The 140,477-nt window shown below is 41.7% G+C and overlaps 12 protein-coding genes and 1 long non-coding RNA gene across 44 annotated transcripts in view; 9 read left to right on the forward strand and 4 right to left on the reverse strand.

Moving 5' to 3' along the window:
- Positions 1-3,874: 3,874 nt before the first annotated feature.
- Positions 3,875-10,651, reverse strand: tmem222b (transmembrane protein 222b). The gene is made up of 6 exons (XM_041240629.1): positions 10,490-10,651; positions 9,223-9,307; positions 8,067-8,098; positions 7,836-7,932; positions 5,715-5,845; positions 3,875-5,045 (listed from the first exon to the last, which is right to left on the reverse strand). The coding sequence occupies exons 1-6, from the start codon at positions 10,606-10,608 to the stop codon at positions 4,958-4,960; spliced, it is 552 nt and encodes a 183-aa protein (XP_041096563.1). The 5' UTR covers positions 10,609-10,651; the 3' UTR covers positions 3,875-4,957.
- Positions 10,652-12,252: 1,601 nt separating this feature from the next.
- On the reverse strand, positions 12,253-24,841 carry wdtc1 (WD and tetratricopeptide repeats 1). Its single transcript, XM_041240608.1, has 16 exons — positions 24,411-24,841; positions 22,537-22,693; positions 22,175-22,258; positions 21,577-21,623; positions 21,061-21,172; positions 20,652-20,839; positions 19,962-20,144; positions 19,405-19,499; positions 19,057-19,172; positions 18,689-18,764; positions 18,344-18,440; positions 18,068-18,241; positions 17,732-17,967; positions 16,903-17,071; positions 16,004-16,196; positions 12,253-15,396 (listed from the first exon to the last, which is right to left on the reverse strand). The coding sequence occupies exons 2-16, from the start codon at positions 22,600-22,602 to the stop codon at positions 15,199-15,201; spliced, it is 2,034 nt and encodes a 677-aa protein (XP_041096542.1). The 5' UTR covers positions 22,603-22,693; positions 24,411-24,841; the 3' UTR covers positions 12,253-15,198.
- Positions 24,842-26,689: 1,848 nt separating this feature from the next.
- On the forward strand, positions 26,690-32,562 carry paqr7a (progestin and adipoQ receptor family member VII, a). The gene is made up of 2 exons (XM_041240609.1): positions 26,690-27,147; positions 29,117-32,562. The coding sequence occupies exon 2, from the start codon at positions 29,144-29,146 to the stop codon at positions 30,200-30,202; it is 1,059 nt and encodes a 352-aa protein (XP_041096543.1). The 5' UTR covers positions 26,690-27,147; positions 29,117-29,143; the 3' UTR covers positions 30,203-32,562.
- A 1,269-nt stretch (positions 32,563-33,831) lies between these two features.
- LOC121308300 (zinc finger and BTB domain-containing protein 18.3-like) lies at positions 33,832-39,370 on the forward strand. Of its 4 annotated transcripts, none has more exons than XM_041240625.1 (4): positions 33,832-34,199; positions 36,209-36,460; positions 36,765-37,656; positions 37,824-39,369. In XM_041240625.1, exons 3-4 carry the CDS (start codon positions 36,789-36,791, stop codon positions 38,831-38,833), a joined length of 1,878 nt encoding a protein of 625 aa, XP_041096559.1. In that variant the 5' UTR covers positions 33,832-34,199; positions 36,209-36,460; positions 36,765-36,788; the 3' UTR covers positions 38,834-39,369. The 4 variants fall into 4 exon arrangements, with proteins under 4 accessions (XP_041096559.1, XP_041096557.1, XP_041096558.1 ...); XM_041240623.1 differs by having other exon boundaries at positions 33,832-34,117; XM_041240624.1 differs by lacking the exon at positions 33,832-34,199 and having other exon boundaries at positions 34,328-36,460.
- Positions 39,371-39,686: 316 nt separating this feature from the next.
- Positions 39,687-44,474, forward strand: LOC121308301. 2 transcript variants are annotated; one of them, XM_041240626.1, is made up of 6 exons: positions 39,688-40,386; positions 41,155-41,300; positions 42,131-42,188; positions 42,431-42,524; positions 43,321-43,422; positions 43,771-44,474. In XM_041240626.1, exons 2-6 carry the CDS (start codon positions 41,176-41,178, stop codon positions 44,196-44,198), a joined length of 807 nt encoding a protein of 268 aa, XP_041096560.1. In that variant the 5' UTR covers positions 39,688-40,386; positions 41,155-41,175; the 3' UTR covers positions 44,199-44,474. The 2 variants fall into 2 exon arrangements, with proteins under 2 accessions (XP_041096561.1, XP_041096560.1); XM_041240627.1 differs by lacking the exon at positions 43,321-43,422 and having other exon boundaries at positions 39,687-40,386.
- Positions 44,475-45,091: 617 nt separating this feature from the next.
- cep85 (centrosomal protein 85) lies at positions 45,092-57,845 on the forward strand. Of its 6 annotated transcripts, none has more exons than XM_041240617.1 (14): positions 45,092-45,192; positions 47,995-48,064; positions 48,623-48,754; positions 50,555-51,285; positions 51,528-51,655; positions 51,885-52,002; positions 52,304-52,489; positions 52,879-53,031; positions 53,294-53,448; positions 53,843-53,966; positions 54,798-54,848; positions 55,096-55,203; positions 55,545-55,770; positions 56,079-57,845. In XM_041240617.1, the coding sequence occupies exons 2-14, from the start codon at positions 48,010-48,012 to the stop codon at positions 56,240-56,242; spliced, it is 2,331 nt and encodes a 776-aa protein (XP_041096551.1). In that variant the 5' UTR covers positions 45,092-45,192; positions 47,995-48,009; the 3' UTR covers positions 56,243-57,845. The 6 variants fall into 6 exon arrangements, with proteins under 6 accessions (XP_041096551.1, XP_041096553.1, XP_041096552.1 ...); XM_041240619.1 differs by having other exon boundaries at positions 45,093-45,167; XM_041240618.1 differs by lacking the exon at positions 45,092-45,192 and adding an exon at positions 47,601-47,698.
- A 1,374-nt stretch (positions 57,846-59,219) lies between these two features.
- Positions 59,220-62,652, forward strand: sh3bgrl3 (SH3 domain binding glutamate-rich protein like 3). Its single transcript, XM_041240635.1, has 3 exons — positions 59,220-59,351; positions 61,227-61,394; positions 62,118-62,652. The coding sequence occupies exons 1-3, from the start codon at positions 59,307-59,309 to the stop codon at positions 62,181-62,183; spliced, it is 279 nt and encodes a 92-aa protein (XP_041096569.1). The 5' UTR covers positions 59,220-59,306; the 3' UTR covers positions 62,184-62,652.
- A 1,103-nt stretch (positions 62,653-63,755) lies between these two features.
- Positions 63,756-72,250, reverse strand: ubxn11 (UBX domain protein 11). The gene is made up of 15 exons (XM_041240630.1): positions 71,978-72,250; positions 71,244-71,317; positions 70,993-71,030; positions 70,464-70,586; positions 70,257-70,357; positions 69,916-69,970; positions 69,328-69,410; positions 68,896-69,025; positions 67,763-67,980; positions 67,564-67,641; positions 67,101-67,242; positions 66,658-66,761; positions 66,063-66,133; positions 65,770-65,919; positions 63,756-65,262 (listed from the first exon to the last, which is right to left on the reverse strand). The coding sequence occupies exons 2-15, from the start codon at positions 71,309-71,311 to the stop codon at positions 65,127-65,129; spliced, it is 1,497 nt and encodes a 498-aa protein (XP_041096564.1). The 5' UTR covers positions 71,312-71,317; positions 71,978-72,250; the 3' UTR covers positions 63,756-65,126.
- A 69-nt stretch (positions 72,251-72,319) lies between these two features.
- LOC121308307 (tRNA selenocysteine 1-associated protein 1-like) lies at positions 72,320-77,045 on the forward strand. The gene is made up of 9 exons (XM_041240634.1): positions 72,320-72,492; positions 72,748-72,845; positions 73,249-73,348; positions 73,675-73,727; positions 73,978-74,109; positions 74,615-74,734; positions 75,428-75,623; positions 76,330-76,363; positions 76,473-77,045. Exons 1-9 carry the CDS (start codon positions 72,469-72,471, stop codon positions 76,607-76,609), a joined length of 894 nt encoding a protein of 297 aa, XP_041096568.1. The 5' UTR covers positions 72,320-72,468; the 3' UTR covers positions 76,610-77,045.
- A 1,519-nt stretch (positions 77,046-78,564) lies between these two features.
- Positions 78,565-86,374, forward strand: LOC121308306 (syntaxin-12-like). 2 transcript variants are annotated; one of them, XM_041240632.1, is made up of 10 exons: positions 78,565-78,595; positions 79,865-80,080; positions 81,189-81,258; positions 81,803-81,902; positions 82,223-82,360; positions 83,319-83,362; positions 83,527-83,632; positions 84,071-84,143; positions 84,401-84,483; positions 85,210-86,374. In XM_041240632.1, the coding sequence occupies exons 1-10, from the start codon at positions 78,580-78,582 to the stop codon at positions 85,300-85,302; spliced, it is 939 nt and encodes a 312-aa protein (XP_041096566.1). In that variant the 5' UTR covers positions 78,565-78,579; the 3' UTR covers positions 85,303-86,374. The 2 variants fall into 2 exon arrangements, with proteins under 2 accessions (XP_041096566.1, XP_041096565.1); XM_041240631.1 differs by having other exon boundaries at positions 78,588-78,621.
- Positions 86,375-100,008: 13,634 nt separating this feature from the next.
- LOC121308291 lies at positions 100,009-106,866 on the reverse strand. Its single transcript, XR_005948496.1, has 3 exons — positions 106,579-106,866; positions 104,135-104,555; positions 100,009-103,678 (listed from the first exon to the last, which is right to left on the reverse strand). It is a non-coding gene; the product is annotated as an uncharacterized LOC121308291 (long non-coding RNA).
- Positions 106,867-111,873: 5,007 nt separating this feature from the next.
- ccn2b (cellular communication network factor 2b) lies at positions 111,874-118,055 on the forward strand. The gene is made up of 5 exons (XM_041240637.1): positions 111,874-112,072; positions 113,950-114,166; positions 114,273-114,524; positions 115,631-115,842; positions 116,234-118,055. Exons 1-5 carry the CDS (start codon positions 112,019-112,021, stop codon positions 116,531-116,533), a joined length of 1,035 nt encoding a protein of 344 aa, XP_041096571.1. The 5' UTR covers positions 111,874-112,018; the 3' UTR covers positions 116,534-118,055.
- A 5,270-nt stretch (positions 118,056-123,325) lies between these two features.
- The window catches only part of LOC121308287 (protein 4.1-like), a 53,305-nt gene continuing 36,153 nt past the window's right edge, over positions 123,326-140,477 (forward strand). For 4 of the 22 annotated variants that reach the window (XM_041240580.1, XM_041240589.1, XM_041240596.1 and 1 more), the window contains exon 1: positions 127,473-127,561. In XM_041240580.1, the coding sequence (XP_041096514.1) occupies positions 127,518-127,561 (44 nt within the window). In that variant the 5' untranslated portion in view covers positions 127,473-127,517. Of the gene's footprint in view, positions 123,436-123,717; positions 123,875-126,331; positions 126,546-127,471; positions 127,562-135,801; positions 135,958-139,496; positions 139,593-140,477 lie in introns of those variants that run through there. The other 18 variants (XM_041240588.1, XM_041240591.1, XM_041240583.1 and 15 more) reach the window with 13 other exon arrangements.

Consider the following 140,477-nt stretch of genomic DNA (forward strand, 5'->3'; position numbering starts at 1 on the left):
CAAAACAAACACATGAAATATAATGCAACTTTCTTTCAGCTATAACTTTTCTTAAAAGATTGAAAATGAATCCTGTCATTGAATACATTAATAAGCCTTCTTCGTATTGTATTTCAGTTTCCAATAGATTTCAGCTTGAGTCAATATTGCAATGTCTCAATGCAGCTCCACTTGCAATACAATTGGGATTGAGACAGTGTATTTGCTTATGATAATCAGTGCCTGTTTAAAAGTGTAGGGTCCCTTTAATGGTTCTCCTCGTTCCAGGTTCTTATTATAGGTTCATCTGGTGGGAAGAGATTACTGTTAATGTCCTCTCAACAGTGGTGTTTGCAACAATGAAACAGCAAGCAATACATTTTATTCCATCCCACTTCTCCTCAATCATCCCTATGGTGACTTGGGAAACAAAAGCAGAGGGCAGGATCCTAATTACAAAGCGTTGAACAGTCAAATACATGATCTACAGCATCCCACGTTTCCATCCTATCTCTGCTACCAAACAGAAGACAAATAAAACATCAATCTGCAACTCCGGGTCCTTTAAAGGTGCAGCAGGTTTGGAAATCACAATCCTTACCTTGTATTAGCTTCAGTGGTAATTTTCACCGCACACCTTAACAGCGTCTTAAATGTGTTTACTTTGAAAAGCCTACAAAGGTTCAAAACCTTTGGCCCTCTCTCTAGAAGAGACAGACTGTGTGCCTAAGTTGAGACCACCAGGCTCAACTGGGTGACAGATTCAACTCCAGGTCAGTGTATTAACCATTCTTCATTAGAGATGCTTCAACCTGAAGAAAAATGATTCGAAAACTCGGGAGGAGAGAGAAAAATAAACTGAATTCAAATTAGTGAATTTGATTTAGAAACCTCTGAACTGACTTTTAAAAAAAAAAAAATATATACAGTAGCTGATATTTTATTGATCCCTCTTAGATTTGCAACATAACAAATATTAAGAAGGTTACACATGACAGCGTTTACTAGTGATATAACTGCAATCAAATTATAACCTAGTACGCAGATAGGCTGTTCAGATTCGAAAAAGTGACAAAAATTGGCCTTGTTCAAATAAAAAAACAACGGTGGTCAGAAGGCAACCTTTTTTCATTTTTGTTAACAAACATTATTTTATTGGCATTACATGAATATAGCATCCACCAGTTTGTAACAGCAGACTCTTCCACACATCACACCTCTAAGACAATATTCATTCAAACTGATACACTTAACAGTTTCTATTTCAGAGGGAAACAAAATGTGCAAAAAGGAAGATACAAACTCACACAAGATAAAAATGCATCAAAGACCCCTGTGTTGTCTGTCTGAAAATTAGAGGTGGTTTAATTTCCCTATTCTAACATAACTTCAAATACTCAATCACAAGCTCTGAGGAGAAACCAGAAGAAACGAACAGGAGTATACAAACGCCTGGGCTCACGCCTTCGTCAGTGTGAAGGCCTGTCTGCTTCACTTAGCCGCTTCTGTTTGAACTAATCACTGTTTTCTCCAGGGTTCTGCATTCCTGCACAGCAGCCCGTGGATACATAATACTTCCATGGCTTAGCAGGCTAGCCCATTGTGTGTGATGGCTTTGGATAAGAGCAAGCTGACTTGCAAACTCTGTGTGGCCAAATAAGCTCGGAGCCTTTTATTTCCAAGCAAGCTTTTTCACACTGTTGAGTTTCAGCACTATGCCAGAACGACACTATCGGCCATACTCACAAAGAATTGTACAGCTTTTTATTTATTTATTTGTATAGCGAAACTGGTCATGTTACAGACCATGCAATAAGCAACGAAGGTGCATGGAAGCTTTTAAATTAACCTCCCCCGTTATTTACTTGAATTTATTTTGTTACATTTTAGAAGAACTGACAGGCGATTGACACAGCCCACATGCTTTGCGACTATGACTGTAGATCCGCTATGGAGTTGGAACAATCAGCAAACACTGTGATTCTGTCAACACATTTTTTACATATAAAGTATGCATGGCCTTAGATGAGGAATGTTTCTGTCACTTGTGTCTCGTCAATTTTATTAAGCTTGGAGAATCAAACGTATGATTTTGTAAATTCACATCATTACGATTATGAGGTAAAATGTCACTGAATAAGGCCTTGCTACCAGAAAAGTGTGTTCTAAGGAGCAGGTTTGACTTTCCTGTTAATGCAGAAGTACATTCCAGCTTTCCACAGAAGTTAACTAATTATAGAACCCAATGTATTCCTTGCCATGTCTAAGGGACTGAACTTGGTCTGCCAGAGCCTGAAGCAGCATTTCATTCTGCACCATAGCAGCTGGAGAGCTCCTTTCGATAAAGGTTACCCCCTGATTTTTAATAGTTTACACAGCGCAGTTTCTAACAGCAGCCTGCTAATGAAGCAGCATGCGTCCACGACTGTCACTTTGCTTTTCCAGGCAGTTAAATATAGGAAAGAGAGAAGCTCGTGCAACATGAGCTGCTATTTATTCATTGAAAACCAAAAAAAAGTAAAGTCTCTCCAAATGAGGAGACTGGAGACACAGAGGCCAAAAGCAACACCCTTAGCTCAGATATCTAATGTTTAGATTGGGTTTTAAATACAGACACCATTAAACTGCTCTAACATTTAATTTTTTTTAAAGACTACCCTTGTCACTGCTAAACAGAACAATGCACATTTTCTTCACTTTTGAAGAGTCCGAACTTAAGGCCCCCAGTCCCTTTCCAATGATGACAATTTTTGATTGGCTAAAAAATTGAGCATGTCAGTGCAATTATTCTGTAATGTATTGCTAAGTTATCTGGTCACGTTCCATGACGTGTGATCCAAGACAAGACCCATTTGCAGAAAACTTTGTCAGGATTGATCAACCCTGTGCCCTAAAGCACAGCACCCTCTGACGCTGGGACAGCGTGCCAGGAGCTATGAATAGTGGGCTTCGGTAGGGGGTAGAAATCTCCTTAACCCTGCTTTATTGAAACGGTACGACAGGGGAACGACACAGGGTTGATGTTTGCTCTTAAAAGGACAGGGCTGTCGGTTCAAATGCTGCAGAGTGAAGAAAATTAAAACGGCGTGAGGGGATGAGGGACGCTGACGCTTATAAAAAGAAGAAGGGACTGGACTTTAGTCACAACCACTTTTCTGGTGCTTCTGCATTTGAGGCACGAGGAAACTAGCTGAAAATACAACGGACAATAAAAAATGACGTGAAATAACAGACGATACAATTATATTTACAAGCATACACAGGTTCTCTTTTTTGATTACGTCCTGCAGCTTTTAAATCTAATTATTTTGACACGCCTATCTGATCTATAACTTTAAGCACCAAGTTTAGCTATGAAATACGTTCCAATTATTAAAACACTGGAAGACACTGACAAATGTCACTTCACTTTCAAAGCTTGTGTCTCATGCCAGAGCTGAAGTGTTTGGGTTTTTCTTTTCCAAAGGAGTTCATTAAAAGAGAATTAGGCAAAGACGAAAACAGTTTAAAAAGTTATTGAAGGGGTACGGTCTAAACTAGGGCTGCAGAGAGTTGGGACAGATCTTAAAAAGCTACCTGCTGCTCTGCTGTGAAAGAGAAGGTCAGCTTTTTGTTTGATCGTTGACAATAAAGAGATTAATCTGGTCATCAATGGCACTGTGTCTTAGCAACCGGCACAAGTGGGGCCACTGGTGTGAAAGCTGCATGGGAAAGCTCGCTCTCTCGTTGGTTTTAAATGAGCGTGCACTCTTCTTCTACCTGGGACGGCACGACCCCTCGTTTTGAAAAAGTGGATTCAGTTTCCAGACGAAAGCGTCAAACTATTTCCAGATCGTTAGTTTGAAACCTCATCTCTTTTGGGCAGACGCATGGAAACAGATTATCCTTTTTAAAAAAAAAAAACAATCAAGCCAGTGATCTACCCAACTGTTTTCATCATAATACACACACAACCTGTTTTTTTTTTTTTTTTTAAATGTTGTAGCTCAGTTTTCAACAAAAACACAACTAAACCCTCCTCTCAGCATACTGGGCCAAACAGAGTAATCTTTCACTTCAGCGGAAAGTGTGTAAAAAGAAAAGTTTAAATTAAAAAATACTAGCTGAAATCACGCTTTTCATTTATTTGTATTTTTCCACGGTTTGCCTTTAAGCCCATATTGAAATATAACCTATATAGGAGTAGCCTCTAAAACATCTGTAACAGAAGGATACTGGCATTGCCATGTGCGCTCCACTTCAGCTGTAGCTCACAGCCAGAGCATTCCTTATTCATACAGCAGGTCACAGTGTGATTCTTACTTTAAAAGGTATTTAATATGACCAGTTTTTATTATTATTATTAGGAAGTGCAAACTTTACACTGGCGCTAAAAAAAAAAAAAAAAAACATACAAGCACTGTACATCCGCTCCAGAGCTTTTCTTGGAGCTGCGTGGTGTGCAAAACAAACAACAATGTCAAAAGACACTTCGGAGCCAGAACTCCGAAGCTCCTGCTGTTCCCACTCCCTCCAATCGCATCGCTCATCCGCTGGTATTTCACAGGCTGCCTGACCCCAGCAGGAATCAACCCAGCATTCTGCACCTCTTTACGGATCTATTACACTTGAGAAAAACAGCTCATCTTGCATTGCTAGACACATGCTATGCACTGCTGTCATCAGATCCCAGCCCATTCACATATGGGAGCCCTCTAAAAGTTGACTGACATTTCACTACTACCCCCTTCCTTGTCCAGATTTGATATTCAGGAATTCTAAGTTAAATCACACGGACCGATGTAACTTTGCAGAACTGGATACAATTATAAAACAACATCACCCATGGATCTTTAAAAAGAAATAAATGTATTTCTAAGTCACCGAAAAGGATTTCTATCACAGAAAGGCTTTTGTGTTCACAGGCAGGCACTGCTGTTCCGCCTGCAGAGAGCTCTCCGCTCCAGCTCAGAGTTTTGCTCTTCTCTCTCGTCTGTGGTCACCGCAGGTTGACAGCGAGAGTGACTGTGAGGACGATCCCCACGAGCAGGATAAAGGGAAGCCAGGTTTTCAGAAAGCCTCCGAAACTGCAAGAGAGGAAGAAGAAACAAGACATGCACTCGAATTAACGTCTGCAACTGAGATTCTCCGTCGAAACCAGACAGATTCAGCACACTGTTGTGCAACATGGATTTGGATGACAAGAAAAAAGAAACACAGGTTTGTTGTTCAAATGATCCAGTAATAACCCCTTTACAGTTTCCGAAATTAGTTCACACCAGTCAATGAAACTGTATTGCCCCCCATATAAAAAGAGAAGACAAACTTGTTTCTGATCTGCCTCTATTGTAAGTGTCCCACTTCACTCCCTTGCTCGGTTCACACGCACTAAGAACTCCTTTAGAAGAACGCTTTCGGACTCCCAGTCCGACAGCTGTGAAGGGTTTACATGCATGACTGGTTTCAAACTGAAGTGAAGCAATCCAGTTAGCACATGGGATCAACCCTAGGGTTAGTTCTGGTATAATAAGTAAGAACAGGTACACCAAACTATCAATGTGCCTTGTATGTCAACATGCATTTAAATAGTAGCAAACAGACTTAAACACTTATCAAACCAGGGAACAATTACCAGTTACCAAGTCATTTCATATTACCAGTTACTTAAGCCTTAACCTCAACCTAATCATTATCAACCAGCAGTTAACTGGAGGTAATTTTAGCCCGGTTAGTTGACAGAAGTTTAGCTTCTTCACCTGACATATCTGCTGTAGATCAGGCACAGGAAGCAGAGCTTGACCATGTTCCAGGAGGTGCAGTTATCGTAGTGCATCAGGTTGAGGGCCATTGCCACGTGGGAGTGGCAGTTATCACAGCACAGGTTATGCTGGAAAGAAGCGAGAGAGCTGATCAAGCACTGAGAAACAAAAGTTCTGCAAGAGTTCTAAACACCTGCCCCTGGTAAGCATCATCTCACTGTGGAAATCTTGCACTGTCACAACTCAGAACTCTATGAACGACTCGCTGTCCCACTCGCGTGCAAGACCAGCAAAACTTCCACTTGCCTTTCTAAAAACAACACGACTGCTGGACCAAGCAGAACCGCAATCCATCGCTACATATAAGGCCACCTGCATTACTGAAGGATTACATCAAGTTTTGTAAGCATTCTGGACTGCTGTTACAGAAACCAAGAACAGTCTTTAGCCATCCATACCGACTATAGTGGGGTTCCGAAAGATACCGTGTTACACGCCCCCACGTGTTGCTACAGCTGTAAATAACTTCCCAGTAATTTTTATTTTCGTTTCTCTTTTTTTTACACTTAAGTCACTTTAAAAGCTCTTTTTAATGTCTGCTCTAGAGCACTGGGGTTTGAGATCTGACCTCTAAAGCACTGCAGGAAGAGCGATCAATAAATAAATAAATAAATAAATAAATAAACATAACAAGTGCTTTGCTTTGCTTTTCTTTTCTGTTCCGTACCACATCATGGATCGTTATCGCTGTGTTACCTGTCTGACAAATGGGAATATGTTATAAAACGCTTTTTAATGTACGAATGAAAAGTGTGAATCTCTAATGTGGCGCAACAGGAGGGAGGGGGTTAAAGTAGCTGTCACAGCCCCTGGTGGGGCTCCCCTGCATCTATAAACAGTTGTTAATTCTAACGGGAGACGAAGTGCAAATTAATGCCACTCAGACCAACTGTTAAATGTCAGTGCTCTATAAACAGTTTTAAATAGCATGCCTTATTTCAGATTATTTGACTATGCAAAGCTCGTAATAGAATTCAAAGCCCTTGAGACGGCAAATGAATCGTTATCCTGCTGAACCGAACGGCTACATCTGTAAAGCTGCTGAGGCTCTGGATGACTTCTTAAAGCAGCCAGTACATCTCCAGATGGCTGTCAGACAGCTGAGGAAACAATTCACGACTGGGAAAACAAATCCCAGCACTGCTGTCTTTGTTACTCGTGCGTTTATTGATTTATTGTTGCTATTTGTTACTAGTAGCAGAAGTTCTGTATACAAGCTTTGATGGAACCAGCGTTGAAAATGCTTTCCGTACACACAGCTTGATCCAAGGGAAGTAATTCTATGAATTCAGCTGTATTTGTCTATGAACGGAATACTTCAGGAATGTGGATTCATGGAGTAACTGTAGGAATCCAGGAACGTGGACAATGCATCCTATATACAGCTCTGGGCAAAAGTTTTGCATCACCTAGAATTTTGGAATCGAGACATAAATTTAACAAAATTAAAAAATACTCAAACATAATTTAGATCGCATTTTTCAGCTGTTGCCAGTTTTTGTTAAGTATATGGAAAACTACAAAGCAGCAGGGTAATTCAGCAGGTTTCAATTAAATAAAGTAAATAAACAAGCCTGCTGTGTAATTTAAATCTTGCACTTCAATAAAATACAAACCAACAGAACGGATAATTGAAGCTGCGGATGAACAGGGTGCCGATAAATGAGGTTTTACTGGGATATAATATTGTTTGGTTTCTAATTTGCTGAAGACACAATAATATAGCTTTATATAAACCTGAAATGTCTTGGTATCTCATGACTTGCCCTGACCTCTCATTTTTTGTTAAATTCCTGTCCCAGTGCAGCTCCACAGCTGCTTGCTTGGAAATGAAGAATCTAAAAACCGCCATTGTGTAAATCATCCTAAAAGATAAACTGCAGCTTCATCCCGACTGGATTAGCTGCTCTCAAGATGTTATGTGAATTGAGACATACAGTCCCCTATAGTCCTGGTGTCAGAGCTCTTTTTGAAATTGCTATGGCAAGCTGACAGCTTTGTCATGCTGATTCCTGAGCCCCGAAGGCAATAGTGTTCAATGCACACTCCAGTTTTTACCATTCTTTGCTTGTATTCTTCCGATGCATCATTCACAGATGTGTCCCAAGCATTAGGGCCGCTAGCATAGACCTTGTCAGCATCGAGTCTCCAGTACCTGGTGAAACAAGAGTCAAGCAGTTGCACAACAATCAGAACATTTAAAAAAGAGGTCCATTTATTAACACATTTCTCATTTTAGGAATTTGTAATTGAATTGAAATATATCTCTTTTCGATCAGAGGTACATACTTTGTTGGTTTTCCAAAAGCCATGTTGTCCTCCTGCAATAAAAAAAAACAGGGTGAGCCCCATTTCTAGGCTGATTTTAAGGTCAGTTTTTACTTCTCTGTGCAAGTATAACTCAATCTAACTCTTTATCTAAATACAAATTACATTATACTGCTCCAAACCATCATGGGATTTACAGATGCAAGTACGAAGCGCTATAAACCACCAAATCTGTAACACATTGCAGCAAAATCAATAGCTGGGTAGTTGGCTACTTCGGACACCTTATCTTGCAGAAAATAACTCAGCTTTTTGCTCCCATTAGGATACACAAATATGTTACAAAGCAAAGCAGGAATCCATTTATGTACATTTCAGAGCCCCCTAAATTAGCCTGTGGTCTAACTTTGTTAGTTTATGATTTTCCTTCACAGAAATGCATTAAAATTACGTACAGGAGCCAAATGTCTTAGAGTAGACAGGGCTAACCCAATAATTACAGCACAGGTTGTGTGATCATTTCAGAGGTCCCAGCATTTTCTGTTACGGTGAATCTTGTTTTTCAATGTGTTTTTTTTTTTTTCGCAGCCCAAATTCAAAACAGGTCAGTTATAGTAACAGCAGGTACTGGGAATGCAAGCCTGACAGCAAAGCTTCTGAGAGCTCTTGTAAAAGGAAATACATTGCCTTTTGGTTTTTTTTTTACAATCAAAAATTGAAATATGAGACCAAAGTCTGGTTGCAACAGCGACATTCACTGTGCATTTTATTATGGTCGCATGGTTTGGAGTTTAGGTTAGTTCAGACCAGTGGCGTTTGGGTTAGCGAGAGCATACTTTACTTTCGAGCCCCTAAAATAAAAGTCAGGGAAGCAGTTCCCAAGATGTAGCCAACAATACCTCCGCCAATCAGGTGTCACTGCCATGCAAATACAGAATGTACAAGGAGCAACGTTTTTTGCAAGCAGTTCCAAACTTAAGGCCAAGCCTCCATTTGCCCAACAGAACTAATGCAAGTGCAAGGAAAAGTCTACTTTACAGGAGACCCGTGGCAAATAATTAGCACTCCTATTAAAAATGTAAAGTGGGACATAATGGGCGCCTCAGCACTCCAGACAGCTGTGAGCTACAGTTCTACTGTCCCTGCAGAATTCCAGCATTCCCTCGGTGCTACTTACTGAGACAAAGTAAGGTCCAGCAAAATCTCGGATCACACCTGTGGAGGTACAGATTCCCATATGTCCTATAATAGGAAACAGCCATCTGAAAACAGGACAAACGCTGAATTAAATCTTTATTAAAGACCATCCGTATAGAACTACGGGCTGCCTGTCTATTGTGATGAAGCAGCGTTAAACACCTGACTGACACGGGAATAAGGCAGCATTGATTGGACGGCTATAGATCGTTCTGAGGGATACGTGGGCATCTTTAGATTACTGGCACCAGCTCTTTCTGGGTCGTTCAGGGTGGAACACAGCTGGGAAACATGGGTGCAGTCTTGTACTCTCAAGCACTGAACCGAACTCCTGCTATCAAAGACTAGAAAACTCAGACATGCTGTCCTGACAAAAAGGATGATGTAGAATACTAATATTATCAGAAAATACATGTTATTAACTCGTGTATAAATCACAGAGCAATATAGAACAGTTACAGGAAGGCGAATGTCTGTGGCCGAGTATCGTCATGAGTAGAACCAAGCCTGGAAGCAGAGGTCTGTTTTAAGTGCCGTACCTGGTTTTGTTCCCAGGCCAAATAAATGTTTTCCTAATTGCAGTAAAATGATCTTTATTTCACGCTATAGCCACCATGCCCAAACTCAGTACAAGCATATAGGCTTATAATGTAGCTCCCACGTTCACGACATCAGTTTTGATAAACCATACTAAGGTTTTTGTAATCATATATATATATATATATATATATATATATATATATATATATATATATATATATATATATATGAGAATTTAACAAAGGAGTGAGATTCGACACAAACGATTTCTATAGTATCTGGCAGTACCTCTACAGTACACGATTAAGCCTAATGTATGCAACAAATAAGGTCTGTTAATATCTGCAAAGAATGCCACTCGTACTAATGTTACTATACGTACTGGAACGTCTACATTCTCACTTTTCACAGTTCGACACGCAATCGGTTCCGTCAATGACACATGTCAATCATTCACAGTGCACTGCACGGATGACCTGCTGACTACCTGTCTACGTCACGAAGCAACCGTGTTTGCTATTCGTAGATAGTACTGCGCTGTCTAATGCTATTCACACAACGACATCACCTTGAATTTAATAACACTGTACAATGTGCGGTTAAACTGATCCAGGTCTGAAGACGGCTCCCACGACCAGATCTTGTTGCCACAATGAAGCAACGGAATTGCTGAGGTTTAGGTCGACAGCATTACGAGTACCACTCACGACAGTACGGGGATCGGGGTCCACACGATGCAGTATGGAAAACGATTCCTCTCCGAGTCCATTCTCTCAAAGCCCCCGTTAAAATGTTTCATCTTGTCCTCCTCAACCACCTCCGCCATAACTGATAACAGCAATATACCTTCCTGCTTCCGCTTCCTGACACCATGCTCTCCTGTTATGCAAACGACCCTGCGGTTACCATGACTGCAAATTAAACACAAATAAATACATAATAATAATAATCTAAAATATATTGCCTATATTGGTCATAGGATTAATTAATTTTGCTAGCGTCTAGATAATTGTGTTAGATAAAACAAAGGGGTAACAGCGCAACAGGCGCCATTATGGCTCAAGGGAGAGTCAGCTGTCTGCAAAGAATAGAGTAGATGGGGCCAACATGGCGAACACAAGAGTGCAGTTTCATAAGGAGCTCCCGGGAAGGGCAGTGTTTTTCAATGAGAGTGTGTCTCTGTGCAAAGTGTTCAGTTTGATAGGTACTGCACAGGAAATTCGAAGTGGTCGCGCCGGCTGTGAGGAGCAGGTTAAGTTACATTGCACAGGGCTCGTTCCACTTTTCTACATGCATCCAGCTGGAAACCTTGCCTGAGACTGGGAGATTTTGTTCCAGCTGTATTCACACTGGTCACCAGCAGCTGCTGCAATTATTGAACTTCAAAACATATTGTTTTATGCATTATGGATTGGGTAGCATTATAGTTTTTTTTTTTTTTTTTTTTTTTTTTTTTAATTAGTGAAACTGTTGTCACGTGGGAGTTGTGGCTATTAACTTTCCACATAACTGCAAGTAAACGGATATGCAAAAAATTCTATTGGCAACATATTTAAGTTTGTGGGACATGATACTATAAATGACAGAAAAAGTCTGGCATGAATCTTATATTGGAGTAAATCTAGTTTTATTCCCTGGCCCCAGTAGAGTGCTACAGATCAATCCTTTATGAAAACACTACAGGACATCCGTTAGAGCTGTCCATTGGTGCATTTAATAAAAAGTTTAGGGGACACAATTATATTACTAATGACCTATACTAAAGGGCAAGATGGTGTTTTCAAAGAAAGCTAATGTACTGTAAAATAAAACATTGATTCAGAGTAAATTACACACATTGCATGGTTCATGTTAATGCTGATAGATAGAGCTACCTGGTAACACCCTATTTGTTGTGCAAGTCGCTTATTAGACACACTGACTGGCTACCAAAATTACAGAATAACCATAAAAGTATTGTTTGAGTAGGAAGGTGTTTTGTCGAGTCTTGAGATTCTGGGTCAGTGTAGCATGTCTGCTGCTTCTTATCACAATACCTGCCACACATCTGCCTCAAACAATCTACATACAAATTATAAGAAAAAAATTGCATTGAGGGATTTCAGCGACATTAAGAATGATATAAGGCAGAATTCAATCAAAGAACATCAAATGAATTGTGTGATTAATTTAGACACAATACTTCACTTTTTTTTGACAAATATTAGTGATAAAATCTGCTATTTTTTTGCATGTCTCCGGCTGTCCGAACAATTTATAGTTAATGAACTAGAATCTAGAGACAAAATGCCTATGGAAATGATTAACACAAGTCTACCGTCAATCTGGTGCCCTCTAGTGTTGGAAATTCACAGCCCAGGCTGTATGTTCCAGCTCCGCACAGTCAAGAACTCACAAAGGAGAAATAATCTCGAGTGTTTTTAATCAGCGTTTACAGGAAAACAAATGAAGAACCACAGAACAAAATCAGCAAACTTCAAAAGAAAACCTTTATTACAAATGACCTTAAATAAAAATCATACAGACTTTTACTGTTACCATATCCGTGTCTTCAATAAAAACGTAGTGTCAACTGTGCATTTCATAACACATCTTCACACTTCAGCCTTATTAATACATATCAGGGCTTTTTTAAACCTATTAGTTTTATTACAATGGACAACAATGCTAAATTATATAAACAAATAATGTATATGCCAGTTAACTATCTCCATAAAGCAATCAGTTAGCTTGCTTGCTTTTTCAGCCTATGCTGATATTTACCAGCAGTCTCCTTTTATATTAATACCAAAACACCAAATTGCTATTTTGCCAGTTAATTAAGTTGCTTATTTAAGGATTAGCATCACACCAGTACCTGAATTCTCTGCCACTATCAGACATTAAAAGACTAAATAGCGTCATGTTTCTTATTTTGTTCCGTCTCCTATCTTTTTATGAGACTTTGTATGCACTGTATTTCTTTGGAGCTGCTTTTCCGGTCTAGCCAATGCGTTCTTAGAAGTAGGAAACAGCGCCATCTAGTGATCTGCCAATCTGCAAAGTTTCCTTTTATTTGTCTGGCAATACACTGCCGTGCACTAGACGGCGCTGCTGCTTACTTACATAAAGACACCTGATCTAGCCTGCATTAAAATGTCTATGGCAGGCAACGGGGTAACTGAAGAGCAACTCCTGAAATTACTGTTAAAGAAAAATTAGTATTTCCAACAAGAATCTTTCAGAACGACTGCAAACATTATCAATATGGAACGATAAAATATTCATTTGTAGCTACCTGCTTTTTAAGTATGCCGTGTCACCTGCAATTCAATGCTGTGTCAAAGCCTCCCACCTTATTAAATGCATGGTGGACGTTAACATGAACCAATACCTACACCATTACTATACCGTGTACCAGTGGATTCGTATTAGCCCCCCCATGCTGGGTATGCCACAATAAAACACATTGCAAGTGAAAGACCTGCTGCAGTTACATGCCCTGTCAAGCTTACTGTGGGTAAAACAGACTCGCTAAGCTTTTGCTTCAGTGTAAAGTTGCCATCACTTTTTGATGCCGTTTTAGAAAGTGTCACTGTTTATTTGTTCAAACAGTCACCGTATTAGTTTTTGGAGTTCTGTGCAATTTTCTCATTTTGAAATCAATCTTGCATGCTTTCCTCTGCACCAGCTGGGTGAATTGCAGCGTTCCTGATGATAGTGCTAGATGCTACTTGAACGAATGCCGTGTTCATTCTCAGAATAACTACTATACTCCCTGACCGGTCACAGTCCCCTCTACACAGGATCTACCATCTCTGCATTCAAACGTCACGGGCCATTTTAAACAGGGGTAACTGTGCTTAAAGACTGTACACCCTGGCTATTGTCACAAAACCTTAACATACCAAATATCCACCAAACGCAGTTTTATTATAAAGGGGTTCTAGCCAATAAAAGAAGTGTAAATCCAGCTGCCGTGCATTTCCATTCACTGTGCTGGTGCAGCGTTGGAAGAAGCCAGCATTTACTTGCAATGGGACAGACAGGTTTCTATAACCCGGTATTGTACCAGATGTTCCATTGTTGTGTTATTTAAGAATTGTCATGACAAGGCCAGCCTCCTATACTGGGCAGCTTCTCACACACAAGCCTGCAGCCGTTCAGCAGGAACTGCACATAATTCACAAAGCTTTCACTCAGGGGTTCATTAAATCAACCAGAACTGTGAAACACTGAAAATAATAAGAGCAACTTCAGAAATTCAATGAGAAATGTTGCATCTAGTCTTTCTCAAGGTCTCGAAAGGTCTAGCTTTAACAGAACGACCGAATATAAAACTTAAGAAATAAAAACAGAACAATCTTTAAACAAGAAAGCGAATAGGGCCCATAACACAAAGATGCAGGATTTATAATCAATATAACTTACATAGCAGTAATTAGGAAGTACTGAGTTATGCCACAATAATAACTAACTTAACTGCAGCATAACTGAACTAATCACTACAGTGCAACCATCACAGCATACAGCCTAGCCTTCATTACAGCAAGCCGCGTTGCCCGAAGCGTTACCTTAGATATGTATTGATTTAAAGATAAGCCTTTTTTAATTCCTATTTTAACCCCCCACTGCAGCTTGAGTCGAACTCCAAAAAAGAACACAATAAAACAAGATAATATGGGATTAACTCCACAAGCCTCAACTCTGTGCACAGTAACTCTAGTATGGAGGGCTGGAACTCTCAATCTGCTCACTGCATTTGAAAGGATTTGAGAGGGGTCACGTTGAGACTGTACTGCAGAAGGAATTCATTTCCTCAGCTGCAATTTTTACAAAAGACTCACTTTCCAATGTGTAATCCTTCTTACTTGGAATGCACCTGGTGTGTGTGTGTGTGTTGGTGTGTGTGTGCATTCAAGCAGGTGTCTATGTGAACGTTTGTTGTTTTAAAGTCCTTAACCTTGATTTGTAAACCTTAAAACAGCTCAAATTTAACTGCCACCCCCTTTGCAAACTTCCACAAAGCTACTTTTTTGTAAATAAGTGCAGAACTCATAACCCTACCAAAAATACAGCAAAATGAATGAAAAACAGCAAGGTACTCTGAAGCGGACATGGCTAAGACGTTTCTGCTATCACCAGCCCAGGCAAGCAAGTCAGAAACTCACAGGACTTTGAGGCAGAGCCCAGTCTTACTAAAGGTGCAAAGTCACCCCCTCCTGCATCGTGGAAGCTTACAAAAGAAACAAGACAGAAGCAGGAGCCAAACTGTGAGCCGAGCGTACAGCAGTAAACCATACAAAAGAGAGCAAGATCCATGTGTGCCCCTGTCTGCACTGTACACAGGGTTGATGTCCTTGAACCAAGCTAGCAGAGGACTGTGTACGTCACCCTTTCTCTACATGTGTGCATAGTGTAGAACAGACAGTCTTCTTTAGCTGGGCCGGCACTGGACCTGCCCTTCAGAGCCCTCGTCTTCATCGGAGCCATCCGGCCCCCCGTTGCTCAGTCCTGTGATGTGGTAGCCCATGTTGAGCAGCATCATCTCCAGGGGGTCCGCGTTCATCCTCCGCTGGTTGGCTTGAGCTGCCCCCTCCATGTCCTCCACCACACGGCGGTTCGAGTCTTCACTCTGAGGAGAGACGTGCGAACGATTAGTTTGCCAGCTGCCATGCACGCGTTGAGGTAAAACGCAGCATCATATAAAGAGAAAAGTGCAGCGTTAATATTTGGATGGAAGAATTTCCAGCTGCGTGCGTGGTCAGTTTCAGAAACAGCGCTGCCAGATCCTACATAGGTACTTAGGCATTGTATTTTAAAATCTGTATAATTGAATACTGCTGTCCATTGTAGCCTTCAAAGAAAGGCAAAATGAAACTAAATACATTTAATGAAAATGTTTAAACTAGAAGTCGTTTAATGTCTTCAAAGTTATTGTTATGGACTCTTTGTTGACTAAGGGTTAGACTTAAGCTTCCTGATAGATTGCTGTGGAAACCCCACTCACAAGATCTCACCTTCCCAGCAAGATCCCCACATGGGCAGAGTGTCACAGCCTTCATGTTTAACAATATTAATGATTAAGCCTTTCACCAAATGCAACGATAAGGTTATAAATGTGTCAATGGTAAAACTGACCCACATTCAAGTAGGCTTTTTCTGTGACAATGTTATAGGTTGACTCCACGACAGGCTCTGTAGAATTGCCCTAAAAAAAATAAAAAAAACAACAACAGTACCTCGGGCCTGGGGTTCCAGAGCCGAACCACAGGGTCGATTCCGCTGGTTGCCAGGAAACAGTAGCTCGGGTGGGGCTGCAGGCAGTTCACAATGGACTCGTCGCCCTGGAGGATTCGAACCAGATTGCTTGTCTCTTTCTCCCAGATAAAGAAGGAGCCGTCATCCGAGCCACTCACAATGTACTGTCCCTTGCTGGAAAGGGAACAAAAACAAAACACGTATATAGGGCTGGACAATGAGGAGACGTGTCAGAACACATCTTAAATCCTGTTTGAACATGGATTCTAATAATTGGAATTGAGATTTTAGAATGTTCAACTGCTTTAATTTCAAGTCAATTTAACTGACTAGCAGTGACTTCTATACTTTGTTATCACTCCGAGAAGCTAATTTTAACCAAATGTGTTGGAATTAAAAAAAACAGGAACTAACTCCAAACGCTGACCCAGACACAAGGTCTCCACAGCCTAAAGCAGCACCGTGGAAGAACCCAGTGCTTTCACGTAGGTATGCTTGCAATGAGGCAGTGAAAAATGAATATGAGTGCACCCAAATGCAATGAGAAAGGTCAAGAGGAGGCTGGGAGTCATTGATAAAACTTGGAGAGAGAAAAGCTGTTTTGGATTTACAGGAGCACGTACATATGGACACTGCTGCTATACAGCTAGTCAAGGGAGGCAGAGTCACAAGCAGAACATGCAGCTGTTCCACTGTGAAGAAGCATGCCAACCACAAAACTAATGTACACCAAGTGTAGTTTGCACAGCAGTAACTAGGCCATCTACAGAAAAGATAAGTCAGACTTTAGGATCTAGAGAGTAGATCAACAGGACGCTCCCAGGGAGCAGACAGAGGCTGCTGGTTCAATCACACACACCAGAGTCCACAGCGCTCATACCTGCCGAAGAAGTTGGCCTCTTTGATGTCGGTGGTGGTGTTGCAGTGCCCGCAGTATCTGTGCTTGTAGTCGTAGCTCCTCTCTCTCAGCACCGCCTCGTCTTCCGATATTGAATCCTTCCGGCCAATCGCGCGGAAGCGGATCGCACCCCCGCTCTTCTTGTCTTCAGCTGAGCAAGAAAAAGACATGCATCAGCACCCTGGCTGTACACCGTGGGCTCCACTCTGCGCACTGCATGTACTTGGGACTTGCAAAGGTACTTAGACACTCCGGGGTGGTACTCTCTATAACATACGCTACAGAATGTCCTAACCAAGTTCCATCACAATTAGATAAGCCGTTCTCAAGATGTAAAACAAGGAGGCAGTGTGGCACCTACTCATCTCTTTCTTTAGCCAAATACAGGGCTGGAAATAAAACTCCCTTTGCATAGCAGTGTGATCCACTCCTGGGAGTTTAATAATACACACCTGAGCTTGTTACCTATACACTGGGGCTAAACAAGTTTGTAGTACAACCTGGAATGGGTGAAAGTGCCAAGCAGCAGAGTCTTATTTCCATCCATGCAAAAGCACTGGTGGTTTCCATTTACTCTGGAAAAATGTCACATTTCTTGGGGAAGAAAGACAAATGTGTGTGCAAGCCTTTTGTATCTGTGGAGTGGATCTAGCACTGGGTGATTCATAACTTCAAAAAGCAACCCTAAAATCTGAAAGCTCAAAGACAAAAGTTTCACGTGTTGGAAAGACTACAGTAGAATTTTCCTAAAGAGCGAGGTCTGTCTTTCTGCACCTATGGCGATAATGAATAAACCCAGAGGGTGTCTCACAGCTGCTGGTCTTGGAGAAGAGCGCCGCTTTGATGTCCTTGTCCAGAGCGTCGCAGGCGCTGCTGTGAGCCTGCTCCGGGAACTTGCCCTTGAAGTCATCCAGGCACTCCAGAGCCTCGGACACGTACTTGAGCTCGAAGAGGCAGCGCGCCAGCCGGAAGTGAGCCTTCAGGTGGGCGGGGTTCAAGAGGATGGCCTTCAAACAGTCGCGCAGGGCGTCATAGTGATCCCCATCCCTGGAACAGAGACAGCGAACACAGCAGTTACACTGCAGCTCAGCACCCACTGAAACAGCACACAATCCTGAACCCCCGGGAACTGGCAGGGATATCTCACCATTTGCGCTTCATGTAGGCAGCGGCCCGGTTTCCGTACAGCATGGCGTTCTTGGAAATCTCCTGGATCCCCCGGCTGTACAGCTGGATGGCTTGCGTCCACTGCTGCCGAGCGAATGCGTCGTTCGCCTGCTGCTTGATCTTCTCCAGGTGGGGAGGCAGCTCCCCCTGCACACTGCAGTGAAGACAAAGGGACACGGAGCTTGTTTTTTTCTTTTTTTTTTCAGAATAAAGTGAGCGAATGACAATTCGAAGTTCTGTACAAAGACAATGGTACCTGTTATGGGGTTTGCCCTCAGCCAGTCTGAACTTGCTGCTTTGCAGATGAATTCCATTCGAAACACCGTTGGTTGATGTTTTACCATTTTCGACTTCTATAAGAAAAAGAAACACTTAAATAAATGGTATTTTTATGGACAAAAACAAAGCATCCCCGTGGGCAAGGGGAACTGCAGCTCTGACAGAAAGAGCCTAATACGATATTTCTCCCTTGAAACACAGATGCATTGTTTAAGGCATATATTCCAGAAAGGCTGCCAAGTGGTTTTGTTTTCTTTTTGATTCGGAATAAGTTTTATTATTTTATTCAGAATAAAAAAAAAAAAAGTCTCCCTGTACTTGCCTCCAGAAGAATGACACTTTTTTGGCAACAGAAACGTGTACGGCCTCTGTTTAAACGTCAGGTCAAACAAATAGACCTAGAAAACAGGAGACAGATTTACAAACTGCTTCAATATAACTGGATGCCTGGCGTATGCAGCACAGGCATTTTCTGAGGTCAGATAGTGAGGTATAGAATAGGTTGACTAGTCGCCACTTTAAATAAATATGAACACATTGTGTCATTTATAGTGCTGTAGCTCTATTGGTGAACACACTGCTTCGTAACACGTTGCGGATTGCACACTATATTCTAAAACTGCTTTGTTTTAAGAGATCACATGAATGATCACTGCTAAGCTCGTGAGCAGACAGAGGGCTCGATCCTACCTGCTCCCCTCCCATATTAACCAGCAGCTCTGTCCCGTCGGGGCTGAACGTCACGTATGTAGCGACTAACACCCTCAGCCGGTTATTGTAGTCGTGCAGTTTGACTGGAAGATGACCTGCAGCAGGAAAAGAAACCTCCGTGTTACACCGGGGGGGGGGGTCTTTGTTTGTAGCCAGCTTTCGATCTCCAGCGGTCCACTCGCTTCACTTTTGGGTCTCGCCAGCACCTAATTCTTTCATTCATTTCTGCTGGGGCGACGTTCCTTTCACAGCCCGCCAGGCGATTGCTGTGCGACACAAAAGTCGTAAGACTTTGAAAAGCTCAAACGGTGCCTTATCCTGGCATACCTGCTACATAGTACTGCACGGCTCCATCAGGAATCGGTTTCTCGCGGTCGCAGAATGTGTGGACGCCAGCTGACGTACCCGGACTCATTGATTTCCTATAAAACAATTCCAAATACATTGATACCATGACAGAGGCCTATCCTTAGGTGATAAATGTTCAGGTGTAATAACTGTGTCTTCTTTTTTTCTCTTTTATCTTTTGCAATCATTCCCTTCCAGTTATCTGCCACTGGTGTTATGGAGGCTAAATCAGATAAAGTGTCTTTACAGAAGCAAGCGCCAGCACCACACTGCAAAAGGAAACTTGATCCACAGTAGCAGAACACTAGATGGCGCTGGCTCTACTAATGCAGCCTGTTACGTCTATGACAGGCAAGCAGAACTGAAGAACAGCTCCCAGTCAAAGCGCATAAACACAAACGTATGGGCTTTATACAGGGGAACGCAGCTCTTCAGACACCCTATTCACAATTGCAGTATTTAATCAAATGTTAAAATCTTAGTAAGGTACTTGGAGGTGTGCGGACTCTCCCGTTTCTCCCCTGTCCTAGGTGTACCTGTGATTGTGAATCATGCGGATGTCGTAGAGCCGTACGAAGGGTCCGTTGGCCCCCACGGCCAAGTAGTTGTTATCCTGGGGGTTGACGGCCAGGCACTTGGCTTCCACCAGCTGACCACAGTACTCTGTGAGGTCGATCAGCACCTCGGAGCGCTTGCTGCTCTCTCTGAGGTCATACTGCCTGCAGAATCAGCAAGCAGGAAAGGACATCGTTACAGAACAACAGGATAAACAAGCGCGACAGTGATATTCACCTTGCACTGCAACAGGAAATGCAACTTCATTGCTTCCCAGATTCTGACACGATCAATAACTGAAGAAGGTTAATCAAGCTGCATCACAATTGCATAAGCAGCGCTCTGGACACATACCACATAGGGGCAGAGGAGACTGTTTTGTTTGATATAAAACCTATACTGAGCATCAAAAGAAACGTATCACTTATATTTGGATAAGATCCGTTTGAAAAATGACACTCTGTAGAGCAGGTGCAGGAACGAGGGCGTTGAAGGGATAGAGGAGATTTTTCCAGGAGAAAATGACCAGGACTGCCTGGAGGCTAGCAGACCTAGATCAGTTCGCTACGATAGGTGTTTCTTTCAAAACTGCACGTTTGGGGCCCAGTGGAAGTGCCCTACTGGCAAGACATTATTTGGTTAGCTAGAACCGACAAAAGGCTGAATTTCACCTGATGATTCCGTCTTCTGCCGCGCTCCAGAAGGTGTTCGGCCACATGGGCGCCGTGGCGATTCTCTTCACCCGATTGGTGTGATCAGCAAACATGTGAACGGTCTCCTTCACTGTGAGGTCGTGGACGTGCACCTTGGAGTCTGCCGCTCCGGTGATGAGGATACGGTCTCCTGAGTGAGGCAGGAACTGGTTTGAGGAGGAGGAGGAAGCGTTAACCAATTAGAGCGCCAGCTGAAATGCTTGTTTTTAATTTGCGCTAATTTCACAGTATATGCTATAATCATTTTACTGTTTGCCTTTCATCTTTGAGTGTTTTCCTTCTACAGTTTTTTTTTTTCAAATGGAATGGAATGTTACAGCAATCAAGCTTTCCTGTGCTCATGAGTTTGAATATGAACCCTGGTTACCTTTACTGAGAAAATGTTTGCAGAATGGCCTGTGTGCATAGTTATCAGTTTCTTGTGGTGAAAGGGATCCCAAACGATAGCATGCTGGTCATCGGAGCCGGACGCCAGCAAGCTGAAACACAGAACACGCAGTTACAACGTTGCAGAACATTGTGCACACCGCACTGCGCATATACTGTCTGTTATAATAGACAGTCCCAGCTGTAAATACAAAATCACAGTGAGATCTTGGTCCAAACTTGAATGAAATTGCTAAGTAACAGGAGTTTTATTTCAATCCCTGTGTTAGATCAATTGACTAGACCCCAACATCTCAAAACTCCATTGGTATCACCATTGCATATAGGCATCACTGCAGCCCAAAGAGATGCACATGCACATAAACATGCCAATTCAGGACAACTAGTTAGACAAACAGCAAGGATGAACCAGCACCCATCCACATTCACACTAGGGGAACGCATGCAAGCTCCTGATCTGAGACCAATGCAATGAAATCCAGAGATTGGTACTTACTCTCCCTTCTCATTCCACTCCAGGCAGTTCACACAGCCAGTGTGACCCTGTGACAGAGCAGGAACAAGAGATTACAGACACTGTGCACAGCAATGGGTTTACCTTCATATTTACAGTTCAATTTATAAATGACTTGCCGTTTTGTTCCTGTCGACATCAGTCAAGTTTTCTGGTCGGTCTCTTAAATAACTGAGAATGCCGGTCTCCTCCATAAAAGACCGAGGTTAATATTTATGTAGGACTGCAATTCTATTTTATTTTGAAGTTTTCTGATAATACATACTTTACCTACAGTACAAAGATCATGTTAAAGTTAAGCTGAATGTAATTTTACAGCCATATAGCAGCCCCTAGTGGATTGTTCATCAAAGTGCAGAACTAATACAGTGTCGGCTAAAAATCCTAATTACACAACTGTTTTTGAGTGTTTAACCTCATCTCATCTCAGTGACAGGGGACAGAATTCAGAACGGCAGCGTACCACACAACACTGCCCAGAAATGTTTTTAAATCAAACCCAGCTATAGGGTCCCTGCCAGGTGCAAACCTGTTCCTTCACAGGGAGGTCTATTAATTACAGAATCAAGATTTGCTGTACCTGTAGCTCTGCTTCCAGTCCTAACCGTTTGATGAAAGGGTCCGTCACATGGTAGTGTCTCTGGAACCTCAGCATACCTTTCTCCTGAGAATACAAGCAAAGCAAAGCAGGAATTCAAAAACTTCACGCATACACATGACAGAACTACTGCACCCATGAGCTGCACCCACAGAACAGACTCGAACCTCAATAAACACGTGCGCAGTGGTTCCAGTGATACAGCCACCAACAGCTTAACCAATCAAATACAAGTACTGGGAAAAATGAGGTCACCCTCAGCTAAATTCCAATGCATTTTCCAAAGGAATGCAACAGGCAGATGCACGGCGTGAATCTCTGATAATGCAGCTTCCAGCTCTTACCTTGATCTGCCTGTGCAGGATATCACTGGTGATGTTAACCGCAGCCATGGCCTCACAGCAAATCATAAGGTAAGCCCTGGATTAGGAGTCCCAGCACGCCGCAATGACCCTTGACTCTTTACATGTAAGCTCTCCCGCAGGAAAGACATTGAACAAGCTGGGGAGAAAAAAAACACAGGTGGGAAAGCAACCTTACTCTAGACCTGCTTCCACATGTAAAGCTGGCTCTAATCTCGGACGACCTTGCCTTGGTGACATTAGGCAGTCCAATACTTGTGCTAATCTGCTTCTCTAAAACTGGTCTCACTGAAGCAGGATCAGAGAAACCTGCTCTCTTTAAAGCTCAGCTTTAAAATGTTGCAGCAGGAGTCTTATTCCCATCTCTGGGATGTGCTAAACATAAGAAGGTCAGGCCTGTCCTCCTTCACAAGACACAACACATATGCTATGATGATGTCACCTGTGTACAGTACCAGCTGAAGATTCTAGTCTGTATGTGGAGTCACGACCTGGGCATGATCCAAGCCAACCGACTCCACGCCAAGACAGGACACCCCCAGGCCTCACTCGGTGGCCTTGGAGGACAATGATGGCGTGTGTTGAAACTTGGAACACTTTTGGACTGTGTTAACTGTGACTTTTCTTGATTTAAAAACAGCAAAACATCAGGGTAGGAAGAAGACTCCTATTGCATAGCAGTTTAACCCCATTCCAGGTATTAATATGAGCTTCGTTAGTCACAGTGCACAGGCAACAAGCAGTAACAACACAGTAAAACCAGGAATGGATCAAACTGCTATGCAATAAGAGTGGGGTAGAAGCTAGTCCCTAGATGGGTTCCTCCCCTGTGATGTGGTTAAGTGCTCTCTATACTCTTGATGCTGTATGTGTGTGAATACAATCCCAATACCAAGCACCTTACATGTGACTGGTGAGCAATAACAGCATTCATCTTGAATGCATCCAGTCAGTTAAAAGAGAGCAACCACAGCCAAACTGCTTCCATTTACTGTACTGTGAGGCAGAACCACCATTGCTTTATATGGCATCCTCATACTAGGTTGTGGTGCATTTTGCATCTTCTGTATGTCCCTATATAAAAGATTAGAAGAGAGTTTGTTTGCATCAGTCCCAATAGGAGAACATCAGCTGCTAATCAGTACAGCGCAGTAACAGCTGGGCTTCAGAAAAGCTTCCTAGAAATGTTTCACTTGTCGCATCGGCTAGTCTTATGGTTCTCGGTATGTAAAATGAACAGGTGTTTTTGTCATTCAAAAGTTAACAAACTGAACTTTTGAAATATGCACCCCCGACGGTTAAAGCTCGACTTTTTTGTTTGGATGATGAAAGGAGATGCATACTTAATTATGAGGCGTTTTGTCTACAGCTGGGATTAGACAGAACACGTGTGCAGCAAAGCACATTAACTTAGAAATCACATCAATGTCTTTATATCTAATTTACGGATGTGGATTAAATAAATGTGGCACAACTGTGTAGGGGCTTAAAAAAAAAAAAAAATGTAACCAAACAAGATCCATCGTCACGAAAAACTGCCCCTCGTGTGGCTCTGGCGTCATTATATACTGCGTGCCCATACCCGACCCTGTGCAGTCGAAAAGCTCATTTAACTTGATATATAAGCTATATAACATTGCGGTCCGAATATTTACTATTGCACAGGAATCCTGACACCGACTGAAACGCTTCCAGAACTTGACAGTTTCGATGCAAACACGAAACCAAAAAAGTAATTCAGAATTCAAACAATTAGGGTTTCTAGATTGGGGGTGCGTCGCAGTTTTATTGATGACAGCGTTACAGACACCTGCAAATCAAACGAATGCACATTCCGTAGAGTGCATTTCACTTACCTGCCTGGCCTGTGATTTCTAACACTGGATCCAAATGCTGTACGACTTAATCCCAGACGCAGCAAACAAATCGGCTCATACAAAAACAATGGCTGTAATCCACTAAAGTAAAAAAAAAAAAAAAAAAAAGGACACTTGCTTTTAAATATTTAGCATATGTGCATTTTCTGAAATGCCACTTCAGTGTCTGTTTCTCCCCCAACTACGGTTCCGCACTGATCCCTCCTCTAAACTCTTACGCATTGTTTTGCACTTATCTTAGCGAGCGGCAATGGCTCTCACGCAAGATCCGGGCGTAAGAACTTCGCTGAATCACAACGCAGGGTGCTGTCAAAACATTTTCGGGGCTCTAGGTCTTGTCGCAACAAAAAATGCTGGAGAGATCGGCCAATCGGTCCTCTTACTGACGGCGCTCTCCACCAATGACATCGAAGAGGAGCTGAACGTACAAGGGAGCGGAATTAAACATTTCCTTAGGCAGATGGGATACTGTGCAGTGCACGCTGGGAAGTGTAGTTTTTCTTCCAAAAGTGAAACAGCAATTTATTACCCAAAGTTCAAGGGGCTGTTTTAGTATAAAAAGTATATAACCTCTTTATTTCTATTACTGGGTACTACCCGGATCAGTTTCCCCAGTACCTTAGCATTGATCACAATCCATTAAAATTGAGGTGCAGCATCATAACAAGAGATCGTAGATCAAATCTCCATTCTTTATTATAGATTATTTAAATAGAACACAGTTTTATTTTCATCAATGTTTTCCTCGTATTCGGCTCTGCGCTTGTTCAAGTCCCATTGCCAGCCACGCAGAAAGACAGGACACCTTGCACAGGATGCGCACAGGTAGGGAGAAATAATAAGCCATGTAAGTACAACTAATGATCACCAGGGGTCAGGGTAGTCACCTAATGCTGAAAAGGCATCAGTAGTTTCAGCATGCGTTTATAATTCGTTATGAATAATTTCAGAATGGATTATTCAAATAAAAGGTATATTAATGACATTTTCTAGTAAAATATATAATGCACATAATAGTCACAGATTATTATTATTATTATTATTATTATTATTATTATTATTAGTAGTAGTAGTAATAATAATAATAATAATAATAATAATAATAATAATAATAATAATAATAATAATACAACGTGGTGATGTACTTATAAAAGTTTACCTTAGTAAAAGCACAGCAAAGTGCAGTAAAGCACAGTGAAAGCATGGACAAGCACAGGTAAGCATTGTAAAGAATAGCGAGGTATGGCAAACTAAATGTTTTCATGACATGAAAGTTAAGAATGACTGTCATCATAATAATATTTCAGTAGCTCAGATCAACTGGCTTTTATTAAGAAAGCCAAGCGACAACTCTGAGGATATTGCAAAACTGCTTTGGGTAAGATTGTGGTTTTCAGTTACAATACAATATAACACAACACAAGAGCCTGCAATGGCACGCTTGTATAGCACACCGTCATGGCAACCGTCACAAGACCTTAAACCTGTTGATACCTCTGGGCTTTTGTTTATTTTATGGATGCAATAATTAGTGGTTCTTATTGAGATTACTACATAGAAACCAAAGCTTTGTGAAATGTTTATTGTTGTCTCTGGAAAATGGCCAAAGAGCCATGCACTGTGGGACTTTGGCCTACAAGTGACTGCTAAAAATGAAAGCCTCATGGAAGCTGTTTCACCTTTCATAGAATATGTTAGTAGAAAGATTGCTGTTTGTCCCATGTGTACTGCATCCCATGCAGTTCCTCTCGCGCAGTTTTGCTCAATTTAAGATGATATTTCCACTATTGGTGCAACATTAAGGCAGATTAAATATGTTAAATTAAAAAATATATTTATTATTTGTTACAAAAATAAAATACATATATTGTCACTATGTCATGCATGAAAGCGTTAATCATTTTGGGTGAAACTGCACACTGTTTATATTTGTTGTTTTTTTTTCCTAAGGGAAGAGAGGTAATCTGTATAAACGCAAAACAACTGAACGCTACTAGTTATATATTCCCAACCCCGCCCCCTCACTTTTCCGTTCAACTGGGTGCGGTCAGGCGAGTTTTTACAAACATTACTAAGAAGTGCCGAGGTTTGCACTGCAAATAAACTGACGTGCACGACTACAGCTCAGCAATACACATAAAATAGCTATACATTCTAAAAAAAATACGGTTTTAACCCACACAGTTAATAACTATTAATCAGTTCCGTAGTTAACTTTTTTTTTTTCTCGGCATAGCCTGCAAGACTTGCCTACGCAAAAACGAGTCGATCGTTCAAAGTTTATGCCACTCCTAATATCTAGAATTCTATTTGTAGTGCTAATCTAGCAAACAGGGATTATAAAAAAAAAATAGTTTTCAGTGCACACCGCCTAACTGTACAAACATAATATTTTAAACCCGCCTTCTTTCACAATGCTATTGGTTATATGAGATTGAATGCATAAATGTCAGTGTAAAAACGAAAGCTTTCACTGGCTGATATACTTCTGACATACCCGAAACAGTGGGCGCGTCCTGCTGTCGTTTTTTTAATTATTATTATTTTTTTTTTTTTATCGTTCTTGGTTCTTGTTAATTCACACATAAGCAGGAAAGCACATTAATCAGATGGAAGCGGTACGAGCAGATGCAAGCTGTCTATCTTAAAGCTATTTTAAAGGGAGGAGGGTTCCGTAAATTGGAATTTTCTGGAGCAGATTTCGTTTGTTATTAAGGTATCGTATTTGTCATTTTACATGCTGTTTTACTGCGCTTTCTGAGGGCTCTTAAATATATTTACAGATAAAATCTCATCTTTAAAACTGTAGTCATTTTGTGATGTCGTTTATGTTGAATACTAGGTGCAAACAATTAATGCAGAGAATGTCATCTGATTTTGCAGCTGGCACAAACAACTCGTTTCCTTGACAACAAGCACGGGAATAAAATACTGTATGTTTGTGTCCTCAGACACAAATACAATACAATTCAGACAGACCTGTGATTAATCTGTACCGCAGGGAGCTACATACCACTGCTCTTCATCAGAGTTGTCATTAGGGTCCAGAAAAGACAGTGTTGACCGTGGATAGGTGGTCCCTGGTTCAAATCCCAGCGCAGCCATTAACTGATGGTTGACCCTGAGCAAGTCACTTAACCTCCTTGTGCTCTGTCTTTCGGGTGAGACGTTTTTTTAAGTGACTCTGCAGCTGATGCATAGTTCACACAACCTCGCCTCTGTAAGTCACCTTAGATAAAGGTGCTAAATAATAAGAATAAAATGCTGATTTTCTTGTTCGTCTGCTTGTATGAGGTTAATTTTATTTTTATTACATTACATATAGAGACTGGAATACGAGTGTACAGTTATAGTTATGCCAGACAACATTTCTGCCCTTTAAAATGTCTCAATATTTGTCTAAGACATTGATTTGATCAGCCTATACCAGTACAAGCCACAGCTCTAGCCATTTTGCACTTCCATTCGATTGTCTCAGGTGTGCAGTTTTGAAAGAAACACATGCTATGTCACACATTTATTTTAATTGTAAAGCATGATATCTGGTACTGCTTTAGGTTAAAGGAAGCACACAGATTCTATGCCTTGTTCTCAGGTTGTCTGTTTGCACACATGGAACGGTTTTGTTAGACACACTATGTACTGTATATTGTCAGTGTTTCCAGTCAGTCCCTCTCTTATGAGGGAACCTTGCACAGCACTGTAGCTCTTTTCTGTGTGCTCGTTTTGCAAGTCTTAGACGAGAGTGTGGGCTTTTATCTTGCAACAATCAAGCATAGAAAAAAAAACAATTTCCAGCGCCAATGATGGTATCTTCATTACAATCACATAAGTAAAGCAGCTTGCTGTTGTGTTCAGCTGCTGTACAGAGACATCAGGGGCTGATCAGAAGGAATTCAGAATTAGACAGCTAATAAGTGCAAATGAGCTGATGTGCTGTGATCCATATAGGTTTTGTTAGAAGAGGTGCGATCACAATAAAATATGAATTAATATACAACTGAAAACATGTGTCTATAGTATACATAGTTGAACAGTATAGCTTGCCTTGATTCTCTGATTTTTTAGCCAATCCGTGTACTGTATGTGAACATGCCTGTTTCTATGGTAATTTAGCCTGTATTGACAAGGTATGAGTCACAATGGAACGTTTCCTTTGTACTTTTTGAATGGGATTATTTCTCAAATGTGCAATATCCTCACCCTTAAGGTGCAGTCTCTACAAAACATAAATTTCAATTCCATTCCTTTCCAAGCTCAATCATTCTCATTTGCATGTTGTGTCTTGTATTGAGCGATCACTAGTCTTGTATTTTCAACCACTTTTAGTGACCCAGTTTGTTTGAAAAAGCAGAAGTTATATAAAGTGTTTCTCCCACCAGCCGCTGCTTTGACGACACACCCTCAGCGTTAGAGATAGTGAGAACCTGTTACTCAGGAGAAGGGGTGCGTTGGTGGATGTCATGTGAACTCGAGATGAAACTCTATACAGAGAGACATTTCATTGTTTGCTCATGAAAACTAGGTTCACTGTCATTGGCTTCAAGCTCTGTGATCACATCTCAATCCAGACCTGAACACCCCCTGTCATTCTGGGATTTTACATTGAATGGCTGCATTCAGTGATGCCAGAGATTGCAGACAGGATGATGTTTTTCCCCTTTGTGTTTTTTGTGTTTGCACAGGAACAGGAAACTGCTGCAGCCATAGCTATGGCAACCATCGCCATGGAGCAGCTGGGCCGGCTGTTCATCAGCCTTCAGCAGGTGCGGGGGATCCCCAGGATGCTGGAAGAGGCGGCCCCCTCCTTGCCCTGCACCCTGAGAGAGAGCGAGGTGCCCTGGGTCTTCAGGGAGCGCCACATCAACGCCGGTTACCGCCATGTCCACCAGAACTGGCGCTACTACTTCCTGTCTCTCTTCCAGCGCCACAACGAGACTGTCAACGTGTGGACCCACCTCCTGGCGGCTCTGGTGGTCCTCATGAAGTTCGGCCAGTTGTCTGAAACCGTGGATTTCCTGTGGGAGCCCCACGCCTGGCCTCTGTTCATCCTCCTCCTGTCCTCTTTCACCTACATGACCTGCAGCACGCTGGCTCACCTGCTGTCAGCCAAGTCGGAGCTCTGCCACTACTCTTTCTTCTTTCTGGACTACGTGGGCGTGGCCATCTATCAGTATGGCAGCGCTCTGGTGCATTTCTACTATGCCATAGAGGAGGACTGGCACACCCAGGTCAAGGGCATCTTCCTACCCACTGCTGCCTTCCTGTCGTGGCTCTCCTGTGCCGGCTGCTGCACTGGCAAGTACAAAAGCCACATGCTGCCCAAGTGGGTCCGTAAACTGGGCCAGGTGGTGCCGTCGGGCATGGCCTATGTCTGGGACATCAGTCCCGTTATCCTTCGGATATACAACTGCTTCCCCTGTGCCGGCGACCAGGCGCTCTCCTACCACATTTACCAGGTGTCTTTCTTCCTAGCCAGCGCTTTCTTCTTCACATACCCTCTGCCTGAAGTATGGTTTCCAGGGAGGTGCAACTTCTTTGGCCAGGGCCACCAGGTTTTCCACGTGCTTCTGGCCCTGTGCACGCTCGCCCAGATCGAGGCCTCGCACCTGGATTACCTGGCCAGGCGGCCCCTCTACAGCCGGCTTCACGGGGACTCATCCGGGTTCCTCATCTGGGCTCTGTTGGCAGCCATCGCGCTCAGCAGTGCCCTGACCGCTGTTTATGCCAGACGCAGAGTCCGCATTATAATCAACAGCAAAGAGAAGTGAGGCAAGCTGGGTATGAAGAATGTGCTGTGCGTGTCGGATTGAGCTCAGACTGCTTGCTCCAGCAGTTCAGCCAGGATGAACAGATTCCATACAGAATTCCTCACAGCTGGGTGAATCCGCTTGCCCTGCACCCACACTCCTATTATTTTTATAGTGACCTTGTTGTGTTTCTAAAATGATCATTTACAATCAGAGTTAGCATAAATATGTACGAGCTTGAGTTGAGCATACTGCAACAAAAGCTGTTCACGAGCCCTTAAGACAACAAGCCATTCGCTAAACTCACAGATAACATACGAGAAGTAGGTTCTGGGTTATTTAGGTGCATTGTTACTGCTCAGATGGTTTCTCTTAGCACCTTATGCCTTAGCTAACTTTATGGGGAGCACTGTTTCAGCACTGCAGAGTTAACTCATACAGTCTCTCAGTTTGACTTTCATTGCGGAAGAATTCAATCAACACATTTAAACAGGCACAGTTTACTGCAGTCCATTGTTAGGCTCTTGAGACAGCTTGACATTTAAGACAGTTAACAAGTTTGATAATAGAAGGATAAACAGTTATTGTTTGGTAGAAGATACGGTTGCAATGAACATGTTTAGCAATACTATACTGAAGCTGTATCTTGGTTTAGTGTAGGAGCCCACTGGTAACCCAACCAGTTTTTAGTTCTTTGAGCGATTACCTGCTGGGATAGATCCAGTTGATAGATCCATGATTGCTTACAAGAATTTACAATTTGAAAAGGACCTGTTGAATTGAACCCTGGCGAGGGGTCTCACTGACTGAGCCAGCTCGCTGCCTGTCTGAAGGGTCCCTGGGTTAATCCTGTTTCTCATTTTGTTTATTACTGACTCAGGTTCTGACGCAAACCAGCGCAGCCACAGCAGGATCTGTGTTTATCTGACTCGCTGCTGTCGTCTTGGCAACCGTTATTGAATGAGTGGTTGCTGGCAGGCCCAAGTCATTTTAAACACTTTTCAAGGGAATAAGAACATTGCTTCTACCCCCTGGAGAAACTGTGTGTGTGGCTGCTACTGGTTATTCGATTGCTGGAGATGATGTTTGTGTCACAGGCATTAGTTTAGACTTACAAGCACTTCTCTTTGCGTTTTAAAAAGCATGTATTCAGGATAACTGTCATGTGTTTTCAAACTGGATTTAAAATGAATGCCAAAAGGAGCACCAGCTGTCCTTCACCCAGTCCTGGGGTTCAAAACTACCTGCAATGAAGCGTGTTGCTGAAATTATCTGGAGCCAGGAGTGTGATCTGTAATAAATGTTCCACTCTTACAGCTGCAAGGACAACTCCTATTAGTACAGACTCATGCCATGATAAATGTGATCAGTTCAGAGCAGCAGGTGCCTGATTGTTCAGACTCCTGATAGCAGGTCATTTCAGTTGAAAACAAGTGCACATTTAACCCTTTAAATAACTTGTTGCATCCTTCTTTTAAACTGTTTTGGATCAATTGAACATTTTGGAAAGTGTATGATACAGTACCTGTTTATCTGTGTTTCCGTATATAAAGCTGCATATTCGTGATCGTGGAATTATCCATGCTAAGTTAACAGTGTCTTTAAAACCTCTAAATGTACGATGAGTATTGTTGAAGTATTTGCCGAGTACACGTGTGTACTGCCTGTATGTGTTTTACCAGACTTTCAGTGTTAACCCTTTAGTGATCTTGTACCGCATCTATCACCTTGAAAGATAAAGACTTGTAGTGATGTCTGTCAACTTTGATTTGATTTATTTTTAATTGAGGAAACGACTGAGCACCAATGCTTCAGTCATATACTGTAGCAGTCTCAGTACGTCCTAGAAAGGAATTCCCCAGGATACAGCTAATCTTCAGTGGAATCTTGGCTGTCTGCCACGGCAGGTCGAGGAACGCCTGGATCTAGGGTTGTGTTTGCACTGTTACTGACAGTCTCAGCCGGGTCTCTTTGGTTAAGATCAGTTTGCTTGATCATTTTAAAAAGCCTGGTCCTGATACAATACAAATGGGTGGACTCACTTAGCCTCATTTCTTTACAATATGGCTCTTTTGTGGCTGTCACATGTTTATATGGCTAATCAGTTTATTCTGACTTGTTTCTGTACATAGAAAAGAAAGTGGGTTTGTCCGATTTATTTATCCACAGTACTATATACTATATATACAGTAAATATATGCCATGGTCATAACAGAATGTAATCTTGGAGCTACAGCTTAGCAACGCAAATGAAAACCAAGCTATCTAACAAACACAGTGTAAACACAACTGTATTCCAACTGCCAGGCTGTAGTGCCTCCAAATACAATGTACTTAAAATCTTAAAATACTTAAAATCCACTTCCATACTTATATATATATTATATATATATATATATATATATATATATATATATATATATATATATATATATATATATAACACATCACAACAAACTAATACAGAGAACAGATTGCCAAATAATATATATATATTTAAGATTAATAATACAGAACAAAGAGTATTAAGAAGTATGTAAGTATGAATAAATTGCTGTTGTTTGCACAGATGATGTAAACGCAAGTATGCAATTAAATGTGTAATTAAAATTCAGTGAATGATAATACTAATCTGTTTGCTCCCTCTCATTAGCACTGGTGATATTGTCACTGGACACTCTTTTGTTCTGTTGAAGATCCACTGGTTCTTTAGACTCTTTCAAGCTGTGCAGCTAAAGGTTGCTGCTGCTTCCTGGTACATGATCACTTCCTCTGCCAAAGCTCAGTCCAGTGGAATTAAGCCATGTGACCTATAGGAAGTGATCTGATACCAGGAAGAAAAAAAAAAATCAGCATTGGTGTTTAAATCTGTAAATCCCAGTTAATGTATAAGAATACAGAGTCAGTGGCTTGTGTGTGTGTGGTGTCGTTTACTATCTTCGGGCACAGTTTGGGGGAGAGAAGCTAAGCTAATCAGAGGAAAGCAATGGATTTACATTGTGATCAGCACAAGTCAGCACAGAGTGTGTGTTCAGTGTGGAAGCTTGTTGTTTTTGCTCTCATATATTGTCACGCGTTTCCTGAGAGAAACGGATTTGAAATAAATGTTACAATCATCTATTGCATTGTGTGTATTTTTTTATTACATTTTTTCACCAGGAGAAAAAGCCCTTTGAGATAACGACTAGCCATGTGGCTTTTATCAGATTGAAATGTCGTCACCTTTAAATTAGCCGATCTGTTTAATTATTCTTATTAAACTTTACAAGGGTACATATGAGCTGAGTTTGACTTGGAAACGTAAGAGTGTCAAGTAAGCCTAGTGGCTTCATGTGACGTGTAGATCAGCCTGTATCTTACACAGCAGCACCATGTGTTTTTGCAGTGTTGGTAAATACACACAATAGTGAACAGCATATCCCCACACACACACCGGTACTGCTGTTTTTATTTTAAACGCGTCAATCATTAAGAAGGCTGTAAACTACATGTCCCAGATTGCAATGCGTAGCACTAACACTTGCAAACACCTTAGGATAGACAAACCTGTTGTTATTATTAGTAGTCATAGTCGTAGTAGCAGTGTTATAATGTTGTTGTTGTTATTGAGAAAAGGACGTGGATACAATTGTGCATTTAACGTCTAACTGCCGTTATTCAAATCATACACTGTAATGATTTAAACAGCAGCGAGTTGCTAAAACAATTACAAAACACAGACTGGAGGGCGGGCGGAAATATTGACCAGCAGTAAATTGTGCAAAAACCAACCGCGTCTTTAAGACCGCCCCCATCCCAGAGCCGAGGCTCGCGTAATTTGGCTTGGCCCCCCACATATTGATTCTGTGGAGCGGGATAGTGCTGCACACCCATGCACTCGCGTCACGGAGCTTTCTTCAACCCCGCCGTCCAACCGCCACAGGAGCGAACCTCGCGGTACCCTTTCTGAAATATATCCTTGCTGCTGCTGCCATTCATTCGGATCAATGCCGGCGCAGATTGCGCGCAGGCGTGTCCAGTGCGTGCTGTTTAGTGACTCGCAAACATTTCTTAACGCACTTTTCTTTTTTTTCAGTATTTGTTCAAAAGTAAATTTGCAAGGACGTGGATTGAGGGGGGGCGGCTACAGAGGTTGGGATTGGGGGGTTAGACCAAAATGGCGTTTTGACAACGTGATTCTACTGATTAAACTTAAAAGTCGTGTGAATGTAATAGAATGCTATTATAATGATGTGTCAATTTAAAAATATATCTATACAAAGTTTCATCCAGACGCTACAACCTTGATGCATCGCTGTTTGCTTGTGATTCAACTTTTATACGTCAACTGCAGCGCCGTAGTGTGTGTGTTTAAAGCAGCAAAGACTTCTAGTCGTTTTAGCAGGAGTTGCAGTTGTATCCCTGTGTGCTAAAGTAAGTTTGTAGCCGTGCACCAAAATACTTTGCCTTTCCTGGTTTGGACCCACGGCTGGCAGAATATTGCAAGTGTGTTATTTTGGTATTTCCAGCCAGGATCCCAGTTAACGTTAGTATCCTGTTCTGCAGTCTGGTTCGCTGCGACGTGTTGCAGTGACTGCTGCTGAAATCGCCGCGGTTTCATATTCCTCCCATTCATAGCGCAGTCGCTTTAGTTGCAGCTGGCGTGGTTACAACATTAGCAGTTGAATATATATATTGTTTTTATTCGCGAACCCACAGTCTGTAAATGTAAAACAACAAAGCCATATATATTGTATAATGCAACTTTTGTTTTTATATACAATGTATTACAATACAACGAGATGAGTTTCACGTGTACGGATTTATTTATTTATTTATTTTGCCGTTTCATTCGAATATATTTTAATATTCAGTGGGGTTGTTTGACACATTTATCAAACGCAGACCGGGTTGTGTTTCGTTGTCTGTACTTGGTACGGCAGGACCCCGTTGTGTGTGTCTGTGGTCGTTTGGCGTTTCCTCATACTGTGCAGGAAACCCTAAAACCACCCAAAACAAGCCGATAAATGTAATGTTTTTTTGTAAAGTTTTAAAACTAAAACTTATCAAATTACTATACAAAACCCGCGTATTTTTTCGCCCCCAGATTTTTCTTTCCGTGCGCTTACTAGTAACAGAACTTTATCGTCGCTCAAGTTTAAGTTCCAATATAGCATGTTAGGCTTTTCAATTTAGATTAATTTATTTGGTATTGTTTTATATTTATGTAATATTTATTTCCCCTGTAAACGTGAATGGACTGTTTGTGTTAATAAGAAACGTGAATAAATAATCATTTCTTGTAATCGGCAGTTTATTTTGGTTGTTTTTTTTATTAACCGATTTTGTAGTTAAACTGTGGCACCCCTCGCGGTACGTTTGCATCAGAAACAGAGGACGAAAAAAACAGCAAAACGTTTATTTGTTACAAATTTGACATAAATATTATTCCTACTAGAAACGTTCGCTTTCCTTGACGCTTGTAGTTGGGTTATTTTTAACCCTTTGTAATGTAGTCTGGTTCTACACAGTTGGCCCTACACGTCATTTGTCACGCAAAATAATTTTAGAAAGGTTTTCAGAAAAAAATGCCTGCAAAATATGCCTATTTTGTCAAGATTTGCCTTCAGAGTAGATATGATATTGTTGTTATTGTATTTTTCTGCACCATTCCTTATGAATTCCACACACACTCCTGCCCAGTGATACTAATACAAACAGGGTTGGGGTCAAGTCAGTTTTTTCAATTCCAGTGCCTTTTTAAAATCAATTCTCATTCCCATTCCCTTTGAATGAATTCCAACACATCATTGATCAAATTGGCAATTAACAATGTTCTTTTAAAATGAACTTCTCGCAGTGGTGACAAATTACTTATATTTAAGTCAATTAAGTTGCCTTCAAATGAACAATCATAACAATTTATTCTGTCTCTAAGCTATCCTTGGAAGGAATTGGAATAGATTGCAATGTAGAGGCGGGGGTCTTGCAGAACGACGGGACTAAACTTGCATTTTCTTGCTTTTTTTCCCCTCCCCTTCTTTGTAGCTGTTTGGATTCTCCATTGATCGCACTTCCTACAGCACCAGCAGCAGCGACCTGTTTGCTCTGGTCCTCCTTCTCGTTTCAAGCCAGCGAGCCACAGGAGGGCGCTGTGAGTGGCATTGCTGAGTGTGCCTGACCCTTCAGAGCAGCAGAGCCCCCTGCTGTCCACTGCAGGATTTGCCTGTCCGCTGGGATTCGGGCAGGAGGAGAACAGCCTTTGCGTGCGTATCTGGAGTCAGGACAGAGATTTAAAAGGTAAACAGTTAGTCTGGTTTAGGAAGTGTGTTTAATCACATGGATAATTTATGTGTGAGTATGTATATCTATATTATCTGTTTGTGTATATTAAAATGGATACGTATATATCCTGTCTAATATATACTGTATAACGAAAAAATGAATCAAGTTATCTGTGTTATTCATAATCTATAACTTTAGATTTGTACGTTAAATGAATATGTAACTAGTAAATTTATAAAACAAAAAAGCTAAAAGTGTGGTCCAGTTTTGATATTGTGATCATATGTTCCTGCCTGTATTTGAACCCTCTCCCCCCCAGGTGCTGTTTCAGTCCACCCCTGCGATGCTCTCCTCCCCTCCCTCCCCCTCTCACTGCCAGCATGTGATGCAGCAGTTGTGCGCCCAGCTGGAGTTTGGCTTCCTGTGTGACGTGATTGTGAGCGTGGGGGAGGTGCACTTCCGCGCACACCGGGCCGTGCTGGCGGCCTGCAGCGGCTTCTTCCACAAGCTGTTCATCACGCAGCCTGTGCTGGCCGAGCGCGCACACTGCAGCTACGCCCTGAGCTCCTCCGCCGTGAGCCCCCAGCACTTCGACGCCATCCTGCAGATGATGTACCAGGGGCCCCGGGGAGAGGGGGCGACCGACCCCGAGCTGGGGGCAGCCATGGCCTTCCTGGAATTCTACAACACCCCTCCGGCTTTGCTGAAAGAGAAGGAGAATGGGACAGTGCAGGGGCTGCTGTATGGAGTGGAGTCTCGCAGGCCAGAGGGAGAGGGAGAGATGGAGGAGGGGGAGGTGGTAGGGCAGAGCCTGGCCGTCCGAGCCCAGGATCGGGACTGGAAGCCGGGCTTTCTTTACTCGTCCTCCGGGGTCTGCATGGCGGAGGTTGTAGGGGAAAAAGAGGAGAAGATGCAGGGGAAGAAGGGGGAAGAGGTAAAGGTGGATGGAAAGGCAGCGGGAGGAAAGAACCATTCCTTTTCTTCTTTTTGCACCTCTCCTTTGTCATCCTCTTGTACTTCCTCTTCCTCCACCTCATGCTCCGACTCGACTTCCCTGCCCCACTCCCCTTCCCCCAGCAGAGCCCCGGCCCCTATGAAGAGCGAGGCCCCTGAGAGCCCCTCCTTCCTGGCGCTCCACGGCATCAGGGTGGTCCAGGTGAGCTCCGAGGCTGGAACCCGAGCTGCCAGCACCAGCACAACTTCACACACAGGTGAGAGAGGGGAGAGGTAGGGAGCACTTCAGGTAACAGAGGGAGACATTTAACTGCAGGTATTTTATGGGCATGTTTCTCACAAATCCTTCACAGTGATTGGCTGATCAGAAGTGCTTTATAGTATTTTTGCTGGTGTATTCTATATTCTTGTTTCCTCTTTTCAGACTACCTCCCAGAGCTGCCCCTAATAATCCATTCGAACCCGGAGCTCTCCTCCTCCCCTAAGGGAGTGTCGGCAGGGGTAGGGGGCTCGAGGCAGCAGTCAGTGATGGGGCGCCGGCTGTGGGCCTGGGCTGGCAAGAGCATGCTTATGAAGGCTGAGGAAGGTGGCTCCCTGTCCCCTCCCCCCAAGCGGGCCCTCACCCCCCTGTCCTCTCCCCGCCCCAGGATGCCCTCTACCTTCCCCTGCTCTCGCTGTGAGCTGAGCTTCGACACCAGCCAGGGTCTGGAGGAGCACCTGCTGGTCTGTGGGAGGGAGAGGCCGGCCCGGAGGTGGCGAGTCCCCAGGAAGCACCAGCGCAGCCCCTCACCCCCCTTCCAGACCCTGCCCCGGTCGATCAAGCAGGAGCCCTGCTCCATGGAGGTGGAGCTCGAAGTGGATGGCGTGCCGCTGCTTCCTGATCTACACCCCCCTGAGCAGTCCTGCAAGACCTGCGGGAAGCACTTCAAGAGAGTCAAGATGCTGCAAACGCACCGGCCGCGCTGCCCTATGCTGCTGCAGAACATGGGCCGGCCGCGCTCGGAGGACAGGAACCACGTGTGCAGGACCTGCGGCAAGGCCTTCCTGCAGAGGGGCCATCTGACGGAGCACGAAGCCACGCACAGCCAGGTGAAGCGCTTCTCCTGCAGCCACTGCAGCAAGCAGTTCGTGAGGCGCCGGGAGCTGAAGGTCCACGAGGCGCGCCACGAGGGCCAGGCCTCCTACCACTGCCAGTTCTGCGGCCACGCCAGCTACCGCAAGAACGGCCACTACCACCACCTCGCCACGCACCTCCTCCCTCCACAGGCAATCTGCCAGGCCTGCTTCCAGATCTGCGAGAACCACACCCAGCTCCTGGAGCATGAGATGGAGCACTGGCACACGTGCGAGCGCTGCGGGGCCAAGTACAGGCTGAAGAAAGAGCTGATACTGCACTACATGGACTGCCAGGGGTTGAGTGAGGACTGGCAGTAGAGAGGGAGCTGGCACTGCACCAATCTCTTGTGTGCTTGTAGAGCAAGTAACTCCGGCCAGGTTCAGCAGATTAGATGCTAAAAAAAACAGTCAAATACATTTTTTTTTTTTGTATTCTTTAGTTTTTATTTTTATATATACTTCCAGGGCTATGTTTATTATTATTGTAAACTATTTTCTAGTAGTTAAACACACTGCACTCTTCCAGCGTTCATACCTGAGAAGCCGGGTTTTGATTCATTGTTTTGTGTTCGTGTGAATGTGTTCTCTACTTGAGCTTGAGCAGATATGCTGACTCTGCAGGGAGTATGGGAAGCTCGCAGCGATTTCAGTCTAGCAGCAGTGATTCTGTTTGACCTCCTTCATTAAAACTCTGGGTTTTGATGGCTGCGCTTTACCTCTGTGGAGGGAGATGAAAAATGATATTGATTTTTCTGTGAAAAACGTACAGTAAATAAATATGAAACAAAACAAAGTCTGCACCTCATCTTCTGAGTTTTTTTAGTCCTTTTTTGTCTTTGCTTTAGAAAATGTGTATAGCGGCAATGACATCTGGATCTGACATCATATAGACCAGTCTGACTTAGGGTAATGGTGTAATAAAGGTTGCATGTAGACCCTCATAGACTCTCACTCAGAGTCATGCTGGTATTACAGTCTGTTTAGCTCTACAGTGCCTCTGTGGCTACAGCTGTTACTACACATATTTTTCATGCATCACTCTGCAAACAGACAATATTCAAATATGTGTTATGGTGACCCTGAGAATTGTTCTTTCAATGTATTTTATTTTGCACTTTTTAAAGTTACAGATGCAGGTTAAGCATGGTACCATTGCTCAAAGTTATACTAGAAGATAAATAATGTAATACAAAACTCCACCCTAACCTGATACTACTGCATAATTCAGCACAAATAAACACGAATGACTAAAGGAGCTCCCTTCAGTCCAGGGAAGAGGCAAGACCTGTTTGGGAGCCTCAAAAAAGAAACTATTGTCCATTGTACTGGACAGCTCAGTTTTGGCCCAGTCTGTTTACATGGGGAAAGCGATGCCATTTGTATTGAATCATCACTGTGGCGTTCCTCTATTTTTGGATCTCACTGTCACACCATTACATGTGGGCTTGATCAGCTGAATGAAAATCACAGGGAAATATTGACTCACAATCATACATCACTCTTCATCCTTTTCTTGGGCTGCAGTCAGCTGTCTTTTCACTGGCACTTGCTTTGAAACCAGCCTTATAAACTGGGACGGGTCGGGACTTGGTTTCGTACCCATTCTGTGGCTGCGTCAAGTGAAAATTCTGAGAGATCTATGGCTGATGAAATCATTATTTAAATCAGACATTTAGATCCACGGTATTAAGGAAGTGAAGTTGCTTTCTTGTAGCTAACTTCCCCTTCTGTCTTATTGAATAATGCTGTAATCACAACCAGGGAAGAGTGATTAGTTCCTCTAGTTACTTCTCTTACCAGTCGTACTGTTGTACTTTTAGCAGACAAGCACATACCGAGAGAGACATTGTGCATTCATTTACCTGTACCAGGTGAGTGTCTATCAATCTGTTATGATAGTGTTGTTAAACTGCAACTGACTGTTCTGGAAATTAATCAATGGGATAAAGGTTGCCTCTGGAGATATGATGCAGTGTTTAAAAGCAATGAGTTTTTTTTTCATAATTCTAGCGATGCCTGTAATTATACACGCTCTATCAACTGGAATGTTAAAGTAGATAACATGTTTACACTTTACTAAATGTGTTACTGTTCACTGTTTTTGTGGACTGGTGGTTAAAAATCTATTGTCATTGAAAGTTAATTATATTTCTAATACAGGCGAGAGCTGACAAATTGTAGACCCCAGCTATAAAGATACTTAGAAATGTTTTATATGTGTTTAATATTATTGTAGATATAACTAAATTGCATTGAATAAGATATTTGTGCATTGCACAACAGCTTTAATAAGATAACCAGCAAGCTCTATGATGTCAAAGCCTTGCAAAGTTAGGCTATACTGTTAGGCAGAGAGCAATAAGGGGAAAGTGCAGGTGAGCAAAAAAGTTAGACACAAACACCCTGAGCTTTGTATTCTAAATACTGCAAAACCAGCACCTGCAGAATAGATGTATACGGACAAAGAAGCCTTCATTTCTGCACTACGAGAACGCTTCAGGCAGTGCAGTCACTTTACTGGTCTATGATGAACCAGCGGTATTGTGCACGGTAAATACATGGCAGAGTAAGCTACAGAAAGACATTCTTTCACAAGGGAACAGATAATGACAAGATGCTATTTCCCCTGGTGTCCGTAGTTTGGGGTGTCCGCTTTATGAATGGCCTTGGAAACTTTCCCATCTGATCCGTTATCTCCTCTGCACTGGAATCTCACCCTGCTGGGAGCGTCAGCCCTGGTGACGATGATCCTCCTGGTTTTGATGTGCAGTCCCTGTGGAAAGAGGTAAGGCTCCGGTGACGGGGAAGCATCTCAACTGGGTCTGGATCCCCGGAGAGAACTGGACCTGTGGGGACCACGGTCTGTACTTCAGATGTTACAGTGTTACAAAAGCAGTGGCCATTCGCGCGGAAGGTTGAATGAATGCTAACAATGTTTTACCTACTTCATTAGCACTGACAGTATTATAAATATTTTTGGTATTTTGCTTGTGATAATGCTCCTAATGCTAATAAGAGGTAAGAAATTACATTTTTTAAAATCTCTCCTTTAATCAGCTTAGCTACTTTCAACAAGATTAAAAAAAAAAAAAAAAAAAAAAAAAAAAAAAAAAAAGCTAGAAAGGATCTTCCATATACTTTAAATCAGGAACAAAGTAAAAAAAAAATGTACTAAAAACAAATGATTTACAAAAATCACATTTGGTGCTTTTTCCAATGTTAGAAAAACTTTCGTGTGTAACTTTTCAATAAAATGTTACAGCTCAATAAGTATGATAAAGCATTGTTTAAAAAAAAAAAAAACAGCATGGGGAACTAACTGGGAAGTGCTAAATTCCTGTGTTAGGGTAAGAGTGCAGAGACCCGTGCAATAATCTTACAGCACCCCAGGCTTTACATGAGCCTTAACCACTGTGCAAAAGAGCCGCTGCTGCATTGTGCTTATAGAGCTCTGCCTCATCTCACCACCAGGGGTCCCCATCCGTCATGTTAGCAGTGCATCACACAGACGCGGTAAATTTTAGTAGGGCTGACCATTATTTTGTCACCTGTTGTCAGGGGCTATTAACTGATTGACTGATATGATTCTGGAAATTGGCTGTTTTTTTTTTTCAGAAAATCTGATAAAACGAGTCACCCTGAGCGCAGTGAAGGGACTGAACTGTCTTCATTAGTAAGTCCTAATCCCTGATTTAATCATTACAGTTATTTTACTAAGAAAACTATCAGACGTCATGTTTTTCTATGCAGCTTATCTGGGTAGACAGTTTGTGTTTCTACACAAAGTAGAATACATTGCATTGTTACTTACAGTTTAAAGCAATTGCACGCGTTGTTTTATTATTCCAAGAGACACCAGTCTTGTACAGCTAGAAACGTGCATCTTCTGTAAAACGTGTGTGTTTTGCATTCCAGCCACAGACCACTGCGGAGAATGAGATTTGGGAGCAGAGTACAAACGCTTCAACTGCCGATCAACCCGAACAACAAATCAACAAAGCTGAAAAAAGTACGCGCTGTTTCTAGTCCAGTCTTCACTGATACGCTTTTACTAAACACTCAAACGGAGCTCTGTTGTTTTTTAAAGCAGAAAAACACCTTGTAGAACCGAAAGGGTGATTCAGTTTCAGCGTGACAGGGGCTGGATGCAGATCTGAAAAATCGCGCACGATTTACAAAGTGTCTTCATTCTCCTTTGTGACTTGCTATAATGTACCACAGTACTATAATATTTATGGAAGTGCAGTGTTGTTCCGATTGCTGCTTGTGTTTCGTACTTCAGCTGTCTCAGACAAACGCCAAGGCTGGAGAGATGCGGTAGGGTCCTGGTCTATCTGCAATCAGACCATGTATGTACCAGGCAGGATGCAGCAGTCTATCTATTCTAGCACTTTGCTTATCTTGAATGAACACGCAAAATGTGAGGGATAAGAGATTCTCAACACAACGAAAGAACAATACTGCTATGAATATGAGTCAAGGCACAATGCCCCCCCCCCCCCAAGATAAATGCTACCAGCAAGTGTGGCAAACCATTTCAACATTGAATCCAACAATTTTATTTTTGTAATTCACTTTTTTTTCGATATCAACAATTCTATTTCTGATATCAACAATTCTATTTTTAATATAAAATTTAAAGGTGCTCTTTCGATAGCAGCAATTCTGTTTTTGATATGAACAGAACCTTGTTGTGATATCACTAATAGAATTGCCATAAGTAAGAGGTTATGAATGACAGGGGCAAGCGCTGTTTACAGTACGGGAGATCATGTGCAGAATGAAAGAGGGCTGGCGTTTTGCAGGAAACGCCGCCGATGCCAAATCTAAAGGGAAGGCTAAGAGGAAAGCGGGGGAGTCAGACAGACCCCAGAAAGAGGAGTCTCCTGAAACGGGCAGCGTCACAGGTAGGGAATGGGGTTGGGGTTGTGAAAAGCAACGTCTTGTTCGTGCAAGTCTTTGACCTCAACAGGACGAGAACCCAATTGCGATGCGCATCTCACCTCCTGGAAGAGACAGTCAAGCGCATCTTTAAATTACAAATATTCAAAAGTAACATCAGCAGCGCCACCTACTGCTCCAGCTCAATTGTAACTATTTGTGGACATGTATGAGAGGCTTGTGCGTCTAAAGCGTATTTAGAATTGAAAGGAAAATACGGTAACGTAACTAGCATTGACGGGTCTAATCAAAAGAGCATCTTGGGTATACCTATTTACCTATTTTAAGGCTTTATTTCATGTGCGTTGTTGCAGATGCTGACAAAGATGACCGCGGGAAAGTGCAAAGAGTTCGGGAGCTCCCCGAACTGCCCGGGATTGCAAGGCGGGTCACCCGGAGGCACAGCAGCTCCAACAGCTTGAACGTGTACGACGTGGTCTCTGAGGTCAGGAACGTGTGGCCCCTGGATTCAAGAGCCCTCTGCAAGCAGACCTCAGGCGGCAGCAACCTCTATGACGAGATACGGACCGTGGAAGTCAGGTGGGGGCCAGAGATGGAAGACAGCAAAACCATCCCGGTCTACACCAATATCAACGAGCCCAAACCAAGCGGCCTCTCGCCGCAGCCTCTCGCCCAGGTGGGAGCTGCGGTACCCAGGCCAGAGACTCAAGATATGCCGCTGTATGCGAAAGTGAAAAAGCCACGGACCAGGGCAGTGCAATCCGAAATTATAATAACCTAGCATGCACGGTACAGCAGAAAGAATAAGACGCGTGGGGGAAAAAAACCCAAACATATCCACTGTTATGAATGAAAGCATCCTCAGCTGTTCTTACATAAGGGGTTGTAGTGTCAACACACTCCCTAAACTTAGAGAACATTTACATTCGTTAGAGGTGTGACGCAATCCAAAATGATCGGTGAATGGTATATACCGCATGTGTTTATCATGTGTGCAGTTGTTATGAATGGTGCCAGGTTATGTTGCTCCAGTTTATCATTGCTCGATGTTGCCACCTGTTTGCCATCATAGTTGTTAATAAAATTAAATAAAACTACATGCTTGTTTCTTTTTAAGCTTGTAACTCTGGATATATATATATATATATATATATATATATATATATATATATATATATATATATATATATATATATTATGATAGTGCAGAATATTGTAGCCCCACTCCAGCCCCAGTTTACAGAACTATTACAAAATGCAGTAAAAATATAAACACAATATAAGGTATCCACATTATTTCTAGAAACTGACACATTTCAACAAAAGGCGTATGCATATTTTGTGTAAATCCCACATTAATATTTGAGGTGTCAAAATATTACAAGGGTAATTACGGTAATGTTATACCTCTGGCAACATTTTCTGGTTAACTTGTTTGAGTGGATTACGGTAAACCACAATCTGCGTTTGACGGCGACGGACATTCTCCTGCTTTACAGTTGGTTTGGCTTCCAATTAAAACAGAGATTTTAGGTCGACTTGTAAGTGACACTTCTTTGGTCCTATCACAGTGCGCTGAAGGCGGTTGGTTGCTATGATAGACGGCGAAATCACCGAATTCGAATCCGCGTTGGGCGGGACTTGAATTCATATAAAGCCAGAGCAGAGACGGTTGGAAGAGAATGAAAGTGTGTCCGAATATCTCCGGCGAAGTTGTTTTTTATTGTCTTCGTATACTTTACCCAAAGAAGTGAGTCAAACGATAAACTCAGCAGGTAAAGCCCTGTATTGATTATTTAGCATATGATCGTTCGTATCGTAGCTGCATCACAGAAAGGGTACACGATACAGTCAGAAATGATTACAAAATAAATCTAGTTTGCCCTGTTCACTGAGCGAGTGGTTTGTAAATAAGATATTCGTTGATGGATTAGGTAGAAGCCGTATCGATCTCTCTTTGCTATTCTCACCTGAAGAGCCCTTTGAGGTATTCACGCTTGTGATTTATAATGATTGTTTAGTCGTCCAATAGTTACCACATCTCTGTTTTTCTGTTTATAGCTTCTAAAATAATGCTAGATTAAAAAACAAAAAAACTACTTTTTTTTTTTTTTTTTGTAATGCGTGTAAATAATGAAAAGGTGGGCAGTGTGCGCCACGACTACGTAGTTTGAACTAGCTGTATATAAATGTTATACCTACTGTAGTTTATATTAATTGTGTTGTGTGTTATCTGTAAACATAATATAGTACTGACCCTCTACTTTTAGGTTCCTTTGCCATTTGTCTGTGGTTGCCAGAATATTTACAAAATCCGTTTTTCAGTTTCATTTGATTTGTAACGTACTGTACGATTGTTCAGTTTCCAGTATGCTGTGTCGTGTACTTTCTTGCTCATCTTGTGTACTGCCGGCTTCATCATGTCTGCATAGATACTGCGAAAAAGTTTGTGTTCAAAATACGTATGAGAACAAAGGTTTAAGTAGTAAGCTATAGGGTGCAGGACTTAGATTTGCCAAGAACTTGCATTCATTTTCTGTTAATTGAATTGTTGCATCTGTCAAGTTGAAACAGTGTTTTTAATGTTGACAGATCTGTCAAAAAGGACTCTATAGAGAGCAGCTGTTCAGCACAAAGCTGGCTAGTATTACATCTGGCAAACCTTTAATACAGACAAGCCATATAACAATCGGTAGGACAGTAAAGAGATATATTTATGAGCCTGGATCGAGTACAAGCTGTGCATGGAATGGGCATTTTTCAATTGGTCTTTAATTTGGATTTATGATATTATTGTTTTGTTAACTTTTCTAAATGTTTGCCGTCCTTTGTTATATTAAGTAATCTCATTCTTCTCCTTCCCAGGCAGTGGTTGCTGAGTTGCACGTACTCCTAGGGACCTTCCAAACACAGAGCCTAAGCTCTTGCTTTGAAACTGGGCTCGGCCTCATTAAAAGTAAACGCGGTTACTTTAAATATGCCGCTTCCCATTTGAGTTATGTCACACCATGTGGTGGAAATGTATTTCTGTGCTGGCTCTGGACAGTGTCATCTTTAAAATGTGCTGTATGTTTCCACTTGAAATTTCTTAAGTTTGAAAACCACAGGTTGTTTACAGTTTTGCTACATGGAGATCTGTGTGATTGGATATCTGGAGGTCCTAGACCTGTCTAGTGAGTGCTGTATTCTACATGGAGATCTGTGTGATTGGATATCTGGAGGTCCTAGACCTGTCTAGTGAGTGCTGTATTCTACATGGAGATCTGTGTGATTGGATATCTGGAGGTCCTAGACCTGTCTAGTGAATGCTGTATTCTACATGGAGATCTGTGTGATTGGATATCTGGAGGTCCTAGACCTGTCTAGTGAATGCTGTATTCTACATGGAGATCTGTGTGATTGGATATCTGGAGGTCCTAGACCTGTCTAGTGAATGCTGTATTCTACATGGAGATCTGTGTGACTGGATATCTGGAGGTCCTAGACCTGTCTAGTGAGTGCTGTATTCTACATGGAGATCTGTGTGACTGGATATCTGGAGGTCCTAGACCTGTCTCTAGTGAATACCACAGTATAACAGACTAAATTCAGGACTTCCCCAATCTGATTCTGCGCCTTGAGGGAAATGGGGGTTAGATGGAAGATGTGCCCAACTTTATTTGGCTCACTGTGTCTCTCTCCAGCCCATATCTTATTTGCCAATCCCTATTCACTATTACTCTATTTATTACTGGTAAAAACATTTCTGGGTTACATGGTAACACAGGGATTTTTTCAATTAGACAAGTTTAATTTAAAGATTTAGATTTTTTTTTATGAAATTATCTAAGGCTAGCAAATACAGTTTTGTGATGTCCAGTCTTAAACATTTTATGAATAGGGTTCGGTATATGGTCAGTTTTAACTGGGTCTTCAGCAGTACATCAGGGGCTGGGGGTAAAAGGATGTAGAACTGTCAAGCCTCATGCAAACAGGTGATGGCTCTGTGATTCCCTAGTGTACGGTATTTATTTATTCCGAATGTTGGTACACGCTGATACTTTCCATTACCTAACAAGCAACTCAGAATAGTGAGCAGGGGGGCCCTGTATGAAATGGGATCTGCTGTAAATAGAACACACTTGTTGTGACATGACATCTACTGAGGTACACTTTGTACCATCTACTGAGGTGCACTTTGTACTGTGTAATGGAAGACTGCAACAGTACTTAAACTGCTTCTGCTTGCTAGACTTCATAACAGACTTTCTCTTGTGACTAAATCTTGCCGCATATTTTAAGGTAAGGGTGGGTAGCAGATTGAATGCAGTGTTTCCTGATGCAGCCAAAGGAATTGGTAAGTCTAGCAAAGCAACAGATTGTGCTCAGCAATGACAGTATAATGAAACACATTTAAATCTGCAGTTGCTAAACACGTTGCACATGAAGTAGATTCTGTTTAATCTGGATCTTTTACATACCCCTTGGCTGCCTTTCACCCTTGATGTTTTCAGTACACAGTTTGGTCCTGCTGTTTTCATTCTGTAATTGACGTATTGACAGTTGGCTGTATTCAGGGTTTCTCTTTCTATCCTCAGGTGCTAGTGCATGGAATGGCCTCCTCTAAGAGGCACCAAGATCTGATTTCCCAGCACACTAACCAGGCAGGTGAGTATCTCCAGGGTTCAGGGTTCGAGGTGGATTCAGGATCATGGCTGGGTTGTCCTCTTGAAACCCTAAATTTTATCAGCTTGTTTGTAACTCTTTTTAAAGCATTTCTAAATCTCTTGGAAATGGTCTTCCGCATTTAGGCAGTTCAAGGAAAGGTCTTGTCTAATATGAAAATGTGAACAACTAGCTCGCACATTAACTTCATGCAGTGTTTGAATTTAAGATTGAGTCACTGTTTTCCATCTTGAAGTTCTAATAAACGTAACATCACCTAAACCACTCCTATTAAAGCTACTTTCAGAAATGTAGTTTATTATTCTGCAGAAGCATGACCGCACCTTACATTTGTCTGTTCCTGAACTTAAGCCATGTCTCTGATTTAAGAAGGCTGGGATGAACGTGCACTTGTAGGGTAAATGCACAGATCCTTTCAGAACTATTAAAAAATATAATGGTGCTTAATCTGTTGTAGTGTGGCTTTCCTCTTGTAACATGCCACAGCAATACCATGTTCCTTTAACTAAATGTTTATGTACATTTACTTTGATGCAAAAGGAAGCTTCCCAGCTATGGAGTGGAAGACCCCTGCCATCTCAGATAAGTTCCAGAGTCGCTTTGGAAGGTGCCCCAGCACAGCTGACAGTGGGGACACTGGCTTGGGAACCACCCCTTCTGACAGCACTGAAGGTGAGCTACAACCTGAACTCTATTCCAGGACTGTGAATGCTATTGAACCTTGTTGTGGTAATGCTTAAATATGTATTGCATTATTGCAGAATGTCCTCCCAGGCACATCTCAGGAAACAGGTCTAGGTTAACAGTATGCATCTTAGAAATATGTCATAGCATGAAATTATATTTGAAGAACTGCCTCTTGTAATTGTATGCAGAGATGTTTGGAATATTGCTCTGATGCAAACTTTTGTCCAGTAGACAATTTCATTTCAACAAGGTGTCTCAATAAGCAGTGAGGGATCTCTGGCAGAGAGGCCAGCTGTGTGCTTGCTTACGAAACTGTCTCCATGCTGTATAGCGTTTCTCTTGATCGAGAAGAAACATAAGCTGTCCTGCTGCTTCACATCAGCTGAGTTGTGTAGTAAATTCTAGGTCCTCTGTTTATTTGTGCTGAAGCCACTGTATTAAATGCAGAACCCAGTACGTTTGGCAGCAAGTTAATTGCACTAGTGTTTTGTAAAGACGCTGATCTAAGGAAGCTAGCCTGGATCATTGAGTGCCCCTCCCCAGTATGAATTACCTGGAAGCTCTCTGTTTTTAGGCAGGCGTTTCATTTGTTTCTTTATTGTGTTTTTTCGTACAAAGGCAAAGGGTAATGGTGTTTGCTACTGCAAGCAAAAACACCACAGTCCTAACCTGAATGCTCACCAGCATTTCCTGTTCAGTAAGAATTTCTCCTTGTCTTGAAAGTAACGATCAGTCTGAATAACCCCGTTGGGCATTTTAAGGTCTTGTCTTCAACAGGGTAACACCCTTTTTATGTTCACGTTTTATTCCCTCTTATGTCTTTGACGCCGGCAGTTTCGGGGCTTCTTGCATTTCACCCTGTTCTGAGAATAGTGCATCTTGTTTTCTAAGACCAGTGTATTGTGCCATACACCTTTAAAAAAATGCAGGACCTGAAATAACAGGCAGCAGTCAGTCCGGCCCCAGTTCAGTGTAACCTGAGAGTGAGCTATTAATATCTCCAGCCTTTCAGTGCGTGTTCCGCTGGTATTGAAGTGGGGAAAGGGATAATGACAGTTATCCCTCACCTTCCTTCCTTCGTCAATTCTGTTTCCTCCACTTTTGTAAAATCTCAGTGGAATTCAAGGTGATTTTGTGTGTTTTGAGTGCCCCATGGGTAAATCCAGAAGAGGCTGTTGGCGCCATTAAACGTATCCGTGCTCTGACTCTACTTTTGCAGTACAAATAACATTTCCAAAACTTTTTTTTTCAAAAAAACAAGGTAAGTGGGCTTCAGTTGCAAACTTAAAAAATGATCAGTAGCAAAATTTAAAAACAGAGCTAAATAAACTGTAGCGTTCCTTTCATAGTCAAAGTATGACTGCTTGAATGCTAATACTGTTTGCAGTCAAAGTAACTGTTACAGTTAAACACAGTTGCACATAATAATTGCTTGATTTAAACTTCTAAAGAGGTTTTGGTGCTCTAATTGAATGTAGTACCAAAACTATCTGTACTGTATCAGGTATAATCTATTTAACAATGGTGCATTGGAGTGTAACGCTTGGTACGGTATCTGTTTTTAAATGTGCAGATTTCATATCAGTCATGCTACATGTAGAGCGGCCAGTTAAAGATTTATTTGAAATTAAAACTGCATTTTATTTATTACTTTCAGAACTGAGCATATTTTGTTATAGTATATATGCATATTTGATCTTGCGTCCTAAACCAAACATGCATTTTTACTGCTGACACCATTATGTTGCATTGCGAATGTTGCTTAAAATAATTGTTGTATTGTAGATTTCTGCAGTTCCAGTGATAGCGCCTCCTTTCAGCCCATCAGGACCCAGATCTCAATCCCAACAGCCCATGTCATGCCTTCCACTGCAGGTATTTTGGCACAAATGAACAGCGCTGCTCAGGATTCTAGAGACTCGAGAACAAAATCCTCTCCGCTCTCCAAACCGGACCCTCCCAACCTGGATATGGGCGGCATGTCTAATGGAGACGTGAAATCCGCACCTGTCGATTCCGTGAATCGTTACCGGACTCTTGTGAACGAACTGGAGTACCATTCTCTGTTTCCCAATGCTGACAAGTCTTGTCTGGATGAATGTGGAAAATTCAACAGGCCTGCTATAGAACCAACCATGAACCAGTCTGCACTGTTGGACACTTTTTACGGTGACCCGCGGTTCAGAACGGAGACCAGTAATCATGGAGAGACAGGCAAGGACAACTACGGCTCCTTAGACCGGCCATACAAGACTCTCCCTGAGAGTAAGACTACCTCCTTGGCTGGGAATGTGTACGGGCCACAAAACGGTTTCTTGCCAAATTATTCGAACTCTGCGCTGAATGCTGGCAGTGCCTTCGCTGGTCAGCAGGCTCTCCAGTCTCAGATGTGGATGAGGGAGCAGATGAACACCAAAGGGTACGATGCCAGAATGCCAGACAGGTCATGTGACCTCGCTGCCTGGCAGCATCAGCAGCAGCTTGAGAGTATTCGGTTACAGGTGGAGCAGATGCAGGTAAGAAGTCCCATCTGGATTGTGTATATGTGAAACTGTATGAAAACAGGCACCAAAAGGTGTGAAATATTATCAGTAGTTTTGACACTAACATAAGGGATTTGATCTTAAAATATAGGTTCAGGTTTGTGTGTGGTGTTTTATCAAATACATCTGATCAATTGAAAGAACCCAGTGTGTATCTTAGTTTGGACTAAAGACTTTTTCGTGGAATTGAACTTTTTGTTCTGTATTAATTTCAGTTAAGCGCAGGCTCTCGACCGTATCCTTCCCTCTACCCCTCTGCCCTACAGCAGGACACCAGTAAGTGGGATGCTCTCATTAGAGCCAATGAGAGCCTACTGAAGGAAAAGGAACTGGTTATTGACAGGCAAGTCCATGTGCTTTGGCACTATTTACTGTGAAATTAGTGGTGTCGTTTCTATGAAAATAAACATGATGCACATTGTTTTTGCTCAAGTTGCGTGGATATTAAAACAAGTCTATCATAAGGCATCTGAGGGGTGCTTTCGTTTTAAGATCTTAATGTAGGAATGTGCATTTGTGTCCTACACTATTCAAGGTTTGAAATGGGACATTTTTATTTTTTTCTATTCTAGACAAAAGCAACAGATCTCTCAGTTGGAACAGAAGGTGAGAGAGAGTGAGTTGCAGGTGCACAGTGCTCTAATTGGACGGAACCCTTCCTACAACGACGTCTACCTATTGAGACTGCAGGTAAGCTTAAACACTGCCATTGCTTTGTAACTAGTTTCTGGTTAAATTGATTCGGAACCCTATTAGAGAACACTTTTGTTTGTATGACAGTTTTGACTCTCTGCTCACAGGCCTGACACAGAATAGAATGCATGAGAATTCATGTGCTATAAGACAGACTGTTGTGTACCACTCAAATCATCAGAACAAAGCTAGAAGCAGTGAAGTGAAATGAATTGCCAGAAGACTGTTTCTCACACCGATGAGCTCTTTCAAATGGAAATCCGACTGCAGATCTTGTACTTTTCAATTCCGCCCGCAGGAGGCCCAAAGGGAGAACACGTTCCTCAGGGCCCAGTTTGCTGAGCAGACAAGCGGCTTCAACAAGGAGAAGGCTGAAGCAGAGAGGAAACTGGCTGCAGTGGAGGCTGAAGTTCGGAAGTTCAGCGAGACTTTGAAAGAAACCGCCCAGAAGCATTCTGAAGAAATGAAGAAACAAGAGGAACGGGTAGGAGACTTTGGAAACGTGTTCACTTTGTTAAAAGGAAATGGGTGTGCTGTCCTTTATACAGGTGATTACCTCCCAGCATATTTAGTATAAAGAAATAAATACAGACCAGAGTCAATCTCTAACGCATCATCCTGTTGAACAGCAGTAATCGTTCCTGCTTTAGATTCTGTGTATCGCTCATCTTGACGAAACCATCAATCTCCGTGCAAGCAAAAAAAGACCAGAGCCTTTCTATAGCTGCATATTTTAGCAGCTCTTTTTGAAGGAAAACGCACACAGTATTTACACTAGCAGTGATAGTAATTTACAGGTAACCCTAGATTTTGTATTTAGGAGACTGAACTTCAGAATAAAGGTAATAGGTTGGTAACCTGTTTTTGCTGCAGGTCCGAGGGAGAGACAAACACATTAACAGCCTAAAAAAGAAATGCCAGAAAGAGTCTGAACAGAACCGAGAGAAGCAGCAAAGAATAGAGACGCTGGAGAGGTACCTGGCAGACCTGCCAACACTGGAGGATTATCAGAAACAGAGTAACCAGGTAGAGGAGGTTGAAATCAATATATACTCCTGTGCTCATCACATCCTGGGGGATGTGATCTTCATTTTAAAATCATGGGGACTTCTGTAATTAGAGTTGTGGCAGCTGCCATACTAGTGGTGTTGTGGCACAATTAAGTACAGCTTGCATAATTGTTAGAATTGCTATATTCAAATTAACAGAAAGTAGAACAACCAGCATTGCATGGTGTGGTTGGTGGGTGTTTTTAAACGATGGTCATCCCAAAACCTTTGTCTTTTAGTTGAAGGAACTGGAGAGGCAGTGCGGCCAGCTGCAGGACACGGTGTCCGATTTAGAGAGGAAGCTGGGCGAGGCACGGGCTCAGTGCAGGGAGAGGGTCGCCCAGCTGGAGAGCCAGAAAGAGAAGGAGCTCGAGCTGATCTCGCAAGTGCACAGGTAGACTTGAGGGGCTAGGCTGCACCAAACAACAATGTGATTGATCAGTGCAGACCCCCAGACAGCTGCAACTTTCTATTGCTGTTGCACAACATTGTTTTAAACCTAATTCTGTTATACAGTAGCATTCTGCGTTATCAGCTTCATTAGAAGGACATACCATACCAGTAAAACATTTGAAGCAAGCCTTTACTTTTATAGGGGGTATATACAGTATAGTCTTGCATGCCTAGACATTTTGTCACTAAACATTATTTGATCCTCTGACTGTGAACCATGACCCCACCTGCAAGAAGTATTCCAGAATATCACTGAGCTGCCTTCGATATCGGTTTTATAAATGTGATCTAACAAAATAAGTTTTCTGTAGTGCTGGATTTGCTTTGTGTTTCTGTTTTAGCTTGCAGGAGAAGGTGGAACGGAGCCTGGAGGATGGGGACAGGTTGCCAATGCTGGACATGGAGAAGCTGAAAGCAGAAAACTCCTCTCTCAAAGAGGAGGTGGAACGAGCCAAGAAGGTACGATTTAAAAAATGTTTGTAGATGTTCTCTAAATGAGGGATAATGGCATTGCTGTTGGATTATTAGTGAGGAATCGCTGTTGTGCTACAACTTTTTTCATTATTTGTTTTTATATCCCTTTGTCTGAAATCATTGTAGTCCACTGAAAGAGGGCAGGGCTTGAGCATCTGTATGAAGCGTTTCATCAGGTAGCAGTGGCTCTAGAACAGCTGACATTAATCAGTGTCCTCCCTCAGCTGTGCTTCATAGTTCCATTGAGTAATAAAGAACGGCTGACCTCCAAAAACAATGTGAACAGTGTGTTTTTTGTGGAATTAAAAGAAGGCACAGAGTGAACAATAATTCCATTAATGTATGCCTAATACGAGTGGCTGTTTGATAGGGTGCACGTTTCTGTGCTGCTCATTATGGTAGACGTGCGTTTTGGTCTCTGAGAGGAGTTGCAGTGACTCGCGTGTCTGTTCCTTCAAGTGACCTCTTGAAGTAGAATGCAGGGATTTGGTGGAAAGGCAGCATTGAAATATCTCCAAGATGAGCAGATTAAGTTCGTTCGTGGCCTAAGTTAATGTTTGTATTTCAATAGAGGAGAATGTGAGACCTCTAACACTTTAGGAGGGATCTGAAGATTTGTTTCACATGATTATTTCTTCATGTCAAGATGACTGTTTTTGGTGGTTTATTTTGTTCATTCCTGTGGTCTGTAGTACATTCTTTCAACATTTTGTTTTCACTAAACCTAGGATTCTTGCACTTAAGCCTGATACAATATTTTCTCCAATTCTGTGTTTTTTTTTTTATTTGTATTTTCGGTCCTGTTTGGGCTTTTAGGTAATCGAGAAGCAGCAGAAAAAGATGGAGCAAATTGCATCACAAATAAAGGTAATTTTTCTACCAAGCATTTTGGTACTGTTGCCTTTTAACAATAATAAATTTAATGTTGAATTGGTGGACAGTTTGTGAAATATGCCTGTCGGATATAGATGTTGGCTTATATATAGTGTGACTGTATTTCCAATAATTGTTTGACTGTAATAGTGTACTTGCAGCAAAGTCTTTGTAGGACTTTTTGTGGTGTTTAATTTAGCAATAACCAAAATGCATTTTCATTGTTGTCCTGGAATTTAAGAGGCTAGAAGAGCAGGGGGCCCAGGAAGAAGGCACTAGCCAGGCTTTGAGAGAGGACCTGGCAGAGAAGGAGAGTGGACTGCAGCAGCTTCGCAAGGCAATGAAGGAGGTTAGTTGCAATGTACAATTAAATAGGTTTCAATATTTCACTGCTCCTGAAGATCAAACTTTTTTTTTTATTTTTTTAAATTCTCCATCGTTGGCTTGGTATGAGTTGGGGGTTTGTTGCTGCAAGAACATTGTTCAAGAAGTTTTTACAGCTTTGTGGATTTTAATAAGGACTACTAAAATTCAATTTTTACTTAAATAAATCTGCTTTCCAGACCAGCTGAAGGGCATTTGGAAATGAGCTGATATGTGGTAATGCTGCTTGTGTGTTGGATTTTGTATTGGTTTAACTATAACTTGTTAACGTGCACGCTGTGTATTAATTCAAAGCAAACACTTCAGCTTTCAGCCCAGAACCAGGAGCTGATTGAGAGGATCCTGACACTCCAGGAGCAGATTGGCCAGCCTGGTCAGCGTGAAGCACCGCAGGCAGAGAACGCACAGCTCACACAGAGATTGCACGGAGAGATGGCCGCCTGTCTGTACGACCTGCAGTCCCTCTGCAATATCCTGAACCAGCGATCCCAGGGCAGGGACCCCAATCTCTCTCTGCTGCTTGGAATAAGATGTAAGCACTTTTTTTTTTTTTTTAATTAAGTATACAGCGTTGCAGGACATGTGACTGGCGTGTGACAGTAATACCAATATAACTTCCCTTCTCCATAGCAGCAGAGGCTGCCAGTTGTGTGAGATGGTATGGTTGTACTGACTACTGTCTAGCAAAAGCTACTGTATGTGTTGAGACTTAACCCAGTCACTTAATTCTGGCTTGAGGTAAAATATGTATGTATTAGTGCAAAGCCCTTAGTGCGAAGTATGTAGGTAATGCTATAAGCATGTATAAAACTTGATCTGTGAATGGGTCTTATTTTGCAGCTATGCAGTACTCCTGTGATGACAGAGATGACTGGATGAACCCAGAGGTCCTCGCCAAGAAGTTAACAGAAGTCCAGCAACTCCGACACGATGTGGAGGAGCTGAGGACCACGATGTCGGACCGCTACGCACAGGACATGGGGGATAATTGCATTACACAGTAACTAGTGGGGCTGCCCCATGCAGGTTCAGATTTCCATATACTCATGGCAGTGACTTGGTCATCTCATAAGTTTGAAAAATACATGCATGGTCATAATGTTTTGTCATGGTAGTTGCATTTCTGCACATGTACAGCCCCCCCTCCCCATATTTAATATGATAATGCTGATGAATATATCACAGGGTCGGTCAGCCTCAAGCCTTATGGAACTGTTGTGAGACGTGTCTAGTCTTGCTGTTGCACTAAGACCCAGTGTTTTGAGCCTTGCCATGTTATGTTTTTTTCACCTCGAGATATTAACCATGCCAAACTAAATTTAGACTGCCATTAAACTGAGATCTGTACCTCTGCAAGGCTTGCCCGGCTGGGTCTAACGGTATACTACTGAGATTCATCCTTTGGGATCATTTTGTTGTGGTTGACAATCAACTGAATATGTTAAAATCTGTTTTTGAGTGCAAGAAATTCTGTGATTTGTTGTTAATCTGATGTAGTATTAGTCACTGGAGTGGGGGTGGGTCTGGAGGGTTGGTCCAATCGGTCAATGTTTGCATGCTTTTGGCTCTAGAATCATAAGGCATTAACACTGCTGATGTCTTACTATTGTAGAGCCTCCTTTTGTAGATCAATTGATCTTGGAAAAAGATCAAAGATGTCAATATTCTTTGTAAAAATTTGTGCAGGCTTTAAACTAAACACTAGCTCCAGTAATGAAGTGGTTCAGTGCACTAGGAAACTAAATTTAGAGGCCATTTGACAAAGGACACATTTGAATCGTGGTTTGTAGCAAGTGGACATGCAGTATTAACCTTTCTGTAGATTATAACTACATAGGCATGGTTGCAATAGAACTTCAGTAACACGATTGGCCTTCTGTTTATTCTAACTCTTATAATAAGTTTGGTAAGGTAGTCGAAGATTAGTGCAAATCAAAAAAATGAACAGAGTTCAAGTTGAGGCTAGTCCATAGAATCCTCTTCTGTGCATGATAATCAATCCTGAAATACTATTTGACGTTGGGCTTCACCGTTGTACTTGGTTTTTAAATATTAAACCAAAAATCCTTTTTGGACAAAGCCTACCTTCAAAAGCCATATAAACTAAAGACTAACTTGTCAGACTGGCATTATTTTGGAATTGTCAAGGCTTGGGTTCTAAAGTCTCAGCTTGTGGTTTTAAAGGATTGCGCCTTGACTCCAGTCACAAAGACCTAATGAGTAACGCAGTGTGGTGCAGATGAGTAGCCCTTTTGTCAAAACAGTGTAAATATCAAAATATTTTCATGCTGTCTTTCACGCTCCAGTTATGTAAGAGAAAATGCTTCAAAGTGTGCCAGGAGCTGCCACTTTGGATGTATTTCATACACTAAAATATGAACTGCCAACTGTATACCTTGGCAATCAGAAAGTGAATAGAAATGGGGGTGATACGAGTTTCCATGCAGTGAATCATTTTTGTGTGTTGAAAAACTGGTATTGGTGTTCTGTTCTCTTTTGACAGACCAGTGTTAACATGTACCTGAATGTTTTGCTATACAGGCAAGATTACCTTCAAAACCTGTTAATACTTGTGGAATGTTGCATGCTTGGATTTTTTTTTTTTTTTTTTTAAAACGTTCCCTTCACTGACATCTACATCTTGCTCTCTAAACTACTGGTTCCAGTTTTAAATTCGAAATAGAGACTCGGTTGTCTTTAGCAGATGTTTCCTTTGCTGCTTGATAAAAGCTCAAATTGTAAGAGGGTTTGTGTGGCACCAACAAATCTATTCCAGGAGCCGTTTGCTTCCTGACAATGCACAGTTCCAAAATGGTTTGCCAACTTTTCATTACAATCCAGTACAACAACAAAGTTTGATATTGTATGTATGCCTCGTATTTCTGAGGGAAATAGTTTTTATAATATATTGTGTTTTAAAAAAAAATTAAATGCTGTATTTATATTCAGAAAATCTATTTTTGTTCTGAAACTGTATTTGTACTGTTTTTTTAAATAAAATCTTTGTTTTCAGTAATAACTGCCATGTCATTTGTTTTAGAGATGATTCTCTTACTGTCGCATAGTCCTGAAGTTTAAATTGTTTTATTACAGATGCAGTTACATTTGTTTTCTAAATATCACAAACATGCAACAGACTTGTCCTTTTTTACATAAAAAAACCCTTCAGATTATATCACACTGTATGAACAAATAGCAATACTACTTCATTTATCTGCATCTCCAGTCTTAAGATACTGCAACTTCATCAGTCATAAATTAGTGCATTTTGCAAGTGGGTTAGAGAGGGGAAGAGGCATTAGAGTCTGAACCTGTCTAGACAGAACTTTATAAACTTCTCTGCTGTCAATCCAGCATTTTTCATGAAAAGGGGGTAGGGTTGGAATATGTACTTCAGACATGAAGTGATTGTATCTGCAGAGGTTAACATAAAACACTTGTCTTTCAAGAGGGTTACCCCCTTTGAGAATGTGGTTGCATCGGCTCTGTGTGGGGGTAACCACATTCTCCAGGATCTTGACAATCCAGCTGGAACCACATTCTCCAGGATCTTGAAAATCCAGTTGTAATTAGCTTGGAACAGCATGCTAAAGTGATAATAGCTTCGTGCTTTTGTTGACGCAGATTGACACAGACTTCTTCTCATCGCATCAGCACCGCCACAATCCCGCTTCATCTGTGCTGTATTTAATGGGAAAAAAAAAGCGTGCAAATCGTCTGGTTTTACCCCCAAGAGACGAGATGAGCGAGATCGACTTTTTAACTATTTAGAACTACGTTGCATCCGAGTTCGTTTAAACGGGTTTACCTTAAAAATTCTATCCCTGCCTAACATTATCAGTTATGTATTTATTGATGTTATTATTTAATATTGAGAATCTATAATGCTGTATATGTAGTCGGCCTGTGACTTCAGAAAGGTCCTCTAAAAAGCGGCATTATTGGTCTCTTTAAATCACATGGCGGTGTGTATTTGCGGGAGGAGGAGGAGAAGGAGAAGTGAGTATTGGCAGTGAGGCGCTGCTTTGCTACAGCTGTAAACACAAAGGGAGCTTCTCTTCTGCAGCAATGAGCGTTAAAGTCTATTACACCACCGTTACCGCATCCAGAGAGGTAAGGCGTTAGTTATTCCAGTGCTTGAAATAGCAGCCTTTTGAAATGCACGCCACTTGTAAAACAAGCACATGCTTTCCATTCCAGAAAGGAAACTATTGTTATATTCCTAAGAAGACACACCCAGCTGTATTATATGACAAGACATTCTCCAAGAAGAGATTACTACAGTGTTACAGGGAGTTGCTTTTGTATTAAGTGTAGTCGTGGGTATGCGGGTGTGTTAACGTTTTGGTGTGATAGTTTAGCATTTTTAATGCACTAATGAGTTTTACAAAGGACTGGAATTGATTGCACGAATGCAGCGTCTGGAAAGGCGGAAGTCGATTGTTCCAGTTTCTGCGTAGCTGGTGACCTGCGATTCCACTGTGCAGCATGCGGTGAAATACATATTAATTACAAACGCATATTTCGAGAAGCCCAACAGCCTATTTAGAAAATGTAAGTAACTTGCAAGTTATTTATCTGGTAAAATAAATGGCCTTCTTTAATATGCCGAGCCCAAAATGTGATATTTCCGGAACATGCTTGCAAAATACTGTACAAGTAGAGGCTATTCTGTGGAAATATAAATAATAATAATAATAATAATAATAATAATAATAATAATATGCAACCCATTCGTTTTAAAGTAATGTATTTATTTTGTGTTAGGATTGTTTATCCACCCCACGTACGAGTTGACAAATAACCCAGCACTCCTTTGTAAAATAAAACGACACGTTTACGGGCCAGCCTTGGTCCAGATGTTTGTTACTAATAGTTAATATTACGGTAACATTTTGTGCTAGCACTCCGCTTTGACCAGAATAAATACATGTACATTTAGTTTTGTTTCGTAGGAAAGTTAATTGTCTAGTAATGTGTTAAAATATGTCGGCTTTAAAGTGTCATTGTCTAATAGTTTGGTTTATTGTGGATCTATTTGATATATATATATATATATATATATATATATATATATATATATATATATATAACGTATACACACACACACACTTTCTAAAAGGGTGCAGTTGGAAATTGATTTTCGGTCATTGGCGAGGAATTTGTTATTCATTAATATAGCCTATAAAATGTAACAGTTGCAATAAATGGATGGATTTTATGGCATATGACACCATACATAATATAGCCTACTTTCATTTGACTGTTTCACTAGTGTGAATTAAGAGATACCGAAACTGTTTTCCAACCCGACAAAAACAAGCCTACCTACAAAATAATGTGAATATAAACGGCTGTGCACATATACTGCTTGCTTTTATATGTGTTTTAATTGCAGAACAAGGTGCAGAGTACTGTAAATGTTTAGTGAGCAAGCCCAGGGTGTGTCTCCAAGTATCCAGTGTTTGTTTTCACTGTTTGCAGTGCTGAGGTGTGGTCCTGGAACACACATGAGATTGATTGTGCTCATAATCCAGCAGATTCCCCTTTTAGGCCCTATACGGACTGCAATTTAAAAGTTAATTTGTGACTTTTTTAATAAATAAAGTTGAGGTGCGTGAAACAGGATTTCAAATGTACTGACAGGTTTTTGTCTGGTTTGTCTGGTTTTTGTTATTGTAGTCGGACTCTGTGATATTGCAGGGCTTGCAGTTTCATTGCACCCCCCTGTGTCCTATCTCCATTGGGCTGTGCAGATCTGTGTACACCAGCGACAGCTCTCTGCGCACCTGAGTTGAATGTGTAACTTGTACTGCTCATCTGTGATTCCAGCCTCCTTCAATAACAAACATTTAGACCAGAAATAACTCCCCAGTTGAATCAGTCCTGAGGAGAGCGTTCTGCACACAATTGCAGGTGGTCCTTTACATGCCGCTTCTCCGGTGCAGTAACCCTGATTCAGGCTCCCTCCCTCCCTCCCTGTTCCAGGTGAAGTCGCAGCAGGCTGAGGTGATGCGGATCCTGGAGAGTAAGAGCATTCAGTTCGAGCTCATCGACATCTCCCAGGACAGCTCTCTGCGGGAGGAGATGAGGGCCAAGGCAGGGAACCCCACTGCCGTGCCCCCCCTGGTGTTCAACGGGGACCAGTACTGTGGAGTGAGTTCAACAGAGAGACGCTCCTGTCTCTCCCAGTATAAACCAGTATGGGCTGTTGGATTATAGCGGTGTAACGATACATGAAGTCATGTTACATGTGATGGTCCTAATTGACTTGTTCGTATGACATTAAATGTGATAGGGAGAGTATGAACTCTGTAAACTCCAACACAATTCTTCAATCAGAAACCATGAGCTGTTGGTCTTGTATCACGATTCAAATACCTTTTATTATGATCCAGTGTTTAATTTAAAGTATTAGGATTCATCGATACGCTGCAATGAATGGTGTCACTCCTAATAGATTAGCACACAGCTTCATTTAAAGGAAAGGTCGGTAACAAAGTGATTCCATCTGCTGCTTAGGTTTCCAGTGTGACATTTTCAAAGCAAAACATGGCATAGCAAACGCGAGTTTTCATTATAGAATGTGGTATCAGCTGCTGTTTTAGGTTGAAGAGGTTGGTGTCTCGTACCCATGCACTTCCAGCCTCCTTTCACTGCAGCTTTGGGTCAAAGCTTGTCACAGACTGAAAGCACAGGTAAAATGACCGAGCAAGTGCAACGCTAACTTAATACATGGCTTGCAAACAGAGTTCTCTAACCCAGTGTGGTTCCAGACATCATGCTACAGAATAAAAGCTAGCTGTTTAGTATAACCTGTATGTATCGTGTATGTGTGAGTTAAGGTCCTGTTTCTTCATGACCCGTGTTCTCTTGCAGGACTACGAGATGTTTGCAGAGGCTGTAGAAGAGGACGCCGTGGAAAAGTTCCTGAAACTCGCTTGAGCCAAGCAGCGCCTGGGAGCTCCTCCCCTCTGCCTGGGAGCTCCTCCCCCCTCAGCTCAGCCCCAGCCTCACTATTTTAATGCTGTACCGAATGCCAAAAACAAGCACAAGGTTAACCTTAATACACACACTCTGATATGCAAAGTAATGGCCGGGAACCCTTTCTATTCCTCCTGTTACAAAACTTAAATACTGCTAATTGTCTTAAAGAATAGGCATCAATGAAGTAGAGCACTAGAAACCTTTTTTTGGGTGGGGGTGGTGAAGGGGCATCAGCAGGAAATCATTTGCTTAGTCCAGTAGCAGTGGATCACTTCTAGGGTAAGCTTTACAGCTGATGTTTTTTGCGGGTCATATATTAGTGAAATATTTACTTATTTACCTAATATTGTAAAGAAAAGTATGTCACAAGTATTGTGCTCCCATCCCATAAAGACAGTTAAATTGATGCATTATGACACACATAGAAGAAAAAAGAAAGACCAGCCCAGCTGCTGTAGACATGGCATTTTCTATGGCAGTGGAGGCAATTTAACTACAGTTGTTGTCTTTCAATGGTTGATTACAGTGAGCAGCCTCTGCATAACCCTGTATGGCATAGTATTAACAGTGGTGCACTGCTTCAGCCTCCTTGCTTGGAGGGAAATCTCTTCACTGTGTTTTCAGGAAATGCAGCACTACTTGGAACACAGTTTATATATATATATATATATATATATATATATATATATATATATATATATATATATATATATATATATATATATATAAAAAACATTTTGGAGGTAATTCAGTGGTATTTAATGAGTGCCAAAAAATATCAATAGTGTTATTCACATTCCTAACCCAAGTCTTACTTTAAATGAAGGTTATTCATGAAACACTTAATAATCTGAAGTAATATTGTGCATTCAGTGTTTTCCATCTCATCGATGCGGTCTGGTCAGGGATTAATGAGATCACAAGACCACTTAAGCAGTTGTGTGTGGAATGGCATCACTGGGTTTACCTGCTAAAGGAGAGATCAAGTAAATACAATTCCTGTACCTTGTGCATCTTAAAGAGAGCCACCTTAAACACAGATTCAACTTGTTAGGAGCTACTGTATGATCCGAGGGCCAAGTACAGTTTATTTGATCTTTAATTTTTAAGTGCTCTATACCAGTAAAAGTAACTACTGTTCATCCTCCCGCGTGCCAACCTTGACAGTTCAACACAGTAATACAGACTTCCAATTCTCCAGATGTGCTGCGTTCATTTTACATCAAAGACGGATAGGTTGATTTGGCAATGGAGCATATCAACGTCGGTGCAGAATCTGAATCTAGTGGTCTTGCTGCTGTTGCTGCAACCCCACCCCCCCCCACCCCCTCATCCTAGTAGCCCAACCCTGACGGGTAAGCATTGTTTCTGGGCATCGGTTTGTTGCATTCCCTGCTATTCATTCACTTGTTTTCCATTGGTTTGTGTAACAGGTTATTTGACAGAAGCATTCCATTGTGTATTACATTATTCTTTTTAGCTCTTGCTTTGCCTTTTGGACAAATACATTTTTTTTTGGCAAAAAAAAAAAAAAAAAAAAAAAAAAAAATCAACCTATTATTGTCTTCCAAGAAGATAATAAACATGTACTGCAAATGAAATAAAGTATAAATTGGGTAACTGTGGTGTGTTTGGTGTAAATTCTTTGAGTTCTTGTGCAAGACGTGCGTACTTTGCATTCATCGACACGCAAGCGCTGTTGCACAAGAAAACCTTTAGCACAAGAAAAGCCTGCTGCTAAAGGTTTGGTTTCAGAAGCACTATTATTTTAAATCAGTTGTGAGATGCTGCAGATTTAATGGGGCTTCTCTTTCACAGACCCCTCAAAATGCAAGTCCTGGAGTGGTGGTGCAATCTGGGTGGAGCAGCACTTGGTAATTCTAACTGTTATGACTTGCTCTGGAAGACTGAGGTGTAAAATTCCACAGTTGAATGGAGTTGGTGCATGATATCTGGTAGAGAGAAGTACTGTTCCAGTGCAGCAGATCCTGTGCAAAATCCTGACTGTGGCCACCTCTTACTGTTTCAACACATCCTGCCAATTTCCATATATGGATCCAAAAAAAAAGAAAGTACATCTTATGATTCCCTAAACCCTTAGTGCTTGTGTTTCATTTTAATCTCCAACAGTTTTACACTTGGTGGATTTCTAGAAAGGGTAAAGTATATTAGGACTCTGGAAAAATCTCATTCAATTAAAGCAGCTAACTCAGGATCTATGCCTGTTCCAGGCCAGGGGATCAAGTGGAATGTGTTTGAGAGCTATTACACACACACACCAAGACCTTACAAGTTCAAAGTAAAATTATTTTAAAGGCCAATTGCCTTGCATGTACAGTATGAAGAATATTCACAAGAATGTAAGACTGCCCTTAACATTTTACAGCACCTACATGGCACCTTTCAAATTAGCACCAAGACCAAAGCAGTAAGAAGACTTTTTAATTGGAATTAATAAGTGAATGAATGAAATAACCTGGAGGTGCTTAAGATACACTGAATTATATTAGTTTGCTGCTAGTTTTATAAAAATGATTCTGGTTTTCATAAAAATAGGAATTAACTAAAGGCACATTGTAGTTAACTTTCAAAAAGAAACACTGGGGATCTTTTTTTCAAATAAATGCTGTTTTGCACTCATTTTGCCTTTTACAATATATTTTGTGTTTATATAGAACCAAAAAAATAAGTGATATCATGCAAGCGCTCCTGAGCTGTCTTCTTCTCATTTAAGTAAAGATGGCATTTTTTTCCTCTAAAAAGGCAGGAGAAAATACTGAAGACTGGAGTAAGCACCTTGAAAGCCAATCAAACAAACTGAGCTGGTAATTGAGGCGCTGTCTTGTTGCTTTTTACATGGGGCCGAGTTTCAGAGCTCTAGAGCCAGTCACGTGACCTCTCCTACGATGGTTTTCTGTTTCTCAGGAGGAGGGTAGCGTTGGGTACCAGGCCGCACTCCCTTAGGGTCTTTGAGTCGTCACTGTACCTCTGCGGTGGGAAAGAGCTGATGATGTCATAGAGGTGCTGCCCTTCCCCCCTGCAATGGAACACAACAGTGAAATCAGCAACACTTCATAATAAAGTAACTAACTGAAATGCAATTGGTTCAGTCCATCTGAAATGATCAATAGGGCTGGCAAATGCTGCTTCAATCAAATCTGGCTTCCTCCTGTGGTCAGTCACGCTATGTTATTTTAGTCTACGCAAACAGGAAAGGCAGCAAAATCCTGTGTATGATTAGCTATGATGGTCCTTACCACCTGCAGAATTCACCACAAAGAAAGGGTAAAGCTGCCTAACAAACTGGAGCACCAGCATTGACCAAAAACAATCAAGATTGTTATCTAGGTGCTACCAATGAAAACACCCTCATATAAAAAGAGGATTTGTTTCATTTTTATTTGTAGCTATACTGTATGTCCTTAAAGCAGCAGGCAGGTTTGTGCCAAGAGGCATAGCCACTCACCCTGTGGGCTGTTTCTATTGAATTGAACTGCTTTACCCGGCTGTCCCTGATATGAATGTGTTTCCTGTAAACACTCACCTGTGCTGGTTCAGGTAGGCGCGGAGCTGCCCTATCGTTTCTGAGAAGAGCATCTTCAGAATGAAAGTCTGCTCCCCATCTTCTGATTTCACCCGCAGCGTGGACACGTCCTTGGCAGTGCCAGGTCTGCTCTTCTCATCCATTTCCAACCTGCAGCTCAGGAGAATCAATACAGCCCAGTCAGAACCTGAACAACACTGCACTATACAGAACAAACGCAGGGTCAGTAACTTGTGGGTTTACAACATGTTGGCAATACAGGAGAGCTGTGTGTCAGAAGTGATGTACGGTACCTCTCTTTCAATGCCAGAAGAGAGGGGGTTTCTATCAGGATCACGCTGGGACTCTGAGAGGGAGATGAACCCTGTCCAACCAAGGGGAAAAGAACACAGCATTGGAACAGACACATACCAGCTAATGCAGGACCTCTACAATGAACCGACTGACAGACCATGGAACTGAACGAGAAAGCAGATTGGTGTGCGAACACACAAATACACAATGCAGGCTAGCAAAGTGGAAAAGCACAGGCTGCTGTGCCGACAGCGCTCTTAACAGTTGCAGTATATAATGAGTCGATGAAATAACTACTGCATTAGCACTGAAGTGGATAGTGAGATAATGCAATGATTATACTGTGAACCATTTACCAGACTGCCCTCATAAAACAGCCGACTGATTCACTAGCAGCCCACTTAGCTGAAGAGGTACATCAATGCCATGTATCAGTAGAATTCATACACTAGGTTCATTCATAAAGTATATTGGTAGCACTAGAATTGGACAGCATTGCCTGAGGGTCTGGGAAACCAGCCTTGGGTTATTTCTTGAAGCATCTGTGACTCAGCCAGAATGCTGTTGTGTTTCACATTCCGCTCTCTTGCTTACCTGGAGGTTTTGCTCGATGGCTCCTCGGATGTCGATCACCTTGCCTTCCTTTATCACAGTCTTGGGAAGTTTATTTAAAAACTGACCCACAGACAGCCTGTGACCTGGAGGACAGAAGTCAATGACACTATTTCGGGACTCGCTATTCATTCAAAAATAATACTTTCCTCTCATCTGACATTTTCATTGTCAGTTTACAGCCTTGGTAAGCCAGTATAGCAGTATAAAAGTCAGCGAGGACAAAACTCTTCCAATCGGCTTTTAAAACACTAAGTTAATTGCCACTGATTGTTACTCAATTGTAAACGTGAGGGAGGACAGCTTTTTGAAATCAACACGTCAATTAATGATTTATTGAATACCTGTTGATAATGCTTCTGAAAGGCAGTTTGCACGTCGCTGATATGAAAGTGAATGAAGGTACAGTCTGTGGTGTTCCTCACCTGGTAGGTGGCTGGTCTCCTGCACAGGTTGTGAAGCTGGGTCTGACGCTGGCCCTGTCCTGTTGCCCACAGCTTGCCCTGCACCAGGGAACTCACCCCACCGCTGCCTCTCTCGGAAAACCACATCGCGTTTATCAGACAGCTGTGAAACTCAGGAGCACAGTACAACCCACAGTTAGAAACACATAGAGAGGGGAGGCAGTTCAAGAGCGACTGTATCCGCAACTCCAAGACTTGCATTTTCAATGATTTCAGGTATTGTATTATTAAAAGCTCCAAAAATAAGCCAGGGGAGACCTGTTTAAAAGATTCACAGTGTGAGACCTTCAAGCCTTTAACAGCAGTCAGTTTCAAGTGGTCAGTTATATAAGTGTGGCGTGCCAGGTACTGCTGTTTGTAAGAGCGGGACCCTGGTGTGAGGGGCTGCCGTTTCTATCCTAAACTCATACCGAACAGGACATACCTGGAAGGGCACCCCATCAGGGAATCTGTTTTGCAGTTCAGTGGGGAAGTACCCATCCATTATATCCTGCATACATTGCTGAAATGAAAAAGCAGAACATCTTTCATAGTTATTTCATGGTTTTCAAACGTAGGCTTACACCAGTTAACATTACTAATGTAAGTGTGAAGAAACTTTGAACCTTCACTCTTCCTGTTACCTGTGTGGCGGGTTCCTCGTAGGAGCGGAATGGACCGTTAAACATCAAGATCCCGTTCTTGAAGAGGGTGAGAGGGATGGGGGCGTGGCGTTCCAGCCTGGCCCCTCCCACGGTGTGCTTGACGTGCGCCTCCCCTTCCCCGGCCAGCACGTTCAGGTCTCCGATGTTCTTCTGGACCAGGTTGAAATCCATGCGGAAATCCTTCACCACTGAGCGCCCTGTAAGGAGGTGACACGCTAGCTTCTTTTCATTCACATTGCCAGTATTCAGTTCATATAGGAGGTTTGGTGGTCCAGTGGTTAAAGAAAAGGGCTTGAGACCAGGAGGTTCTGTAAAACCGAGGTGACTCAGGTGCATCAGTTGTGATGCCTTGTTCACCCCAAGTCTAAATGACCAATTAATAATAATAATAAATAATAATAATAATAAATAATAATAATAATAATGCAGAAATGCATTATTATTGTTAGTAACAGGTTACGATTAGGTACAAAAAACAATTATTTAATAAATCCATTCAAATGTTTTATACTGACTTAAAGTAGAAAACTATTCTAAGATATATACACAGTCATTTTGATTTACATAAGTAAATATATATATATATATAACAGAGTGACATACATATTCACACATGCTAATTGTTCTCCTGTGTATCCTATTACAGGACACACCATTAGGAGACCTATTGCTACTTAAATAAAAGGGTTTGAGGGAAAGTTTCAGACCCTAAAAATATAGGCAATCATCCCAGAAAAACATTCTGTTCCCAGCACCACTATAAATGTTTAACATTGTACTGCAAATCTGCACATTTTCCTATGGATTTACTACCATACTGTATCTGTTTTTGACTATGCTGGCCTATTACTACAAGCACTCACAAAAGTTAACATTAGTCCCCAGCGACTCACTATTGTACTTTTTTGAAGAACATGCACCCGTGACATTATCATCAGTCTGGTATGTATACAATTCAAAAACATCTTTTTCACATAGTTTCATTGAGGGTTAACAAGGATCTGCTTTCTGAAAATGCTAAAAAGACACTGAGATTAATGATATGTTTAGAAGCATGAGGGTTAATAAATAAAAAGCAACAGCAGTTTAACTTTTAGAGAGAAGCGGCTTACCTGGCTGCCACAGGTGCTGGCTGCTGCTGCTATGCGCTTTCTCTCTGCGCTCGTCCTCTTCCTGTGGGTAAACATCACGGCGCTCCCTTTTGTCTCCGATCCAAACCATCCCGTAGTCGTTCAGAAATTGCTGTTAAAAACAGAACATTCACCAGCCAGTTTTGCAGCAGTAGCTTCAAGCCACTTCTTTTTACTGCAGCCTTTTAGGAAGTCTGCAATCATTATGAGATGGTCTTACTGCAATTACTCTGTAAGTGTGCAGTTTTTTTTTTACTTTATTAGTTTCTGGATTAAGGATCTGTTTAAGAGCCGCTCTTCAGAAACCATCATAAAAAGGGGGAAGGAATAAAAAAATTAAGAAGAAATCAGCCATCGACTTTCTAGTTTCACAAAGATACCCTCATTAGCTGCATAGCCCAGATCCAGCCTCACCTCCATCTCCCACACCTGGTTCTGTAGCTGAAGACATGTCCTCTCAATCTCCTCAGTCTTGCTCGACTCAGTGGAGGTCCCCTCTAGTGAGAGCGAAAGTTAGTATGTCACATAGACATTTCCTTCAATCGGGAAAGGTGAATGTGTTACTTTGCTAATCATCTTTTTCTGCATTGGTGTAGTTTCAAAGTTTCAATACATTTAAAAGTTTTTTTTCCTGTAGTCATTCAAAAACAGAAAAATTTGCCAACCAGTTTTCCTGTAGGTGTTTTATAACTAAGAGAAAAACTAAAAAAACAATAAATAAAAAGGACTGACACTTCTAAATGCAAACTACACCAATATAGAAAAGACAGAAAGAGATACGAACAGCGTTTTTTTGTAAAAAGATATAGAAATTCTTAAAAAAATCTTGATTGACTTATAAAACATTTACACAACAGACTCAGTATATCCTCAAGTACACGTCCAGATATGAGAATGTACATTACAGAACATTTAGGCATTGCAAGAGGATATAGCGTTTCCCTACTTTTTCCCTAATGCTTTGTATTTTGTTCCTCCAAAGCACTATCAAAGTCTCATTACCTTTTGATTTCTGAAGGATCTTTAACTTTTCTTCAAGGACGGCAATCTTTTTATCCTGTCGTATGAAAAAAAGGATCAAAGCCGCAACCTATTGAGGTTTCAAATCTATTCATGGACCTGTTCTCTTGCCCGTGGAATGTGAGACATACTGTAGAAGCAAGTACATTTTGAATGATTTGTTAAAGCAGTTAGTTTTCAGCTCTGCAACTCTTTTTAGTTGCAGTTTGTTTATGCTTGGTGTGAATGAACAAGCCTGTGTTCTCCTGGGACATCCTTGCAGGCATGGTCCATCTCAAGAGTCCTGGGCTGGTGCAATTTAATCATTTAATAAAACACAATACCTTTCGTTTGATGTCCTGGGCTTGGGTTGCAGCTCTCTGCTCCAGCTGAGTCAGTTTCTGCATCATGGTAGACATCAGCTCAAAATCATTGGGTGAAGAGCCTGGGGATGTCGCAGTGCGATTGCCATTAGAAATATACTTCAAATCCATAACAGCTGTACACAATGCAATGTTCGTGCATCTAAAGTTTTTTAACAATGCGCTTACCCTTGGTGCTGCTTTTATGGAGTGTGGCCTTTGACCTGGAAGTGGGAGAGCCATCAGAAGCCACAGCAGAAGGTGCGGCCAGCCCTGGACTTAGCATGTCATTCAACAGAGCAACTTCATCATCTTAACAAAACGACGATGAACACAAGTGTGATTTCAGGAACAGAACAGACTGTCAACCAGCAACAGACTAACACAGTTTCATGAATATCAAAGCATTTATTCGTAACAAAAATAACTCAGGAGTTTAAGGGAATTGGGTCTTATGTTCCCATTATTGAACATCATTAAAAATGTCAAGAGCTGATTCTGTAGGAGTATGAAAGCAATTATATTGTAGGGGTGAAAATAAGACTCCTATTGCACAGCAGTTTCACCCATTCCAGGTTTCACTAGGAGCTTCATGAGCCACAATGTACAAGTAACAAGCTCAGGTGTGTCTTATAGTAAAACTAGGATCTGATCAAACTGTTATGCAATGGCAGCCTTATTTCTATCCTGGATATTGTTAAGATTGAAAACTCCTTACCTGTGTAGGGGTTCGGTTTAAAGGGGACTTGCTTCCCCCTGAAAAGAAGTAGGAAAAAATGAAATGTAGAAATTACAAATAATATACATTTACTTTTTACTTATGCTGCAGTACAGTTTTTCTTGCTTGTTATCAATGTTCCTTTTCCTCCATTTTCAGTCTGGGATCACTATTCTAAATCAAACAGAAACGTTTGATAACCTCTGACATACAGTCCACTATAACCTGAGCTTCCTTATAAACATCTGTACCTGTGATTGTGTGATTCTGGCAGTGGTGCCCTTCTGAACTTTCCCAGGGAGGAGAGCGGAGAGCTCATTTTATACTGTCAAATAAAAAAAAGTCACAAAATGGTGATTCATTCATTCATTAAAAGCTGTAGTATGATTTATTTTTAAAAAGCTGAAAATATCAGACTGTTTTGTGTTTCCTGTAATGTACCAAGAATATGCACTTTCTAGGTTTGTTTACATGTTTGTTTTGTGCCAACAGCTGAATCTTCAAGCATTGTAAACAAACAGGAGCGTCAACTGGCCTGCTCTCGAATCATAGAAGGAAAACTACCGCCCTCGGAGTAATAATAATAACTAAACTTGGGCAAAATCTTTCCACCGGTCGCCTCAATTTAATTACACTGTATAACACAACCCTATAATAGATTTTGGCGGGGGTGGACAACACAAACTTTTTAACCTGTCTGCAATTACATAGGGTCCTGACAGCAACAGAAATTCCCGAAATTTAAAGTACGGACGGACGAAATCAAAAAGCCTCTAAAGACACAACAAAGACTTTGCATAGCAATGCAGTATCAAGGTATATATATATATACACACCACAGTGAAGCATGGTAAAGAAAAACATATGCTACAAGTAAACAACGTTGGGTGATACAATATAACGTTTCCAGCGTTCACCTCCGTCCAGTCAAAAACCACACATTTGTATTGAAACAATGATCCACGTTGTCTGTGGTGGTCAGTACCTTAATTTATAGTTAGATTCTCTTTCTTTCTTTTGATTCCAGTTTTTTCTTTTCTCGACGCTCATCCCAAGCGCATGTTTGTTGTGTACAGTCCGTTGCTGTTGGTTACAGCTGAGCTGATTCTGAAAAGGTCGGCCCGCTCAGTTAGCTTTTAATTAGTGAACAAACTCGCCATATTATCTGTCGAACGAGCAACAACAAAGTGAAGAACTATTATAATGCACAAACGTATTTATTGATTTATTTAGACTATATTCATTACCTAGAAACGTTAGAAAGGCTCAGTTCCCCTCCGAGGCAGCAGGTGTCAGTCTTGGTAAAAAATATACAACGGTTTGATACCAACAGGAAGACCTGTGCAGCGTGGGAAGTGTGTGTGTGTTTTTTAAGAGAGTAAACTTTGACAGCTGCAGCGATGCCAGTTCTGCTTAAAATTTCTGCTTTTGAGTAATTGGTTAATTTAAAGATAGAAGACGGTTACTCTTTCAAGAATGAGTAGTCTGTGGATGGGAAACGTGAGTCTGAATTTGTTTTTCATGAAAGGGGAAACGTGTGGTTCGCATGCAGATACAACAGTCGCAGTATGTTGGGAACAATGTGTGGTTTTGTATATCTGTGCTTGTGATACATAGCGTGTGCAGATCTCTGCTGTAATTTAAATTTGCTCTAGGAGCTTAACTGGTGATCTCCCATTATCGGTTTCAACCCCTAGTTTTGATATAAAGAACAGTATTGCTTGTTTGTTTACTGGTGTCTATTTCCCCCTGCAGCTTGAGCCTTACATGGATGAGAAGTTTGTCTCCCGTGCCTTCGCCACCATGGGAGAGCTTGTCAAGGGAGTCCGAATCATTCGAAACAAGATGACAGGGTAAGGCTGCTGCTAACTGCAGTACACTGTCCCAGTTAAATCAGAGTCCGGGACCTGTTCTAGAAGTACTCTCATCCTTCCTGAATCTCTTTCTCCCACCCACTTAAATCGCCAACAGTGTTACAGTTATCATTGCTTATGAAGTTTCTGCTGCAGCACTGGTTGTAAGTTCTCAGGAGTGCTTTTTTGTGTGTGGTTTATTTACCAATAAAATATACATGTAATAATGTATAATTAAGTATACATGCTGAAACCTGGGAGCGTTATTTGCTTTTTATTTTTTTAATTTGCTTTTTCCATAAAGACAGCTTGATAGCTAGCAGCCTTTTAAGTGCTAGCAGTGCTTTGTGAAACTGGCCCTAGTTCTTCTGAGCTCGTGATGGTTATCTCTTGTTGTTTTCAGGTCAGCAGCTGGTTACTGCTTTGTAGAGCTTGCAGATGAAGCAACAGCAGAGCGATGTCTTCTTAAAATCAATGGGAAACCCCTGCCAGGGGCAACGCCGGTAAGTTACAGTGCCTGACTGCAGTCTAATAAAAAAATAACATAGGAGTCAAGGTGTTGAATGTGCAGATCAACGGATTCTGGTACTTCCTTGACATTATATATGGTGTGTTGAATCAATGGTGTTTGAATGATAAATACACATGGGTAGTTTCACTGCTGAATATGTATTGTGTTCTCTGTATTAATAGTAGTGGAGTGTTAGCCCATCTGTAAATGTGTAATTGTGCCACATCCCTCCCCGCTCCCCACACACACGCACATTGGTAGGTTTCTTATCTTTGTTAGGTTGTGCAGCACAACATTTATATTTTCTTTTTTCCCCAGTCTAAAAGATTCAAGTTAAACCGGGCCACTTATGGAAAGCAGGGTGACAGCAGGTAAAGATGCCCAAGTGAAAACTTTTAAATTATTTTTGTTTATTGTTGTACGCAGCTAATTATGGTGCATAATAAAGTTTAAGCTGGCTGGAATAATCTAAATGCAGTACTAATTTGAACTCATAACAGGACTGAACTAAGAGTCAGTCAATCAATCGATCCATAAAAAAGTAAAAGATGTGCAACAGGCCAGTGGGAATTCCACCCATGCAAGAAACTACAGTACTTAATGCCCTGTGCCCCCCTCCAGCCCCGAGTATTCCCTGTTTGTTGGTGATCTGACTCCTGAAGTAGATGATGGGATGCTCTATGAATTTTTCCTGAAGCGATACGTGTCTTGCCGGGGAGCGAAGGTGGTTTTGGACCAGCATGGCAACTCCAGGTAAAGTGAAACCAGAGAGCTCAGAATTCCAGTTCCTGGGATGCATGGTGAAGTGCTTATTTGTAAATAGTTTTTTTGATTTTGTTCATTTGTATGAGTGAACGGACAGATGGTCCAATACACAGCAAGTGCCATTCAGCAGTGATTGTGTAACTTTGAACTTGATCACAAGGATTGGAATAAGGCTGTTGAAATTAATAAGTGTAAGGGGTTATTGGACGGCGAACATCTGTATAAGAGGATGTCACAAGGAGCAGAAGTGAACTGACTGAGGATAAAAGCAGAGGTGTGTTTTTTGTTTACACCACACAAGCTTAGATATAACCTGTACACTAACTCTAATCTAACTCAAATCATAATAAACCTTTCTTCAGTCTGTTGTCACTTTTATTCAAGAATAAATGTTTGATGATGGTAAAGTCCATGTAGTCTGAGGTGCGTGACAGACTCTTTTGAATTGTGTCTGCATGTTAATCTGTGCATTTTTGGGGTTCTCCTTTTTCAGAGGCTGCGGTTTTGTGAAGTTTATGGATGAAAATGAACAGAAACGGGTTCTTAAGGAGTACCAGGGAGCATTGGGGCTCGGAGGAAAGCCGTTGCGATTAAGTCTGGCAGTAACTAAAGCGTGAGTTGAATTCCTCTTGAGAAACGAATGCTTAGAAAGTCACTCTTCCTCTGTGTGCTGGCAGGCAGAGGCCCCAAATGATGGGCAGCTGGCAGTAAATGGAGATGGTAAATGGGGATAGGTAGGTACAGTACTACACTACAGATTCCGATATGTGAAGCTGCTTTTGCCAGCTGTCGGCATGTGCTCAATGAACCTGGCTTCCACAGAGTGATGCCAGGCTGTGTAAATACAAAGCTGTAGTGTGCGTATTTGCACGTGGTTTTTCAACATGGTAAAAACACTGTAGGACAAGTGGCTTTCCTCAGCTCTTGCATGTTAGGAAAAGAACAAAGACTTTTCTCATTCTAAACCGACAGATTGCATTCCCTTGTTAAGACACAGGCACGCTAACTAGAAAAATAAAGGTAAACAAATTACCAGCCAATTTACTAGAAATAAACAACTTATTGAACGCCTAACAATCTTTAACATTCATTTCCAAGTTGGTGCTTTTCAGGTTTTGTAATTTCAATGGGTGTTAATGACACTTTGGAGTAAATTTCTTCGTGGCTGTCCCCCTGTGTATTCTGTTGCAATATACTGCATCAGACACATTTTACGATGGCGAGATAACTTGCTGACGTTATGAAAGAACGTGTGACTGTTTTCTAAATGTTTCTGTGCAATTTCGTGTTTTTTTTTTTTTTTTAGGAGTAAGCCAGCGCCACCCGTAGCAAGCTATCCCCAAACCTACAACTACAACCAAATACCATACAATCAGTATTACCAGGAGTACCAGGAGTACCAGCAGTACCAGAATTACTACGCTAACTGGGGCTATGATCAGAACACAGGGAGCTACAGCTACAGCTATCCCCAGTACGGGTACACACAGAGCGCCATGCAGGTAGGCAGCTTCCATAGACTTTTGTGCCAGTGTGAATGGCTGGTTTTGCAGTCTTCCATATCTGTAAAGTTATATGTAAATATTTCTGTATGTTTTAGCAATGTGCTCTTTTTTTAAATGCAGGAGATTCATAAATCTGCTCCTTACTGTTTAAATAAGTAGGTGTGTTCTAGGAGAGCAGATCGTTCCTGGAACCCAAATTGATGATGTCCCAAAACAGCTGGGGCAGGTACAGTACCTGTGTAGTTTCTCAGTAGCAGCTGCCACAGCATTCGGCACTGAGCTCTAAAACATTGCAATCCTGGGTTCTGTACAGTGGAGTGATACAAAATCTGATGTCACATCTGATGTCACCCTCCTGGCATCATGACAGGAGAAAGAACAGTCATTGCGATAAAAGTAATTTACTGTAATGTTTGCAGGTTATTGTTTCTGTTTTCAGATTTGGATTATGCATACATGAACTACTGTGGTTATTTACCACTGCATTGGTTCTTGCAGTGTCTGCATGTGATGTTACTCACAAGAAAGGTACTGTAGTGCGTCTAGTTGCAGGGGACAGGAACACAACCCGTTAAAATCTTTGTATATCCTCGGTTAGCACATCTGTAGGTTTAGATGTAATTACTGCAGTTGGAATAATGTGTAATGTGTTTTATTTAGAGGCTTAGACATTTGTTAACTTTTCATGCTGTTTCTTTTGCAGTCCTATGAAGAAGTAGATGATGATGCCCTTGAAGGTTAGTTGTACACAAAGCAGTTTGTTCCTTAATAGACAACAAACCATCTCATTTTACTCTTGAAAGGGCTGCTAACTTCCCCAGCTGATCCTGTCCTCCTACATTGCAGATCCAACCCCCCAGATTGATGTTGAAGAAGCCAACCGGCAGTTTATGGAGCAAAGCGAGGAGCTGTATGACGCACTAATGGACTGTCACTGGCAGCCTTTGGACACTGTGTCTTCAGAAATCCCGGCTTCGCTGTAGGCTTTGTTTCATTGGAGGAGTGATGTGCATTAATCAGACAATCTGCATTCAACAGCAGAGAGGACACACTTCACTGTTCTGAACACTTTGTCTTTTTAAATGATTTGAAGAACTATGTTGACTATTGTTTAAATTCAAGAACTGTCAGCCAAGGGATTCAACTTTTCAATCCCTTCTATATATTGCTGGGGGGGGGTCGAAAAGGACTTCCGTTAATATGTCAGTTTTTGGGGGTTATCCTGGGTAAATTAACAGAGTATTTTGGAACTTTTGTGTTTTTATTTAAAATATATATATTATGCTGTATATATTATTACCCAGTTTTCTTTTTGTTGTCTGTAAAATATAAATTCACATCGAGCCCCAAAACGGCAATGGTATGTGTGTAAGGGTTATTTTATTCTGTTGACTTTCTTTAAACAGAACCCCCCCCCCCCCCCCCCCCCCCCCCAAAAAAAAAAAAAAAAAGCAGGAGAGAGAACAGAGAAAAGGTTGCCATGCTAGATCCCATCAATGTAATTCTCTTGATATTTTATAGCGGTACTTTAAAGAAATGAATCCGATCTGCAATTCCATGAACAGATAACAGGGTTGCTGTATACAGTATAGATTTGATCACCCTCTTCGCTCTACACATGCATTCCTGGCTCCCAGTCAATATAGCCTCTCTGTGTTTGAAAGAGTGATTCCATGCACCATTCCCAGGCACACCGTTGATGTCTACATAAGCATTGACACCCTGTGCTTGTGGCTACCTAAAGCGATCATTTAGCTGTGTGACTGGACTGGTTTTAATGAAATGCATTTCATTGACAACACTTTTTTACCATAAAAAAATAAAAACTTGAAGTGTATCTTCAATACAATTTGGTTTGGTCTCTTTAGCAAGCTTTAGCATTGCTTCTACTTATCAAGTCTGGGTAATGTACTTTGCTACACTTCACAACAACCCAGTTTTCAATACTGGGAAGAATGAATGAACCAAGGGGTAAAAGTCTGCTAACCTGTGATTTATAGTACATGTTGCTACCTGTTAGCTTTTTTCAAATTGTTATAAGGGCATAGTAAGTCCTATTGTATTAGTGATGCCATCTAGTATGGTTTGGCAAGAGAGTTTTGATATACAAATATTGTCCTAGTTTAATTGTGCAGAGAAAGTTATCTTTTCTAATGGAATTGTTAACTTTTGGCACATTTCTTGTGCACCACATTGGAAGTAATTCAGTAAATCTAGCAGTCAATTAGCGCTTTATCTGGGTGACCACAGTGCGTGCTGCAGAGTCAGCTATTCTCAACTGTGTGAATGTCACAAGAGGCAGAGGGTTCATCAAGCCCAGGAAGGATGAGAAATTTGATCACAAAGGGGTTCTGTTTCATTCAGTCTCCAATTGCTTCAGTAACAGCAAATATATAGCAACTGCTGTGCCTGCATTGAAATACTGTGATCAAATAAAAGGCAGAACCTTATTTTAAATATCTGTTATACATGATTAAAAAAAACTAGATTGAGAATCATTTTCGTGGCACTCTGCATATACTGTTATTTACGAATATATAATGACATCATACTTCTTCTTATGGTAGTGCAACGTGGCTGGCCCGTGGAAATGACATCAGGGCTGTATCACGGGGTTATGTGACGTTTTATCTGTCGATTTGGAAAGAGGGAAACAGATTCCTGACACAGAAAAGGAGCCGCAAGAACAGGTAAGACATGTACATTAAAGTAATTGCTGTATTAGCCACGTATTACTGTAACATTTTCCGATTTTTGATTTCAAATTGCTGAAACTATCCATGTTAACAAGCTAAATAAATCTGCCGTTACGTTTTATAAACAAACCGTGAACGTACGGTGCTTAAACACAATGCTGTGGACTGTAAGTAAAAGGCGACATATTTAATTTATATTCTATATTTCTGACAGTTTAGAAGCAGGGACGAAAACGTCGGGAGAAGGAAAGCAGGAAATGTATTCGCTGATCAGTACGTTATGTCATCGATTTGGAATTGTACGTGTGAATTATTTATAATATACAGTAGAGAGATGATAACTGTACTATTTATTTTATTGTATTAACGTGGTAATTATTTTAGTAGTGACACAGCCATCTGACATGCCTGTTCGTTCCAGTTATAAGGGAACCGAGTCCTGGCTTAGTGTTAGCGGTACATTAATTAACGTCATGTGAACTGTCTCAAGAAATCCACGCCAAAGCATAACAAGACCTGAAAATGGAGGTTTGCATCGCTGTTATTGAATTTAAACGAATGCATTACAAATTAACACTGGTATTAAGGGTAAGGCTTCCTAAAATAATGACTTATGTATATAAATGAATTATAATTGACGTAGGTGCTGTGGTCATGTTGTAATTAATATCGCCGAGATGTATTCACGTTTTTAATCTCTTGTATGTGATTGTGTTGCTGCAGTACGCACTGGGTGATTATTTTAAGGTTCAGGGTGGAGCATTTCTGCTGCCAGATACTGCGTCTGTATTGAATGTATGGAGCAGCCGAAAGTGCGCAAGCGCGGTGTGAGAGTCGGGCTTGCTTCCTGCTAAATTGTGATTCCCAAAACCAATGTAAATAAACAAGCAGCGAGACTGTTTTAACTGCCGCTCTTCTTTATTGAAACAGCCGCTTTGTGATAGAAACGAGTATGAAAGAAAAGATAAAAGAAAAATGACTTGGGAATGCCATCTAATATTGTCATTTTTAGTAGTTCGCAGAAGGCCTTACCATCAGGATTAATAATGGTTAACAGCAGTTAAGTGTTAACACATTGCTTTCACTAATCATTGATAATCAGTGTCCAAGTTCAAATCAAAGTCAGATCAGATTCAGAAGCAGGTCCGTTAAAACTGATTTCATAAAACCTACCAAGGTCGCAACTGAAGCTGCACATAACAACAAACAAACATTAAGCATAATATTTACATTTGTGTTTAAGGAGGTGGGGGAGGACAGATAAGTTATTGCCAGTGTAGGATTCTGGGGTGGAGATATAGAGGTGTCTGTCTGTCTGTCTGTATATCGCACTTCCATTTTTGCATACAGCTGCAAAAACCTTTTATTAAATTGTAATGTATCTTTCTACGCACTCATTTCATCCTGTTATTTTGAATTGGCAGCAGTAGCGGGAGATGTATGGTACTGACCTACTCCTTGCCCTTAATAAATACAATAAAAACACCTTGGAATATGGCTTTGTAACCAGGAGAGGGTTTCTGATTGCTTCTTCTGTTGCAGGTGTTGCAGAGAAGCTGGTGATCGGTGAAGTTCTTTCTCGCTTTCCTTCTCCTCCTCCTCCTCCTCCTCCTCCTCCTTCTTCTCTGTTGGAAGGTCCCTGGCCTCGCGCTGCCGCCATGTCGTACGGGAAAGCAGACAGCTATCGCTCCCAGCCCCGGGACTTCAACGTTCTCATCCAGATATGCAGCTCCAACATCCAGAAAGTCACGCACAACAGTGAGTGCAGTTTCAGCCACTAACCATGGGCATTCCTTATAATAAAACACACACAAAGCTTGTAGCATCGCTTAAGTGGAAAGTCTTAAAAAGAGCTCTATACCTTATAAACCCCGCAAATTCCCGTTGTTTGAAAATCTCGTAGGGTTATTAAAACTCTTTCTATCAGAAGATGCACTAGTGAGACTGGCTGGTCTTTCCAATTGAAATCGAAACTTGGGGTAAACCCTTATACAGTCTCTTCCTACAGGTGAAGGCTCCTGTTTATTGGATTACATGTTGGAACGCTTCAGTTTCTGTGTGGATTCCCACCAGCCTGCAAGGTCACCTTAGAAACCTATCTACAATCAAAACTAGTAAATGAATAAGGATAAGAGAGAGATCAGAGCAGGTGACAACAGGTTGTGGTTTCTAGTAGTGACCTGAAGAACTGCAACCTGTATTTGAGAATAGAGAGATCGCTTTGAACAAACAGTTCAGTACAGCGTTGAACAGTATCGAATCTGGCTGCATCTGTTAACGGTCTCTATGATTGTAACTGAAAATAACAACAGCTTCACTTAACATTGATTTGGATTGTTAAATATTTATTGTGGTTTTCAGAACTTGGTCTGAATGCTGTGAGGTAGGGGAAGCATTGCATAGGATTAGCTTGGAGGGAAGAGTCCACCCATTGGTCCCTCATTGTCTTTCTGACCAGGCCCAATATTGTGTAGCTTTTCAGAGATCAGATCACTCTCCATAGCTTAGAGACCCATGACACATTACATTTCCAGCAATTCTACATCGGAACAGTAATCCACGACTTGGGTTAGATAACCATTCAGATAACAGGCATGCTGTTTAGATATAGACTCACACAGAAAGCATGGTGCAGCAGTTCTGTGAGCTCTGTCTACAAGTGTTTTCACTGGTCTGTGGCATGCATTTAAATGTGCATGTCGTTCATTTGGTTGTGCATGCATTGTGTGACTGAATGGTGATTGTAACCAGAGCTGCAGTCCCCAGGACCCTCCTGCAAAACCAGATGCTTTGTCGCCTCAATTAGGTTATTATGGTGTCTGAAGTGTGATTTAAATTAATATCTGTTTTTTCTTTTGTCAAACAGCTGCTCAGGTCAAGAGCATGGTGAGCCAGCTGGGAACAAAGCAGGATAACAGTGATCTGCAGGACAGGCTGTGAGTATGAGCCTGTAGGGAACAGAATCCAGAGGTTCTTCAGAGTATCACAACCGTGCCTTCATTTCATGCATGCCCTTAGTTTGCATGTACATTTTGTTACAAGTAGTTATTCAGACTTCTAGACATAATACTGGAATAGTAGACATAAGCCATGGATAATAAGCAATGCATTGAAGAAATGTTGTTAAAAATCAGAAAAATGAACTCTTTACAGAAGCCATTAAATACAAGTGAAAATGTGCATGTGCTAGAAATATAATTTATATGTGATGTTCCAAGTAAGGCATCAGGGTGATTAACTGATCAACAATGTTCAATTGAGGCTGCAAAGTAAAAGCCGTGGAGATCAAGAACTCTGGTGTAGATATTCAGAAACTTGCATTGTATTGTCATCTAATCCATGGTCACCTACTTCTGCATGATACAGGCTTTGTTTAAAATTTTAAAAAAAGTAGGGGAAAACCAAAATAGGGGAAGTGGGTGCAAACATTTGACTTCCTCAAAATTTTCTGAGGAAGAACTCTGGCCTTTGTGTTCTCAGACATCAGCTGCAGCACTACACAAACCAGCTGGCCAAGGAGACCAACAGACACCTGAAGGAGCTGGGCTCCCTGCCGCTGCCCCTGTCCCCTTCAGAGCAGGTTAGTGTGGAGCCTCATTGTGCTGGTCCCTGCATTGTCTGGCTGGAGGGGCATATTAAAAATCACATGTGATGGGTAACAGGGTTCCAGTGTAGCTGTGATGTGCATGAGCTCTGTAATTCATGCCCCACATGGAGTCGTGAAGCTTACATATTAATGGCAAACCAGGGTAAGCTATGGTAAATGCATAATATAGCCATGGATGAAACTGCAGAAATAGAGTGGCAAACTTTCCAAAGGGTTACAATGTGCTTGAAAGGTTTGAAGAATCGTTTGTGTTTGCATGACGTCGTGCCAGTGTGCTCCCCCGTGTGTTTCAGAGGCTGCAGAAGATCCAGAAGGAGCGTCTCATGAACGATTTCTCCGCGGCGCTCAATAACTTCCAGGCGGTGCAGCGACGAGCGGCGGAGAAGGGGAAGGAGACAGTAGCCAGAGCCAGGGCAGGGTCCCGCCTCTCGGTGAGGGAAGAGACCACTGGCTCCACTTTGCTTTCATATAGTTTGTGTTACACAGCTCAGTGAATATGATGCATGTAGATTTTAAAAGCTCAACCATAGCTTCAATATAAGTAGGGCTTCTGATTTTCGGTTTTAACCAATAAAACACCCCCTGATACAAAAAAAATGAAATCGATGGATAGTCATGAAACAATGGAAATGGTTAATCAATTCACACTGACATTATCCTTTTCCAATTAAAAAATAAAACCTACCACAAAAAATAATAAGAAATACATTTCCCAGTGCTGCTGGGCAATGTCCCGCCTTCCTGACGTATCTGATATTGATTCGTTCTGAATACTTTAAATCCGCCCCAACTACTGAGTGGCAGCACATTCCTACATTTCTATTGGAGACTCCACTTGCGAGATTTAAAACGGGATTACAGTCAGGAATGGAGGCTTGTTAGCAGGATTTAAAGCCTTATTACAGTTAAGGTACGGAGGATTTAAAACAGAATTGTGGTGAAATGTACAAAAATGCCTCCACACAAAAACGCCAGAAGAATGTGCCTGTGACCAGAGGGATTTTGTTGTGGAAGACAGCAAAGTGTGCAAGTACTGTCGAGTTACTAAGATACAAAGCCCTGGGGAAAAAAGGTTTACATAAAACTAGAAAATAGCTAAAAATAAGCACTGAAAATTACAATTAATACAAACCGAAAAACAGAAGCCCTAAATACAAGGTTAGGGTTAGGTTCTATTTTTAATAAACCCTTTTGCATGGCATTTAACAAGATTCCAAAGTAGCTCATAAAGCCATATATGTCACGCAGAAATAAAATAAGACAAGCATATAATTAAAGGCAGTGAGGAGAAAAAGAAACACAATAAGTAGTACAGTGGTGAACAGAATGCACTGAAATAAGTCATTTGGGTTAAACGACTGCATTGTCTTCCTTTCTTTTCTCCTACAGGCAAGTGAATTGCACAAAGATGAGCCGCTTGTGTCATTTGAAAGGTACGTCGAGACTTTAGTTGAAACCAGTATTCCCAATGAGTTGCTTACCCTGTCTGGCTCAATCACGGTAGTGTTCATCTACATTTATTAGCTTGGTGAGCTAAATAAAGCTCTGTTGTGAGCAGAGTGGTTTGTGTACTGACAGTAACTCTCTCTCCCTGCAGTAACGATGACTGGGCACAGACTCAGGCGCAGGAGGAGGATGCTGCTGTCACTGAGGAAGACTTGGAGCTCATCAAAGAGAGGGAGACTGCTATCCGGCAACTCGAGGTACAGAGCTCTTTCTGAGCTGGGTCTTTCTCACATACCTAACCATGCGCCCAAGGGAACTCAACACCCCCTGATGTTAGCTGTCGTTCTGAGTGGTTCTCATTGCATTTATTGCTGTTGTGTATAGTTGCCTGCAATAGACATACATAAGCTTAGAACAGCCAAAGGGCCAACACAATCGAGTGATCAAGCTTCTTTTCAATGTTGCTGGCAATAAACAACTCAACTCTAGATGGTGCTGGCTCTTGCATAAAGACACCGGCTGGTCTAGCCTTGGCCGGCCTTCATTGGTCAATGGTAGGAATCTAGAGCGGAAGAGCAGCTACTGAACTTGGATCAAAATATCAGAAAAAAAAACCCAACCTTGACAGGGTTCATTCGGATATGTGTACATAACACCCACGCTGACCTCAAACTTTTCTCTTTGTCTGTTTTCAGTCTGATATAATGGATGTGAACCAGATTTTTAAAGATTTAGCCGTGATGATTCATGACCAAGGAGAAATGATCGGTACGTTTTGTTTTTTTTTGTTTTGTTTTTTTGCTCTTCAAGTTCCTTGGGGGTTGTTGCTATTAAATTTATTATTAGAATGCATTTCTAAGAAACATAATTCCTCACAGTGGAGCATGTTGGTTGTATCATTTTAAATTATGACCAGTAGCGGCACTATGTTTTCACATGACTCTGTGAACAAGAGGCCTCACTGTATAAAGGAAGTCTGGCCGTTATGATCTGGTTATGTTAACGCTATGTGTGTTGATCCACAGACAGTATTGAGGCGAATGTGGAGAGCGCAGAGGTGCACGTGGAGAGGGGAACGGAACAGTTACAGCGGGCATCGTACTACCAGGTAGAGACTCTGTGCTGTGCTCTCAGTCAGACTGGCATTTACACAGCAATGCAATTCTGTACAGTGCCTTTATTGCAAACACCACAAGACTGAAAAGGTGCAGAAGCAGGACTAAACTGAGTTCTCGCACCCTGGAGAATAGCAAGTAAAATCTAGGTAGATGTTTGAAGTAAAACACAGTAAGCTAGTAGCTCATTGAAGCTGAGCGCAGCTGAATCCTTCTGTGAAACAGAAGTACCAGCTCAAGTGGACCTAATCCAGGGGAGATGTTTCCTCTGTTTGTGGTTGAGGATTTTATATAAACCACATAAAATGGAGAGCTCTAGGAAAGGTGTTGCGTGCATGCAAAAGAAGAACCACATTTGTCTCCATGTTGAGGATGATAAATAAAATAATTGACATATCATTGACTTCAGAGGATGAGAAACCCCTCTTGGCCCACTTGAGGTGGAATGGCCCAACCCTGAGGCAAGAAGGTTGGCAACAGCTGTTTTACAGCCTGCTGTAATTAAACTAAAAAGGTTACTTACTTGACCTGCTGGGATTCAGTGATAATAAATATGGTGTAATAGTTTACTGGGTAGGTTGATGGGCTAGCAAGGGACAAGCCTCTTTCAAAAGGTCTTTCTGACTCCCAGCGTTTGATGTTCAAGCATTCCATTCGACATAACGGCCAGAAACCTCTGCTGTTGAGTTTCTGAAGCATATCCCCTTTCTGTCTTTCAGCAAAAGTCTCGGAAGAAGATCTGTATTCTGGCTATGGTCCTGTCCTTGGTCGGCGTGGTTCTGGGCTTAATCATCTGGCAAGTCACGAATTGAGCATCCCACATTTTCATTGTCCTTGATCCTGGTTTTACCAGGGGGAGGAATTTCCATGCTGCACTGGCAGGGAATGGACTTGACCTTCTCAGATAGAGAAGGTGCACGCTTCCACTGGAGTTCCTTTAGCAACATAGTTAGAGATTTCTGTCAAGACATATGGAAACAGTATTTATAACTTAATGGACAAATATATTTGTGTAATTCTATAACTTTACCCCCCCTCTGTTTCTGATTACTGTAATATTTACTGCAATAACACTAACATGTACTTTCAGTGTGTTTTGAACAAAAGTTATTATATGTGAGCTATAATTTTATCCATGACTGCATACATTCAAATTTTAGTAGATCTTCACAATTGCCAGTTGTTTCCTTTTCGGTTCAGACTCCTGGGAGAATGGCATGTTTTGGAGTGCAAAAGACAAATTGGTTAATGTTTAGAGGCAAAAACCCAAGACTGTAAAAACCACAGCTCCTCTCTCATTGGACTGGACTTTAATTTTCCAGATTTTGTCACTTGTCCTGCTACCGCACTGTAAGTTTTGAGGAGACGTGTTTTGTGTTTAGGTTTGTCCTGTGAGGAAGGGGTTAGAACAGGAAGTTAAATCATAGTGTTGTGTTTGGATAAAATGAAGTCTGAAATTTTAACCACAGTATAAAAAACGATTTATACTTGTAAGGGTGATGTATTGCCAATGAGACATACGAAGAAAAAAAATCTAGCCTTGATTTAATTGACCCAGAGAGCTGCTAAGCTTTGTATGCTTTCACTTTGCTTGCTCTTTGCAGTTAACAAGTGTATGGGTTGTAAATCTGCTTTTAACTGGCATGTCTTATCTGACTTAAGCTGTTAGATTGCGTTGTTTCGTTTGCTTATTTTTATGTCTTGTGTCAACCAGCAACAACAAAAAAGTACCATGAACTAAACGATTTCAGAAGCTGAAGTACTCCATTCACGGAAGCAAAGAAGACTGTTTTTGAAGGTGGTACTCCTAATGTATTCTTGTCATTATGATCTTTTTTTTTTTATTCTGGTAGAATATTAGAAGAGTAAAGTGATATAAATGTCTGACAGGCTGCTTATCTCTTTCTCTCCACCCTGTATGTGTATGCAAGCCCTCCGATCATGAGCACTCATTCTTGTAAACTGGAGTTGGTACATGGCACACTATGCACTCTCAGAGTGTTTACCGTCTCTCATTGCCACCGCAAGTCAACCTTGCCTTCTGGACTGAAATTATGTTTTAATACTTAAAGGTGTAGGCTGATTCATGGTTGACAAAAACCTTTTTTGATTTTCAGGAAGGTTGTTGCGTTATAAGTTCATGCTGAAAGTGCCAGCTCTGTTGAATGTCTCCTGAAAGCTATGATCAGTGTAGCAACACCATTGACAGAATGACAAACTGGACAGAAGTAAAATAAGGAACTTGCTTACACTCCTGATTTCCAGTAAGCCAAATCAGCAGAAGCACACTTAAAAGAAACCAATGCTGAGTTGTCCACTAGTTGTCACTGTTGCTGTATGTATATCTCAACAGAGGACATTTTCTTCCACAGCTGTAGAAAAGGTCTATTTTCCAAGTCTGAATCAAGACAACAGGTACATTTTAGTGGTGCGAGATTACACCTGTACTGTATCACTTTAAAACCCCTCAAACATCAGTCTTGCAAGCATTTGAGCTGAATACTTTGAGGTGTATTCTGCGTTGCAGGCACTGCAATTACAGTGTGTATTGCATACTCATGCATATATCCATTTGGTTAAACCTACCACTATTATACTCAATCTAAAAGCCTGCAGCAGATTGATTTTTGGCTCTTTGGTTGTTTTTTTCAAGTCTGAAGATTTGAATCGCATTAATGGGGATGAGTCATACCGTTGCTATGCCATACCTGTTTTTATGGGCAAGGCACTACGCTGAGAGAACTACAGGGTGTCAACAAGGCAAATGTGATTACAGAGACATTAGGTGGTGCTAGTGTGCTTGCCAGACTGAATCCCACTTGTGCCAAGTTGCACATTTTTTATCGTTGCATTGGCCAACAACCATCATACTGTGTGTACATAACCAGTCCAAGGAAAATCTAAAAATCTGTGTCCATGTTCATAACTCCGAGTTAGGAAAAGTCATAAAATGCCATGGTGAAAAAAATCTGTGCAAAGTGTGAACCTCTGCAGGGTCAAATAGACCCGAAACATAATAGGAAGCCTGATAAAGAGTGAGCAACTAGCTGATTTGAATTGTTTGGTACCGTCCCTTACTGTTGTATGGTGTTTGTAATGATTCTGAATAGTTCTTCTCCAATAGTGCCTTCTTACTGTATGCTGTAGTTTCTACCTGCTCAGCCAATAACAAAAAAAATCCCTTCATGGTTTGGATTTCACTAGACATTCAGACAGGCTGACTTGAACATGCATAACCCTGTTTTGGCTGGACTTTATTGATTTATTTAAAATGATACTTGGAACCAACTTGCAAAGGGAGTGCATCTCCAGCTTTAATACTTTGCTACTTCAGTGAAGCCAGCCTTTAATCCTGTTTTCTTAATTGTCTCTTTAAAAAAAAAAAAAAAAAAAAAAAAACTAGTTGGGTAAGAATTCAAGAAGCACTAATCAAATGAATTCAGCCTGAAAGCAGTTTGAGTGAGTGGGTGCTAGGCTGTTCCCTGGGCAGTAATTAGCTTGATGGTTATGCAAGGAGGAAGGAACCCGCTGTGCCACCTGCGTTCCAACTCCACGACCTGCTTATCCTGTCGCACAAGCCCTGGTGGGGGTCAGGATGGGGTCTGGAGGGCATGTTTTCAAATGTGTGCGTTTCCATTACACGCCATCCTCTCCCCAAACCAAACCGCCCCTACAAGTTGCAAATGGTTTTGTGTTCAACATAGCTGTGGGTTGATTTGCCCTGTACAATCAAGGCATAGTGAAATCCTGCTAAAGCAACAGAGTTGATAAAGCATGTTCTTATTAGCACGGGAAGAGAATGGGAAATTGCAAAACTGTTCAAGTTGACCACAGTAAACCTTTTAACAGGTGTCTAGGAACCTTGTTTCCAACAGCTGAAAAACTCAACCAAAAGAAAATGTTGATGACTATAACATATATGCCCAGTACAGCATAGTATAGAACAATACTTGGGAATGAGTAGTTTAATGAGAATTGGATAAGCGGTATTTAAAACCTAGATTAGGTAAGCAAATTAAGTTTTGGAAAAGGATGCTAAAGTGCTCCAGAACACCCTCCATTACCTTTGCTGCGTCCCGTGTTGCCTTTGTCGCAATATATTGGGATAACTTCTAATAATAACTTTTAATAATATTGGGATAACTTCTCAAGATACTAATAAAACTTAGTGAGGTAGGAGCCAGGGTGAGTACTGGGGTCTTGGATACATCTCGTTTAATTACAGTTAGTCATTTTTAGCACCCAATAGAAAACGGCCTATTAAAACTAAGCAACAGTGTGATAATTTTACACCTGATTCGCAGCCAGGACCCAAGAGGAAACCCCATCACTGAAGAATAATCCTGGCTCATTCACAACATTTCAGCATATTTATAACACTCTTTGAGCCATCACCTCCGCTCCTGACGTCAGCAAGGATCCAAAACAAGACCTTTTCCACTGGCCCCCAAACTGAGGCTATTAGTGTGACTTTCCGTGACCGTGCAGCCTACAGACCACATGGTACTGCCTGTCAAAAACAGAAACAACTGCACCTACACTTTCTTCTGTTTCACTGTAATTAGGGTTACAGTGAAAGAACTAAGAAGCAGTTTTGACGTACTTAATCTGCAAAGTCATTTATTCTAAAGAACTAGAAGGGCAACTGGCTGGAGTAGCCATAGTGTTTTCTTTTTATCAACTCAGTTACCTTTAAAAAAATTTTGAGGCAACATGGCTTCTACCAGACACTGTTGCACACAGTATTATCAGTGCTACTCATAGAGGACACACAATTTACTACGGGGTTAAAAATGCAATGTTGGGTTTGTACTTGACTGGGTTTTTGTTTTTTTAACCCTGCCAACCCCACCTTGCTCAGCTGGTATCAAAACTTCAGCTTTCTTGATCAAGCGCTCAAGCAAAGTGATGACGGCTTCTGGTTTGGATAGCGTGAGGGTAGATGTAACACAAGCATATTTTTTAAGGAAAAAAAAATTCCCTGGAGAACTACCTGAGACCTAACCCAAAGCCAAATAAACGGGGAAACCTAAGTAAGAACGACAGAATTGAATTCGGTTAAGCCAGGCCTTTTAGGAAAATAAATGGAGTTCCCATTGTTCTCTATTTACATTCCTTTGGCCTGTGTCAGATTTTCCATGCGGTTCAGCTGAGGATAATTTGAACTGTAATGGAAAGCAGATGCTGGAGACTTCGAACCTGGGTTTTGAGGGAACGCTGGGGAGCAATGTAAAGAGGTTCTGGGTAGTGGGAGACCCAGTCCGAACTGCAGAGCTAGACTGCCTCTCTGGCTAGCTGAGAGTTCGGTGGAGCTGCAATCAGAGGTACAGACTTGTATGATCGGTTAGATGTTCTTAACAATTCAGTAACATACTCTGAATCCTAAATAATGGAGGAGCAGACACACAGACGTCTCCAGAGTCTGATATTATCAATAATTGAAACTAAACAGTGTTAATACCAAGTTTCATGACAACTGGATAAGTGGTTCTCCCGATATATGGAGGAACGTGTGAAGCGATGTGTGTATAGATGACCACCTCCACTATAACCCCTTCACAGGGGGTTTAAGTTGGTCACTGCTCCTAAATTAGAACAGATCTATGGAAACAAGTGTCATACAAAAGGTGCTCCGTTGTATAAGCATCTTCAAAATAAGCCAAGCCAGTGACTGCTACATGAATAGAAACACTTTGAGCTAATGGGGTATATTAAGGCTTCACTACCAGCAACAGGGCAAAAATAAGAAAAGCTAGTGGAGTCCCGCGTGATAAGGCGTCCTTACCAGCCACTGCTTTTATTTATAACTTTTATTGGACACAGCTGTTTGGAAAATTCTCCGCTCCTAACAAGCTCGCACAGAGGTGTCGGGAATCATTTGGGTCATTTTTTTTATTTTTATTTTCAACCACAGAAAACATAAACTCCAGCGCCCTTTGTGTCACTCATAGCTGGGCTTCGCGTGATCCTAAGTTGTTAGGCTGGGACCAGCCTGGGAGGGTGCGTGACTCCTGACTGACGGCAGCTTCACCACTGGCCTGCCATGTGACCTCCTGGAGAGAAGCAGAACTCAGGGAGTTCTTGCTTTTGATTGGCTGACAGAATTCTCAATGGAAAGCATTACACATGGAGTACAGCTCCCTAGCCCAGGCATCTGCTTCAAATGGGAACTAAATATCTATAGGATTGAGGGCAGAACAGTGTTGTACCAGACTGTGCTACAACAGCTTTCTGATGAAAGAGTTGCTGACAACATCTGTTCCTCTTGCTAAAGTAAAAAAACGTTCCTCACTGAAGAAGAAAACAAGCAAACTAGACAAAAAAAAATGTTACGAGTTTAAAAATGTAGGTAATTGAACACAGGAGGCTAATATCTATTCCAGCTTGAAAAATGGAAATACACTATTCGAGGCAAATGGGAGTTTTTTTCTGGGAAATGAGGGGACCATGGGAATGTTTTTTTTGAGTGAGTGGATCCTGTATATTGAAATATAGAGGACCACTTCTCCTTACCTTGAGCTGGAGTGATTACATGAGGTTTAGCACATTTAAACAGACGACAAATGCGTGTGTTTTTCAGTAAAGGGTCTTTCCCGATAATTGTGTTTTTCTAAACCTAGCATTCCTAGACAGGTTTCCTGTGTCTATTCTCCTACCTATGGCATTTCTTTCTGGGGCCAAGACTGACTTAACACAGTCTATACTAGCTTCTCACAGTGTTCCTCTCAGGAGGGCTGGATTAGAATCAGGGCTGAGCCAATACTCGTATTTTCCAAGTAATTACCTTTAAGAAGTATTTGTTGGCAGGCACTCTATCTGCGCCGCACTTGGTCACATTGACGTAAATGACCTTACATTGCATCATTTGTAGGCAAAAGTCAATCCATTGCTTGGGCAAATCAAATGGAGCAGAAATATGAGCAATACAGGTGGCAATCACACAAGAACACTTCATTGTTTTAACAATATAAGCACCGCGCGTATGAACATGGCCACGCACGTTTGCCATGTACAGTGTTTGCTTTTTGACATTAAAACATTTCAAAGCTTATTGCGAGGGCTTTCCAATATAAACGTGTGACATTGCTTAAGAGATTGAACAAACCTTTGTTCCTGACAGTCCATTCCACTTTGTTTGTTTAACTGGTAAATAACCTGCTTCAGGGTCTGGATGGAGGTTTAATTGGTTCAATTAAACAATTTAGAACAGGGCTGGAACAAAGACCAGGAGTGGAAGGGGAGACTGTGGCCACCCCTGCTCTACCCTGTTCTCACCAGGAGCTTGATAATCCTGATTAATACAGCGATGGAAAATCTCTTCTGTCCTGACAGAAGCTGGCTCGTGTTTTGAAGAAGCCCCCTGACCGGCCCCCTGATTGCCCCATGCTCACAAGCTGGGGGGCAGTGTTAAATTTTTCCACTGAATTTTTCCGATCTAGATCAGTATGGATTCACTTCAATGGAAAGCAGCTGGCGTGAATCCTGGAGGAACATGAGTGTTGATCCATTGTGGAATAATGTCATTCCTTCCATTTGGATGAAAGCAGCAAGGAATAATATTGGGGGGGGGGGGGGGGGTGGAATGACCATTCCCTCACAAGGACACTGTGGTCTATTCATCAGTGTCTTGTGTGTAATAATATTCAGACAGTTAACATTAGATTTAATATACCTACATTATTTCATTATAGACTCAAGCTTTAGCCTTCCTTCTGCATTACCTGTATGTATTTCTTGGCTGCCTTTGACAGCATTTGATCATTGCTAGAACATCTAGTACACTGGTACTCACATTCATTTATATAGCACCAGTCCCGCCACTGTTTTAATTAAAGCATGTGTTGCCATTTTCAAGATCGGCAGTGATCAAGGATTTGGGAGCAGAATGAATGAATGGCTGGGCAAGGCCAGATCAGAGTTCTGAGCTGCCATTGTTACAGTAAATTCCATCAGGACCAGATAGCATAAAGCATCCTATACATTGTATGCACTGACTGTCAAACAGTGGGCATGCTTCATGACCCTCAGAGCTATCTCTTGTATTGAAAACAGTTTAATGGATTTTATATGAAAGGTTTATAGGAGGCTAGGAGTCTTAAATGAAGTGGTGATAATTCAAGGCATGTTCACCATGCAGAGAGTGTGACAGACAGACACACATGATCAGTGCATTAGGATCCCAATTCTAAAAACATTTTGCAAACACCACAAAAAGGATGAAGATGCAAACCAAGTAAAACTGAGCTGTTTACAAAGGAATAATTAGTCCAGTGCTAGATGGTGCAGCCGACTCATTCACCTGGTCCTCACATCCATGGTGTGAATCTGGCTCAAGTCACAAGTAATATGAGTGGGGTAGACTCAGCAAAACCATATTACACTGGCAGCTTGAGAGGGGTCAGGACTGAGGTACCAGGACTGAGGCACTGATTGTGTCTGCCTGCCTCGTGCATTCACAGAGAAAAAGGGGATTTCATTCGAGTGATCTCCCCTGGGCAGCTCAAAGCATTCGGCACGGTTTGTTTCAGCTGGCTTAGGTCTGGATAGCCAGAAGGTTTTGTTCAACCTGAGCCGCCAAGCCCTCTCTTTCCAGAAACACTCAAGTCATCCCTTGAACGTTTTTAGGAAAAGCAAAATTCAAACGCTGAACGTGTCATTGGGTGAAGCAGAGGCACATTCCCAGGCCTGGGCTCTGCTTCCCGCAATCGCTGATAGATTTCTTTCTCTGATTCCAAAGTGCTGGAGTTCCTGCCTCACAAAGAAGCCTGTATGTGTACCTTCGTCTCCGGGGAGGGGAGGCGCATGTGTTGTGCAGGTGCTTCACAAGGATTGCTCTGACCTGTGTGTCTGTGTCACATCAGCATCTGGACTCGTGAGCTTCTCTTGGGTGTCTTGTAAAGGTAGTGAACCAGCAACAGATCCACATTTGCAAAGAGCAAGGCAGTGTTACCTGGTAGACCCCTTTAGAAATTAGATAACAAGACATGGGCCAAATATATTGCACCGCAAATAAATACGGTTTTCAATCAATCTTAAAGATATAAATGACTTGTTTTCAAATAAAAAAATCAGCCTTTACCTTTTCACTGCAATGATCTAAACAGGAAATACCGTAACTATGATATTTCAATCCAAGTTTAGATCTCCTAAAATAAATAAAAAGCTAATAATGGAGGCAGGTGTTTCTAATTGTTGGTTTATTGACTCCTGTTTGCTTACCCAATTTGAAATGGTCCATTCGAATATCACTGTGTACTGACCAGCCCCTGTTCCCACTATCAACACAATCCCCTCTTTTCACCAAGTAATGGATGTTACCAAGCTTCTGAACCCGGGAGGCAAGAGCCCAGCCTGAGAAGTCTCCTCCTGGGCTTGTGGACCACCTTACCAGCAGGGTTGCTGAAGCACAATGGGATGAACTAAGCCTTGGCAATGATCCTCCCCAACCCGCAGGAGTGCAAAAGCTCCCAGTGGGCCCCCAGCCCAGACTGGCAGCCCCAGGATACAAAACAGCGAGCTCTTGATTGCATGACAGCCTGCACCCCAGAGTGGTAGTGCCTTTACCAGATTAGCACTATAGGGGGCAGTGTTTCCAGTCTTATACATGAGACTGCAGATCCAAAGTACAGCTTCCAAAATGGGGTAGAAAAACAGAGCTGCCTGGTATATCCAGAAATGTAAAGTACAGCTTGAAAAAGGCTAATTGTGCTGCTGTAACTCGACTTGAAGCAGAGGAATGCAAAGTATTTGACAGGCAGGAGGGTGATTGCCTTGGTGAGTCCTGGCTAGCCCACTTCAAAACAACTACAGCTCTCTCGCTCTCTCTCCCACACCGTACACAGTATCCCAGTCACCACTCTGATGGGCGCAGGACTCCCAGACGCAGGCAGAGGTTTTGATCTACCTGCACACAAGGCTGAGTGAGGGAGGGGTGGTCTGTCTGTCGGCTTTGATCAGGCAGTGGGTTTGATCCTAGACCCGTCGAAAGGTTTTCCTGTTTTTCTTTTGAAAGTTTAATGTTGTTTATTTCTGTATGAAGGTCCTCGCTCAAAGGTCTGCTCCGTTAAAATAAAAAAAACAAGCTTCACAAAAAATAAATTAACCTTTCTGGAGTACTGTAGGTGCCGGACAAAAAAACAGCTACCATCCATAGCTTACACTTTGGTGTAAATGGGCTGTTGCACACAATACTTCACGGTGGTAGAGAGGTGCTTGGTTGGGAGATGCTTCCATGTCCAAAAGTGGAAATATTGCTTAATGACGATTCTACGGTATGAGGCATTCTGAAGAATAGACACAAACCCATCCAAAACAATTTAAACACTGGGGCGTCTGATCAGTGCCATCCTGGCTGCCCTACATGGTGACACTGCACCACACTGACAGTTTTACTGCAGATGTTTCTAACATTTGTCATGTTGCGCACCCTAAACCTCACGGAGGCCATTAAAGGAGTTAAAATAATTGGTAAATTATTATTAATGGGCCCTTTTGGTCTAACCACCAGATCAAACTACGGGAACACTTTGGAACAACGGGGCGCGTCCCCGTGTCACCCCGTCAACCTCATCAGCTAACGCTTTCCAGACAAGCCAAATATTGAACCTGGAAGGCCGTCAAAGTCCGTCCAGGACTGGGTGTGGGACAATGTTGAAAGGAAGTGCCAGGGATTCCTGGTGTCTAGAGGAGAAAGGTAATATTCCTCATGAAAGCCCAGGCTGCACCTGTGGAATATTCTTTGAAACGAGATAGATGCCTGGCTGGGGCTGGAATACTCCTTGCCTTATTTAATATATTACCGCTGGAATTTCCATCACAAAAGAACCTCTGGATCAAAACCACTATGGTACTGCTGCTCAGGCAATGCTCTGTGCCAGCCACCTTTAAGAATGACACTGCAGTTGGTGGTGCAGCAGCACACCAGGAGTCCTGTTTTAGACGCCTGCGGAGCTGCATTCAAAACTGCCCACCTCTCCCACCCTCATATTTATTCTGGAAATATGTCTGAAAAATATTTTACTGTGGACCTTTCTTAGCTTTTTCTGTGATGCAATGTTTTTGTGTGCAATGGCTACAAAAGCAGTACAGAAAACCCCTGAAAAACTTTAGTTCACAGAGTGGCCAGAAGCTTCAAGGAAGGGAGGAAGCTTGCCTGCAGGCAAGACTACTGTTGATAACGTAAACTAACTGGTGAACAAACAAGGCTGCTGAGGGAGCAGAGTACAGCACACAGAAGGCTAAGCTTTGGAAGGATGTAGTAAATCATATTAAAAACAGAAGGGTCATTGAAGCTGTAAACCACAGATGAAAACAATAGGTGTGATAACCCACTGACTACAATTACCGAATGTGTTAGCTTGCAAGCCATTTAGATGTGCATTAGCATGTAGGGTATTTGAACCCTAACCTTTTTAGATAGCCCAATCACTGAATAAGTAGTGCTGTCCATAAAGATCATAGTTTCTTTTTAAACATGATAGCATTCACTGCAGCATACGATAGGAAGCTACACTCAACTGTTCTTGGATGCTACTTCAATATCAGTGTTTTTCCGGTAATGTGGGTCATTGGAAACCCTTGTCTCCCTGACTTGGTTTCCTGTAGTCTTACCTGGTGAGGGAAGGCCCTCTCTGCTCTCCTTCAGGAGGCTGCAAAGTAAGAAAAACAAGCGTAGGAAAGCAGAGCTGCTGAAAACAGAGGGGCTTGACATTCTCGCACCTGTGCTGGCTGGCTTGATATTTCAAGCTAGACTATGACTGTGAAGGGCTGTTTATTGGAAGAAGGGAACGAGACAAGATCGTTTGCATTCCCAGGCATTTTCCTTCAAACACTTTACTCATCTCCTCTTATTTACAGTCGTAGTAGACACCAGATTCTTAATAGTGTTTATTTTCAGACCATGTTTATATTCCCACTCTACAGTGTGGTCCTGCAGGCTATATCCCAAACAGAGCTCTGTCAAAACATCTAGACATGTGGGTTTAATCCTGCCATTAAAGAACGCTTTATTTTTCAGGCATTTTCGGAAAAAATTTGCCAGTGTGTCTCTCTCTCTCTCTCTCTCTCTCTCTCTCTCTCTCTCTCTCTCTCTCTCTCTCTCTCTCTCTCTCTCTCTCTGTCTCTCTCTCTCTTTCTAGCTCTCATTCCCTCTCTGTCTAAACAGAAGCTGCCTTACCATACATTCCTGTGGCTTCGTCAGCTTTTCTGTGTTGTGCTGTCCGAGATGCCTTCATATAAACTAGGATCACACCCAGTACAAATTCCTCTGGCTTTTATAATGTGGATACAAAAAATACTACAGCATGGTTTAAAGATATAACAGCCTTATATCAGGACAAAACAGGACAGTTACTTAATATATACTGTTAATATAACTTCATCAAAATGGTTTATTCAGTGTTTTATCATAGGCAATGCTTTGATCTTACAGCAGCATTAAGTCCTGGGCACGCATCACTCTTGCAGTGATGAAGCACTAACACACATTTTGATGTATAGTTCTTCTATGTAGCACCAGATTAAACCATAAGTAATAATTGTACAAAATGCTGCAAATGCTATTTGGGATGATAAACCAATAAGCTCTGTCACAGACCGTGGCAGTATGGCTAACCAATAAGAGTTAAGAACAAGAAGCCACGCTGATTTGGAATGCTGCAGTGCAGAGCTGGACTGGAGAGTCAGGTGGACTGCAATCGACCAATAGGAGATGACATGAAGGAATCTAACTGCCCAAGCACTGCCAGCAGCAATGAAATAGGCTGAATGAGAGCTGCGTGGAGTCGAATTATTAGTTATTTACCAGTGACTAAATGTTTGTTTTCTTTCAAAATGGCCTCAATATAAACAGTTTTACAATAAATAAAAAGCTTTATAGAATAAAACACAATGTTCTGTGACGGCTTTAGAACTTTGAAAATAAACAGCATGGCAACCAAACTGGGGCCCACGTAAGAGATCCTAATCCAGATACGGTTTCCATGGGAGAGTGATAATAGCCTGCCTAGTGACCATGAGCCCAGACTGCACTTCCTGCTGACTACGACCCCTGCCAGTTATTTTCTCTAAACCCTGTTTGTGTTGTGACGACAACAGCGACCTAGCAACCTAGCAACCGGTACAGGATCTCAGCACAACCCCTGCTGTTATTTTAAAAAAAGACAGTATCTTGTTGCTGCTGTCTTAACAAATCAGATAAATACTGGAGCTTTCTATTTCCGAGCGAGTGACTCTGTTTTTAAAAGGGGCTGTTTGTTTGTTTCACATTTGTGGAGATTACAGCTTTGGTGGAGGATCAGAGAATGAAACCCCAGCTCCTCCTGGTTATTAGTGTGCAGGAGAGTGTGATTGGGTAGCTGGGGGTTCAGACACTCCCTGTCTGGCTTCCTCTGCTCTAACGCTCTCCCTTCATGGGAATCAGAAAACTGAAAACTGCATTTCTTCTAATTAGCGTTTCTCCTTCTTTCTTTTTTTTCGCTCAGACGCAGCGGGCTTTAGTTCAAAGCTTTCCTGTCTACATTTTCTTCTAAGTGGTCCCATAGTTTACTTTGGAAAGAAAAACGGTGCTTTATAAAAAAAAAAAAAAAAAAAAAAAAAACTCTCCATACTGTTCCAGCTCACACAGGTGTGAGGAGACATACAGCCTATAGATTGCTGCAGAACTATATTTGCTTAAATGTCACTATATGTTATAAGTGGTCATGTTTCTATTAAAAAAATGCTATTAATTATATTATTATAATATATATTATTAGAAGATTTCTGTAAAAAAAACACATATAATGGACAAAGCATTTGTAAATGTTTTCTTTACATTACTCTATCACTTGCTCTACTATTATTGGAAGCCACTGTAGTTTTCCTCCGTAAACTTGGCCAGGACTGAACTTTATGAGAAGTCTAGGATCATGCCACAGCTTCCCAAAACAGCCAAGAATGAAAGGATCAGCCCTATAACGATGTGATAGCTTATTAAACATTTAATGATGTCAAAGTTGTCAAGTTAAACAAGACACAAACTTGGCACCCTAACCAAGTAGTTCCAACTGCAATAAAAATGGAGGACAAGTTTGCCCCAGTCGTGTCTTGTGTAACAGACACTTTTACATGATGTCTTTTCAGGGCTGTATGAAGGAGCTGGACCTTGACCCCTGTGAACTTCAGGGAGAAAAACAATGTTGCCACTAAACTAGCACGGAATGACTTGTGTGTTTGTGTTAAGCAGAGGATTCCAGCTGTCCCGAGCTGTGGCTGCTAGTGAGATGAACGTGGTTTATACTTGCAGTTCACAAGGCAGGATTAGATTCAGCTGATCCCCCTGGGGGGTTTTACAGGGGTAGATGGTGAAAAGTGGTTACATTTTAAAAAACACTTGGCTTTACCCAGAGATAATTAGAGATGGGAATAACTTAAATAGTGAAGGAGCTACTGTATTTATCCATCTATCTATCTAGCTATCTATCTATCTGTCTATCTAGATAGATTTAACATCATATATATCATATATATATATATATATATATATATATATATATATATATATATATATATATATATATATATATATATATTAGCTCTCACTTATGCAAGTATTCCTTATGAAAGCATATCGAAGTGTAATAAAGCATAGTGAAAGCATGGTAAGGCACAGGTAAACATTGTAAAGAATAAGCGAGGCACGGTAAAGCATATGAATTCCCTCTCTTACACAGTAATAATAACTTCATTTTAAATAACAACAACAACAAAAAAACTGTTAATAAAAATTAGGTTAAAATTCTAACTAGGACGAGGTTCCCGGTAATAAAGATGAAATTTTACAAATTGACTTGCTGATATCATCGAACAGTGGCAATCGCTGCCAGTTGTGCTCAAAGACAGAGAGACTTTCCTCTCCGCTGCATCCTGCTCTCGGCTGCAACATTTTGAACAGGTCATTTCATCCTCATTTCATCCAACCCCCCCCCCGCTGGCTCCTGGCTGGAACATGAACCTGTTCCTTGACTTTAATTACTGGACAGGGCTTTCTCTTTCCATCCCATCCAGGACCACTGAACTCAGGGCAGGATTAACTCGTACTGACAAGTTGTTGCCATGCTAGCAGCTGGAGGCGGTCATGGGGCAAGGTCTGCCCATATCCCACGAGGCATTGCTGGGCCCAGCATGCTGGGTTTGGAGGAAGTCCACGTGTCAGCTGCGCTCCATGGCCCCGGAGCAGGGGCATCGTGAGTTGTCGTTATCGCTCCATGTGAAGTTTACTGTCTGTGGAGCGGATTCCTTGATCTCTAGAACAGGACTGCTTAGTACCAATCTTTCCCGTTTCAGGTATTTGTTGATTACTGAACTTAGATTTGGTCACCCAGGCCCAGAAAACACCTGAACATTTACTCACTAATTTTATGAAGCGTTTAATTTTAAATGCAGTGTGTTCCATAAGTATATGAATTGTATTATTATTATTATTATTATTATTATTATTATTATTATTATTATTATTATATTATGTGTATGTTGTTTATTTGATCTTTTTTATATTCGCTTTGACTCGGTTGAAGACTGTTTATGAAGACAAGCCCCTCGCGAATCTTCCCTGCCAGCACACCACGCCACACAAGCACTGCATGATCGACACGGAAGTCTTAGGGAGTCACACTAATTCTATAATCTACTTGGCTTAGCTTTCTGCCGCAGTATACGGCTGGATCTTGGGTCTGGCATCCCATAATCCAGGGCAGGGTTTTCCCCATGATGCCAGTGCTGTTGTCGTGACGCCTCGGTGCGAGAGCAGGGGAAGACAGCACTAAAGAACACCACAAACATTCAGATTCAGAACCATTGCAGCAGTTAAGCTGTCTGCCCCAAAACGACCTTCCGCAGCAGGGATAAGCGCACATCAAACATGTTATAAACTGTACTGTAGTGTATACACCCCCGCCAAACCTCAGCTGTCACAGCAGACCACATCAACCCAGACACCAGGGCTTTCGTACACAGTCTCAGGGCTCTAGATGACATATTTTACAAAGTGAACATTGATGTTCTCAGGGCAGGTTGTAGAATAAAAACAAAGCGAAGGTATGAGTCATTCATACATTTTCAACCCCGCTGTACCAATGCTCTGCAACTATGGGGCCACAGAATTATTGTGCAAATACCAAAGACTTGTACTACTGCATTTCTGCAGCAATGTTCATACCATATCCTCAAACCTCAGTAACGTGCAGACTCAGCGTCTAATTGAAATGATGTTACAGTACCAAATACCGTATCTCCGTGTTGCAGTTGTGGATATTATGAAGTTTAAATGAGTTTTGAATATGTTTCTAGAATACAGCTTGAATTCCTTCTTCTTAATTACAGAGGGAGTGTTCTGAATTCCTGAGCGATGATCTCAGTTTTAATCTGGGGCTTGTGGAGGTTATATTGAAGTGGTTTCATCTGTATCTACTGCAATCTGTAGACATGTGAAGCACAATGAATGGGAAAAAAGACACAGTAAATGAAAACACAGTGATATAAACATGGTGAGCTGCAGAATTACTGCACATTGTTTTCAATTCATTCAACGAGAAGACAAAGATAACAGCATGACAACACTGAGGAACGTGAGAAACCCCTTCAGCCCATCTAAGCTTGTTTGGTTCCTAGCAGCTGATTTTGCTCTCAAAACTTAAAAGGATCCAAGCTGTTCCTCCTCAGCAACACAACTGGGTTACCCATTCCTTACCCTCTCCACTCTGTGTATGAAGTCTCCTTCCCTCTGTCCTAAGTCTATCTCCACTTTATTTCCAGTGGTGTCCTCTGGTCTTGGTTTCCGTATGGCACTTGAAGTATTGATTAATGTCAACTCCTTTTAAGATTTTAAAGATTTCAATAATCCCTTCATAATTCTTCTTTGTTCTAGGCTAAATAGATTAAGTTATTTCAGCTTATCTTCATAAGACATTCCTTTAAGACCTCTGCTCAATGAAAAGCCTGTTTCTATCATCCGTACAGGTGCTTTCGATATTCTGTACCCTCCTCAGGAGTCTCACAGCCTGGCTGCAGTATCTACAGTATCCACACAGTCTAATATAGGTCAATTCCATAGCCCATTTACCAGTCATTCTTAACTCCACCAATGCATGCTTGCCATTTACAGTACAGGGCATCTTAAAGCTGCACGGCCCCACAACCGTGGCCAGCATGTGCATTGCTCTTCCAATTCACTTTGAATTATTTTCTATTTTTTGACTTTTAGCAAAGTTTAAATCACCTTTGTGGCCTCACTAGAGCTCTTATAATCATGTCTAAGCACATCAACCTGTCCCCCTACAACACTGTGCTCCGATATAAGAACTACCACAACTCATCCAGGATTCTAGTAATGGTAGAGCAAACGCCGTCTTTCTTACACCCATTGGCTACCCACTGGTGTACCACATGTACTGAAAGTGTAGACATGGTTCCAAGAGCTCATACTTCTGATTTTTTTTTAATGTTTGATAACTATATTATACATCCAATACATTTTGATATGGTGCATTCAATGTAAAAATAATCAATTTTGCGCATTTCAAGCTGGTATTTTACCAGCGACAGTAGCAAACCCTACTGAAGTTAGAAAAAGGTGGCTGATTTATTCAAGGAAAACCAGGGTAATGCTGCTAGTGCTGTTCAAAGTTGCCGGGGCTGTATATCAGGGATCTGTCAGCGTCGCACGTGTAGACACGACTGTATTTTTAGCACAAGAGGTCAACACCTGGCTATCAGGGTCCTGGGAATGATTCCTATATAGAAAGCGCCTGTACGCATGATGGAAACTGGGTTTCCATTCCATTGAGCACAGAGCCCCTTTCTTTAGGCTTCCTGCTGAAAACATGGGGGCCACCAGGAGGTTCAGCATCTGGGCTGCAGATCAGAGTCTACAGATAGAGGAAAGGCATGTGCTCCAATCGGCTTTTCAAACACTCAGCGTGGAAGTTAATTGTAAACGATTGGTACTCAGGTGTATAGGTGAAGTGAAGGACAGCTTTTCTTATTTTGAAATCGACACATTAACGCAGAAGATAATTGCCATTGATTGGTACACAATCGTTGTAAAGACTTGTGGCAATCAGGAGATCCCTGATCCATAAGAGAATCACAAATCCATCAGTGGAAGTCAATACAAAGTGTACATAATGATAGGTAAAGTGTATGTGGAAGCTTACATACCTTTACCTTACCTGGTCCCCAGAGTCAACCTAACAAGCACCTTTCAGGAAAATGCATAGATACTGTACCTGCCATCAGATGCTCTAGTTGCTTTGGTTTGCTCTGGAAGGCAGTGTGTTGATGGAGTGGCAGGGCTGGACTGTGGAACCCTGTTGACAGGTGTGCTGGTGGGGGGGTGGGCTGTGTTCTCATTCCTCGCATACCTGCCTCTCCCCCGAGGATTGAGGAATGACGACTGAGTGGCTCTTTAATAGCAGCTTCATACCCAGCTGATGCTGTGTTGAATAAATGGTGACATTCTTTCCCCTCTTCTGGAGAATAACACTGTCTTTGCGGCTTTTTATAGACAGGGTTAAGGCAGGGAAAACCAGCTGTGGTGTATTAAGAAGGTTTTGGACAGGAGATGGTGATGTCATTCTCTTTGGCAATAAATGGCACTGCAGCGGCATGGAGTGGTTCTGTACTCAGGGGCCACAGTAGCAGAAGGACATCTTCAACGGTTTGTAATCTAAGCCTGTATTCGAGTGTGTGCACAATTTCAAAACGCCATACCGGGGAACAGCAGATCTTTTCTTTAAGGGCAAAGGCACATTAAAAACAGCAGATAGGTTTCATTCATCTGGAGCAATGCAGGACCGTACCAACCCCCCCCCCACTCCCCTGTGGCTTGACTTGGTGTGCTGCCTGTCAGAATGGCACAGGGTGTTCTTATGACAGAGCACTCACTTAATGTTATGCAGCTGAGCTCACCCACAGGCATGAGTCAAGGATTCCCGTGGTGTCATCGGGAACCTTACAGTGTGGGAATGCTGGATGGATAAGGGCCAGTGCGGTTTCTTCTGAACAAACCAACCCCGTGCACCACTGAGAGCCAAACACGGGCCAAGGTGTGTGCTTCAGAAACAGCCACGTCGAGATCCACGGAGGAGAGCAGCATGCCTCCAGACAAAGTGAACTGCCAGGGCTGGCTCTCCGTGCCAGAAGCACCTTGAACTGAAAACAAGATACAAAAAACAGAACATTTACTTTTCTTGAAAGTTACATATCCTGCAGCAAATCAGTCCAGTCAACCAGTATATACGTTCCTTTACTGCAACAACTCCCCACAACATCTCCAGAGACGGTCAGTAGACATCATCCAATCCCACCACCAAGCCAACTACTGCTTCCCAGGAGCTTGACAGTAGATTCTGGAGAGCTACCAACCTCTGGAGGTGTTTGCTTATGCTCACCCAGCACCTGGCCAGTAGGGGCCGCTGTAGAGCAGTTGCAGTCCCTACAGATTTTTTTAACCTCCCCAATATGGGATCCTAATATCTAAAGACTGGGTTATTAAATCTATGCAAGATAAGACTAGCCTTCTGTTGCCTTGTTTTCAATTTTCAATAACATGGAATCAGTGCCAGACAGCGTGGCACCACTGTGCAATACGTATTCTAAGTCCATTACCTGTGCTAGTAAGGCTGTAGTTTGCTGATGGCACTGCTAGAGGTTCTGCAGGGTGATACACTGGGATTTTAATGGAATCCCAAGAGAGTTGATTCTCAGGGCACTGACAGCATCTTGTTTCTTCGTGTACTTGCTTTGCATGCGTCGCTTTTGCTTCAGTGCATTCAAATACCCCGAGGGGATTGCCTGGTAAAGGTGTGGCTGCATGGCATGCAGGAAGAGTCAGGGGAGTGCTAAGTTGCCGATCTTGGCTGGGGATCCTAACGGGAGGTTGGAGTTGCCTAGCAGGTTGGCGTGGACACATTCAGGGCTCCTCCAGGACCCTGCACATGCAATCAGCTTGGGGATTGGAGGATGTCTACTGAGCTTCAGTTTCTTGAGTTGTTGCGGTTGATGTGAGGAGGGGACTGGATTGGACATTCTACATTGGGGAGAAAAGCAGGGGTAAAATACTTTGACACAAAGAAAACTCTTTAGCAATGTAAGATTATGCACGCTAGGAACTAGCATGTTCGTGGGAATGGGTAATGATTGGAAACAGGGTTATGCGGTCAAAAAAGAGCTACTCTGAAGAAATACATTCAACAACATAAATACAGGGACATAGGTGCGATTAAGCAATAAAACAAAGTCTGGAAAGCTAAGAAAAGAACGCTAGAAAGGTTGCTGTAACTCAATCCAGCTTTTAAGATATTTTTTACTGTAGTTTTCAATTTAGGGCAAGGATCATTTCCCTGTACAGCGCAGATTCAATTATGAAAATATTGACATAAATTCAGAGTGCTGGTTCAAAGGGCTTGCCTGTAACATGAAGCCTGCTGTTTATCCCTGTCAGTGCTGGATGATATTTCTTTGAGCGAATTATAGCTGGAACGGGCGTTGGCTATTTTCTTAACACTGCAACAGGGCAACAAAGCCATTGGGAGGAAGGACCCCAGGTTTGACCTCTGCCCTTCCCTTCCAAGATAACCCAAATTCAGGACAGACAGACAGACACACCCTGCGTGAGAAAGTGCAAGTGACAGGAGAGACACGAACTCCAACAGCTCAACTAAACCTGCCCACCCCATCTGGAGGAATACAAGATATTTAACAGCATTAGATCCACACTTCTGCAATAGTATTCAATACATATACTTGTTAAAACAAATGGTATGATAGTTTGAATAAGTTTGTTAAATGCTTGTTGTTATTGTACGGTGTTCCAATCTCACATTCACAAAATTGTGTGTTCCATGCATGTAGTAGAGTAAATATTAATAAGTGGTGACTACAGTGAACCTGCATGTAGTTCATTGACCTGCATTTTGAAATGTGACCGCATTGAGTTTGCTCATGAAAGGTGAGGGACAGAGCCCTTGGTGTGAAGAAAGCGCATCTCAGCCATGACCCTATCACCCCCTGCTGTCCAGTCCCGGATTCTTCTCTACCTGTTCACTAAACCGCATTGTGGGGTGGCTTTGTGGAGTGTTGAGACTCCACCAAACTTATTGATTGAATCAGTCCTGTGAGAGAGGGCTCCGGCACACTAGTGCCAAACTAGATTTGGTGGGTTTTAGTGGGGTTTTTTTGTCTTTTACTCATCCACAGCATTACAGCCTTGTGGTCCCGCAAGATATCAGGAGCCAGTTGGATGTATGAAGTGAATTTAGTGCCCGCTTATATGCACAATCTAAAGAGATTTAAGTTATCTGTTTGAAGAATCGAGTCCAAAATCCTCAACGTATTCTGCATGTAAATCAGGCTGGGCATTTAATCAGAGTAAAATGCATCGGTCCAGAAGCATTGATTTCTCTAAACCCCATTGAGTCGGGCATGTAAACTCATTTCAAAAGAATCCATTACAGAAGGATTGACTCCTTGTAAAACATAGCACATGACTTAAAGAGTTCATGCTCTGTGAAAGGCACGGTGTAAATGCATGGTCCATTTCTTGTGCTGGAAACAAAATTGCACCTTCTTCACAAGCACAGCTTGGAAATCCTCGACGAGCTTCAGGAGACAAATAGCGTAACGGTTCACAAGCAGGTCAGGTCCCAAGATCTATGGAACAGTATGAATCTACAGGGTAAAAATAAAATTGCTGACAAGTGAAAAACCCTGCTGATTTCACGGTTTAATTGTGCCTTTTATTGTTCAAAAGCTGCCATTCACAGTTTACATCAATATTTTTAGTCCACGGCTTTTACAAAGGCCTGGAAGGTGAAGAAATGTAGATCCGCTAATGAGATTAAGAAGTCTTCCACCACCCCCGTCCCAATGAAAACAGTGACTCAGAGGGGATGGAAAGCTGCCTCGCTGTCTGTACAAACCTGCTTGTGCAAGGTGCTGACCCGACAGATGAGATGGTTAATAACAGCTTTAAAAATACAAACTCTGCATTTAAAAGAGCGACAGAACCCAGGCTTTTTCTGTGGGGTTCCCTTGCAATTTCTTGTACTTACATTTGACTGCATTCTAGTTCCGCCACAATTGTTGCTAGCTGCTACCTTCTCACTTCTTGTTGTGAAGGTCAGCCACACTTCCATCGCCGAGCCTCGCTCCCTCACTCCCATCTTCACTCTGCTGCACTGTGTTTCCACCCTCTTGCCCAGTTTGATAAACCATTCCAGCACATTTTGTACTCTGTCACGACAAAGTCATTTATCAGAAACACCACACAGGCTGTCTCTCTTAAACCATGTCATTATATTTATCACCCAGATATTAGCAGATAGAAGCAAATTTTTTAAAAAGCCAAACCATGATAACTAAGGCAAATGCATGCTATAACCATGGGAAAAGCATGCCAATTTACCTTGATAAACTATTGTATGGGTAACAAAGCTAACAAGAGGTGAGAAAAATGATAAATCCTTCTTTTAATCTGTATGATATACACAGCCATACAAGGGCAAGCCTAAGCGCTGTCGAAAATATGGTTATAGGAGCATTAAATGGGAATCAGCTGAGATCGGGCATCCACTCCACTGGCAATTCCAAGAGTCAGGAGTTCTATCTGAGGTCAACTGCTACTGTTCAGGCAGCCACAAGGGGGTGGGCTTCCCAGGATGCAGGGAGGCCATCATGCTATAACCCTTTTATGGACAAATCAATGGGAATCAAAGAACGAGGAGTAACTTCAATCATGTGGGTCTTACTTGGAAGCATCTGATTTCCAAGGGGGTCCCGGAAGACAGATGCAACAGCACGCAATCACCCCTGTAAGGAAATCAACAGCACACAATCACCCCTGTAATGAAATGATTTATAAATCTGCCCCAGGTAGACCTTCTCTTGCCCAGTTAAAGCACCCTTCCTTGAATGACGTTTGGGAGAGCTGGGAGAGCCAGGATGGGCGTCTCAGACAGTCCAAGCTGCTCACCCTTTGCTCTCCTCTTGACCTTGACCTCACAGTGTAAGGGCATGAGACTTCCTTGTGCCACTGGGGTCCTGGAGCCTGTTTACCCACATCACTTCCTCCCATTTCTCTTCGGACACACACCCTCACTGCTCTGAAGGAAGATCGTGCTTGTTTTTTTCATTTCTCTGCCACAGCCCAGGAAAGGAACAACTTTCCTTTCCCTCGTCGAGGTGGAACAAGTTGCCTCAAAAGGTCCCTCAAGTTTTCAAACCCATTTTTCTTTACACATTGTGTGTCAGGGGGTCCCATTCATCTGATCTAAATACTTTGGTCACTTAAAGAAGGGGCCCTATTTTTAATATCTAAACGGTGGGGATATTCTTCACTGTTCAGACCAATTGAATCGAATCCATGTCTAAACAAAAATCAAATAATAATGGTACGCAGACTCTAGCTAGGTTAGCTGTTCGGGGGTCCTAGCCATTATCCTATAAGTATCAACATATGAAGATGTAACTATGAGAAGACTGTCCTGTCTGATAATGAACGACAGCTGCACCTACATGTCTATTGCAGGTTAACTGCTGTAGATTACTACTGTATTTTCAATATGGGTTTAAACTGCTGTTACAATTTACTGATAGCACTGCTCAACGAGAGTCAAAGTGAAGCCACTGCAGATTCTTTTTTGCTAGAGTATATTGCAGTCCAGTGTAATATCCTAAACCAGACGGATGCATGCCAATCTGTTTAGGACAGGAGTGCACTGTGGCTTCCTTCCAAATCGACTTGGCTGGTTTAAATATTGATTTCTCCTGCAAAGTTTCAGAATAGCACCTCTAGCCAGGCTGGGATGACTTCCTCCTGGTGGCAGCTTGTGGTAGTGCAGACAAGAACACCGCCAACATTGACTCCATATCAAAACAACAGGCCTGTTGTTTTCCACGTGTGAAACACTGAAGGGCAAAATGAAGCTGTCTATCTTGACCAGCCATATGCTTCAGCGTAGTGTTACTGATAGAGATGCCACAGCAGGTCAATATGGGGCTGGAGAGTGTTTGACAACCTGAAAGCTTCTGGAGTTTGTATTTCATCACACAGCCCATATTGAAGTTTCCCACCAGATGTTTGCAGCTTGTCATGTTTCTCCTTTAAATATTCCATTCAGTTACCACTGCAGGTAGATTCAATAAGCATTACTCTAATATATTCAAAGTGGATTCAAAATGAATACCGAAATGAGACTTTTGAAAATGCCAGGGAGTTGAAGCATGCTTGAAGGATTTGTCAACTTCTACTGAAAGATATTACAAAAAACAATTGGAATTGAAACTTTTGGATTATAAAATGAACCCAAAACTAAAAATGCTTTGTGTGTGCAAAAACAGAGCGCATATTTGTTGCTGGGCAGTTCCTGTAGTTATCCAAGGATCTGACCAAGTGTACATTTCTGTGCTTTACCTTAATTGTCTGTACCTAACAATGCCTTCACTTTGCTATGCTTGGTTTTGTAAGTGGCACATTCAAGATAACCAGTGAAACTTCTCTGAAGGGAGGTAAGAACAAGGCTGCACTGTACAGCTCTGGACAAAAGTTTAGCATCAACTAGAATTTTAGGACGTGAGAAATCATTTAAAAAAAAAACAAAACAAACTGCATGAACATAATTTAGATCTTTTATTTAACATTGCGAATCAAAGAAACTGAAAAATGATCTCACAAAAGTCTACTGGAAGCCATAACAGTAGCATAGTATTTCATGATAGATTTCGAAATGCCACAGTCAGTTTTTTGTTGGAAAACCACAAAGCGGTAGATAATTCAATCTGTTATTTATTCAGCAGTTTTCATTTCAAAACACAATTTGTTAATTCTATAGCGTGATGCATAACTTTGCGTTCTATCCAAAGTCCTGAGTCAGTAATACTGTACAGCATGTAATAGCAAGCCTTAACTATAATACAATCATTCCTAGAGGCTGCTATGGGCTGTTGTGCACCCTGTAAATACAGAGATTAATTTGAGAATACTCTTTGTGGGTGATCCGAGCTTTAGACCAGTCTGAGCAACAAGACTTGTTGCAATTCCAATGGTGTTCTGCTTGGGTTCATTATGAACTTCAGAGCTACCAAACAATCATTAAACAGTGCAGTATTGTCACTACAAAGCATGCATCATGTAACATTTTCTTGTAACAGACATGAGTATTGCAGACTTTTCCACAACTTTATACACCAGCTATAGACCGCAATAAGAAGTCTGCCTCATTAGAACCACCGGGCTCCAGATTAATGCATGAGCATAATACAAGCTCACAGTGCTGCAGTTGAGTAATATTTGTCTTGGAGTCAAACTGGTGACTGCTCTTACAGTCATTGATGTTTGTTTTCACTTCCCACCACAAAATTGCTGTGGACCAACCAGGCCGTGCCTCTTTGCAGTCTCGCGCACTGTCTGTACCAGCATGTTAGAGGAAAAAAAAACAAGGAATCTTTTCCCAATGCTGTTAATAAGCTTTCCAAATAATCACAGTCCTGACCCCTCCCTTCCTATAATTTTTTTTGTGGTAATTAAACAAGAAACGGCAAATTCAACTGCTAAAAATCCCCCTGAACCTCTCTTCTCCATGCTGCAGAAATACAATAAAAGATGTACAGTGTTTAGGATCCCCAGCCTCCAGCACGGTGCTCAGCTGCAAGGCTGTTCCTTCATCTTCCACCCTACCACTTGGGCTTGCTAAATTACAACCACTATGCTGCTGCAGTAACAAAACAATGCCATAGCAATCCCTCATTTCATAGATCTGAATACCGCATGTTTCTTCTTTTCTATACAAACAAATGACCAATGATTCTAAATAAATTTCAGTTGAATATCATAGAAATAACAGCCATTGCTTTGAAGTATTGCCCTGATTACTGTAATACTAAAACCAGAAGTCACATTATAGTGATGGTTACAAGCTGTAAGCTTACAGTACTTGAGCATATGTTGTTTTCTGTGAAAATGCAGTCACTATAAATCTCCCCATTGCTGAAGATAAGGGCACCTGTAAGACATGGGGCCATTACTATACACCTAGCCAGGTAAGGCGTGACAGTGAAGCTGATAAAAGACTGTAAATTAATTTCAAATGTGCTTTTGCTTTATCTTCAGCTCCTTCCTAAAATAATACAAATACAAACACCCACTCCATACACAAGAACATTTGCATGACTGTATGATACATTATGTGCACATTCTTTACAAAAAGAGTAATTAAAGCACACATATATATTGTGGGCTAACATTGGAGCTGTATGCACTGTGGGGTTCACATGTTTCACTTGGTGTTTTTGCATCTCGCAAACCCACACTAAGAAGCATCCTGATTATCACTGACATGCATGAAAGAGAATCTGACCCTGTCCTGCCTGGGCCAGTCACTGCACCCTGCAAGCACCTTCCAGTCCTTCCACTGAAATGCAGTGAGCCTAGTGCAAACATGCAGGCTATTTATAGGCAGAAAATCCGAGGCTAATGAATTAAACGCAGGAGACAAGCAAGGATCCTGCTGGCAGAGCGAATAAAGACTTAAGGGGAATGAATTCTTCAATTCTCCAAAACATATCCAAGTGCACCTCTTGCAAAAGTATACTTGGCATAGTTACTGCAGGGTGGCCAGAGTATATGTTACTTCAAAAACAATCACAGTCCTCTTTGTACATCGCAGTTTGCTATATTAATACTGCAGTACATTGCAGTTTATTTTTAGTTAGTGGTAAATCGCCTCCGCGTTACTAAACTATTGCAGAACCAACACGTTATCGCTTTAGTTATATACAACCTAAAATATCCTCTTCAGTATCCCGTTTAATAATACTGAACCGCTCATCTCACTTCGGCTTTTATAAATGTATTCATTCATTTGAAGCAGTAGACAGAGAGAGTGTCTCTTTGGCTTGCTCCAGGCTTTGGATTTTACATATAATGCATGCAAGGTACTGTGCATATTGTTTTTGCATAATGGTGAATCACACACCCTGAAATGTTCTCATGTTTTTCAGTGTTATTGTAGCAAACCCGTGCGTTAAAACGCGCACAAACTTGGATACACTCTGCCGCCGGTGGCAGTGGAGATCAATAAAATAATTGAAATTCTTCCACTTACTTTCTAGTCTGGACACTTTCAAAAACAAAAAAAAAAGTTGGAGAAAAAAATGTAAAAACAACTGGCGGTCAGATATGTGTTTCTGAAAAGGGGAATGTAAATCAGTCCCAGATTTTATAAACCGCCAGCCCCACAGGAATTGAAAAAGTCCTATGGTATTTGAATACTTTTCAGCATTTGGGCTGCCAGGCGTGTCACTCATTTCCTGGGCAACACCCCTTTGGAAAGTATTTAAACAGGGAAGAAACTTACTCCGCTTTCAAACAAGTCTGAGAGCAAAACAAAGAGGAGAGAGCGAAGCTGAAGCTACAAACAGCGACCTAACCAAGCCCAGCCCAGCCCATCCCAACTCAACGCTTAGAATTCAGCTGGAGTAACGATCAAACTCGAGATGTTTGTGAAAATGATCATTGAAGCGTGCCTTATTCTACTGGCTGTCTGCATGGTAAGTATTGCAGGGAATAGTAATAATCCTACGCATTAATTAAAACCTGGTCTCCTACATCTAAAGTAGTGTTTTTGTGTATGCTTTTTTTTTTTTTTTTTTTTTTTTAAATAATGGTTTTTTGTAGTTAAATCGTGTGGTTGTGATCGTTTTATTTAGTTTGACAATAACATTAGTAAATGCATTAGTACGCTTTTATTTTTCTTTTTTTACATAGAAAAAGTACAACCTATATGTTATTTTAAACATAAACATGCAAATTAACATGACTTTATTAATGCTGAAAAATTAATACTATAATGCGATATTTATATATAATATATATATATTATAGTATATAATATATATATATATATATATATATATATATATATATATATATATATATATATATATATATTATATATTGCAACTATACCATATATATATATATATATAAGTATAAAATAAAATACATATCAAGAATTACAGTACAATTAAGAGCAAGATACAAAATACAATCACTTCAGTCCTAATAAGAGCAAACGCCGTACGATTTGGTATCAGGGCAGTTCAAGAGCAGATAACAGTGTTGAGAGTTACATCAGGGTTAAATACGAGTGCAAGTGAAATACAAGATACTACGGATTGGGTTCAGTGCAGGATTAAATACAGTAAAATAGGGAGCAGATCAGTGCAAGTTAAAGTGCATTAAAGGCAGAGTGCTGTATTGTCCAGAAGGGAAGAGCTGAGTTTTACAGGTGTTGTCTTGAATTGTACTCATTCTCTTGAAAGCTTGCCTGCTGTAGTGTAATACTCTACTATCCAGACACTTGGCATTGGTACTGTTTACATGATTACGTCATCTGAAACGCGAGGATCTCGGTCTCTCTTTAGACGGGACTGACACTCATTTTGATAAGATTCTGCTGCTCAGCTCTTGTAATGTAACACGGAGAAAACAAGGATGAATTATTTTATTTAGAATTGCAATGAAACGAACAGACAGCACTATTGGCAAAGCTTGAACGGTTTTAGTATGCCTATGGTATGTTCTTGGGCTGATACGAAGTCACTGGGGCACTCTAAACATACATGCTTTGCAAAATAACTTGAAAATAGGAATGAATTAATGGCCCAGCCCTTAGTGTCGTGAGACCAGGATGCTCCCAGCTTTGTTTTGTTGATCTGGCTTCTCCTAACATTACCATGCCAACTTTTCCCTAAAGATTGACAGCAGTTAGCGGCAACAGCATCGTCTTTCACAGTAAACAGCTCAGAGAACACACTTGGCTAAAACTTGAAGTAGCTGTTGTGACTACAGTGATATATATATGAAGATATTATATTGAAGATATGGTGTACATTTCTATGTCAACAGAAACATATATCTCCATAATTCACCACTGCTGGTGTTATTGAGGTTCTGGTCGTTTAAAACAAAGCGTGACTTCTAGTTACTACACGTGTAGTACAAAGTCCATAGTTTTTCTTTATGGATAGACACCGCCATAGAGTAGTAAATGTAATACAATACCCCCATCTAGTGGTATTAAGCGATATTACAACAAAGAACTTTTTTTTTTCTTGCATCGTCTTGTATTCAACTCACGCTGCTAAAGCAGAGTTCCACATGCAGCATATTGGGGAACAATATAAAGATACCAATTCTGCTAATCGGAACAATACAAAGATACAAGAAAAAAAGCAATTGCACACCAACACTAATACAAACAGCTATAAGTCATGACCTTATATTATTCTACAGTAAAGACCCTTCTGTTATAATACTACAGGATTTCAATTCTGTTGGTGTTCACAAGTAATAAAATGGTTTCCAAGTAGCTCCAGTCTCCCTGCTTTCCAGTAACCCCTGTCACGCTGTTCTTCCTTGCCAGGTGGAAGGCGACGATTGCTTGCTGCCCTGTGACTGCCCCTCAGAAGCTCCCCTCTGCCCGCTGGGCACCAGTCTGGTCCTGGACGGGTGTGGCTGCTGTAAGGTGTGTGCCAGGCAAGCGGGGGATCCCTGCTCCAGCCTGGAGCCCTGTGACCACCACAAGGAGCTGTACTGTGACTACAGCATCTTGAGTGACACTGAGACTGGCATCTGCATGGGTGAGCGGCTAAATACTGTCTCTTTCATCCACACACACGTCCGTCCCTCTCGCTACACTGCTCCCTGCGAGCGAGATGGAGGCTGACCACTGTGCTCTCTGTCCAGCCCGTGAAGGAGCCACATGTGACCTGGGAGGGGTGATCTACCGTAGCGGCGAGACTTTCCAGCCCAGCTGCAAGCACCAGTGCATCTGCATGAACGGGGAGATCGGCTGCGTGCCCACCTGCAGCAACGCGGTCCGTCTGCCCTCTCCCGACTGCCCCTCCCCGCGCCGGGTCAAGATCCCAGGCAAGTGCTGTGAGGACTGGGTGTGCAGCCAGGACCAGGGGGGTGATCCCTTCCAGGCAGCCATGGCAGGTATGTGTGGAGCAACAGAAGACTTCAGTCACATTCACAGCTGCGTTTCAATAGATTTTCCAATTACAAGCTGTAGATCTGCTTTCAACAGATTGAAATATTCAGTGTTTGGTGAAATTAAGATATTATTATTGTCATCATTCTATTTCACTTTCTTCTTTCAAATTTTACAATGAATGTCACACACGATATTCAATTAGTGTACATTGAATTAAGAGGCTACAAATTATTAAACTTAATAGAAAAAGTAAGCCAGAGAGTTTACTGTTTAAAAGTTCAACCCTAGCGGCCTGAGTTAATGGCAGTGAGCAGATATTTTTACTCCTTAAAGACGGTTGAATATTTTTGGCTGCATCTCTAAGAATTTAAATCAGCCCCTGATAGTATAAATAAATTATAAAGCATAATTTTTGAATTTCAAATGAGGTTTCAGGATTTCTCACCACAGAGATGATTTGTGGAGTGTGAAAAAATGAATTTAAGGTCAAGCAAATTAATCTTGTAAATACATTAACAAAGAGTTTTTTTTTTTTTCAATTTAATTCCAGTCAGTAATTAGTAAAAAAAAAACAGCTGATCATTTTACAAAAATGAACTAGTAAATCATATAAATCGAGGTCTTGTTGAGATCAGATCTTAACTAATATATTTGTCCTTATGCACCTGGTTTGCCAAAGTGCAACCATTAACATATCCCCAAGATCTTTGTGGTATTTCTTGCTGATGTACTTCTTGCAGGCGGTGTTGCAGGGGGACAAGTTAATGGTTACACCCTGGTGTACCAGATGTACTTGGATGTAAGGAAAGAGTTCCATTGAGGAGCAATCAGACAGAAAAGGATACAAAGTGAATCTAAACAATAGGGGTTCAGTGGATTGGTCAAAATAACTATGATGTTCTCAACCCATACCAAGTTGTTCCTAAGAGTTTAACATGGACAATTCTCCTTTAAAAAAAAACAGGAGTAAACCCTGAAGAACGTTTCAGCTAATGCCTTCATCATGCAGGCCTGCCTAACCTCCCTGATCTTGTAGTTTAACGTGTGATTGAGTATTTGCAGTTGTGGGTGTTCCCTAACGCTGGTTCCCTCTCTCTCTCTGGTTCAGTGTATCGCGAGGTGCCAGCCTACGGGCAGGAGCTGGAGAGCCCGCGGGATAACTGCATCGTCCAGACGACGGAGTGGAGCGAGTGCTCCAAGAGCTGCGGCATGGGCATCTCCGAGCGCGTAACCAACGACAACGAGCAGTGCCAGCTGGAGAAGCAGAGTCGCGTGTGCATGATCCGCCCCTGCGACGCCCCCCAGGAGAAGAGCATCAAGGTCAGCCCCCCCTTTGCTGTTCAAAAAATAGGAGTTAACAACCAGAGGAAACGCTTTGGAAACATGATCGCCGATTTCCCTGCATACTATTTAAAAAAAAAAAAATGCTGTGCTTTATTTTTTTCATTAAAAACTACTAATTAAAATAATGTTTCTGAATAGGGCCTTACAATGCATGCAGTAACAAAACATTCATTAAATATACCTAGCAGTGATTCTGAAAGAAACTATTTGACTGCTGTTTGGTCTAGAGACTTTGTGATCTTTCTGTATTCTATGATTCTAAACTTATGGTTGATTCAATATACCTACAGGGTCTGATATTTCTCTTGTAAAAATATATACGCTTCAGGAACCAGACTAATACTCCCCTCTTTGTCCCACCTGACAGAAGGGAAAGAAGTGTGTGCGCACTCCGAAGTCCCAGAAGGCCATGCGGTTCGAGCTGTCTGGCTGCACCAGTACGCAGGTGTACAAGCCCAAGTTCTGCGGGGTGTGCACGGACGGGCGCTGCTGCACGCCCCACACCACGGGCACCATCGAGGTGGAGTTCATGTGCCCCGAAGGGGACACCTTCCTCAAGAAGATGATGTTCATCAGGACCTGCTCCTGCCACCACGACTGCCCCCGCGACAACGACATCTTCCTGTCCACCCACCACCGCAGGATGATCGGAGACTACGAGAACTGAGCGAACACTGAAATCCTTCCCCGACATGCCAGCCGTTTCAACTAGAACCATTTCCCTGTGGGACGGTCCCAGCCCTGGTTTACCCCGATTAGTTGAGCATCTTTAAAGTTAACACTCCCATTTTTAATGCCCCTCCTTTTTAAATATGGACTGTTGGCAGCTCTGAAAGAAATCAATGGACTTGGGTGGGTGGATGTTGACCCCCAAGAGCCCCTTATTTGGGTACCTGGTAAATATTGACTGGGCTTTTTTCCTTTTCACACTGTGTTACCACTGATGTAGCAAAACGAGCTTGAATATGTAAAACACTGCTTAGGAAGATGCCAGTGTAGATGAAGTAGGTGGGGGACCGCGTAAAACAAGATTTCTGAATAATGAGGCACTTATTATAACTGTTAGACCCCTAGAAACTGATCCGCATTTTCTAGTAGAGATAACGAGACCCACAAGGGTTTGATTGCAGTCAAGTGCCACTGATGTGCAAGCTGCTAATTTGCTAGCACTCACTATTAAACAAGACAAACAACCCCACATGTGTTACAATAACAGCCTGGTTAACTTCTAAACAGCATAGCCCACAGCGACCTCTAGTGGCCACATATAGGTGCATCGGCAAGGCATGAGAAAGTCTGTATCCTCTTGTGCTGTAAGCCTGCCCTTAGCATTTGGTTTGAGTCGCCGTAGTGAAGTCGAGTGCCACCACTAGAGTGAATGGCAGTGTTTCTCAACAGTAGACCACTGCGGTGCCTGTTTTAAATGACAAAAGCTAACCTTGCTTTAGCTGTAAAATTTATGTGTGTGTGTGTGTGTGTGTGTGTGTGTGTGTGTGTTTTTTTTTTTCTTTCAAACAAAACTTTTCACTCCATTTTTTTCGTGGTTATATTTGATGTGGTTTTTAAGAGGCTGCAGCCATTAAAGCTCTTTTTTTTTTTTTTTTTTTTTTTTAAGAAATCCTAAACAGAAAACAAATAGTTTTTTGCAGAGATTGTCTGCAGTGGATTGTCTTGGTGAAGTGTGGATTGCTTTAGATGAAATATAGTGCAATATTTGATCAATCAATTAAAAAAAAAAAAAAAAACTGGTATGCAAGCAATACACCTAATAGCCGTATCGCAATTCTAAAAGATTAATGTTTCTCTTCTCACTCTGGGAAACTGTTCAGTACACAAGGGGCTTAGAAGACCTTCAAGAGATCTAAAACAACACATGTGAAAAGTGAGGCTTTGTTAAGATAGAATGATTTGTTTTGGCAGGTTGCTGTACGCGCTATTTAAAAAGTAAGCTGCACAGCAATCAAATGCGACTCTGACACGTGACCTTTGTAAATGCATTGTGTAAATAGGCTGTACAGTTCTGTATTGTAATTTATACCATCTCTATACACTTCTGACGTAGGCATGTTGTTCTGTAACCCTCCTGCTTTTACAGAAACTGCTTGCTGTTTATGTAGGTTGCAATACACTTGAGTAAATATTTGTTGCACTTCAGTCGGTTTCCAATAAAATTCTATATTTTTATATAACCTGGTTTGTTTCCTGCTTTTTTTAACATGTTTTATTTCATCTGATCCTTTTTTCTTTTATTCACATGTTCCGTGAAATATAGAATAAAATATCGGTCAAAAGAACACTACAAAGTTTAAAGGGTATCAACTGGCAAAGGTATATTAAAAAAAAAAAAAACGATTTTTGGTGATTTCAACATAAATAAATAAATAAGTGTACAGTGTTACGTTACAAACGCCTAGATCTCATTAAAAATGCAACACACATTTTCCATGTGTTCGTTTTTTATTTTTGTTTTCTGGCAGTATTTCTGCTTAAACACAGCTCACTGTGAACTACATAATCTGCAAAAGTCAATGTAACTCCGTAACTGTGCTGCCCTTTAAAAAAAGGGGGGAAGGTTGCAGTTCTGTTTTGAATCTATTCAAATTATAACAATGTCACATTTGATTCCTCGCCAGCCTTTTGTGAAACAAAAAGCCGCCTTTTTTTTTAAAGGAAGTTGTTGCTTTTTAGTTCGGGAGCGCTCTCTTTTCTTATCTGCTGCCGTGCCTCTTGGGGAAGTTAATCTAGACTGGGTGTATCTGTCCAGCCCCGGCGCTCAGATAAACAGCTTTAGCAGTTCCCGGGAATCCCTCCTTCACGCCAGCGCGGCGGTTACATTTCCTTCAGGGTCCAGTCAGCCAGAGCAGTTGAACTGAAGAGATCAAGCTAATGATCCATGCATCAGGTTCTAAGACAGCCCCTCTGTTGTCTCTGCTCAGTTTGGTGAATATGTGTTGCTATTACACCTACAGTGGTGAATGCGTGTCTAGTGCTCAGTGGGTTACCTCTAATTAAGTGGGGAGCACTCTGCTGTGTCAGGATCTGTCATACAAAGAGTGCAAGAGATAGCCACCGATCGCTTATAAACATATTATAAGGCATTTAACAGACCCCACTAATTATGTACGCAATGTGTTAATAATTAACTAGCTAATGTGTTAATAATTACAGCTAATGAAATAATTCCATTGCTGTCACCAGTAATGTGCTTCTATTTGATATGTGCAGTAGGACTCATGTGCAGTTTTGAAAGAAGTGCAGTACTTTCTAGATCATGTCTCCTTGTGAGTGTGATTCTGTACGTCTCCTTTCTTATCACTAACCAGCCATACGCTCCTCTGATGATCGACAGGCTTGGCAATGCTGGAGTGAAATAAGCAATGAGCAGACATTCATTCGTATTCTGACGCCCTCCAGAGGTTCCCTTTACTAATAAACCTGGCTTCCCTTAACTTAACAGATATCCGTCTTTAGCGGCGATGGAATGGAATCAAAAACAAATAAATGTAAAACATGTTTGGCTCCAAGCAAGCTTCCATAAATATTTTACTAAAGGCAGTGAAACTGCGTTGCCACATTGTCAAATGCTGTTTGTATGCTGATATTCATCTTGGCAGTACATAAATGGGACATTGCTTGCCCTGAAGGCTCCCAGAATGCAATGTGGCATCTTCCAATTTCAGATTCTAAGCTCTGACTACTAGGCCACACACTGCCTCTGGTAGACTGGCGCCCACAGTCTGCCTCACTGCACAGTGAAGTTGGGGGCGGCACTGCAGTGGCTCCCTGTTCATTTCTGTCCTCGCTTCATCATTTTGATCTTGGTCTACAAGACTCTTCATGGTCTCTCTTTCCACTATCTGACTTGCAGGAATCCCATTTCCCTTGGGCTTGTTGGACGTCCGCTCATTCAGGTTCTGCCCCAGTCACATGTCCTCTATTTGTCTTCCATAAACCTCTACAGACACATGTCTTTATACAGGCATTTCCAGATGCACACTCTTTCATACTGAAGAATATTTGATGTTCATCCTGTGTTGCTCTTTGACATCTCTCTGTATTAACTGCTCCACAATGAAAGCGTTCTGTGCATTTCGCTGTGATTAAATGGAGGATTTGATGCCGTTCCTGACAGTCTCCCGATCTGCCCTTGCTTCCACTCTGTCACAAGCAGCAGCAGCTTGCCAGACACATGACATCTCAATCTGGCATTGCAATATTATGATGCAAAGCAACAATACACAATTCCAATGGTAGTGTGCCATAGGATTCGTGCACTGAAACCAGTCCACTGATTGCCAGCAGCAGAATGCTTGTGCTGTTTCTGAGTATCTGTCCTCCAGCCCTGCAGCGTTCCACAGCTGTTCCATTAGATCGAGGTCAAGTAGCCACTTCTGCTGCTGGATGTTAGAACATGTCTTGCAGTGCTTTGCACATCTGGCTCCATGAATAGGGTGCGTCACCAAGCTGGAAGAGGCAGCTGTGCAGTCTGCAGCTGAGCTGTTGTTAAATGTGCTTGTTGCCTGACCAAGAGCCACGCTCCCACATTGATGCGTGTTTCTATCTGAGGGTGCATATGAACTTGCAATGGGATTCTTGTAATATTTCGTAAAATGCTACTGGCATGCTTTTGCTTGTGCCCAATTTTCTAGCTGCATTAATAAAGGCAGAATAAGGGCCCTGTTCTCTGACTCATCTGGGTTTACTGTCCCAGAGGTCACCTGTGATCCCAGGACTCCGGAATCTAATCATACAAATCCCAGGATCAGGCTCAGTGATTACATCACCACTGCGCCCTGTGGGAGGGGAGCCCGAGATGCGCTACATATCCGAAAAGGCAAAATAGGAACAGACGTCATCCTAATCTTGTTCAGAGGGATCACAGTTGTCTGAATAGCTTCAAATTACATTTCACATTTCTGCAATCGTTCTGAGTGGCTCTTGCTGTGAATACTCAAACACCGGTTTTCAGTTTTTTGCTCTAGCTTACGTTTAAAGCACTTTGACCTGAGCTCAGGGTGTAGCTCTCCAGCTCTGCCTGCCAGATTGTCTTTCACTTCAGACACATGTAACACGGGATAGATCAGAAGAGTCTCTGCAGACTCGATGGCGCTGGCTCTCACAATCACACAGACCCCTTTGGTTGATCTAGCCTGTGTTAAGCATGTCTCCGGTGAACGAGAATAAAGCAGCTATAGCTCAGGAGCTGCCCCTGAAGCTCAATGCACCGCATCATAGCTCATGAACGAAACACAGTATCTGCGAAATTGCAAGAAGAACCCCTCAGAATGACTGCTAAAAATCACACAAAGGTAGAAGGACGGTTCTGAAAACGCAACGTCTGGCTGTGTTGGAATGTTAGACGAATCAAGGGCAAACAGAAGACGCAGCTCAATTTGAGAGCAACAGGCCTCAAAAGCACATCATTCGCCTACCATACTGAAACTCACACGCTTGATATGGCAGCTTCACACTTGAGTGACTCTAAATTGCATTAGTCTAAAAAGGCAACGCAAATGTGTTACTCCCCAAAATCCAGAGATTCTTCTGCAGTCAATCCCAGGATTTCGAGACTGAAAAATGGGCATGCCTCTGCAAATGTGCCTCTGCAAACAGGGGCTCAAAACTCCCAGCACTACCACGCTAGACCTGCCCAAACTGTCTGTCATTTAACAGACTGTACCACACTGATTACAGGGTAGACTGTGCAATACAGGGGCTCATTAGAAACAACATATGGTAAGGAAATATATTGCACAATATACTGTATATTGTTAATCTCGTTTAAAGAATGTTTTGTTTGGTCTGTTTTGAATTCATAATTCGAATCAATTGTTAGTGAAGTGAGCAACAGGAGCCAAGAAAAGTCTCAAACTCTATTTGATTCGTACAAATAAACTTTTAAATTATTTACAATTCCCCCTAAAGCACGCCTGAGATAAACGCAGTTAAAATGTACTTAGATCTGGTAAAACAATAATACATCCGGCATGAGTCACTGCCTGTGTCTGCATGGTGCAAAGGTAAATAATATATGCTACTCCCGCAAGGGTTCAGAAAGCAAACACAGCGCTGCAATTGCATTTCTTAACAGTTAAACTATAAAACCGTGTCTCCTTTTTAACAGGGAGACACCACATGCCCATCACCCTTAAGGGTTCCTGTTTCAGAGCCCTTGTAGGTGGTTTTGATGCTGTCAGGCAGTTGGGAGTTTGAGCTTACTACTGTAATGGCCAGTGATGGCTATATTTAGCTGCGTTACTCATATAATTTATATCGGAGACGTGGATCGATGCCTTGCAGTGCTGACAAATGCAGTGGCAGCAGATATCTTACTCTTGAGTCTTGTGTTGCACATTGCACATCAGTCTTGTTCGGATTTATTAGTGGGTCATCTTTAGTCGCAGTACAATAAGATCGTGTGGCCTTTAAACCGCACTATAACCCCGCCCTGCTGTTGTTTCTTCAGTTCACAGCACTTTGCCTGCTGTTTGTCTTCCAGTGCAGTCAGGCTGAGTTCTCATGTCCTTGCTCATCCTTATCACACAACGGCCTGGTCATTCTGTTCAGGTCAGTCTTTGCTCAAAACCTGCCATGGATTTTTCCCTTCAAGGACTGGATCTCACTCCAAAAAAAAAAAAAAAAAAACCTGATCCTGGATTCTGCAAGCACTGTTGTACCAACATGACAAAAAATACAATATCAATTCAGTGCAATATAAAAAAAATATGCACAAAGCTCTTTATCAAAACAGTCAATGGAAGTCACAGTTAAAATGTAACAGATTTTAATTTGATTAGCTACAAAGGTCATCCAATTCTAGCATGCGATGCAATACAGGAACGGTAAGAGCTAGTAAGAAGGGAGAATATATTTTGAAGCCCTGGTTAAAGCTGCATCAAGCGGTTTACTTACTGAAGACTAACAAGGCTTAGATGGGAGGCGTAAAGGTCAACGAGTCAAAGATTAGGGATGTGAAAGAATGCCTGTGGATAATTAAACCATTACCAAGGTCAAGGGACAGTGTAATCAACCCGTACTGCTAAACACACTGTGCTGCTAAAGTAATACTAATGGCGATATCATTTCGCATTTATACATGATGCTCCCGCGCTGACACTTTGAATGCACTGTGGATGATTATACTGGTAAACCACATTTAAAATAGCCCTGCTAAACAATATAAAAAGTCATATCCGTCTATTCAACGCGCAAACGAGGCAGTCGCGTTACTGTTTAGGCTGTCGCTCACTGAGGCTTACACGAATGCACGCAAAAACACACCTGCGGGCAGTAAACGGTTAACAATTAACCTGGCGCTGAGAACAACGCCCGCTTTTGCAGCTTCACAAACACCTCCACTCTACCTGTCTGCACCAACCCCGTCCGTGAGGGGGCGGGGTCAGCCTTCACAGACTCGCTGTGCTGGGAACGACAGCCCCGCAAGTGACGTGTATGGGGAGGAGGAGCCAGCGCTGGTTAGATCCGCAGAGTGGGTCCACTTCTTAAAGGGATAACTTACATTGAAATATAATAAGCAGGAATTCGGTACGCCGCATTCAACATTAACAGGTAACACGTTTCACATTTTAAATGACTTATATACGACTAGCCTTGGTCTGTAATTAGCTCATTATAGGGCGGTCGTATCATTGTTTTGGGTAGGATTTGCCTAGTAATTATGTAATATGTGATTCCATGCATGTAGAATATGCCATGCATGAAAACAAACGAGCAATTCCATATTTGTTTCCTTTGAACCAACAGCCAGTAAACGATGTCTAATTTCAAGTTCCGGTTGAAGTTCGGTTGCTTTTAATTCCCTTTACTGCCGTGGATCTCGTGCTTTACCGGGTAAACCAACTTGGTGCGTCGCTTTAAAAATAAAATATTCAGGTGATCTCCGTGCTGTACGTGTATAGCGAATCTTGTTGCAGCAGATGCGTACCTGGTATGCTATTATATAATTTTGGACAGCATATAGTTCTCAAGCTTACACGAAATAACTACCGTAAGTAACAGACAACTATTTTGTATGTAAAATTCGTGTCCTGTACTTAAACAGGGGAAAGCAAACAGTTGCCGGCTATGTCACTGCTTGGTTGCTTCTTAGCGTGCTCTGTAATGCGGTGTGGAATACAGTATGCTGTAGCATAGCCGTGCTATAATAAGTACTGCATTGTAGAATGTGTTTTATGTACAGTGGATCAGCCGGTTATGTTATGTCATGGCTGTAGGAATGCCAGGCTGCTGGTGTTTATTCCGTTTTCAGATCAGACCCCACCTCTGTGTCAGAGGGCTATGGTTCTGCTGAAGTACTCAGCCTGCGTGCTGCTGTGCCAGTGGCAGCATTGCGGAATTTTATCTCCCTCTGCCTCTCCGGCTGTCTGCTTTTTGCTCTCAAGACAACCGGTTTCAAGCACTCCGCAGCTTGGCATTGGCTGGCTGACACACATCAACAACAGATCAGAAGGAACTTTGCTGGAAACTAGAGAGGATGCTGCGTGTAACGTTTAACACGTTTTGTTTTGGCTACTAATCGTTCAGTATTTTCCTGAACCGTTAGCCAAACCTGAGATACTAGCCTCTACATGAAAGTGTTTTTCCTATACAGTAATAGAGAGACCTTTCCATCTGTTCCATCTGTCTCTTCATTACTGAGTATTGCTGCTGCCCACAGTTTATTTGAAAAGTACAGATTTCTGTGTGGTATTGGAACACAATATACATGTTAATGTTGTGTGAGGTGGTTCAAGGTAATAAAATTCCCCATATATATTCTGCAATGTTGAAGTCACATTTCACTGTTTCAAGTTGGGAGATAGGTGGTGCTCAGTTGGCAGGTGCTTCTCTATCTCTACACTGTACATTACAGATGTTTCAGAACCAATGCTGTCCTGGCTGCCTATGGTCTTATTAACAGTCATATGGCAGGTGTTTCTAATGAGTAGTCTAACTCCTCACCTCATCAGACATGCTGTTTAACTCATTTTTAATTACAGGAGAGGAATTTTACTATAAATAACATTTGTGCAATATGTTTGTGAAATACAACAATGAACACATGCACTGTTGAGCAATTGTTCAGTGTATATTTGTCTATTATTATTATTAGGTATGCCAATAATCCCTAACACAACATCTCACACAGGGTTTTGGAATGGGAGTTTCATGATTACTTCAACCAGGTACTCATTCATGCATATCACAGGACAATCTGAAAACAGTTCCTCAAGTTGCTAGCAGTTTTGGGTTAACACAGGTGCACAATTACACCTCCTGGTTCCAGAAACACCCACAACAAGTTGTGATTCTACTGACTCCCAATTGAAATAAGATGCATTTAAATGACCTCTAATGAACTAGGTGGCAGATATTTAAAGAGCACTGTAGCTTGCATTGCGAGTTAGTGAAATGCAAAGGAGATAGGTCAGGTATATAAAACAATTGCAGTGACTCTTGCCCAATTTGTAGTTTACATTTCTATATACATTTACAGTAAACATGAGGTCACATAAGCAGATGAGTTGCTTCTAGCAGGTATAATAGAACCCAAACTCCCAAAAGTCTCAATCTCTCTCTCTCTCTCTCTCTCTCTCTCTCTCTCTCTCTCTCTCTGGGACTTTTGTGTTATTTCCTGCAACCTTCAAATATTGGGAAAGATTGACTGGTGTTATTCTGTAAGCTCTCTCTACTTTAAACATGCAGAAGTTGAAACAATTAACTCCACCGCAGTACAGTTTTTCTTTGTTTGGTGTGCTGTTCCATTTATTCGGTTTCCAGCTATTTTAAAATCGCTTTTGAGAAGCTAGAGAACTTCTGCTCTTGACCTATTGCTTCCCGGCTCCAGTCCACAGCAGTCGCAGTATTCCAGGTTTTTGTTCCAACCAGTGGTTCAGTGTTTATTTGAAATCTGCACACCTTTCTATTACATTGGAAACCGCTCTCACATGTGGCTCGTGATTATCTGATTAATTGGTTTTCTTCCAGGTTTCATTTATTTTATTAAGACACTCGTAGGGTGGAAATCAACTTGTATTTCTGAAAGTCATAATGTGGGTAAAATCATATCTATAGATAGCGAGAGAAAAGATATTGATGTTCTGGTTAATTTGATTACAGTTATTTGAAAAACGATCTGGCCACAGATACAAATTCCAAACAGTAAAACTAAAGGATATGGTCTGTGACTCAATCACAGTCTGGCTTTTTAATTGGAGCTATTGTTAGTGCACTTACTCAAGATCCACAGTGGGAGAGCGCTGGGTGAGTCATGAGATCAGGATCAAATCCGGGGCTTGCTGATCTTGGCTGAGGGGCTCTGGGAGCACTGCATTGGCCTTTGGGCTGGGCTGGGAAAATTTTTTTGCTGTGCATAATTCACTGCTGTGAGAGAGAGTGCTGGCTCCCTGACTCGGAAGATTTTTATACCTCTGTGTTGTTGATCTTTATTCTGACCATGGACCAGGTCTTGATCAGACCTGAATTCTGATCGGAGGTCAGCCCCAGACCAACAGGCTCGGGGTGAAAGGTCATAGTGCCACATGACTTCCCTGGACTCAGCAGTAATAGACACATGGCCAAACAACCAGAGAGTTCAGTGCCAGTTTGAGACTGCAGCAGAGAGCTGCAGAGAACACACTGGAACAGAATCAGAAGGATTGGAAACCGCATGCATTTAGGTAAGGAGGAGGAGGCGGACAGCATCCCATCATTATTTATTAAGGAGTTGGCTATATACTGTACTGGGCATCACTTTGTCCCTGTCTCCTAAATTGGTCATGTAATAAAACATCAATGAGAATAGGAAGAAAAAGCTGCAGCCAGCTCACATTCTCTTCCTGTATCAGCCCACCGCTCCTCTTTGTAGAGTTTCTAATAGAATTGGATTGACTTGGATTCTTAACTGTTCCCTTTTGTGTTTCCCTGTGAATTAATTACACTGCATACTAGTTTGACACAGTGAAGAACAGACTTCCCTGCTGAGGCAAAGATAGTCATTTCACATTTATCGAAGTGTCTGGAGTATATCCTGCTGCACGATTTCTCAAGCTGCACAATGCAAATGTTGTGCTGCCAATGGTCCCTGTTCTCACTCCAGAAGAATCAATGGGGCAGGAATGGTCTGCTTTACAATGAATCCTAGAACTGCTCTTCAGTGCCAGTCGGTTAGATCAGCCTTAGTGTCTTTAAAATGGAAGAGCCAGCGCCATCTAGTGATCAGCTACTGTAGATCAAGTTTTTGGTACTGCATAGCTGTGCACTAGAGGGCGGTGTTGCTTGATAAATCCGTTATATATGTCAATAACAGACCACTGGGACTCAAAAAACAGCTCCTTAATTCAGATAAAAGCACCAAAAGCAGCTTTTAAAAACTGACTATTTCCTGCTTGGACTGTCCGTGTTACAGATGTTTATGGAAGGCAGCTAGAACTGTAGTGTAGCTCCTGAACGCAGCAAGAGCACAGTGACTTAATAAACGTAATGAAAACAAACCAGTGAGACACGCTCACAATGAGTAGCTATTAAACCTGGAGTGGAATGGCCCTCAGGGGTCCTGCAGCTGCATGCTGTCATGCAGTTACATTAGTGTGTGTTTGTGTTGTCTTGCTGACCACGTTCTCGTTTCTCTTTCATGCCTCGTGCTACCCTGAATGGCGCACTCTCCTGCCTGGATGCTGTGCGGTGCCCTGCCCTGGTGAGTCCACTCTGTTCTTTCAGTCACTGTTACTGTGGGGGGAGCACTGTTCATAATGACATCTGGTGCTTTAGCAGAAATAGTTTTCAAAGTTTGTGACTGGTTTCCACATGCACAGATTGATGCCTCTGCCCCCAGGCTTTGTAGTGCTTTACTGTACTTGTGGAAACAGTGTTTATGTGTTTTTTTTGGGAGAGGGAGGGGGGGGAATGTTGTGTATTAGTCTATGATACTCCATGGCACAATGCAAATCAGGATCTGGAAAATTCAGCAGCTGAAGTTCTGGAATGCGAATGGGGTATGAGGAATCTTTTGCATAGTTTTGAATTCTCTGTAATTAGTAGCAATGGGATTCAGTGTGCTAACACTGGCATCACACAACCAACCCCACCCTGTGTTACTGGTAGCAGGCACTTGCAATGTTACATTTGAGAGAGCTGCATTAATGGAATGCTGACAACTACAGAAGGAACCAAACTTCATATCGTAATCTTTGGGCGAGATGTGTAAAACAGCCATCTCTGTGTTTTTATAGGGTCATTACAGATTTTTGATTTGGTGATCTGCACAGGGTTTGGATTAGAGAGAGTGTATTGTACATAATTGATAATTTCAAGGTTGAAAATTCGGCTGCGTTTTCTTTCATAATTAATCATCTGAAAGTGATATAATAAAATGCGTTAGAGAACCATCTTCATAGTTTTTAAACCAAATGAATTATAAAATTAAAGGAGTTGTTTCAAGTACGTGCAACGCAGAGCGTGTAGTCTATAATGTGTGTGTAACAAAGTGGGTAAGTGAAGGGGCTAAAACTGAGTTGTGCGGTGTGTCTGTTGTGGGAAGGACAGCCTGTTGCTTTATCTCTTCGAGACACAGGTCAGATGTGGCTGATCGCTGGCTTACAGAAGGGGGATTGTGAGGGTGGGACCTGATAGGATTGCCCGTCAGAGACGCTGCATACAAAAGCGCATATACTGCAGCTCGGAGCTGGGTAACATTTCTGTCTAAAACACCATACAAATAAGAAATATCACTAACAAAAAAAAATAAAAAATCAGTTTGCTAAAAGCTGACTGGAGTAGCAACAACCCTGATGCAGCTTCAGTAGTTTTCCGTGCATTAGGCATTGCGTGTTTATTATTTTGCTGCATTGTGGCTTTACTGGACTTGTTTCTACTTAAGACTACAGATTGCCTCTGCAGTCTTTTCAAGCCCATTAAAAAAACCTTAACTGTACAGCAGCTTGAAGAGTAGTGGCAAGAACAGACATCCTGACGCAGCACTGATGTGTCTCCTCTGGGCCCATTGCATGAAAATATTACAGTGGCTAAGTTATCAATATCAGAGTTCTGGCAAGCGGACCAGGCTTCCGTGTGTGTGTCCGTCACCACGGAAATCTTTTACTTCCCATTTCAAGATAATTGCCCGATGGAACTGTTTAGGTTGAGAGCTTTTGTTCGATGAGCTGAGTCAGATTTTAGCAAGGTGTTTAACACCTGTTTAATAGTGACTCGCCAGGTAAAGGCACGACCGCGTGCTGTGCAGGGCGAGTCATACAGGTTTACCTCTTGGCTGTGCGAAGTCGAGGGTCTTCACTGTGCATTCCACAGAGATCACATGACACACACTGACCTTCAGCTCTCCTGACCTCTTGTGGGGAGTTACATAATTGGACATTCTAAACTGGGGAGAAAGATGGGGGTTAAATAGAAATATTAATAATCTAAAACACGTTGATACATTTCAGTCAGTTTAGTTTTCCTCTGCTAAATGTTTAGCCATTCAATAAACTAAGCTCTAGCCACTGAGCTGCTTCAGTAAGTTATTGATTTGCTTTGGTGTTACTTTGTTTATTTGGCTACATGTATTTTGAGTCTCAACACCGGGGGGCAACAGAGAGTCGTTCACATCCACAGCGTGAGCAGGTGGCTAGACGCACTGATACCAGGATTAACACAGTGCAGATCAACTTAAAAAAAAAAAAAAAAAGAGGGGGCTGTGGCCTATTTTACAAGGATAACAAATTGCCTTTTGATAAGAACCCAGTCAGGTGTTTAGAGAAGGGTTACTCCTTACATGGTAATTGTGAAGTTGCACGACCCTCTCCCTTTACCTCAGAGAGTGTCGTACAGTATGTGTATTCATAATACAGGTTCATCTTTACATGCATCCAGGCCTGTATTCAAACCTGGTAACCATGCAGTACATGATGACTATGGCCCTTTATGTGTTAAATTAAGATACAGCTGTATTTAATATCTGCTATTATTATTATTATTATTATTATTATTATTATTATTAGTATTATTCATTAAAATATTTTTCCAGTATATGCACACAGCCACATCTTGTGTACAGTTTGGTTCTGTTGTATGCTTGGTCCTATGAAACAGCACCAGGAGAATTCAATGAAATCAATTCCAATGGGATTGTGAATGTGTTCTGGAACAGTGGCGATCCAGGAGCTCTAACCTGCCCCAGTGTAAAGTTCCACACAGTGGGGGGCACGGCATGCCAGTCACTGTGGCTTTGGAAAGGTTGATTCGGCTGTGATTCTAATTCTAATTGAGTGCAGGTGTGGAATGCACCCCTGATGCTGAGAGTAAAACAGAGAGGCCTTGGAGCGCTATGTGGCCCCCCTCCAGGCCTCGTCCTGCTCTCGCATCACATTAAGCTGTCAGAACGATGAGCCGCGCCAAGCTCACTGTACCCATCCCAGACACGCCAACACCACGCTCAGCTTCGCCTGCGCTGTCTGCTTAAAGGGCCACACGCTCCATTTCTTTGTCTTCTTAAAGCTTGTGCTCTTTGTATTTAAAAAAATGCAAAAAATAAATAATGACGTTTTTAAAGAGCTACAGCCCAAAGTATTAAAAAAAAAAAAAAGTTGACTTATTTAGAAAAATTTTCTTACTTAAGGTTTTGAGAAAAATGTGACGTACAGTCTCGTCTGTGTGTAATATGACAAGGCACAACTAGCTCATTTTACAAGTCACAAAAATGCTACAGTACATGTGATTTTAATATTGGATGTGCCTGCAACTGGGAAACACTGTATAATTTATTTGAAGGACCATTTTTAACACCGCTTACAAATAGGAAATGGAAACTCCAGCCCACTGCTCTCAAAACTATATATATATTTTTTTTTATCATAACCCTGAAAAAAAATGTCATGTCCCGTGTTGCAATCAATGGGGTCCCACCTGACCCCCACACATAGCCACGCTTTCAAAGGGTCCACTGCAGTCTACTATAACCCCAGTTTCCCAACTCCATTGTGTTTAAACACTTGCTTTTTAGAAGTAAATGACAGCCTGGAGTAAACGTCCCAGTGTTGTGAATGGAAACATTAGCTTCAGATGAGTCACTGTGCAAAAACAATAGGAGCCTTCGGGGAAATGTGGGTCTGCTTCTGAGGTTTGTTTAAAGCCTTAGTTATTGCACCTTAAACAACTCGAGTGACTGTAAGTGAATTGTTAATTGTGTTCAGGGGAATGACAGAGTTATAAAAATATACACAGGAAGGAAGAGGCGTGGGGGTGTGGCTGATTCGTTGGCCAACATTTTCTAACAAGGGTCCTGTTCTGAAGAAAGCGCAAAGGCTCGAACAGAATTTGCCTTTGCAAATATAGGGCCGTCAATGATCCATTAAATCCACATTGAATTTGTGTCAAGCAGGCTTTTTCCTGACACATGGGTTTGACATTTGCTTGTCCTTTCAGATTTTAAAAAAAGTTACTTGCAGTTTCCGCGTTCATCGCAAATCTTGCATCAAAGAATAATGCAACTATCCCAGGTGCGACCTGCAGATATACTCTGCTCCAGTCCTTAAAGGGTTAAAAGATTTTGCATACTACACCAATTCTGTAAATGCTTTATGATAGTGGTGCTTTGCTTGTCCGAACCTCACTAGAACTGATGAACTGAGATGTGTGAGTAATGCTGCCTGGCATTGATAACAATGCTGCACATTCCACCATTGTTATACAACTAAATCCAGTTGTGATCAAACTTAGTTAGGAAAGAGACACAAAGCCCCTGTCTGCATTGATTATAGCACTGAGGTCAATATGGAATCGATAGTGACTTTATGGTTGGAATTTGATGGGAAACAATTTCAGTTCTTCAGTAGTTTGCAATTCCACACACTTATTATAAAAGGCTGCCCAGGATTTGAATCACATTCTTTAAGATTTAGATTTCTAAAACCAGTATGGTCCTCAGCTCCCAATACTACACCAATACCATCCCAGTATAGTGTAGCCGGACTGTCATTTGGAAAATTAGTGAGCGCTGCCGGTCCCCTCTCGCTCCGTCTGCCACGCTCAGATTACACGCAATCCTGACTATTCCCAGCTATTGAACTCGGACAGTGTTATTGTTAGCTCCGTCACGTGGAGCGGAAGTTTTATTGGGAACTATTTCTACACTTCTGTGAACCAGAAATGGGCCTTGCTTATGAATACTCTGCTGTGGTTGCAGTCCGTTGACAGGGATTAGTGCTGCAAGTCCCATCCCCAGATGCAGCATTAACCCTGATTTATAACTGCAGCTCTTTCACTGCCCGGGCCAGCAGGGGATCGTGACGATGCTGCTCTCGTGTGGAGGAACAGGGCTGAACATCAGGGGTGGGGAAAAAGAATCCCGTTCCATAGCAGTGTGATCCATTCCTGGTTTGACTATGAGCTTAATAAGACACACCCAAGCTTGTTCCCTACACATTGCGGCTAATCAAGCGCGTATTAGAACCTAGAATGAGTGAAACTGCTATGCAATAGGACTCTTATTTCCACCTCTGATCATCGTAGCTTCAACACTCGATCGTGTATTAAAGCTGCAGGGTGGTTATGAAGTGGGTGTGCCGCTCCGTGTTGCTGTTGTGGGGAAGTCATTCTCAACAGAGCGATAGAACTTGCAAAGTGAAGGCATCATGCAATGAGAAACAGGATTCTAGGTCTGCCTGCTGCAAAGGATCGTTGAACACGCTGCAGCACGAACCATTTACTCCAGTGCTGAGGCCGCAGTATTTTTGTGACAGTTTTGATTGGTTAAATCAATTTGGCAGTTCATGAAACCCGTTCTCCATTTTCAAAGCACTGTTTAACCTGACACACAAATAAACCCCAAAAAACAACAACACTTTTAAACTTTGAACTTCTCCTGCAACAGTTGCTTCTGGAAAGTTCTTAATAAGTGACGCAGGGAAAGCATATCCGTTTTGCACTGGATTCAGTGTAATGCTTTCATCTTAGGGAGTCTTTTCAGAAGCTGGAAACCCTAGCAGTGTTCAACTCCAGTCCCCAGGAGCATGTTTTAACTGATTGGTGATGTTATGGGTTTTAGAGCAGCGAATGTGATAAATGATAAAATCATACCAGAAATGACTTTGCTTGCTGCTGATTTCATAATCTAATTTGCGTAACATTTGCAGTAATTTTTGTGACTGTTTCCTAATGACTGATATCGTTGATCTGGTCTGAGTACGGTTTAGCTGCAAATGAAACCCCTCCCTTCTGATTTCAGCATGCATTAATGGGAGTAGCTTTAGCACTTTAATGACAAGGCTGCTTTATGGACAACAAGGAGAATGACAGCAAGCTCAGTGGTTTGTGTACTGGACTGGTACTTTAGCCCTCGAGACCTCCTGAGTATATCTGTTAGCCTAATCGAGTCCTGTAAAAAGAATAATAATAATCATAATTATTATTATTATTATTATTATTATTATTATTATTATTATTATTATTATTATTATTATTATTATTATTATCTGTGAGACAGCTGCTTTACCTTTGTGATGCAGAAAGGAAATAAAGTGGTCTGTCCACCCCATAGATATATACAGATACAAACTATATCTGCAATATAGGGCCCTATACTATTCATGGGTTATTTAATTCATGTTTTTTCAATGGCTGTTTTTATGAATACTGTAAAATACAGTTGGGTGTTCATAAACACATTATTAGCTTCTTTAATATTTTTCATTACAGTAATGTCAAACTTTAGATTTTATTCATAAAAACAGACATGCATAAAGATTTGTGAATAGGGTCCCAGTCCACTATATATACGCTTTCTATACTCCAGATATATACAGGGTCCCATAAACCAGGCACCATAGGAAATATCCTCTGTTCTATTAGAATGCTCTCTGTTAAATGGGGTGGCCACATCCAGCTGACTATCTGCCCCACACATCATCTGAATTTGTTCCTCAATGCCTAAAGACAAGAGAAATAGCAGAACCAATCTTCCCAATATTAACTGTGATGCCTCGAGGGACGTCCTGTGCATATTTTTACATATCCATCACACTGACTCTGCAGTACTTGCTGATATTCAGACACATCATGGAGCCCAGTCACTTGAGTTCATTGTGCCTCTCTGTTGTCTTTACACGGTCTCAGCTGGCGTTCTGCACAGCACAGAGGGTAGGACCCCAGCTGGTGGACAGAGAGAGTAGGAGGGGGGAGGGAGGGTCGCATCACACACCGCTCTGCTCTCAACTCTCCCTGGAGGCTCTGTCTGCAAGGTGCAGCCTATTAATCGCACTGAGGGCTCGGAGGAACAGCTGCTCCATCCGTAGAGCGGGACTCAGGGAGGCTCGGCTTGGAGGCTTTGATTTTACACAGCGGAGCAGGGTCCTGACCACACCCCTGTCTCTGTCTCGCTTGCTTGTTTTATTTGTGTGGGGATGAATGCCACACCACAGGCAAATATCTATAATAAACTTCAACTTGAAGCACGGTTGCAGTCTGCAATAAACTTAGAGACTGTTTATCTTTCTGATGCGATTATAGTACAGGAGCTCAGACAAACCCCATTCTGTGAGGCTTAAACAAGGGTAAACCGCAAACATAATTACTAATTCAAATGTGCCCTGTGCATAAGGAAATTATTAGAAGCAAGCTATGGGCTCCGAGACTGTGTTCACAATAAGGTGTTTAGTCTAAGAAACTGAATTTATATCAAAATGTCACAAATTTAAACCATTACCTCTTTTTTGTGTTCTATTTTTTCAGAGCAAAAATTCTCCAGCTTATGTTGCTATTATTACCAGGAAATGTAGCTTTCTATATAGGAAAATTCTTCTCAACACTAGTGGTTTTTGCTCAAAACTATATTGCATACAAATTGTAACTAGTATCAATGTGAATTTTGCAGTGGAAGGATAAGACTGTCAGTGCTATTGCACACTGCTAGAAGTTGGTCAGCAGACTGCCGGCCGCCTCCTTTGGTTTTTCATTGGACGTTATTTATTATTTACTGAGTTTCGCTGACCGGGGGGAAAAAGACACACAAAGCCTCTGTCTGCTGGAACGTTTTTAAAGCAGCAGATCCAAGAGAAGCCTTTATTTCAGAGACAATTGTGTGTAACCACCCTTACCAAAGTGGAAGACGCTTAAAAGCCTTCTAGTGTAATGTTGCTTTGAAGACGGTCGACAAATCTTTTTATTTTCTCAACTTCTTTGAATGACTTCTGAAGCTGGGACAGTGGCGGCATTTGTCCCGCGGTGACCCCATGCAAAGCTTGATTCTGGGGCCCCAATTCCCTGGTCTTACCAGCAAGATTGCATTATGATACCATGACTTTCAACAACAACACTATTAAATGTAACAGCGAGTGAGGAATAAGTGTGTTTTATGTGCTTCCTACCTCATTTCATTTGTGTCTCAACAAAATAGTCATACAAGTCATTGCATGTGTTGTGATACATATTGCATTGTGACCTGCATATCGCAATATCGTATCGTGATATTCATGTATAGTTACACCCTTACTATTCCTATAACCTGAGACTGGGACAAGCAAAAGAAATATAAAATCTAGCCGCTTGTTTAAGCGGGTTGCCAAGTGATTCAAAATTTTGCATCTGGGTTTGTTTGCATTGCATCTAATTAGAGGTGATTTTCTCTAAAAACAACGCCCTCTATACAACCTAGTTATTGTTAACTATATAATGACTCCTATCGGACTGCATTGTGTAGGGTTCATTCTGGGTAGGTGCTTGCTTGCTTGTAGAATGGCTTAATTATAACGTTTCTAAGCATGTTCCATGCATTTTCTTTATATGAACTGCGTTTCCCAGCTGCTGCCTTGGCGCGTTCCATTGTTTGTCAGTCCCCTCTCTTCTGATTGGTAGACGCAGGGGCTTCTGCGATCTCTATTGGCCACTTGGTGTAACAAAATTCTCCTCTTCATATGGAGCCCCGCCTTTTTACTAGAATCTTGAGACCCCAGTAAAAAAAAACAAGAAAATAACAACAAAAAAAACCCGCCACATGTTTTGTATCACAGCATCCCTGGTCTATGAATGAAACATTGGCAATTTGACATCCTCCTAAGGATTAATTTTCTCCATTAAGGTTTTAACAGGACAAAAAAACAGGTAGGCACAGTGCACCCTTTTTACCATGCCTATTTCATATTGATATGGGGGATTTCAATTTTTTATGGTTTTATTTTTACACAAGTCGCCATTTTCAGGCACGAATCATTTAAATACATGTCCCTCCTAGAAGGAACCTGTACAGCATTTAAACAACAAACAGCCGCCTTAGACATTTCTAAATATAGATGGTTAAACGTGATAATCCGTTAGTGAGAAGCAGACTGCTTCGTTAAACACACAATGCAAAACGTGAACGAAACCGCCTTTCTCATTTCCGTGTTTCTAATTTAATTATGATAGCGAAACACCTTTTTTTTTTTTTTTTACTCGCCGATGCATTTAGCGTGCAAACAATGTTAGTATTTTTTTTAATCAACATATTTCCTTTAGCAAGGCACACTTCAATGCGGGTATGGTTTAAAATGCATCGTTATTTTACAATGCATCGTACAAACATGCAGTTTTGAATGTGATTTATATATATCTGAAGTGGTTTGCATTGTTTTTCTCTCCCTATTGTGTTATTGCCAAAATAAGTAAATAAAAATGTGAATAACCTTAAAGCTTCAATGGGTGATAAACATTGCAGTTAAATAAAATACAAATTAAATTTTCTGTTGTTTGGTTACCTGAAGTTGAAACATCCCTGTCTGCCTTTGTCCGTGCTACAAAATATTACTGACAAAGCCACGTCCCATCTCGCTTGGTAAACAATAAACTTTGTTTTCATGGGGAAAAGGAAAAAGTAGCTCCTTCCGTTGTTTGGGAATGTTTTTGTATTTCATTTTCCAGAGTTTAATTGATGTTGTTTTGTGTCGGACAGGAGTCTGGATTTTTAAACATTTAACAAAGTGTTTTGTAGACGTGATGCTGGGGTCGGAGGGGTGAAAGTTACGGCGTAATCTTTTGTTTAAACCTCGCCTTTTCGTTGTTCTCTTTGCTATCCAGACTGAAGGCTGTGAGAATAGTCTTTGCCATGCTTTTTGTGTCAAATCTGGCATTAAACCAGCACACAGCCTGCTTGCACTGGAAGATACATTGTTTTTAATTTGACCAGCATCGCCAGTGTTCAACGTTGTATTGTAAATCACTGGACTACTGCTGTACTGCATTGAACTTCATTTTAGTTTGTAATTAAATACCCTAGACATTGCATTGTGTTGTATTATTTAATTATTTATTTGTTTGTTTGTTCTGTCTGGCTAAACGGGTTCTAAATCCTGAATGCTATTACTAGTAAAATTATATTGAGGAGCGGGGGTATACAGTCCTATTGAAATGCTGTAATTTGATGTGATAAGACAACAAAACATTAACACAAATAGGAACATAAAAACCTTTGCCTTTTTAATTGTATTTATTTATTAAATGCCTTTTTTTTTTTGGCACAGTTACTCTCTTTTTAAAATGGTTGTAAAAGGTGAACTCTCTCTACTGTTGTTTATTCATCCTTGAATTGTTACTTGGCAACCAAGCCATTCTACTGTAACTGTCCTTAGGATGAGAGGTAAAAAGTGAGGCCCTATTGCAAGTGACTGCAGCAAAAGCAGTTGTAGTTGATGCATAGTTCACCCCCTAGTCTCTAAGTAGCTTTGGATAAAAGTGTCTGCGAAATGACTAAATAATAAAACCATTAACCGTTAACCTTTCCCGTTTGTTCTTGTGAAACTTGGAGTTACAGTATGGGCTCTTTCCTGATGCAGGGGGTCATGCAGGAGGTTAAGTGGACCCTAACCGCTGTGCCAGATGTGGAAGGATTGAAATCCTGCCTTCGGGGAAAGCCTGGATTCCTACCCATCTGTGTACGAGTGTGGGGGTTGGAGGGGGTGAGGATGATGAGCTGGAGAGCTATGTGGTCAGGCCTGCTTGTGCATGTCCTGTCCTTGCTACTGTACAGACTAGTCAGTTCTACTGTGCCTTTTTTGGAAACAGCCATGCATGCATTCTTTAAGGATGACTAGGTTAGATAAATAGATGCTTAGGTTAGGGTTCTTTGTTGAAGTGGACCCGTCTGGTGAAGACCCAGTGGACTGCAGGATGAGTTGCAGCGTCAGGGGAGCGCAGGATGACGGCTGGCTCTGTGAAGTAATCCATCTTGGCTGGGGAATAGTAATTGGACAGAATCGCAGACCGGCGTAAATCCCTTGAAAATGTGCCCCTTCTGTTTTGAAGTGAAGCTGTTCCTCCAGTGATTGCACTGGCTTTGTGTGGTGTTCTGAGCTCCAGTACAAGTCAGGCACACCCATGCTTCACCAGCTGTATTCTAGTGCTTGTCTTCCAGGGCTTGCAGAGCCTTTCTTAGTCTTACACACTGTTCCACCATTGAGGAGTTTATCGGAATCCAAGGTAGTTCAGCATGTTGTGGATTTATAGCTGGTCAACACACAGGAAGCAGAGTGTAAGGGGACATGCTGGGACCCATGCATACTCTAAATGATTTGGACAAGGAGATAAGTTTGTCAAATTTGAATTGGTCAGAAAGGTGGCAGATGAAATGCAATGTTAAATGTAAGGTATTCCGTTTCAATCACGACAGTATAGGGTACCAAACGGTCTCTAGTAAACTAGTACATGCCTGCTGCCTGACCTCAGTGGTGTTGTAGACTTGACGCCGAGTACAAATCAAGGTAGATCGAAATGGGTTTGCACAAGTCTTTGTGTGTGTGCCTGCAGCTGAGAGGGATTTCACACGATCCCGGATCTCTTGGCAGAACAGAAGAGTGCTCTTATTAGACACCTCGTGAGATTTGAAGCTTTCGTCTCTGAACCCTTTTGCACTTGTCACTGAAGTCTCATGAGACAAAACCTGCCTTAACTTTTAAAATATTCATAAGTATTGTCAAATAGAGACAACACTGGGTGAATGTAAAATGGTAGTTCATCATTACAGATCATGTATGTCAGTGTCTTTGTGTGCAACAAAGTAAGAAGATTGATGTAAATTTAGGACAGGAAAAAATAATTTCTATCTGTTGACATGTGGCAATTTGAACAAAGTAATTGAGTTTCTGACTTGCCCTTGTACAGTGAATTGGGCTAGGCCATGACCTAGTTAATCTACTGGGAGAATCCCATTTTAAAGGGGGGGGGGGACACCAAAACAGACCAGGAATTAAAATACAGAACAAAATATTCCCAAAATAAACTTTGTGGAGACTGCAAGGTTTTGCTGTTTGTTTTCTGTGAATCTCGGGAGGTCTAGCCAGGAAGACAAATAAAGGAAAGTGCAGGATGTGGATGCCCTGCATACTGGACATGTGTTTTGTACGACCCTTTTATTCACGAAGGCGAGGGACCCACACAGGCGTGATGACAGTGTTTGTCTTTTTGTCTTCAAGTACAGCTCCCTGTAGCGAAAGGACTGCAGAGCTTATTGAAAATGACTTCAAATGAAGCGTATGGGATTCTGGGAGGATATGTGATGCATGCAGCCATAAAGTACATGTGTGCACTGAGTAAAGCGCAGGGGTGTCGCTATGAAGCATGTGGGTGCAGTGATGAAGGATGTAACGTGCATCGGGCACAGAGGGGACCATACTGTGCATTGATATGCTAACTCCACAGCTGCAAAGAGGACAGTAACAGTGTTCTGTATCAATGCTGACTCGCCAACCATTCAAGAGTGTCCTCAGGTATTTAATATTAAAGGGTTATCTACACTTAGACATTCAAGTGTTTTTAGGCACAGTCTTAAAAACAGAGTGGACTTCAATCTGACCATCACACGGTAAGCTGGCATTGGTGGGCATAGCAGTAAGTTTCTGGACCAAAAGACAAAAGAAATCTATAATAGTGATGGTGATGATTCTTATTATAATTCTCATCTAGTGCTTGGACAAACATTGTTTTTTCATGTTTTGAATATTGTTTAAAAATCTGAACAAATATTTGAATATACTTAAATTATAATTATAAATTATAATTCTTACAGTAAAATAAATAAAATAAAATCAGGTAAAATAGACCTTGTTCCATACAGGGCTGCCCAGTGTTTTTCGCCAACGTGCACAATGTAACCCAAAAAATGTGGGCATTTTGCTACTCTGGTGCCACATCAAATGCCCGTTAAAGAAATGAGAGAAGTACACACAGATGTGTGTTATGTATTTCAGAAGTCATTAATGCATTGTTTTCTTTTGCTGATTTTCTTAGGTGGTCCTTTATAAATTCTCTTATATCAAAGAATATGGACGTGATCATTTTTACCACCGAATGCTTCACCAGTGTCAGTTTGATAATGTGCCCGGGCACAGTTGTTATCTGTAATCTATAAGGGACGATTGCTTCTCTGTATCTTCCTACCGCTGCTAGATGATTTCCTTCCTGCATTGTTTTTCCAGCTGGAGATTGCGGCGTGTACATTTACAGCTGGATACTAAAAATCCTGCTGTGATGACATTCTGCTTATAAAGCATTTAGCGACGGCTCAAGTCAGCATGAACCCAGTTTATTCCCAGCTGCTATTGTAAAATAATCCGTTATGCGCGTGGCACGCGTGGGAAGTGTGACGTGTTGGG

This window comes from Polyodon spathula, unplaced genomic scaffold (genome assembly GCF_017654505.1).
Source record: "Polyodon spathula isolate WHYD16114869_AA unplaced genomic scaffold, ASM1765450v1 scaffolds_633, whole genome shotgun sequence".
Lineage (NCBI taxonomy): Eukaryota > Metazoa > Chordata > Actinopteri > Acipenseriformes > Polyodontidae > Polyodon > Polyodon spathula.

Coding starts and splice junctions, on each gene's coding strand:
- tmem222b (XM_041240629.1), bottom strand. CDS start 10,608: ATGGCGGAGGTGGTTGAGGAGGACAAGATGAAACATTTTAACGGGGGC. Junction 5,846..7,835: donor AAGAATACAAGCAAAGAATG/GTAAAAACTGGA, acceptor GCTTCTTTCCAG/CATAACCTGTGCTGTGATAA. Junction 5,046..5,714: donor ATCTACAGCAGATATGTCAG/GTGAAGAAGCTA, acceptor CCTCTCTTGCAG/TTTCGGAGGCTTTCTGAAAA.
- wdtc1 (XM_041240608.1), bottom strand. CDS start 22,602: ATGATTTGCTGTGAGGCCATGGCTGCGGTTAACATCACCAGTGATATC. Junction 18,242..18,343: donor GAGGGCAAACCCCATAACAG/GTACCATTGTCT, acceptor TCTTCACTGCAG/TGTGCAGGGGGAGCTGCCTC. Junction 17,072..17,731: donor CTTCTCCAAGACCAGCAGCT/GTGAGACACCCT, acceptor TTTCTTGCTCAG/CTGAAGACAAGAAGAGCGGG.
- paqr7a (XM_041240609.1), top strand. CDS start 29,144: ATGGCAACCATCGCCATGGAGCAGCTGGGCCGGCTGTTCATCAGCCTT.
- LOC121308300 (XM_041240622.1), top strand. CDS start 36,729: ATGTTCCTGCCTGTATTTGAACCCTCTCCCCCCCAGGTGCTGTTTCAG. Junction 37,657..37,823: donor CAGCACAACTTCACACACAG/GTGAGAGAGGGG, acceptor TCCTCTTTTCAG/ACTACCTCCCAGAGCTGCCC.
- LOC121308301 (XM_041240626.1), top strand. CDS start 41,176: ATGGCCTTGGAAACTTTCCCATCTGATCCGTTATCTCCTCTGCACTGG. Junction 41,301..42,130: donor TGCAGTCCCTGTGGAAAGAG/GTAAGGCTCCGG, acceptor TTTTTTTTTCAG/AAAATCTGATAAAACGAGTC. Junction 42,525..43,320: donor AATCAACAAAGCTGAAAAAA/GTACGCGCTGTT, acceptor GGCGTTTTGCAG/GAAACGCCGCCGATGCCAAA.
- cep85 (XM_041240615.1), top strand. CDS start 47,721: ATGCAGTGTTTCCTGATGCAGCCAAAGGAATTG. Junction 52,490..52,878: donor TGAAGAAACAAGAGGAACGG/GTAGGAGACTTT, acceptor TTTTTGCTGCAG/GTCCGAGGGAGAGACAAACA. Junction 55,204..55,544: donor TTCGCAAGGCAATGAAGGAG/GTTAGTTGCAAT, acceptor CAAACACTTCAG/CTTTCAGCCCAGAACCAGGA.
- sh3bgrl3 (XM_041240635.1), top strand. CDS start 59,307: ATGAGCGTTAAAGTCTATTACACCACCGTTACCGCATCCAGAGAG. Junction 59,352..61,226: donor CCGTTACCGCATCCAGAGAG/GTAAGGCGTTAG, acceptor TCCCTGTTCCAG/GTGAAGTCGCAGCAGGCTGA. Junction 61,395..62,117: donor ACGGGGACCAGTACTGTGGA/GTGAGTTCAACA, acceptor GTTCTCTTGCAG/GACTACGAGATGTTTGCAGA.
- ubxn11 (XM_041240630.1), bottom strand. CDS start 71,311: ATGAGCTCTCCGCTCTCCTCCCTGGGAAAGTTCAGAAGGGCACCACTG. Junction 69,026..69,327: donor ACCAGGTGTGGGAGATGGAG/GTGAGGCTGGAT, acceptor TGTTTTTAACAG/CAATTTCTGAACGACTACGG. Junction 66,134..66,657: donor CCATCGAGCAAAACCTCCAG/GTAAGCAAGAGA, acceptor TTGGTTGGACAG/GGTTCATCTCCCTCTCAGAG.
- LOC121308307 (XM_041240634.1), top strand. CDS start 72,469: ATGAGTAGTCTGTGGATGGGAAAC. Junction 73,728..73,977: donor GGAAAGCAGGGTGACAGCAG/GTAAAGATGCCC, acceptor GCCCCCCTCCAG/CCCCGAGTATTCCCTGTTTG. Junction 76,364..76,472: donor AGATGATGATGCCCTTGAAG/GTTAGTTGTACA, acceptor CCTACATTGCAG/ATCCAACCCCCCAGATTGAT.
- LOC121308306 (XM_041240631.1), top strand. Junction 81,903..82,222: donor CCCTGTCCCCTTCAGAGCAG/GTTAGTGTGGAG, acceptor CGTGTGTTTCAG/AGGCTGCAGAAGATCCAGAA. Junction 82,361..83,318: donor GGGCAGGGTCCCGCCTCTCG/GTGAGGGAAGAG, acceptor TTTCTCCTACAG/GCAAGTGAATTGCACAAAGA.
- ccn2b (XM_041240637.1), top strand. CDS start 112,019: ATGTTTGTGAAAATGATCATTGAAGCGTGCCTTATTCTACTGGCTGTC. Junction 114,525..115,630: donor CTTCCAGGCAGCCATGGCAG/GTATGTGTGGAG, acceptor TCTCTGGTTCAG/TGTATCGCGAGGTGCCAGCC. Junction 115,843..116,233: donor CCCAGGAGAAGAGCATCAAG/GTCAGCCCCCCC, acceptor CCCACCTGACAG/AAGGGAAAGAAGTGTGTGCG.